Raw genomic sequence first — 129,044 nt, forward strand, 5'->3', positions numbered from 1 at the left:
AAATAGAAATCAATCAAAGATTAAACTCAAATTTTAAAAATTCAATGAAAAAAAAGAGAATCTTTGAGCACAAACACCAGCTACAAAGTGCTCACAATCTAGAAAACAAAGAAACGAAAATTTGAAAGAAACAAATATGACAAAACTTAGGGTAAGAACAAAATTTTGTAAAATACCGGAGAGGAAGTAATGAATCTGGGTAGTCTCGCCAAGATGCATGCCCATGTGTCTGTGAAAGTGAACGAAGGGTGGTGCGATTGAATAGAAGAGGCAGGAATTGCTAGATAATTGTTGATGAGCTGAGGGAATTTTTTGTCTTTTAACCATCGGCTCTCTACGCTCTATTGTTGTCCCAGATTAACACTAGAGCTGTGAAAGATGAAGATGATGACACCACAGGTAAATTTACCTCCATGCTTGGTCTGTGTAGAAAAGGAGTATACAATGGAAGAGAAGCAATTTGTGGACAATTGGGAGATCGGAGTGGGGAGACAGAGTGACAACAATGGAAGGTTAGAGGAGAGAGTGGAATTGCTAGGATGTTTGTCAAGTTCACGGCAAAAGCCACTGGAATTGTTAAAACTTACAAGATAACCAGTCCATTATCTAACCAAAAGATGAAGATGCCCCAAAAAATTCAACAAATCCACAATAATACCGCAACAGTCTCAGCAGCCAACCAGAGATCAAATTAGATGATGAAATCAATTGATAACCAAATAACCACAGCAACTGCTTTAAATTACCAAATAACCAAATCCGGTCAAAATAAGTGGCCCAGTCAAAATAATTGAGCATCTAAATTGGAATTCAATTGACAATCCAATTCCACTCATTCTCATCTTTACAATATTAAGGATGTATATACTAGTTATTGAGCAACATGCCCAGACAGTGTGGAATGGCATATAGATTTATAACCGCAAACTGCAGAAACATACAACTAAAAAATTACTGTGCAAAGCCACAGCTTCTCCATTCTGGCTTGCTAATCTGCTTTAACTGCAGCTTTAAAGCTATTCAACATGTATTGCAAGAGATGCACAAACTTCATGTAAAAACTACAATCATAACCAAAAGCAAAATTACATTGTCATATTACTGAAGAGCTCCAACCTTAGGAAGCTTGCACATTCTATCTTTCTCAAGATAAGAAGGATAGCAAAGCTCACTAAGAGAAGCAAGTCCAACTAGTATTTTTTGATATCATGACATGGTACAAGATTAAATTATAACTCATTCAGAGATTATACTCCTAATTCATTTATTTCGGTGTAAAATATGCTAAAAATATGTTCTTCGAAGATGGTATCTCCCAAGAGATACTCAAATTTGTCCCTAAAAGCAAGCATAAAGCCAAAATAACAAGTGTTGTTCCTTTGAGTACCGGCATGAAGCCACATCCAACAGATGCATTCAAAATTTCTCCTTATCCATTAATCCATGTAAGCAAGAGCAGGATCCTCGTAAATCTCCTCTATAACCCATTTTGGGGGGAGAAAATCTAAACAACGAAATGCCAGACAATAATTTGTAAACGTACCTCATTTGGTCCCCGTCTGGTGTTCACGAAGGCGCCGACGGCGAAGACAGCGGCTAAGAAGAGTAAACCCCATATATCGTTAAATCTTTGGTTGCAGTTGTTGATCTTTTCCTGCAACTTTGTAACCTCAAGCTGCATTTTCATTTGCTTGGCGCTCAAATTGGCAACTTCCGACGCTTTAACTGCCGCGGCACGGGCCTCCCTATCCAGCATCTGCTCCAATTTCTTTTGCAATAACACGAGACCTGTGGCGATTGATCTCGTGACGACCGATGATAAAGCTAAATCGCCAAGGTTAATGTCAGTCTCGCCTGGGGCTGAGGTTGGGGTTTGGGTTGCAGGGGTCGGGGTCCCGGTCCCGGACCGGGATTGGGTAGGGGTCGGGGTTGGGGTCCCGGTCCCGGACGTCGGGGTCGGGACCGGGAATTGGGTAGGGATCGGGGTCGGTGTGGAGGTCACGGTTGGGGTCGGGTCAGCCACAGAAATAGGGGTGGATTGGGACTCGACGGTTGAAAACCGTCTTCTCACCTCTGTAAATCTGGGAACAACATTTGGATGGCAGTAAATGATACTGGTAGCGAGAAAAATAGGCGTGAAAACAAGATTTAACAAGTAAACTAAACTTAGAACAAAGTTTTCATTTGATGTCCGAAATTCTAATTTTAGTAGGTTTAAAGCGTGTACGATGTCTTCCATCACATATTTGCTTGCTGTAAATATAATATGAATGAGACTTTGCATCTCTGTACACCGATCGTGTAATCTTGAACTCTTGATTACTTGAACTAAACAAATGGAAACTTGTTCTGAGTTTAGTTTACTTGTTGACGCTCCGCAGAAATTTAATAGCTTAGAGAAAGTTGCGCAGACATTTACCTGATTTTTGCTTTGCCAATCCACATTTGGATTTCGGGGATGTTTTGGATTGTAAGGATGGGAGCTCTGGCCGGAAACGGAAACGGATTTTAATCCACCAAGAACGGTTAGAAGTTAAATGGAGGCCTGTGTCTTTTGCCCTAATAAGTAATAAGTAGCAGCGATTTTTATTTTTCTTTTAAATGAGGAGGGAGGCTTGCTTGTTAAATTGAGAGTTTAAATTACCAAGCCAATTTATGAATTTCCCATTACAAGAAATTACAAAGGCAACTTATAACAGCAAATCTTAAAGATTAATTCTCACACATGGCATACTTCCTTATATTGCAATTAAACAATTTCATTATCAAGAGAAAAGCATAAAGCCATTATAGTTCTAAACACTAAACCATAGGCATGGAACCCTGCGTTTAGCATCACTATGAATTCATCAAGATAAATGTATCCAGCCAACCGTAACACTACAAGAGAAAAATAAGTATCCAGTCAATCATAACACTACAAACAAAAGTAACCCATGCATAGCATACGTGTTTAAACAATTTTCATCACTAAAGTTGCACAACAAGCTCAGTTTATATTAGCTTAGAGGGCTCTAAAACATCACCAACAGCAGATATTCAGGTCTGCCTTCCATATTCCCCCTACTTAGGTTTCATCATATTTGCAGAAGAAGAAACAGAATTTCAATCAGGAGTGCAATCTCATGCAGTAGAATAAGAAAACAAGTACTCTTATGAAACTCAGAAGGCCAAAGGAGGTCATGTTGCCTCACCTTTGTCACGGCCAATACAAGGCTGACACATTAACCTTCATATTCACAACCAAGATATTACTGTAAAAGTTGAATGCATACCATGAAGCAGAGTTAAACATGATGGAACATTACAAGGACCATATTGTTATCGACTGGTACCACATTATGCAGAATGCAGAACATTCCTACAATATCTTTTGAACCTGTGGAGTAGGAGGATAAACACAAGCACACACCTATGCAGGCACACAACTGAACTCATCCAAATAGAAATTCAAAGACATTGCTCATATTTTTCCAATTAAATTAAATTACTAGAAACTTGAGTTTGCCATCCAAAAAAAAAATTGAAAGTAGTGTTCTTAGAGGAAGGAGCAACTTATTATATTGTCTTGAAGGTAGTGTTCTTAGAGGAAGGAGCAGCGGCAACCCTATAACTACTTGGAAACTAGCGGAGAAAACCAAACTGATCAAGTAGAACAGAGAGTAAAATGGTACATGGACCAAACAGTGGATTAAATTTATCAAAAAACCCATAAAAGTGCAACAAGCTGTATTATAACAGTCCATTAGTTACTGTTCATAAGGCCATTAACACTTAAATAGTGTTTGCTATATTATTATAGGGGAAAATGACTTGTTTCATCCCTCACATTTAATAAAAATATTTTTTTTTGTCCCTCACTTTTAAAACAAAGTGCTAGACCAGTTTAATAAAAATATTCTTTTTGTCCCTCACTCAATAACAGTAGTGCTAGACCAGTTTCCTGAAGTCTTTCAGGAGCCTACTCAGTTACCTCCTAACAGGCATTTGGATCATCAAATCCCTTTGAAACATGGGGCACAGGCATTCAAAATGAAACCATATAGATATCCTCACTCACAGAAGTCAGAAATTGAAAGGCAGATAGCTGAAATGTTGAAGTCTGGGATCATCAAGCCAAGTAATAGCCCCTATGCATTCCCGGTGCCACTAGCTAAAAAGAAGTACAATACCTAGCGTTTTTGTGTAGATTATAGGCACCTTAATGATTTAACAGTCAAAGATAGGCACCCGATACCCAAAATTGATGAGCTCTTGGATGAATTGTATGGGGCCAGATTTTTCTCAAAAACTGACTTGAGATCAGAGTAACATTTTCAAACTCACCAAGGTCATTATGAGTTTTTGGTGATGCCTTTCGGACTAACAAATGCACCTGCAACATTTTCAAGCCTTAATAAACCAGGTGTTTGAGCCTTTCCTGAGGAAATTTGTTTTGGTGTTCTTTGATGACATATTGATCTACAGCACTAGCTTGGAGCTTCATCAGAAACACCTACAACAAGTATTGGAAGTGCTCAAGCAGCACCAACTGTATGCCAAACTCTCTAAATGCTCTTTTGCTCAACAGGAAATGAAATATTTGGGACACGCAGTATCCAGCAAAGAGGTGAGCATGGACATGAACAAGGTAGAAAGCATTTTGTCTTAGCCTACCCCTAAATCTGTTAAAGAACTTAGAGGCTTCTTGGGGCTTACAGGTTACTACAGGCGCTTCATACAAGGGTATGGAGCCATCAGCAAGCCGCTAACAAACTTACTTAAGAAGGATGCTTATAAATGGGGTGCAGATTCTCAAAAGGCTTTTGATCACCTTAAGCAAGCTATCAGCAGTGCTCCAGTGCTGCGACTGCCTAACTTTGATATCCCTTTTGTGGTAGAGTCAGATGTCAGTGGACAAGGCATGGGGGCTGTACTCCTGCAGGAAGGTCACCCTATAGCATTTATCAGCAAGGCCTTCTCCCTCAAGAATATGGGGTTATCTGTCTATGAGAAGGAGCTGATGGCACTGGTTTTTGCAGTCACAAAGTAGAAACATTATCTGGTAGGGAATCACTTCATCATCAGGACAGATCAAAAATCACTGAAGTTTCTATTGGAGCAAAGGTTAACCACTACTGCTTAGTACAAGTGGCTAACAAAACTACTGGGGTTAGTCTATGAAATCAAGTATAAGAAAGGCTCAAAAAACACAGTTGCTAATATTTTATCCAGGAGGATTATCCCTGAGCATATACCTGAGCAGCAACAACTCATGGCAATAACTAGTGTTCAACCTGTATGGATGCAGGAATTACAGGACAGTTACTTTGAAGATAAATAGTGCCAGGACCTGCTGAGCCAGTTGCTGTTGGATCCTGAGCCACAGGATTCTGACTTTTGACTCAGCCAGGGAATACTCAGATATAAAGGGAGGTTGTATGTAGGGGACAGTCAAGGAATCAAGCAAAAGATAATCAAGACACTGCATGAGTCCCCTGTTGGAGGTCATTCTCGCCAAAAGGCATGTATACAGAGAGTGCAAAGTATATTCTACTGACCAGGGATGATGTAGGACATCATTCAGTTTGTGCAAGGGTGTGAAGTCTGCCAGAGGAATGAGAGTGAGCATGTACCATATTCAGGCCTGCTACAGCCTCTACCTATACCAACTCAAGCTTGGTCACACATTACCATGGATTTTATAGAGAAGCTACCTTGTTCCAAGGGATTTGACACTATCCTGGTAGTTATACACAGGTTGACAATTTGATTGCGTCGCCCCTTCCCTAGCCCTTCGGGGATGCCCTCAGCGTCGAGGAACATGTACTCGGGTGTATGTGCGACTCGTTTAGATCATATCATGAGCAGGCACAAAAGCAAAAAAACAACCTCTCCAGTATCAATGATACGTACCGGCTAATATAATATGGAAGAGGGGACTCCATTTACTATCTAAAAAAATAAGACGATCTATCATATCCCTCCATTGTGTATGAATTTTATGGTTTCCACTGGGCCATCCTGGACTTGAACCAGAGACCTCGCTCGTGATGTAAATCATTGCACCTATGGTCCAACCAATTGGGAGAGAATCAATAGATTCCTTTTCGGGAGCGATTCATCCTTCCCGAACGCAGCATACAACTCTCCGTTGTATTGCGCTCCACTCTGTCTTTGATTACATACTTTCTAGCTATATAAGTATGTATATTTGGATGTATATTTATCAGATCGTGGCTTCATGTACCAAATGTTTTGCATCCGATATTTTTGTGTGATGGATGCGAGAAATAGACTTTCATTTCCAGTCTACTATTTATATTATATTTATTTTATTGAATTAACAAAAAATAGAAATTATTTCTTTTTCTTTTTCAAAGGAGTTTTAGATTTATCTGAAGGAAAAAGAGATAGAACTAACAAAGAAAATACTAAAGGGTTCATAACTACTCCTCTTACTACAGGACGCTTACCTAGCCAACGCTTAGATCCGGCTCTACCCAAACTTTTCTGGTTCACCCCAACATTCCCTACTTGTCCGACTGTTGCTGAGCAGTTTTTGGATATCAAACGGATCTCCCCAGAAGGTAATTTTAATGTAGCTCTATCACATCCCTTCTCAGCTGCACAGATGGCTCAAGCTTTCTTGGATCACATTTATAAGCTTCATGGTCTACCTGAGTCTATTATAACAGATAGGGACAGAATCTTTACCAATAAATTCTGGCAAGAGTTGTTCAGGATGGCTGGAACTGAGTTGCACTATAGTTCATCCTACCACTGAGACTATAGTGTAGGAAAGATTAACACTTCTTTTTTTGTGTTATAATTCGTTATTTTTCCCCTTTTTTGATTCCTTAAATTTTACACCAAATGATCTATCAATTTTATCCCTGAAATTTGTAACCAAACTGCTGAATAGTTTGATTCATTAAAAGTTGGTTTTAGGGATGTAATAGCTTCGATTTTTAAATGTCAGGAATAAATTTGCTTCATTTTAAAAGTAAGGGACGAAAAGAATGTGAGAACCCGTAATTTCCTATTTTCTAGGTTTTCGTATTTTTCATGGCTTGTTTTCTGCATTTTCGTGATTAGAAAAATTTCTAAATATTTTTAAGGAGCAGATATAATTTTTAGATGATTTTTCTAGTATCGAATAGATTTTGAGAAATTAAGAGCGTATACCGGACGTAGGACCCACTAGTGCGAAAAGTTCGGAAAAATTCGGCCAACTAGGTTAAGTTTTGGATACTGGGATTAATTTATCGGGGGTTAAGAGATAATTAGAGGTTATCAAATGGATGAGAGTTGGAGAGACAAAAGGATAGCTATGCATTAATAAGAGTGACAAGTGTCACTTTGTGATTGGACTTGGAATTTGACCATAAGACCATCTTACCACTTTTACCAAATAAATACCAAAAAAATTGACCAAAATTCCTTATTTTCTTCTCTCCTAGGCCGATTCACTTCAAGCAAAAAAAGGAAAAGAAAAGCTCTCCAATTTCTTTGCTCCAACCTTGCTCAATCTTCCACTTCAACCGGTTAAATTTGTAATTGCTCCATAAAACTCCTCCATTTAGTGATTTTGAGGTGATTGGTGAAGTTATTTGGAAAGCTAAGGTGACCAATTGCTCTCTCTCTCTTGTTTTCAAGGTAAGTTGTGAAGAACCACCCTCCTCCTTTAATTGATGCTTAAATCATGCTTAGTGGTAGTATAAGATGCAAGTTTATGGATTAATTCTTGATTTGTGGTTGAAATAATGAAGTTTTATTATTTTTGGGGAATTTTCTGTTTTAAGATAAGCATGATTGTGTGGCTATCTATGATGATTGGAAATGGTCTATAATGACTCTAGGAGGTGGGAAAAGTGATTAATTGCAACCAATTTCTGTTTTGGACCAAAAATTGAAAAGTGAGGGTTTTGTGATGAACATTCTGTCCGAAATTTTTAGGTCATAGATAGAGGCCGAATTGGCCTTAGCTCAAAACATGAAAGTTGTAGGAATTACATTTTGGAGGTGCCTACAAAATTTCAGGTCAATCGGAGTAGTGTGGAATGAGAAAAGTCAAAATTACTATTGCTGTTCTGGTTTACCCGAAATTGGGATTTGCGACTGTAATTGGTTGTTTTGGCTGGAATTTATTCCGAATTGGTTGTTGAGGCCTTCTGATGAAATTTAGCCCTGTTTCTTAGCTTTCAACTGGTTTTGGAATTTCTGGATTTGGACTTGTAGAGCCTGAGTTATGATGTTTCCGCTAGAATACATTTTGGTGAATCTGTTTTACGTTGTTGATGAAGTATCTTGCATTTTTGACCTGTTTGCACTCAAAACTGGGTTGAGTGACCTTCTGTGACGTTGTAACCTCTTATGTCCTAAATATGTCTGCAAAATTTCAGGTTAAACGGATCAGTGTAGCCCGAGTTATAGACAAAACACTAGCACCTGTTTTGGTACCCTGGATTGTGTTCCGTTTTGATTTTTGCTTCTGCCCATGTTTTATCCGTTTTGATAACATGAGATCTGGGTGTTGACTCCTTCATAATAAATATAGATCTTGGTTTTAGCTTCGAAACGGTATAAAGTGCGTCGAAATCCGAGTTCCGTAGCTTCCGTTATGACCAAAACAAGATTGATCGTCAGAACTGCCTTTGATCTGGACAGTTCTGACGGGTACTTTGCCACTCAATTTTCGTTCTGTTCTGAGTGGATTCAGGTCTCGGCCAAAACATCAAAGTTTTATCCTTATGTCTCAGCTTTCTAATGCCTTTGGAATTTCCTGATTTGGATTTGTGAGCTGGGAGTTATGGTCCAGCAAACATACCCTGTTCGTCACTCTAAAGTGCAAATTTCTGGAACGATTTTCCATACTTTTGACCTATTTCTTTTCAGATCCGGACTTAGGTGTCTTCATGAGAATTGTAGCCCTTCTTCTTAGCTTCGCAACGGTATCTCATGTACCTTGATCCGACATTCCTAGCCTAACTTTTGATCAAAACGGTTTGAGAAGGCAGATTTGGCCATTTCCGTTTGCCGTTCCGCGCGGGCGCGTGTGCCCATTTTGCCGTTTCCGCACTTACATGTGCCGATTTTGCCATTTTGCTTGTTTTAAGTATGTTAGCAGCCGTTTGTGATATATTGTGACACAATCTTCAATTTCAGACGTTGGTGAGTTAGGTGGAGCCAGTGGGGCCTACTAGCTACTCCTCGCGGCACGAATTTCGTACTTTTTCTCTTTTGTTCGTTGTGTAAGTATTCAGGCCGCTCTTGTGTGTTAGTTGCTTATGTGTTTCGATATGTATGAAGAGGGTACCTAGGCGAAGGTGTACTTTATCGCACTCGACCTAAACCCTAACTTGCGCACATATTTGTACATGGCTTGTGTATATGAGCAATTTTGGAACTAAAACCCTTGAGCTCGTGGCTCGGGGTGACTTTTGAATAAATTTTGTGAAGTTTGTGAGTTTGGGGTTGATCTTCCGACCTAGATGGACTATTCGAGCCGGTCAGGGCTTGGTCGAAGCCAGTCCAACTTAGTCTGAGGTCACCAAGTTTGTGAATCCGGTTCACCGAGAATGTGGACCAAGTTTGTGACCCGAGCTTGTGACTCAAGCTCAAGTTTGTGATTTCGTTCGCCCGGGCAAGTTTGTGAGGTGACTGGCCAGAGAGGGTGATAAGGTGTACGGTGGGAGTACAAGTGACGTTCTACGGACCATTATTTGAGGTCGACGGAGTGTCGGCAGGAGGTCACACATGCCAAACGATCTGGCTTTGGAGCCACCTGTATCCTTATTATGTGATGTTACTTTTCTGCTTTTGCTTTACTCCTATTGTGTAATTGTTAATATGTGAGATTTACGCTTTTGCCCCTGTTTACTTACCAAGCATATAGCTTACCCCTTTCCTTTTGTTTTCCTTAGCAGGGGCCGACGCGGGGACTTTTGGCACATACACTAGCATAGTTAGGTTTGATTGTAACAGTCGGACAGTTGGGATGTTTTTTTGTTTTTGTTTTGGTGGTTTGTATAAGAACCCTCCTTAGGGTCTATCTTCTGCTGGTTGTGGTTATAGTATATTAGAGTGATATTTTGAAGATGTAATTAGAACTCTTTTGGCGTTAGATATATTGTGAATAGTACGCTTGTGGGTTTATTTAGTTTTATTGTTTTGAATTTTGAGTCCCGGCGAGAGCTAGGCAGGCGGTCCGCCGAACCCTCTGGTTCGCCTTAGGGGGAGGTGGGGCTGTCACAAAGAACATTATTGCAAATGTGAGTGATTAACCTTATTATAAAGAATAAAATAATCATAATGTTTAAATGTACGTAAGTACGATACAACATCTACAACTAAATCAACAGCCATAAGCGCACCTATAGCTAGCTTCCTGAATGCCTAGCTCAAATGGTTCAACTTTTATAACTCAATTAGTGTTGTTAATCACTCTTTCACAGTTCATATAGTCCAAATTCTATTCTATTCTATTGAGACGTAATTAATTATGAACTAGTTATCACAGCTTGAGTAGTCTCCAACTGAATTTGAATCTTTTTTGCCATGAAGCTGCACAACTGCATCTTGTCGCAATTAAAGAAATTCAAAGAGATAGAAATGGAATAATCACCTCTAAGGGTAGCACTAAACCACCCATCCACCTCTAAGGGTAGCACATCAAATGACAAACATTGCCATAAGAAGCATAACGATGCCAAGCAACACTCTAAAATAGTAAACAAAATAGTACAAGTTAAGGGCACTAGTCCAGATTTTTCTGGTTTTCTCAGATGCATGAAAAAATACCTTATTTTATGAATCATCTCCAGCTGCGCTTCATATTTTATTCTGTGCCATCAAGAAAAGCATCATTAGAACTATTACCATTACCATGTGTCCAATAGATAATTGTCCAGAGCTTAAAACTACATGCTAACTCCAAAGGTAAAAAGAAGGAAAAAGCAACTGAAAAAGATATATAATCATAGCTCCTCAATCAGATGCAATGTAATGCCCTAACAAAGAAACAAATTTATCACTGCCACAACCATCCTCTTGCACATACATACATAAAAGAAAAACGTACACATAGACATGGTCAACTGGTTCACAAGCAATGCATACTGCTCTGAAAAGAAAACATAACAACAACAGCAGCAGCAGCCACCTAGCATAAGCTAAATGATACAGAAGAAGAGAGTGCCCCCACACAGAAGTTTTCAATTCTTCTATGCTTATTTACACAGAATGCAGAAGCGAAATCGAGTCTTTCGCATACTAACAATTTCTGAAAACAAAGAAATGGGGCAAAGCACAGAAAAACCAACCCGGAAATGTACTTGTCAATGATACCGGGTAACATCCATCCAGCTGCCATCGAAATACCAGCAAGAACAGCTGTTTGATTTATACAGAAATAAGAAAAAGTGAGGGGCAAAAATCCAAAAGAAAAAAAAAATCACTTGCCTACTCTGTGCTAAGTGATACTAACGGTATCAATGTTTGAACAACAATAAGACGTGAGCTGAAGAGGGAGAGGGAGGTGGAAGACGAACTTACGTCTACGGATGATAAAGACAGGCAAATCATGCAGGCTGCAAGACAACAAAAACAAAAATAAAAGAAAAAGTAGGATCCAGGCTCAATCAAGTAATAAACCAAAATAAGAAATCAACTAAGAGAAATAGACCACATCGAAGCTTCATAATTTACGGCTAGAGAATGAATTCGCCTACACGAACTTACAGCTTCTTCTTCAGGTAATCCATAGTCTTCGTCGTTGTCCCAAATCCAAACCCTGCCCTATAATCTACTCTGATTCTCTCGCTCGCTCGCTCTCTTCTTAGGGATCTGCAATTTCAATATACAGTTAGGATACTATTCTTGAAACTTTTACTCATTTGAGATTATAAGCATGCAGCTAAGGAGTGAGGAGCGAGCAAATTTTTTGAGTCATTTCATTTTGGTTCCCTCCAATAACACGAAAAATGTTTGTGTTTTACTCTGAAAGCCATTCACTACTAATTTAAGATTCCTTTACATTGAGAATTTCATTGATCAGCAACGACGGTGCACTCAAAGGAATGTACTCGTTCCAATTACATCAGTAGCTAGCATTAGTGTTGTTCCCAACAAATCATCAGCAAGGGAGGAACACATCCAACGAAATCCCAATTTTGCCTACTTAAAGGTATCCTTCTCCAGTTTGCAACTACGTCCTTACAACAGGCAAGAACAGCAGAAACAGGAATGTGCTAAAATATTACTTTAGCTCCGTCCGTATGGATTAAGTGTTTTTTAGCGTATTTTAATATTCTTGTTCATTGTTTCCCTTTTTATCTTAGAAACCATTCCAAAATTATAACAAACTCGATTAGAGGAGGAGGAGGAGGAGGAGGAGGAGGAGGAGGGGGGGGAGAGAGAATCAGGCATTCATCTTCTGCAGATGAAACAAGAATTGATGGCATAATGAGATTAACTATTACTTCACTAGTAATGAGCATCAGGTACTGAAAGGATCGTGAGTCGAAAAGAATTGTGAACACTAAAAAAAAAATCAATTGTTGTTGGATTGTCAGATGAATAAAAATCAAGAAAAATTCAAAATAGCACCAGAAATGGAGGAGCGGAGTTGCAAGCCGCCACTCCAACTATTCCTGTCAGAAGAGAAGCAACACAATACATCTTCCCATTATGATAAGCCAACTTCTTTGCTCTTTGAGATACTCTCCCACAACTTTACATTATGGGTGAAGTGGGTACACATAATTCAGCTTAAATCCTCATCCTTTTGGGGGGGGGGGGGGCTAAAATCCCAGCAGACTGCTCATGGAGTTGGGGAAAACTTTTAAAGCTGAGATGGTTGGAAATGGTCAAGATACCAACTTCTGTTATGGCCAATGGCATCCATTATACTTGCACTTTTCTGAGAACTTGCTTACTGGATTCAATCTGTCAAAATTGGACCCTATGGCAAAAAGTTTTAATGGTGGGGACTGGGGAGTGGAAATGGCCTTGTGGGAGAAAGTTTTAACGCAGAAGTTAGAAGATTTCAGCAGCTTACTCCTTGTGAACTAATCCTTAACCCAAATGAAAAAGATGCTACTGTACGGACACCTAGCAACTCGGGGGTGGGGTGTATACAGTCAAGTCTGCTTTGCAAAAACTCAGACCAGTATCACCCGAAGTCACCTGGTACAAACTGGGATTCATAGATTTCGTAGAATAAACCATGCCTTGGCTGCCTCAAATTACTCCATCATCTCAAGCCGAGTGTAATTTTCACCTTTCACATTCCATTTCTACAGCTTTGTTTCCACCATATTCCATTTCCTCCCCATTTTTTTTTCGTGAAAACACATGTCAATATACTATTGTGCGCGGGGGCTTTTGAAAGTAAAAATTCAAAGTTCTGAGAAGCAATTTCGTATAATACTGTAAATGTTTTAAATGTGTTAGATAACATAAAAGCTGATACATAATGAAAACAAAATATAAAAGGTTGATTTTAAGGCAAATAATTCTAACATTTTGAATATGTAGGAAACAAGATTACGCAATGTTGAAGTCTACTGCTAACAATTTGTTACAATGATGATTCACGAATCCCTTGGTTTATACTAAAGTTAAGCACTTGATAAGAGAAGAAAAAAAAGTCTTTAGCAAATAATTGAAGTTCAACAAACTAGAAAGATTAAGCAAGAAAGGGGTAGCTAGCCCTATAACGGCTATATCAATTCAACATACATCCCTTCAATCAATTTAGTCTTCAACCCATTTGATTTGAGCATTTACATCATGTGGACATATGCCCGTCTTTCCTGATGTTGTGTAGCATGAAGAAATTTTTTTTAATTTACTTGGAATACTATACTCATATTTTGCTTTGACCGTCCCTTCAATTAATTTAAATTTCAATCCATTTGTTTTGAATCTTCACATCATGAGGACATATACCGCCTTTCCCAATGTTGTATAGCAAGAAGAAGAAATTTTTTTAAAATTTACTTGGAATACTATACTCATACTCGTATATTGTTTTGACATGTGAATTATAAATCTGAAATAACTTACTTGAATATTTAACTTTAAAAAAGTTAAGAAATAATAGGTGTCAATATAGTAACTTTTTTTTTTTTTTTTGGGTAAGTGGGAGGTCTTGAATTCAGACCTCTTACTTATAATTACAAGTGTTCATATTTCGGGAAAAAAAATTGAAAAATCAGCTGATCCAATTTAGATCAAATTTCAAAACAATGGAATTCGGAAAAATCAAAATATAATATTCGATAAAATCATTCAAGAATGGATATTAAAAATATATTACCGATTACCAACCAAATTAGTACATTTTTTATTACTAAATATAAGATTAATTCTTAATCCTATTACTAAATACTAATTTGTAATTACTAATTAGCTAACTTAATTATAATTACACTTGGAAGTCAAATTTTGATGGAAGTTAGCGTGTTGGAGTTTAGTTTGACAATTAAATTTAGAATTCTTGTTTATTTCAATGTTGTTTAAGAATTGAGATTATGAGTTAGGGCTTAGGATTATGAATTTTTTTTTTTTTTTTGCATATCATTTTTATTTGAATTAAGTTGATTGAATTTTATTAAAAACATATGAGATATTATTTTGTTACAACAATTTTGTAGAAAAAAATTAAAATATTTAAATTCACTATTGACATTTTTGATTTTGGATATTACCGAATTACTGATTTTTCAATCCAATTCACCAAACTAAAGTTTGGAAGGTAATCGAATATTGGTTTTAAACAATCGATTCCTTAATTACTGGAATTTTTTTAATCAAATTTCTGTACTTATATTGATGCTGTTTTTCAGCTATTTGCAGCTCGATGATTTTTTTGTTTTAATGATGTTTGAAAGAATTTTATGTATGTTAGACTATGATGTCTCATCTCTTATGATGCCAAACTATGAAAGCTTTTGGTCACTTGAAAACGTGACTAGACTGTTTGCATGGCTGCTTAATGAATAGGATATACAGTATCTGCTAAGAGATACAAATGGAGCACTCCAATTTTGCTTTTCAATTGATCTATCCCTATAAAGTTACATCTATAAAGCGTGTTCTGTCAATGAATTTTTGGAAGTTTCATTTATGATCCCAAAAAAAAAAATGGTGAAACACTGATAATATGGTGAACTCTGGTTATGTGGGTCTTGTAGGTCGGCTGGTGTTTTTGGGACAAGGAAGTGATAACCAGAAACCATCACAAGGAGATCTGAGAAGTGTTGGCTATTATTAAAGCGAATCAAGTGTGAAAGCAATGGGAGGCTCTTTGAGAGAGTATTTTAAATCACTCTTGTAATTATGTTTTAGCATTGCTGAGGGAGGAGATTTGGGAGGGCCAGGTCTAGTCTGATTAAGAAATTGTACTATTTGTCTTGCTAATCTTGATGTCCCTTTCTGAACTAGTCCGTGGTTGTTAGTGGGAGAATATATTCCTAGTATTGCGCATGGTCACGTTTGATAGCCAGTTTACTTGTTAGTTGGAAAAGCACTTGCCTTGGACTATTGAAGTAGCTCTCTCTGTCTCTCGTTTATTGATGCTGGTATTTCTTATGCTCATAGATCGTTTAACCGTGTTATTCTGCAAATCAATAGGGATATTCTTGCAATAATCTGTTGGTGTTACTTCCAAGAGGGAGAGTAGTGATGAATGTGGTAGAGATATTAGAATGGTAGAAGAAAGCAATGATGTCTGGGACTAATTTACTGAGGGGCAGCCATTCTTATTCTTTCTGCTGTACTTGCTGTTCCTTGTGTGTTATGTGTTATACAGTGTTGGGGAGATGGGGACTCTTATTCAGCAGTATACCTGGCAATGGAGTAATCTTGTTGTGATATCAATTCATTGTCATATTTTAGCTCGATAGTAGACTGGATTCTAATAATCAGATCCAAATGATGTTGAGTTCTAGTTTCATGAATGGACAATAGGCAAGCGCACTAGTATTTGGAATTCAGGAGTTCAGTTTTTCGAGCCAGCTTTGATGGCATTCGTGTTCTTTTAATGCATATAATTGCAAGAGAGCAGACCCAACACTTTCCATCTCTACTTCCTAATCGATCGGGCATATGCAGACCCAACAGATAGGTTGAGAATTTTATTAAGGCTGGGTGGTGGTATCAAGCAAGAGAGCAGATAAAAAATAACAGCCAAAAGGTTGGCAATAGGATAGCATAGAGGGAAAGAAAATTAGAGTTCTAAAGAATGTATCAGAGTTTCTTTTGGCTGCTAAACAGTATATAGAATTCTTTAAAAAACTACCCATTACACAACAAATACACACTTCCACACACCAATATATATATATATATATATATATATAGAGAGAGAGAGAGAGAGACAGAGAGAGACAGAGAGAGAGAGATCATCCTTTATTTTTAAACCCTATAAAAAGTGTCAACTTTTCCATACTGATTCAAACCTCAGGAGACTGAGAAGGGCCAAGGGGACTGGCAATTCTCTTCCAATAACTAAGACGGAAAAGCACAAAACATTCAACTGGCAATGATTCTAAAATGAAGTTTCTAACTGTCCTTCTCAATTTGTCTCTCTTTGAGCCTCTTGTTTTTCTCCCTGCTAAGAAGAAAAAGTAAGGAAGCAAGCAACAAAATGCACAGTTCAACAAAAGCATAACCCCCCAAAAGAGGAAAAAGAAAGATCACAATAATACTTGAGAGGAAGTTCTGTAAATTTAAATATCAAGCACAACACGCCTATGTGGATATAAAGGCATACAAATTCACATCACACAGGAAACACTAAGCAATAGTGTAGGGAAAAAATAAAAAGAAATAAAAAGCCATTACACAGGAGTGCGAGACAAAAGAGAATCAAAAGATTCAATCCAATCATAGCAACACTAGGAGGTAGCAAGAAGATACATACAGATATGAGAGATCGCTTGAGGTTCAAAATTTTAGTCAAATGCATGAGCCACTAGGGGCCAGTTACCAAATGTGCCACCTGGGCAGGAGGGGAGAGCATGGTGACAAAGCATTTTCTTTTACTTTTTGAGTTGCAAGAGTATCCAACGGTTATAGTGCAAACAGCATGTTACACAACTGGATATAGTGAGAAATACAGAATGTCTGGATATCAGATTGTTCGTACTTTAGTCAGTCGACCAGAAAAAGTTGTAAATTAGACACAACCAGGAAAAGAAAACTCCTGAAAAGGAACCCCAAGACAAATGAAGGAACACTCTATTTTTTCATAGACATGGTCAACTGGTTCACAAGCAATGCATACTGCTCTGAAAAGAAAACATAACAACAACAGCAGCAGCAGCAGCAGCCACCTAGCATAAGCTAAAGGGATAATTTCAGAAACCTCCCCTGAGGTTTTTGTCAGTTGCACTTGCCTCCCCTCAACTTCTAAAAATATCACCTACCTCCCTTGGCTGGGAACTGGGACCCACTGCTGACATAAGTTGCTGCATAATGACTCTTATACCCTTAATATTTGCACTGAATAACATACGTAATTTAGATAAAATATTTTTAGGACTAAATTTGAAAATAAAAGAAGAAAACCAGAGTCTTGAACGAGAAGAGAGGAATTGGCGCCAAAGCAATACTTCCAATCGCGCCATAATCTGACAATTATGTAGTCTTGTCATATATCTCCTTTATATTACTCACATCTTTACTATTGTGTTGAGAGTTGAGAGAAAGAAAGATTTCTGGAAGGAAGGTTTGAGACATAAAGTTGTGAGACAATCAATTTTTCCTTGAATCACTGCTAATCTTCACAGCAACAGAGGTTAGAAATTTCGATTACTATGCTTTTACAAGGCATTTTCCATAAACTATTTTTATGATCATACTTAGTTCATGTTGTTTAGGTTAGTTTACCATGAAAACTTTGAGTTTTAGATTCTGATGATGATAACGTTATGCTTGTTTAGATTTAGTTATGCATGAAAGTTTTGAGTTTTTGGTTGTGATGATGAAAATATAATGTTTGTTATGTCAATAAATATCATCTACATCAAATAAGTTATTCTTTAACAAATAAACTACAGAGCAACTGATTTGTGCAGATCATGACAGATTTTCTCTAGTCGGTAGTAAAAGCAAAATAATGTTGTGACATTATAGAACTAATGAATGGAGTTTTGTAGTTTTCATGTGAATAAAGGGCTCTTTTAAGTGATATAAGTAGTTTTGCAGCAATAAAGTGACAAGGATGAAACTACTATAGCTTGGAAGAGGCACGTTGTTCTACTCTACGTATAGTAGTTACATGATTTCTAAGATTGCTAAGCTTATGTGTTGCTTCGATAATGCTTATCAGGTGATATTTCTTTGAGTATTTCATGTATGTTCAGATGCTCTTCATGTGTGTCATGTTTGTTCAAGTTACCAAGTGTAGTACTAGGTGTACACCAGTTTAAGAATGAAGCCTTATTAAGTAATTCATTTGATATTGACAAAATCTGAGTTTTTGAGAATGATCTTTCTAAAATCTCTCATTTACTGAAATCTCTTATTAAGTGTGTTCATGCTGTATTAGTCTTTGATTACCAATATCTTAATGTTGAAATTACAGGATGGAACTCTTGCTGCTCATGATATTGTTGTCCACTACATGGGGAAGAAAACTAGAATTTCCAATGTAGATCCTCAAAGATATTCTTACATGCAACCATTGAATGATGTTTTTGAGCAGGCATTGAGTGACATGCCTGAGAATGTGAATCTATTGCTGCACATGAGACATGGAATTCCAAAAGCTATAGGTAGCATGGATATCATTGATGATCAATCTGTGAAGGAAATGTTCAAAGTTCATAAGAGTGAACTTGTAATCAATTTGTTTGTCCTTGACATGGATATTATACCTAATGAGGTTGGTAACAATTTAAATGGTCAATCTTTCCAAGAGAACTTGGGAATTAATAATAATGCTGGAAGACAGATTCAGTACTTTCAAAATTCTGGGGATGATGATGAGTATTATCATTCCTGTTCTGATGAGTCATGGAAACATCATTTGGGCAGTGATAAAGAAGATGGCTCAGATGATGATCGAGTGTCCCTTGCATCCAGTGACAGCAGTGACTTAAACTTTTCTGATTTTGAGGAAAATGAGGATGATGATATTGTTGCAGATTCTGATTCTGATTCTGAATCTGAGAAAATTCCTGATCCTATAAAAGAAGTCATGAAGTTTCTACATATAAGTTTCTTTTGTGTTTTCCAGAGAGGAAGAACTTCTCAAATGGTTGGTCCTTCTACTGGTAAAAGTTCCAAAATAGGAAAGGGAAATGCTTCTGCTAATGCACAATCAGCCTCTGCAGCTAATACCAATCAGAATTCACAAACTCAAGCCTCTGTAAGCATTGAAGCTATTACCAATATGGACAGTCAAAGTCTTACCAATAGTTTCAGCATGAGATTCTGAGTAATCTTGAAAGTTACCTCTTCCAACTGATGGAATTATTACATATGAGAGCACTATTAACTCTTATTATATTACTTACTAAAACTCAATGTAACTTTTGTTGGGTTGTGCTTCGTGGATGCCATCTCAAATTTGCTGCCTACTCATTACCTTTGGACATGCACTTGGAACTATGTTAGCAGTATGCAATCCTCACCATCTAATTGCAATAGTACACTTAGATGGTGTTTTGTGCAGGTTTGGATTGCAATAGCTAGTACTTATCATATGATGTTGGATTCTGGATTTTGCACAATATATTATGTGGCTTCTTATCTACTTTTGGTTTTGTTGGTATTTAAATTTTTCATGCATTAATCATTTTGCATTCAATCACATTCTTGGATGACAATGATAATAGCTGCATTGAATCACCACTCTTGGAGCCGTACGAATTTTTGGATGACAACTTTCACATGCTTCTTCATTTTCACGAACACCCCCACACTTTTCGATTTTGTATCCCTACCACCCAATTACTTAAAACATTTATTAAAATAACATGTTGTAGGAAATAAAAAGGGCATTTGTGGGATTAAATTTCTTTCTCTTTCTTGATACTAGTATTTTAATCCACCTTTTTCTGATTTGGGCTGACAAGTTACTCAAGTTTCTCAAATAAGGGAGGTAAGTGATATTTTCAGAAGTTGAGGAGAGGCAAGTGCAACTGACAAAAACCTCAGGGGAGGTTTCTGAAATTATCCCTAAGCTAAATGATACAGAAAAAAGAGAGTGCCCCCACACAGAAGTTTTCAATTCTTCTATGCTTATTTACACAGAATGCAGAAGCAAAATCGAGTCTTTCGCATACTAACAATTTCTGAAAACAAAAAAATGGGCAAAGCACAGAAAAACCAACCGGGAAATGTGCTTGTCAATGATACCGGGTAACATCCATCCAACTGCCATCGCAATACCAGCAAGAACAGCTGTTTGATTTATACAGAAATAAGAAAAAGTAAGAGGCAAAAATCCAAAAGAAAAAAAAATTACTTGCCTACTCTGTGCTAAGTGATACTAACGGTATCAATGTTTGAACAACAATAAGACGTGAGCTGAAGAGGGAGAGGGAGGTGGAAGACGAACTTACGTCTACGGATGATAAAGTTAGGCAAATCATGCAGGCTGCAAGACAACAAAAACAAAAATAAAAGAAAAAGTAGGATCCAGGCTCAATCAAGTAATAAACCAAAATAAGAAATCAACTAAGAGAAATAGACCACATCGAAGCTTCATAATTTACGGCTAGAGAATGAATTCGCCTACACGAACTTACAGCTTCTTCTTCAGGTAATCCATAGTCTTCGTCGTTGTCCCAAATCCAAACCCTGCCCTATAATCTACTCTGATTCTCTCGCTCGCTCGCTCTCTTCTTAGGGATCTGCAATTTCAATGTACAGTTAGGGCACCAAACCACATACTTGTAGCCTCGTGGTACCATAGGCCATTTTTGTTTTTTGCACTTTTACTCCTAAACTTTGTTTGTTGACACTTTACTCCTGTTTGATGTTTTAAGGTAGAAGTGTCCAGCAATGTTTTAAAACCCAGACCGTCAAGCGAACCGGGGAAATGAAAGGGTCGAGATTCAATCGATCGGACCGATTCAACCCCCGTTCAATAAATAAATAAATAATATATATATATATTATTAATGAGCTCCTGGGGCTGACCTTTTTATTAATGAGCTCTAATGAGTTTTGCAGTCCTGATTCCTGTTAAGTAGTACAAGTAGAACTGCTCCTGGGGATGACCTTTTTATTAATGAGCTCTAATTAGTCAACAATAGATTTGGTTGTATACCTTTTAGAAACAGGAGGTCACGGAATGATTTAGTAGCAAGAGCCTAGCAAGGGACTTATATTATTTAATAAGTGGAGTAGCATTTGAGCTTCTATGAAATACACTAATGGTGGATTGTAGAAAAGATGGTTTGAAGAATATAAACTAAAAAGACAGAAACCGGATATGTATAAACATTTTGTCTTATAGACAGAAGCAGAAAAAGCTTTGGCTAAAGTAAGAAAAGAACCTTGCTGTACAGAAAATCAAATTCTGTTTCATCATAGAATCTTTGTGTCACTGCACTTTGGTTAATAAAGTTTTCTAATTATAGGATTAAGTGTTTACCTATAACAGCTAAAGATTGAAAGACTGGCAACTATGATAAATGGTAGTATGAGATTATTATTGAAAGAGTCATGGTTATTATATCTATGTTAACCTGTTATATTAACCTGACAAGACAAACAAGAAGATCTGTTCAACAACTGAAAAGCATGTTTTGGAAGCTTCTGTCAAATTCTCACTTCACTTCACCAAGTAACCAAACGTGTCAAAAATTTATCCCAATTCGCCAAATGGAAGTACTTGAAGCAAGGGAAACTTTCTACATGCTTCAATATCAAATTATAATACAACTCCACAATGACATGGTTATCAATTACTGAATTAAGTGACAGAAGGGACCATATGATAGCTGATAGGCTGTCCAATGGAAAGACCGAGGACTTTTTTTTCTTTTTTTTCAATCCAGTTTTCAAATAATACCAAAAGAAAAAGACTTTTACTGAGGCCGTTGGTGGAATTTAGCAATGAAGTACTGGGAATTTAGCAGTTTAGTACCAACATCTGGTACCTGACCACCAATTAATTGACATTTTTGATTGTCGGCCAAAAACATTAACAGGGAGTCTACCTCCCAATTAAGTTTTGACTTCACCAGCGGCGCAACTCAACAACAGTGCAACCAAATTATCTACCGAGTAAAAAAAAAAAAGGAAATTGCAGGACAAACAGACGGATAGCTTATCTAATTTAAGGACAAACCAAAAAAAAAAAAAATTGATTTAGGCGGATCAGCTTATAATATAATCATTTAGCTGCTGCTGCAATGACAAGTTAATAAGGATCATATGCCCAAAAATTACAGCAGTACATATACATTATACAGATGGCCGAGGGGACGGAAGGGCAACCAAAACCCAGTAATCAACAACGAAAGGGAAAAAAAGAGAAAAAGGATAAACAAACCTGGTATAAGCTGAGATGGGTAGCAGCTGAGAAATGAAGTGGCGGCGAAGAGTGTCATGAAGCGGCGAAGGCTATGAACCAGCGAAGATGAATTGAGTTGAAGCGAAACCAGTGAAAGCGGCGGAAGAGGGCCGAGGGGACGGAAGGTTATGAACCGGCGAAGGCTACAAACCCAGTTACCAAACGTGAAGCGGTAAAGATGAAAGGAAAAAAAAGGGATAAAGGGACAACCAAAACCCAGCTGAGATGAATTGATGGGTAGCAGCTGAGAAATAAGAATCGAAACAAATGAATTGAGCTGAAGCGACGAAGATTGAAGCGGCGGCGAAGATTGAGGCGGCGAAGCGAAGAGTGTCGTAAAGGCTGAAGACTGAAGACTGAACTGATGATTGAAGAAGTGAAGATTAGGTTTAGACAATTGCGTTGAAAATTCGGTCAAAAATTGGAGAACCGCGGTTCACGGGTTGAACCGATTTAACGATTTTTACGGTTTTCTACAATTTTGACCGGCTCTTGGTCCAGGTCAACAAAGGTTATGAATCGGGCCGGACACATGCCCGGTTCGAGGTCGAACCGGCCGGTCCGATCCGGTTTGAAAACATTGGTACCCAGTCCGATATTTTAGGATAAATAAAAGTGTCTCTTGCATATTAATTATTTTTTTATTACTTTTCTTTACCCTTTTTTCCCCTAATAATGAGGGGATGGAAATTAAGAAGTGAAGAGGAGCATGGGATTTGTTCTTTTTTGTCTTTTTTTTCTTGTTCTCTTTTCTTTCTTGCGACCACCACCAGCAACTTCCCCATCTTTTACGATTATTAATTATATAATATTTTTAATGTACTTGAATTTATTCTTTTTTTCATCTTTTTTACACTTAATTTTTTGAGGTAATAATAACCAATATATATATATATATATATATATATATAAGCCACACGAAAAACATACTTCGTCTAGTATTCAAATTATTTAGATACAGAGCTTATAATTAATAATTTATTAACAGAGTGACAAATAATAAGACCAAAATAAAAATAAGAAAAAAAATATTGGTGGCACTCTGTCATTTTTTAGCCATACTGTTCTTGAAACTTTTACTCATTTGAGAGGACTCGTACTTTTTTTAAAAATTTTAATTACCATCTTATAAAAATTAGTTATTCGTGACTTAATTAAGAACAAGGGTACTTTTGTTAATTTCGCAAAATCGAAAGGTTCACTGGAATTCTTCTAATAACGAAAAGAGAGGTCCACTGACATTTCCTAACCATACACATAGCAACAAAATGATAAATAAAATTACTAGTTCTTTGTTTATTCGATTTTTTTTTTTTGTTGCAACGATACAGTCTAATCGACGGGAAACCTGTAGGAGGAAACCACTTGAAAATAACAATCACAATTAAATGATAAGTATATGGTGGGAAGTAAGAGTTGAACCCTTGACCTTTCACCCCACCAAGATTTTAGACCAACAGGCTAACAGGTTGTTATCCCAGTGTCTAATATACTTGTGTTTGTAAAATTGCAACAAATACGACCAATAAAATGACACTAGGATGGCTAGCACGATTGAATTGAATTGAATTAAAGACTAGAGAAGTAAAGCCGTCAAGATTTTTTATGCTTAAGTTTTAAATCAGCTGTTCATACTGTTCAAATAGGCTATTAGAAGCATCTGTTTGGATTAACTATTTTTTGGGGTGTTTTTAAAAAATTTTACTGTAACAGAGTTTTTAGAGTATATTTTAGAATATTTTTATAATATATTTTGAAATATTTAAGAGTAGTAGAGTTTTTAAAATATATTTTGAGATATTTTTTGAATATTAAAAAAATTTTAAATTATTTTTTAGAGTACCTTTTAAAGTAATTTTTAAAAATGTTGAAAAACTAGTGGATCCAGACAGATTATAAGCATGCAGCTAAGGACTGAGGAGCGAGTAAATTTTTTGAGTCATTTCATTTTGGTTCTCTCCAATGACACGAAAAATGTTTGTGTTTTATTCTGAAAGCCATTCACTACTAATTTAAGATTCCTTTACATTGAGAATTTCATTGATCAGCAACGACGGTGCACTCAAAGGAATGTACTCGTTCCAATTACATCAGTAGCTAGCATTAGTGTTGTTACACAATATGTTCCCAACAAATCATCAGCAAGGAAGGAACACATCCAACGAAATCCCAATTTTGCCTACTTAAAGGTATCCTTCTCCAGTTTGCAACTACGTCCTTACAACAGGCAAGAACAGCAGAAACAGGAATGTGCTGAAATATTACTTAGCTCCGTATGGATTAAGTTCTAGTTCATTGTTTCCCTTTTTATCTGAGAAACCATCCAAAATTATTTTGTTCCATAAACAAGTAAGGTTTAATAGAACAAGCTCGATTAAAGAAAGAGGAGGAGGAGGAGGAGGGGGAGAATCAGGCATTCCTCTTCTGCAGATGAAACAAGAATTGATGGCATAATGAGATTAACTATTACTTCGCTAATAATGAGCATCAGGTACTGAAAGGATCGTGAGTCGAAAAGAATTGTGAACATTAAAAAAAATAAATATATCAATTCTTGTTGGATTGTCAGATGAATAAAAATCAAGAAAAATTCAAAATAGCACCGGAAATGGAGGAGCGGAGTTGCAAGCAGCCACTCCAAGTAATCCTGCCAGAAGAGAAGCAACACAATACATCTTCCCATTATGATTAGCCTACTTCTTTGCTCTTTGAGATACTCTCCTACAACTTTACATCGACATCTTTTCTTACAAGAACTTCCATTGAATGAAGCACTGTCCATCTTCATATACTTTTCACCCGCAAAGTTCTTCCTCTAGGCACTATATATAAATATAATAGAGCAATTCTGCACTTTATAATTGAAATTCTAAAGAAGAAAAGATGGAGTGCCGAGTGCCTCAATCCACAATTGAACATCAAGGAAGATCACAATCCCCCTCTTATGGAGGATAAATTCACTTTGGGCCCAACATCTACTCGTTTACTGGACCCGCATTTTTTTTCAAGTTCTTCCCCCTTCTTCATTGATTGAAAGTCGTAAAGCTGATCCTGTATAGACTAATAATACATAGATTCAATCTGCCTGACCAAATTTACATACACATGTACTGAACATTTTATGAAACAACTTGGTAAATAAAGCGGCAAGAGTTACTCTGAAACAACTGAACAAGTGACTTGCCCTCAATAATGATAAATACAAAAGGAATTACGTTAGAAACTCCAAATCTATGCGTCTCTAATATATCTCTATGTTACTGTGTATATTGCTGAACAGGGATTTGACTGCCACCCAAAGTGCAACCAGTTGGGACTTACCCATGTTGCCTTCGCAGATGATCTCTTTATCTTATCAGCAGCCACCACCAGGTCATTTCATCTCATTAAGGAGACTATGGAGGAATTGAGGAGTTTGACAAGACTTAAACCAAATCTGCAAAAAAAGTGAAGTTTTTTTATGCTGGCATTGAAGAGAGTATTCAGCTAAGCCTGAACTCTATTATCCAGATGTCCGGTGGAAGACTGCCGGTCAGGTATTTAGGCCTTTGTGGAGTGTTTGCCTTTGTTCAATAAATTGCGGCAGAAGACAAGTAGTTGGGCCAATGAAAAAAATCAGCCATGGAGGAAGACTGCAAGTTATTAAATCTGCACTTGCTGGTGTTCAAATATATTGGTCGAGTCGAGTGCATTTATTCCGCCGCCTAAAGAGAGTCATTAGAAGAAGAAGAATAGAAAGCTTATATATATAGTATCTTCCTTTCTCTGGTCGGGTGAAATAAAGCAGCAGTATGGAGCCAAAGTTAGCTGGAAGGATATATCATATATGTAAGCCAAAAGAAAAAGGAGGTGGGCTGGGTGTGCATGACTTGACTCTATGGAATCAATGTTTGGTCCTCAAGTTAAGCGGATATGGAATATTTGAGCCAAGAAGGATACATTATGGGTGAAGTGGGTACGCATAGCATAATTCAGCTTAAATCATCATCAGACTGCTCTTGGAGTTGGGGGAAACTTTTAAAGCTGAGAACGATAGTTCAAGGCTTCATCAAACAGGTGGTTGGAAATGGTCAAGATACCAACTTCTGGAATGACCAATGGCATCCATTATACTTGCACTTTTCTGAGAACTTGCTTACTGGATTCAATCTGTCAAAATTGGACTCTGGTTTGCTTTGCAAAAACTCAGACCAGTTTCACCTGAAGTCACCTGGTACAAACTGGGATTGATAGATGTCGTAGAACAGCCTTGGCTGTCTCAAATTACTGCATCTGGAAAGCGAGAAATGGAGTGATTTTCCAGCAAGAAACGGCATCCTCTGTGAGAAATAATAGTTGCTCAAATTATTAACACTATCAGGCATGTTGGTGCTTCGTGGGGACAGGCACCAAAAACCCATGACAACTGGAGATTGATTGCAGAGTGGGGAATCCCGGTAGTATGTTTTGATAGATAGTGAAGTATGTATGGACAAGACAGGATCAGTAAGAGTACATAGCTAATGTAAAGATGGCCTTGATTCTTTCTATGAATAGAAATTGAACAGTTTTGCTCTCAAAAAAAAAAAAAGAAAAAAAAAAAGAGAGAGAGAGAGGTAGATATAACTCAATATGAATGGACTTTCCGGTCCATCATCTCAACCCGAGTGTAAATTTTCACCTTGCACATTCCATTTCTACTGCTTTGTTTCCACCACCCCTTTGTTTCAAAAATGGGTTTTTGAAAGTAAAAATTCAAGTCCTGAGAGGTAATTTCGTATAATGCTGTAAATGTTTTAAATGTGTTAGATTTACTCTTATTATATTCAGTACATCAAAAGCAAAACAAAACATAAAAGCTGATACAAAATGAAAACAAAATATAAAAGGTTGATTTTAAGGCAAATAATTCTAACATTTTGAATATGGAGGAAACAAGATTACCCAATGTTGAAGTCTACTGCTAACAATTTGTTACAATGATTCACAAATCCCTTGGTTTATACACGTTTTTGTATCTTTTCTGCTACTAAAGTTAAGCACTTGATAACAGGTTTGAATATGTGATTAAAACAAGATTATTAGTAACGATTTATTAAAGCACTCCCATACCCGGTACCTTCTTTATGAGGTTTTGAGCATAAAGAAATAAGAGAAGAAAAAGAACTCTTTAGCAAATAATGGGTTAATTCCACTTTGTCCCCCCAAACTTTGGACGATTACCCACTTTAGTCCCTAAACTTCAAAATGGGACACTTAAGTCCCTAAACTTATAAATATCTCCCAATTAAGGAAAATTATTAACAGAATCTTGAATGCCGTGGTGGTAGAAGTGTCCCATTTTATAAGAGTTTAGGGATTTAAGTGTCCCATTTTATAAGTTTAGGGACTTAAATGTCTCAATTTATAAGTTTAGGGACTTAAATGTTCCAATTTATAAGTTTAAGGATTTAAGTGTCCTATTTTGAAGTTTAGGGACTAAAGTGGATAATCGTCCAAAATTTGGGGGGATAAAGTGGAATTAACCCGCAAATAATTGAAGTTTAACAAGCTAGAAAGATTAAGCAAGAAACAAAGTTTAAGGTGTAGCTAGCTCTATAACGACTCTATCAATTCAACATATATCCCTTCAATCAATTTAATCTTCAACCCATTTGATTTGAGTATTTACATCATGACGCCATATGCCCGTCTTTCCCGATGTTGTGTAGCATGAAGAAATTTTTTTTAATTTACTTGGAATACTATACTCATATTTTGCTTTGACATCCCTTCAATCCATTTAAACTTCAATTCATTTGTTTTGAATCTTCACACATGAGGACATATACCGCCTTTCCCAATGTTGTATAACACGAAGAAATTTTTTGAACTTACTTCGAATACTATACTCGTATTTTGCTTTGACATGTGAATTATAAATTTGAAGTAATTTACTTGAATTTTTAACTTAAAAGTTAAGTAATAATAGGAGTGTCGATATAGTGATTTTTTTTGGATAAGTGGGAGGTCTTGAATTCAGACCTCCTACTTACAATTACGGGTGTTCATATTTCAGAAAAAAATCTAAAAATCAGCCGATCTAATTTAAATAGAATTTTCGAACAACGGAATTCAAAAAAATTGAAATATAATATTCGGTAAAATGGTTTGGGAACAGATATTAAAAATATATTACTGAATTACCGATTACCAACCAAATTATTAAATTATTTATAATATTATATTATATATTTATTTATTACTAAATATAAGATTAAATCTTAATCCTATTACTAAATACTAATTTGTAATTACTAATTAGCTAACTTAATTATAATTATATTTGGAATACAAATTTTGATGGAAGTTGGCATGTTGGACTTTAGTTTGACAATTAAATCTAGAATTCTTGTTCATTTCAATGTTGTTTAAGAATTGAGATTATGAGCTAGGGTTTAGGATTATAAACCCCTTTTTTTTTGGCATATCATGTTTGTTTGAATTAAGTTGATTGAATTTTATTAAAAAATTCATGGGATATTATTTTGTTACAACAATTTTTTAGAAAAAAAATTAAAATATTTTAATTCACTATTGACATTTTTTATTTTAGATATTAACGAATTACTGATTTTTCGATCTAATTTACCAAACTAAAGTTTGAAAGATAATCAAATATTGGTCTTAAACAATCAAGTCCTTAAAAACTGGAATTTTTTTTTAATCAAATTCAGGATTACTGGCCGATAGACATCCCTACTTATAATTCCTGTCATTTTATTACCTCACTCAACCCTCCCCCTATCAATATAGTCTTCAATTTATTTTAATGGAAATTTTATGTGACTAAAATTGGCCCTTTCTCCAATCAAAATGGAATTAAATTGCTATTTTTAATTCACTTAAAATGTTAATTAACAGCTTTTTCAATTAAATATCCTTTATGCATTTGCAAAAATTGTTAAAGATAACTTAGATGAGAGACAAATATGTTTTGGCAAAATCATAACTCAAGAAGGACCAAATTCGTATTCTCTCTCTCTCTCTGTCCGGTTTTTTTTTTTTGGTAAGGTAAAAAAAAAAGAATTATTAAGATAAAAAATAAAAGGGTTTAAGAATAGAAGGGTTAAAGGGATAAGGATTTCATTTCAATTTCCCCCAAATTTTAGCAGATCATTTCTTTTCTCTTCATCAATGGCGTCTTCACTCTCAAGGACACTTTGCCGTAGACTTCTTCTCTCAAACCCCAGATCAAAGCCCTCGACTTTCTCTTATTCCTTCTGCTCAAAAAGCTTTTCTTTTGTGGACGCCTCCTCAGAGTCGGACGAACCCTCCACTGTCAATTCGGCCCATTCCGATGCTGAGTCAGCGGCCCCCTCTTCATTTTCTGTTTCTTCCTCAGACTCAACTAAGCAGCAGCGCGTCATTCGGAGTCGTCCCCTCGAAAATGGGTTGGATGTTGGCATTTACAAGGTCCAATTTTTGCTGAACATTTCTGAATTTGTTTTTTTTTTTGGAATTTATTGTCATGGTAATAACTGTTAGAATAGAGTTTCAAAGTTTAATTTGTTTTTACATGTCGACAGTAATCTTGTCTTCTTGTTTTTTCTGTAATGTATAAAAATTGTTGTGCGTTTTTGGTGGGGTTACTTTGCACAAAATTTTGTTAGACAGGATGAAATTCTTATTAGTTTATAATGAAAATTACTAGCAGGTCACAGATTAGAATTTTATTAGGATCTGACTGAAAGTTTGTGTCAGGGCAAGATTGAACTTTTATTATGTTCTAGCTGATATTTTTTGTTTGTTTATACGGGGAAATTTTGAAATTTTTTTTTTTGTTTCTTTTCAAATTTGGCGTGTGATTCCCCCCGCCCCCCCCCCCACATTGATCAGGAGTTTAGTTTGTAAGGGAATTTTTTTTGAAAAAAGCTTATAAAATGTTCTTTTGAATTCTTCGGATTAAGAGGAATTTTGCATGTACAAAACGAAGCTGATTTGCATCCGTAACTCTATGATGTATGTGGAACAGGCTGTATTGATTGGTCTGGTGGGGCAGGCTCCTCTTCAGAAGAAGTTAAGGAATGGGAAGGCAGTCACTATGCTGTCACTTGGGACAGGTGGGATTCGGAACAATAGGAGGCCATTTGATAATGAGGAGCCTAGAGAATTTGCAGATAGGTGTGCAGTTCAATGGCACAGGGTTGCAGTTTACCCTGAGAGGTTAGGAGCGCTAACTGTGAAGCATGCTGTACCAGGGTGAGCCTGTTTGGATTTATTTAGGCTTCTGTGATTGACATTTTGCAAAGGTTATGGCTCTTAAGTGTTGAAATTCTAAAAGTTATTGCATATAACATGTCAAACTCTTGTGTATACTAACATGAACTTTTAATTCAATTGAAAGAGGTGAAAAGAGACTTAGAATCCAAATTAATGAACCTTGGATTATGTCCTGCGTTCTGCTGGTTTCTGAGAAATGACAATCTCATAATTGGGAATTTAATACTAAAGTGAGTCAGTTCTGTAGATTACTTGGCAGACCACCAAATTAGATGGTTTATGTTGCGGTTCAAGAATTTCACTTTTTTTTTTTTCAATTTGTTGGTGTTTGTACACCAAATCCTGCTCCGTAAGTCTTACCCCTTTAGTTGTACTATTTGTATTGATACAAACTGGTGGTCCTTGGGCATTGTTACTATGTTTAATCAGTCTACTTTCTTATCATAGTTGATTTATTAAAGATTGTAGCCTATGGAGATATACATTGGCTGTTTTTCTCTGTTCTCTCTCTCTCTCTCTCTGTTTCTTTCTACTGAGTTAGCTTTGAGCACGATTCGCCCTGCACTTATACTCATCAGCATGCACTGTTCTTCACTTAACAACCATGAGCATCCCTTGCTCCCACGTGTTAGTGCATCAATCAATTGCTCACTTTCTTTTGAGTTATGGTTATATCCTTAATGTTATTGATGTTTGCATCACCTCACAGATCAGTCTTGTACGTGGAAGGAAATCTGGAGACTAAGATATTTAATGATCCGATAACTGGTCTAGTTCGACGTATACGAGAGATTGCAATACGCCGAAATGGTAAGTTTATCACCGTGTTCCCACATACTATCGTAATTGCACTGTTGTTAGTTATAGTGCTTGTCTCCAGAAACAAGAAACTATGTTTATTGAAGGTACAGTATCAATTCAATCTGTTTTATTTTCTGATTTCGTGTTGGTGAACTACATATTTCTGTACTTATATTGATGCTGTTTTTTCAGCTATTTGCCGCTCGGTGATTTTTTTTTTAAAGATGTTTGAAAGAAATTTTATGTATGTTAGACTATGGTGTCTCATCTCTTATGATGCCAAAATATGAAGGCATTTGGTCACTTGAAAACCTGGCTAGACTGTTTGCATGACTGCTTAATGAATAGGATATACAGTATCTGTTAACAGATACAAATGGAGCACTCCAATTTTGCTTTTCAATTGATCTATTCCTATAAAGTTACATGTATTAAGCTTGTTCTGTCAATGAATTTTTGGAAGTTTCATTTAGTACCCAAAAAAAAAATGGTGAAACACTGATAATATGGTGAACTCTGGTTATGTGGGTCTTGTAGGTCGGCTGGTGTTTTTGGGACAAGGAAGTGATAACCAGAAACCATCACAAGGAGATCTGAGAAGTGTTGGCTATTATTAAAGCGAATCAAGTGTGAAAGCAATGGGAGGCTCTTTGAGAGAGTATTTTAAATCACTCTTGTAATTATGTTTTAGCATTGCTGAGGGAGGAGATTTGGGAGGGCCAGATCAAGTCTGATTAAGAAATTGCACTATTTGTCTTGCTTATCTTGATGTCCCTTTCTGAAGTAGTCCGTGGTTGTTAGTGGGAGAATATATTCCCAGTATTGCTTCTGGTTGCGTTTGATAGCCAGTTTACTTGTTAGTTGGAAAAGTACTTCTCTGCTCTCTCATTTATTGATGCTGGTATTTCTTATGCTCATAGATCGTTTAACCGTGTTATTCCGCAAATCAATAGGTATATTCTTGCAATAATCTGTTGGTTTTACTTCCAGGAGGGAGAGAAGTGGTGAATGTGGTAGAGACATTAGAATGGTAGAAGAAAGCAATGATGTCTGGAACTAATTTACGAAGGGGGAGCCATTCTTTCTGCTGTACTTGCTGTTCCTTGTGTGTTATGTGCTACACATTGTTGGGGAGATGGAGACTCTTATTTAGCAGTATACCTGGCAATGGAGTAATCTTGTTGTGATATCAATTCATTGTCATATTTTAGCTCGATAGTAGACTGGATTCTAATAATCAGATCCAAATGAAGTTTGAGTTCTAGTTTCATGAATGGACGATAGGCAAGCGCACAAGTATTTGGAATTCAGGTGTTCAGTTTTTCGAGCCAGCTTTAATGGCATTCGTGTTCTATAATTGCACTCAATTCCCACATCGCCTGCGAGCAGAAAAGCCAAGCAGGTTATATTTGCTCTTCGGGCAGCAACTAACGTCCCTTCGGGGACATCCGATAAAATTGGAACGATACAGAGAAGATTAGCATGGCCCCTGCGCAAGGATGACACGCACAAATCGAGAAATGGTCCAAATTTTTTTGGGCTTTCTCCTGCTGATTTTGGTCCAAATTTTTTTGGCTATTTTACAGTGAGTGTTAAACTCAATGACCCGGCTTTTCTGTGATGATTGTGGGCTATGTTGCATTGTGTGTCAAATATTCCGCGACTTTGGACTGCTCTGTTCAGCGTCAGTCTTTGCACTTGCGAAATTCAGCTATTTTTGCTTTTCTTTTTCTTTTTTTTTTTCCTGGCAAAAATCCAGTTTTGCCTTAATCAATAGAAAGACTTATTAAATCTTACTGTCGATGTAAGAGTTGTACTGATAAGCGAGTCGTAAAAACTCTTGTAAGCGATTTATGATATCATAAGCCTGCTTTGACTCGTGATGGTAATCGAAGGTGAATTCATTCAAATTTTTTATTGTCAAAAAAAAAAAACTTGGTATGGCTCAAGTCCAAAGAAGAAAGAAAGTTATCCGATGGATCCTTAAATTTACGGGTTCATCACGACCTCGAGTTTGGACTAAAAAGTAGGAACCAGTTAGACTATTATGCCATCAAAAACAGTACATATAAAATATCTGCAGCAACCCCCTGGTTCTTTAAGAACCGCGTGTTACATGTATTACAGCAGGTAGAACTTAATTTTTATTCAATGAATGCAAAAATCGTTAATAAAGTTTTTTGCAACTTATATTTGGCTTTATTAGTTATTTTTTTTCCTGAGCAGATCGCGTTATTATCCTAAAAGGGACAAGCAAAAATATCACTTGTCATGTGCTTCAGTTATTGTGAATGGCACTCCATTTACTCTGCAATTTTTGCAAAATCACTTTAACAAAATGGACTATCATTAGCAATAGCTGAAGTGGCAATAGCAGTAATTATCCCACTGCAAATTTGAAAGTCCTCATGTAATTTTCATTAAGCAAAAACTTGATTTCCTTTAATTGGGCCACATTCTGGTGGTCTATTGCTTCCGAGTTCAGAAAAGTCGGCAAAACTAGATGGCCCAATAGGAAAGAGCTTCCTGGCTTATGGCTTGGTTTCTCCTTTCCTTATCCACAAAATCAGTCTCTATGGAGGAGAAAACAGACATATCATGATTTATGAAAGTTATTGGAGAAACACCAGCAGAAACAGAGCTAGAATACAACCGAATCAAATGTGGTCAAATCAGAAACTGATGCAGTACTCACCCCAGTTACTTCAACCCCCAGCACTACCTCCTTCGCAAACTCAAACCACAAGTATCAAGCAATGCTGTAAAGTCTCACGCAGAGAACTTGCAATTTGTACCAACTCATCTTTGCTATTACTCTTAGGCTCACAGACGGTGGAGCCATTGCACCATTCAAGAGCAAGAGCGGAGGAAATTGAGGATACAAGTAAAGAAACTGAACAACTTGTGGAAAGTGAGGAAAATGAAGTTCCTAGGAACACTGAACTTGTGGAAAGTGAGGTTGCTCCTCGAAACACCGAACAACCAGTCGAAAGTGAGGATGATCCTCAAAAAACTGAACAACTTGCCCCAGAAGACGATTCAAAGAAAACTGCAGATCCCTGTGGAGAACAAAATCCAACCCAGAGGGCATTTCTTGAAGTGTCAATTGATGGAGTGCCTGCTGGTAGAATTGTGATCGGGCTATACGGTGACAGTGTTCCATTTGGTGCAGCCCGATTTAGTGATCTTGCCAGTGGTGCAGCGGGCATTAGTTATAGAAGAAAAGAATTTGTTAAGATCACGCCAAACTATGTCCAACATAGTGGAGTGAGATCATATGGTGTTGATGCTGAGCTTGCAAGGAAGGCTGGAAGCAATTTGGCTGCTGACAGACTCACAGATGAATGGGAGAAGCAGTATGCGGCTTGTCCAGGGACAAAGAATTTGGCCAAAAGCATTGGCATTGTAGTGAGGGATCCTTCAAAACCACCACCCAAGTTGAAATTGATTGCACGCAAAGGGAAGCTAGAGATTGATCAAGAACAGGTGGGAGCGGATCCTAATGGGACAGAATTTGTCATTGCTATTAAAGACTCGCCTGAACTAGATGCATCAGCATTAGTGATTGGAAGAGTATTGGAAGGAATGGACGTTGTTGAGAAGATTGGCCAAGTGAAGACAGTACAGGAGAATACCAGTTCTCCCTATTTCAGGTACCTGTTGTACTCTCTCTGCCTAACAATACCAACATGACATTACATAGTTGAGCAACTCTATGCACACACAATAGGACAAATAACATACAGCAAATGATCATTTTCCAAGATACAATTTGAAATTAACATTTCTTCTTTATGAATTGCCCAACAGGGTAGCAAAGTTGATAGGAGACAAAAGGGCTGTTGTAGCAGAGAGAGGCTTTAATCGACCATACTCAAAGGTGTTGATTACCAATTGTGGGTTGATAAAATGAATGAAGCCCCTATAGATCACTTATTTCCATTTTGTAATAGAGGACAAGATTGTGCGGGGAAATTCTTTCACATTGATGATTCTCAGTAAATTTTTGTGCTGTCATAAATTGGAGTTATGCATACATGGACAGTACAGCTGCAATCGCAACAAGCTGAAAATAATGAAAAGCTATTACACTCATCCTTAAAAGGAAATCTTTAAATTCAAGTAGGCAAGAAAAACTAGAAAAGCTAAGTATGCATACGTGAGTGTGCTTTCCTGTTAGCTCTGCAATCTCACAATCATTTGACATGCTGCAAAGTCAACACTATCCCAGGCACTAGCTCGCATGAGTATGCTTCGTTCTTTTTACAGGTGGGGAACTGAAAAGCTGTCTGATTGAAGCAATTGGATCATCCACCTATATCAAAGAGAGGACATAAGAATGCATTTGACACTTATATATTTACAAAGGAGGAAGCCAAGTAGACAGAGAAAATTAAATAGGCTAAGACTGCGGCTACAAGACAAAGAATTCACCCAACAAGCATTTCAGTTTGGAACCGTATCTCAAATGGGTTTAGGTAAAATTTTACATTCTAGGCTGAATCATTTGAGACTAAGATGAAAACTGGGTGCAGCAACTAAGAAGCAAATTGATACAGATGCTGTACGTGATGCTCTTATTATCTTGGATCACAACATTGAAATGATAGTAACTAGCTATTCCAAGTGTTATGCATACTCATATACTGTACAAGGTGAACCAAGTAGCATAAAATTCTATGATTAGGAGCATAATTCAAGATGCTTGTTTAGCTACAGCAGATTGAAGAGTACCAACCAGAAAAATACATGTACCAGTAAACCAAAATTGCAGACCACGATAAACACCAAATGCGAACTATACTCTCTAATTTTGGCATACATATTGTAATTACTGCTGCTATTGTAACACTTCGTCATTTACCTCAATTAAGGAAGATGGTGGATTTTCAGCAAAGGACTCCGAGAATTCTTTATGGCGTTGTAAAGCAGACAGAGTTTGTTTCCATCCAGGAGTAGAATTACCAATGGATGCAATCCACGGACAAAAAAGTTTGTGCTGCCTGATCGGATCGAACTCCATCGAGTTGTGCAGTGATTCTTGTTCTGGATTCCTTCCTGTAGAACAGCAGATAAAAAGCTTACCAATATTTTTCAGACTAAGAACTAACCTCTGAACCCTTTAGAAGTAGACCAGATAAAATATCAGTAACTACTTTTTTTACATCAATTGCTAGACAGTCAAAATAACATGAAAGTAGGAAATGGGTAAGAACCTTTACAGTGTATTATATATGTTAACATACCAGGACACATATCATGCTTCACATATAGTATGATGTTATATGCATCTGGGAAAACACCATTCAATATCATAAAATGTTCAAGCTTGATATGACAATTTCTCTTAATTAATGGGTACAGAAGCAAAAATCATAGAAAGACCAGAAAAGAAGACACACTATTTTTTTCTTTGTCAAGGTAAAAGTTCAGAACATGAGACACTGCAAAAAACAAAGATAGCTCTTTTACCCAAACTAGTGTGAGGAACATTGCTGTCTCCAGCCAGCCCTCCAGACTCCCCAGCCTGCCCTCCAGACTCCACAGCATTGTTACTTTCCTTATCACCTGGCAAGTTGTCATTTTTGCATGTGGCAGTCTCAACGACCATCCCAACATTATTTTTGACATTACAGCTGGAAAATTCCCCAATTTGTGACCTGTTACAGTCCTCAACTACAGAATCAACTGTCTCGGCACTACCCACATTTTTTACTAGCATGTCAGCACTACCCAAACCTCCTCCTACAACCTCCATGTTTTCAAGTTGTTTTTCATTATTGGAAACTGGTTCACCAACTTGATCATTTGCCTGTTGCGATGTATTCCCTTCCACCAATGCCATTTCTTGGTCTTTACCGACCATATAGTTGGTGGAAAATCGAGCTCTCAAATTCCGTCCAATCAGAGGCAAAGATATAGTCGCTCTATAATTTTGCTTTGCAGGTGGAGGACCACCAGCAATTGTCAAATTCAAAGTACATGTTTTCTCATTTGAAGATGTAGAAGCCGCAAAATCATTACGACCCTCATTGCTGGAAAAGGAGCTCCCAGGAGCACTATTCTTGGATTGGGGAGTATCATTTTGACCATCAACTTCAGTATATCCAACCAACCTCAGAAACTCTATAGGTTGTGGAACTGAAGAAAAAGCCCACAAACCAATACTAGCACCACAAAGCCTGCACTCAAAGACAACGGAATTGGGTTCATAGAGAACTCTCTCAGAAGCCTGAGAATCATTATCAGCCTCCAAAACCCCTTTAGCAGAGGAACAGATGACACTCAGATTAAGCTTATCAGAGGCTAGATGAGGTTGATTTGCCAAATTTACATTGTTGCTAGAATCTTCTTTTCCAACCTTGCAATCAACAATATAAGGTAATGAATGAAATTCCCAGCCAAAAAGACTGATTAGCTTTTGTGCCTGCAAAATACAATGTTCATGTTAATAAACATCATAAGATAGAAAATTCTAGAAGGTTAACCAACTAACATAATGTTAGTACCAATACAAATCATGGACCCGTTCAGTTCAAACCAAAAGCAAAAATCACACTGCTAACAAATACAAGAATCCGGGAATAGCACTATTATTAGCTGGTCAAGAAAGTGAAATTGAAACAAGCTCATGACAGATGACTCCAAAGGATCTGTCTGACTCTGTTTGTGTATGCATAAACACACATTAAATGGATAGCTTCTTAGCATTCCATCAAATATACAATTTAAACGAGCTTTGAGCTTCAAGATTGTAGATCGTAACAAAAAATAAATGTAACGGGCAGAAATTGATGAAGCAGCTAACAAATACTGGCATTAAAAGACAATCGAGCTGCTGAAAGTCATGCAAAATGGCTGAAGACTATTCTTTACAGTAAGATATTAAATATCCCTCTACAAGTGCATCACTTGCATACGTAATGTTTGAACCTGATAGTATGAAGCAGAAGATGCTGAAGGAGGGTTATTTATGAGACTTCTACTAGCATCAGCAGATTTATTCTTCTCCGCACCTGAACGTCCTCCAAAAAATTGCTCCAGCTGAGGGCTTCTTATGTAATCAATGGCGGAAGGTGAAATGATTGGGAGAGCTGAAAGCTGCAATAAAGCTGAACACCTTTTTTTATAGTCATCAACTAAAACAGCAGTTGGCTTCGGGGGAAACTCTGCAAGTTTTTCGTCACAGATATTGTCCACCCATGGGCAAAGTAGTTTGTGCCCAGTATCTAGCTTCAAACTGAATACCAAGGCTGCCTTCTCAACTGGTAATGAGTCACCAGGAACACAGTAGAAGAGAACCAAAAAAGAAAGAAAAGATATCAGAGAGAAACAAAGAAATGAGTTGCTTCACAAATCAGCTACAACATGAAGAATAATTTGCCCTCCACATAGCAGAATGGTAAAGAGAATCGTGCTTACCTTGTTGCTGTGTCCAAGACGATGGAGTAGAAAAAAGAAGACGTGCACCACATGATTCACAGGCAAGGGTATCCATATCCACATTGATCCAACCCCTCCTAGCGCAATTCACTGCACTAATCGTCTGATATTGATGGAGAGAATTAATTTTCTAATTCTGGCTTATCTTCCAGAGTTTGATGGAAAGAGAGAGACAATAAAGGCAAACAATACCAAGAAATATGTCTTACTTTCAAATGGAGAAAGGTCATATTTGTAAGAATTTAATCCAATTTACATACAAGAAGTTTGGAACTGCAACATAACCCATATCTTAAGTCCACTTAAATATTTATGGTACCAGATATTATCTCTCTACAAGCTGTACTTCAAATCCACCAGTACATCCATAGCTAAATGTACAAATATGCTAAAAGGATGTTTTGGTAAGTCTGGAAAATCTCACCTAATTTTCTGGACAAGTCTCTTTGAAAAGATGAACCACAGTGGATTCTAAATGTGGTGTATATATCGGTGATGTGGGAATGATGGAGTTTTACAAAATATAAATTTCTGGTTTCATGAATATGGAGAAAAATGGGTGCCAGAATGTATGATGTTATGAGCACCACAATGGCCACTAAAGGCAAACATCCAGGTTGAGACAATTTTGACAAATGATGCTATAATTATATGGCAAAGTGGATCAGCTTATGGAGCTTCTAGCATCTCATTAAAATAGGCAAGATTACTTTATGCTGTAACAATGAAATGTTGCCACGCCTCATTGATCTTCTTGTGGATATCTCATGGAAGTTTTATCAATTCTCAACTATCCGAAAAATTTTGTGTACTAGAATTGGAGTTATAACTTGGATCAGGAAAATTTAGACAAAACTTTAACAGCCAATGCCCATGATTGATATTTGACAAGAAAAGAATTAAGTCTTGCAATTTAGAACCAATCATCCAAAAAAAAAAAAAATCCAATTCCCATTGCAGAGAGCAGGCTCTGAGATTTGTACCCGTGGTTTAGCAAACCAAGTCATGGACTTGAAAGTAGACAACCTCCTAAATAGATCATCACGGTCCCATGGTCTGCAAGATGGAGCTTGTATTGAACCACTTGAACCGGATGACACCTGCATTTCCTCAGTTGGATTTAACCTCGATTTTGGACCAAGTATGCCCAATGCAGAGGATACATTCGGCCGTTTCTTGCCTTTCAACCACCGAACTCCATCAGCACTACTGTTTTAACCAATTTTGTCAAAAAAAAAAAAAAAAAAATCATTGGCAACAAGTTTCACTCACTCTGGTTGTAGCAGTCCAATTCTTATTGACAAACACAAACACACAAAAGAAATGCAAGATCAATTTCCTTGCTTGGAGCTATCCAATTCTTTTTGCTTGAAGCAAAAAAAAAAAAAATTTGAAATACATGCACGCACACAACAAACACACACAAAACACTCCCTTTAAAGGTACATTTTGGTATTTCAGGTAGAAACTTCTATTTTAACCACTCAAACACAGTCTCATACTCTACAAACAAGAAAAAATCAACCAAAGTTATACAATATTAATAATTAATATTTCGGCTTTATAGCGCTTATGCATCAACATTTCAGTTATCAGCCAAAATCATACAATATTAGTAACTAGTATTTCAGCCTTATAGCTTATGCATCAACATTTCAGTTCACAATAACTTCGAAATCCAAACAAGAAAAATTAAAATACAGAGAAAACAACGAAGTGACAACTTCAGCAGCTAAAGTTCACTTTCAACCAAAAGGGAAAAAAAAAAAAAAGAGTACATAAAAGAGCAATGAGAAGCCGTTGATAAAAAATTGTGAAAGAGTTATATAAAGAGAATTAACGAGGAAAGCTGAAGAAGAAGACCTGGTGGTGGTGGAAGCAGAGGAGCCGTTATTATTATGATGATTATTATCGCTATTATTAGGCTTGGATTTGGTGGTGGCGGTGGTCGGAGATTCCGGAAACAGCCTCTCTAATATTGCTTCGATTCTCTTTTGTGCCGCCATCTCTCCTTATTGCTAAATTTTTTGGCCTGAGAAAAAAAAGGCTCAAAAGAATCTGGACATAATAGAATTTACTTGGATTTTGAAGAGCTAAATATGGTAGTAAATTGCTCCGGCAGCGCGCCACCCCAAAGTGAAGCTGTTAAATTAATGAGCTGTCCATCGGAAAATTTTTTGAAATCTTTTTTTTTTTAAACCACATTTGCTAATTACATTTTTATCTAAAATAAATTACATTACAAAAACTATTATAGTATACAGAATTTGTGGATAAAAAAAAAGATTTTGATGGTAATAATTATTATAATTATAAAGAAAGAGAGAGAGAGAGAGAGAAGATTCTAGTACTATATAAACATACACAGAAATATATTTATTATTTTGATATCAAAAGGTTTTCTTTCATTCAATTATTGTTTGGATTGCTTCTTATTAGCCAAAATTTATTTGCTTACATCATCATTACAATTTCCAACACACCTTTTTATCTTCCCAATATCTTTTTATCTCACATACATCACATCACAAAAAGTGCTACAGTAAAAATATCCCAAATAATCCCAAATAACTCACAATCCAAACAGACGGTTTTGGGAAAAGTTTTAGTTAGGCATTTGTTTGAAATTTTTTTATATTTCTAGTCGATTTTTTTGTCATAATTTTCCTGAAATTTATTTCTTGGTTCAACTATTTCATTCCCCTAAAGAAATATTTTAATCACATTCATAAGTGGATTCAAGTATTATTGTATTTATTTTATTTAAGAACTTCAAGTATTGGTGTATTATTGCTTCAAAATTGTTATTATACCATGTTTTGTCAAACTATTATTTATTTATTTATATTAGACTTAGTTGGACCTTTCTAATGAAGCCCAATATTCGTATGGTGTTCTTGGACGCTTGGACCTGACAATGGAAAGGTCCAACAGAGAGTGTATGACAGTATGGGGTTGTATCAACTAATAATTCTTTTTTATCCTTAGCCCAGCCCAATTCAAAGTGCAAGTTCAAGCCCGTTTCTTAATGCAGTTTTTTTGTGCCTCAGCTTATCGATCTATCTCTCTCCCTCCGTCTCTCCTCGGCGGGGCAATTCGGAACTAGTACACCTTCGGTGGTGAGATTGGCTATTCAGGTAAGTAATACTATACAGTGATTTCAGCATTGCCTTTAGATTAAACCTGTTTCTTAAGTTTAGATTCTAAGTTCAATGGGTGCTTAAATTTACAAGTCTATTTATGAAATGAATTTCTTTTGGGAATAAAATCGAACAGGTGGAGGGCAATGGAGAGCGAAGAGGATGCAGTGAAGAAAGAACGGGTAGTGGAAGCTCGAGCTAGAAACATTAGTCATAATGTGAGGTGTACGGAATGTGGGAGTCAGTCCATTGAAGATTCTCAAGCTGACATTGCCATTTTGCTCAGAAAGGTATCCCATTTTCTCCTCCCAATTAACACAACACTCCCCACCAAGTTAAATTCATTCACTGTGGATATTTATTCATGAGCCAAAAAAAATTTTCCGGGCCGAATTGTATGCGGAGGATATCGTAAATTTAAGCAATTTTAAGTTTAGTAGTTGTAGGTGTACTTTAATTTAGTCTGCTGAGTCGAATTGTATGCACGGATATTTTGAATTGACTCTTTGTAATGTTAATTATATAGAGCCTTCAAGGAGCTTCGCGGACCTATTTTTTTATAAGCAGGGTGTTGTGAACTTAACTAGCGTTCATAGCATTGCAAGATTTTAGTAGTTAATTTTTTGGTGGGGTGTCTCTGGCAGATAATCTCAAACTGGTGCATAGCTGGTTTTTTGCCCTGTCCATTCTTGTCGGTTATGGGATAGGTTTGGCTTATGCAGTGATAATCTCAAACTTGTTTATAGATTATCTGGTGTGCTTCTTATTCTGTTTATTTAGATGCATTTTGTTCGGTAGTTATGACCAGTTTTTCAAACAAAAGACACTGAGGAGTTCCTAGCATCTTTCTTCTGTTTGGTGGTGTTGTTTACATACTCTTCTTTCTACCAAAATTTTATCTAGCCACTTGCTGCATTTGTTTTCTTATTTATGCTTCCATAAACTCACTAGGAGCTGTTTTGTTTATGATACCTGTTGTAGCTAATTCGGGATGAAATCCGGTCTGGTAAAACTGACAAAGACATCTACAAAAAGCTTGAGGACGATTTTGGTGAGACGGTGCTTTACGCACCAAAATTTGATATGCAGACTGCTGCTTTGTGGTTGTCTCCGGTCTGTAACTCTCACTACCATTGGCGCGCCCCCTTCTTTATTTTAGGGTTCTATGGAAATTGATCACTTATTTTGAACCTTTTCTCAAACAGATTTTAGCTGCGGCTGCTGCTGGAGGCATATGGGCTTATCAAAGGCATAGACAAAAAACAAATGTGCACATTATGGCTCTGAACCTAGTTAGAGGAGTTCCATTGACCCCAAAGGAGAAAGAAACTATGCTCGATGTTCTCACACCACCCCCTCCCGAAGGAATCACTTCTTCCTTTTGGTGGAGGAGGTGGGTTGGTCGATGAAGTTTCTCGCCTGCATCACATTCACTAGATGTGCTGAACTCCTCGGACTTGAATTATCACATTACCCGGAGCTGGCAACTAACTAATATGCATGCAGGAGAAATGGTCCCTGGCCAAAGTTTCCACTGACTTGTTTCGAGATTAGGAGAAGTATTTTGATTTGTCAAGTTAGTGAAAGTGTTGGAGTTAACTGGTTGTATATGAAATGTATTTGGTACCATACAAACTTAGCTGATGGTTATGCTAATCATGTGTGTCATTGCCATTTGAGCTGTTAACATTTGTGATTCTTAAATTAAAGGTTGCAGGATTGATTCTAGTGAAATACGTTCAAGCATATTTCAGTGTGCTGCTAGTTTTGCAGTCTTTGGGGATTGATTATTTCTGAAGAGCATCATGATGGGCTCCAATATTTACTCCCGGATAGATATTGTAAAATGTGCGGGGATGCGATTTACCAGAGAAGAAAGATTAAAGCATAGTTAGCGAATCCATCAAAACCGTTCACGTTAACGATTTACCAGAGATCGAATATCTTTTTCCCACCCTTGGTAAAAGTTAAATTAATCTTCTTCTTGGTGTCCCATGTCACCACCTATTGACTTCAATTACTTTTTTCGTTCTTGAAAAAAGTAAAAATTTTATAAGAAACGTGCTAAAATTTCATGGGCTTTTCTATCTTTTTTAGTCGTTCAGCATTTGATATCAAAAGATTCACTCATATTGGCATGTAAAAAGTAAATAAAATCCACATATTGATGAAAAAAAAAACCAAGCTTCTAGTTCTAGCCAGCCTTGTACAAGTTTGAATTGGTCAAGTTAAACTTGAAAAACAGTTACACCAAGTCAAAGATAAGCCCTCCCTAAACTGTTGCAGCCACCACTCCAACATGCGCCATAACTCCCTCCTTATCCCGCTCCACAACCTTCCTCTCTCCTTTTTAAGTCCAGCTTACTACTCAAATTTCTTCACATTTACACTTTTCACATCAAGAAACTCATACAAGCAAAGAGCTCCCTCTTGAAAGTCCAAAAAAACCAAAAATGGCTTCTTTCTTCCAAAGTTTCTCCACATGTTTCCTCCTAGTATTCATCTTCACTTCACTCCATTTCTTAACAGGGATTTCGGTTGAGTTCGACGTTGGTGGCAACACTGGCTGGGTAATTCCTCCTTCGAAGAACGATGATCTGTACAATGACTGGGCTTCCAAAAACAGATTTAAAGTCAATGACACCCTAAGTAAGTACTTGTCAATTCTCCATTTCATTAAACTTTTTTCAAGTAGTAATTGAAACTCAATGCAAATACACGTATACATGCATGTGTAGTTTTTACGTACAAGAAAGACTCTGTTATGGAAGTGACCAAGGAGGAGTATGAGAAATGCCGATCGCTGCATCCTATGTTCTTCTCCAACAATGGCAACACAATCTATGCATTGGACCGATCGGGTCTGTTCTATTTCATCAGTGGGGTTTCAGGACACTGCGAGAGAGGCCTCAAGATGATAATCAAGGTCTTGGATGTAGAAAGCACCCCTCAGTCTGCAAATCAGACGGCAAATACATCATCTCCTGCAAAAAGTGCTGCGGCTACGTATTTTGGAACTAGTATGATGATGGTTATTTTGGCAGTGTTAGGGGTGATTATTGTCGTTTAATGCTTGATCCCATTTTGTGATTAGTTTAGATGGATAAATGGATATGATAGCTAGCAATCAGGAGATGATCTTTTAACTCCTGAATTTGTTTTCTTGAATTGAAGAATGTTTTGGTTCTGATTACGACGCATGCTTGCATCTATCTGGTTGGAAATTAATGTGATGATTGATTATTGAGGTTGGTAGTATCAGTGCATTTAGATATTTGGAGCAAGAGTCTTGTTTGGATTTTGCAAGGCAATAGCAGAAATGTCTCCCACATTTTGCAAAAAAAAAAAAAAGAAGAAAATCTATTTCTTCCCTGCATAGACCCCAAAATAATAATTATAAGGGAAGCATTAACAAGAAACAAAAGCAGAAATGTCAGATTTCACCATACCAGCAGAAATGCAGAATAATAGATAGAATCATAAGCCCTTAATCCCCTTCTTAATTGCTAAAGCAAAGTTAGAGAACCATTTTGTTGCAAGAAATTTCTGCATGTGCTGTTCTGCTCTGCTAGTACTCTTGAGCTGGACCTTGCGGAAACCACATGAAAAGCTATCCCTTGATGTGTGAAATTCCCGAGCTTTCGAGTAAAAAGCAAAGGAACCAGGAAGCTGTCGAGCAAAAATGCTCTTCTGAATGCTATATGCTCCCTGCGACTGTAACCCAGAAAAAATATGTTTTAGCTTTTCAATCAGTGGAAGAGGAAGGGAAGTTTCAACACATCATGATATGTGACAGCACTTCATGAGATGAAAGTATGTTCACCTAAACATAAACATGCATGGTATTTAAAGACCACTCTTCCTTACATACTTCATCACATCTAACTAGCAAGAAGATAACTTGCATGGTCTTTGAAAATCAGTCATCCTTACATATGCATGAAGATAACTGCGAAGTCGTGCAGAAGGCAGCATGGCATGTTTCATACCACGATCTGCATTGTCAAGAAGCAATAACTAGTTTAGCGAATGAGTTCTCACAATTACTTCTATTTTATAGAATAGAAATTCTTAAAGTGAAAGTGATTGAGCCAGGGGTTAATCACCTTGGATGACGTGAATGGAATTCTCTCTCTCATCCAAGACCACTTTTACTGAAGTTCTGCAACACAAAAGTAGAAAAAAAAAAATCATAGCAAGAATGAAACACTATGCCCAACTTACTTACATATCAAAAGCATTTAATTTAAAAAACCATGCTTTTGTGGAGGTGCTTGCAGTTTAATTTGGATTAAGTGAACAGCACAAATCATAAGGCTTCAGAAATTCGTAATGTTCAAAATTTAAAATGCTCTTTGAGATCAGCTTTACAGGGTGATGGAAGGTTAATGTCAAAAGCATGAATTTGAGGCTTTATACAGCTCCATGTGACTAATTCAAGCTAGTTTACAGACAAGACAAAGAGACCATTGGTATTTTTAATATTTGAAAATAAGACAGGAGATTTATTGGTATAGTGACAAGAGATTTGTTGGTATAGTGAACTTCTAAGTGTAATATGACTTTCTAAACCTGTTGATAAACAATAATTTCCTAAATGATGCCCTTCTAATCGCATATATACTTTGACATTTTCAGTGCTGATTAGGTGCTTATTTGACTTATGTGGGATATTAGTACTTAGGTTACTTGTGTTTATTTCTCCAGTCTCTATCCTTGGTATTTTATGAATTCCTATTAATTGTGTACTTCATATGCCAATGGATGCTTGGAAAGCCTGTAGTCAGGAAGTTAAACGATGAACAGAGTGCAGCTTTGGCACGGTTCATTCATGGTAAAAGACGCTACTCTTCTGCTGTGCCACCATTTCACAGAGTAGTTGTGCATGGTGATCCCTGTGCTGGTGTTAAAGCAGTGAAAGGAACCGCCGGAAGGGTACAGCCGATGAGGAACTTAATGAGGTGGACTGCTAATGAGTTGGTTACGAAGAGAATCATTAGGAGGATAAGAGGTGTTTAATCGACGAAATCTTGACTAGGCAATGGTGACAGGAATGGCTTGATCCGCATTTTGTTTTTGTTCCATGTGGACAACTTCGCCCAAGGAACTGAAGAATAGTAACTTTGTGGTCAGATTTAAGTTTACTAATCTTGTTTGCTTCTGCAGTATATCTTGATTCATCGCCGGTTAAGCTGTGTTGTTATTCTCTCCCTGGATCAGATTCAAATAGCCAAGAAATCTTTTTTATGTTTGACATATAAGAGATACATGGGCTCGCTTTGGTTGGTTTTGAAGCCTTGTAGTGCACAGTTATTGTGAGAAAAACGGAACGAATGCTGCAGAAGAAAATCAGCAATTTTAAACAATAACTACTCTATTGCAGGACATTGGACGGGGTTTTAGACTGAAAGCTGAAGTCTTTGTATTCTCTTGTACTTTTTCTCAATGGACCGCTTGAGGCCAATAATTTACAGTCGTTAGCTGGGAATTTGGTCTTTCATAAAAAAAGTTTTAAGGAATTTTCGGGCACTTGTTAATACATTTGAATTCCACTCGATAAATATATGTAATCATAATTATTGTGATAATTATTGCTCTCTCTCTCTCTCTCTCTCTCTATAAAGGTGATTACACTGTGTTCACCAAAAAATACTTTACATTTTCGTTTGTTTTGATAATATAATGCTGCAGGCACTAATTACTAACTATAATTGCCTTACCTTGTGACTAAAACATCTGCAAGGTGATTTTTCAGAAAATAATTGATAAAGGCATTATTAGTTGAATAATTACATTGGACATGTTTTTAGATGTAAAGCAAACTATGGTTAAATATCTCATTTCAAAATCCACGCATTGTGAGCATTTTTTTCATTGGTTATTATATGCTTTTACATATAACTAGAAAAATCCACATGCTTGTTACAAACTATACGTAATAGAAAAACAAAAAACATAAATAAAACATACATTTTGGTCTTGAATGTTGTTACAACAAATGTTCATGTAGATAAAAACTTGTCTAAGTGACCATATAAGGGGGAAGGGATGGGATAGATGGTATGGGGGAAGGAGTGTAAGTGAAAAGTCTTACTAATTATGATACAATAACATTATTAGTTATGTGGCCTTACATTTACGCATAATAAATTCTTGTTTTGCATTCCTTGAATTTCTTTTTGGAATAGTTGTTAGAAAATCTAATTAGAATGCACCGCCTTTTAATTCCATGAGGTTTTTTTCCTTCTTCCTCTTGGGGTGATGGTCATCTGAGTCACCCTCATAAGACGAGGAAGAGGACTCTTCAGGCTGTTTTCGAGAACACTCAGCCCTATCCTTACCTTTCATATGCCTGACAATCTCTTCAAAGAGCTCTGGACCTCTACATGAGGTTGTGAGTTCTTTGGGATGTCCTGATCCCTTAGATCGGCTGTACAATCTCCGGAAGTTTGGGGGTTCTGATTTCCACGATTAGAGCGAGTCTTAGCTATTACAGAGTAGAGCAGCTATATTCACTTCGTTCCCACAGACGACGTCAATTGTAGAGTCACGATTAAAACTCGCGAGAAGACTGGAGATCGGCAAACTCTAATTCGGGTTTCCTATATGAGATCAAGAGCAAAGGCGAGGCTATTCCTCCGATTTGACTTTGATACTTAAGTTAGCAAGAGTTGATAGTTCGGGAATAAATTACAGAACAGGAGGGCTAAGAAGCAATTGCCTCTAGGGTTCAGGAAGAGGGATATTTATAGTAGAACTTGAGAAGCATCCTTGAGGTTCGGACCGCATTGATGAGATAGAATGCGGCGATAGATCAGTTATAGGTCTACTGTTGCAGGAGCATAGGCCTGCAAAAGATGGATGTTATCGAGAGAAGAAATGTAAGTGAGAGGTCCCAAATTTGAAACCTCCCACTTATACTAAAAAAAGAAAAAGCTACTAAACAATAACATTATTAGTTAAGTGGCCTTATGTTTATGCATAATTATAAATTCTTGTTTTGCATTCCTCAAATTTCTTTTTGGAATAGTGGTTAGAAAATCTAAAGTTTTTCAATTGAAGAATGAAAATATTTAAAATTTACTTCTGGGCACATATCTCAATCAACTCAAGTTTATGCATGTAAAAACATACTACCTCTTGTATTATCATTTTAAGTACCCCTAACGAAATGAATGATGTTTGAATAGAGTATTATTTGAAATAACTATTGTAGCACTTTTTGCGATGTGATGTATATAAGATATAAAGATAGTTAAAAATATAAAAAGATGGGTTAGAAAATATGTTTATAATGTAAGTGAAATATTATTTGAAAAATTTTGTTATCCATTCATGTCTCTAAAATTGTTGGTAAACATAGTTGGATTTGACAAGAATCAAGTACTTTGGATTTGCCTTAAAGAGGGCGGGATGTAGAGCTGTTAATCGAACCGGGCAGCTCGCGAGCCGAGCTCGACCCGGCTCGATAAGAGCTCGGCTCGGCTCGTTAACAGAGAGAAACGAGCCGAGCTCGAGCTCTAATAGGTACTCGTTTAATATACGAGCCGAGCAGGGCTCGGCTCGTTTAAACCCGGTAGGCTCGAAAAATAAGGGCATTTTCGTCATTTCCACGTGTATGTGGTAAATGGTAATCTAGTCAAAGACTCAAAGGCATCTCCCGTCCGTCTGTCTGTAGCCCTAATTCATTCTTTCCTCCTTTGGTCTTTCGTTTTCTCCTCCTACAGCCGTCACCCGACTCATCCCGCAGCCTCCATTCTCACACCACCGCACGCCGCATCCCTCAACCTCCATTCTCACGCCGCATCCCTCAGCCTCCATTCTCACCAGCAGGCGCCATCCCTAATTTTTTGATTTCCCCTTTCTGTCATCTATTTTCCCATTCCACAGCCGCAGCCGCCATTCTCACGCCGCCGCACCCCGTAGCCTCCATTCTCACGCCGCATCCCGCAGACTTCATTCTCACCGCCAGGCGCCATCCCTAATTTTTTATTTTCCCTTTCTGTCATCTCTTTCCCATTCCACAGCCGTAGCCACCATACGGAGCAGCGCCATACGGAGCCATCTCGGTAGAGCCAGCCGCCAGGGCCCTCTACGGCTCTACCATACCCCGATTCACTGCATTCTGGTAAGTAGCCTTGATGGTTTTTTATCGTAGCCTTGATGTTTTGATAATTATTTGCCGTGGTTGAAATTAGTGACATCTTGATACTTTAAAGTACTCTTCGTGCAAAAGTTTTAGTGAATTGCAGGTACTAAGTGACTTTGTTGTGTATCAGCAAACCTTTTTATGTTATATTATGAGAGACATACTGCTTAGGCTTCTCTGGTGTTATGCTAATATACAGATGCAGCTTAACAGTGCATGAGTAATTGCAAGAGAGTCTGAAATTCTTTGAATTGGGGGAGTAACTTTGGATAGGGTCTCTGAAAATACAAAAATGCTAACCCCTAACATGAGTAGGATAATTACATTTTATGCTTGTGATTGTTTTCTGCCCAACCAATTAAGACCATGTTAGTTATAGATTAAGATACTCTGGTGTTTTGAGGAGGATCCCAAGCTTTAAAATGTTTAGAGTGAAATTGACATAAATCACAGAGGCATACATATAGTATTTACATGGCTACCTAAAATTGAAACACATTTAGAAGAAACATTAATCTTTTGAGAAAACCTTTAGCTAAGGGCACTTTGAGTGGAGTCAGGTATGAGTCTCGGAGACAAGTGTGGGTTGAAGGCCGTACTGTATATGTATGTGTAAACATATATAGTTCTATTCCTAGTATATTAAAAGTTATTAAAATCAAAGAGGCTAGTTAGCATCATAAACTGATTTTTTTCATTCTATTTTGAAGCTTTGGTTCTCTGCATTTTTAAGAATCAACTTCTTTGTCCTAGAATATGGCATCTTATGCACTTCATCAAGAGAGATTCTAAGTATAAGGTGAATTCTTTTCCTAAATATTCTGTAATTATAAGGTGGATTTTTATGCAGCAAATTGACTATTAAAAGCCCTTTTATTATGATTAATTATGGTCTTAGCATGTGAATAAATGTCTACCATCCATCTTGGATAGTTGAACAGATAGGTTCTTTCAACATTTGATTGGCGCCTCGCACCTGGATTATTCTCTGCCCTTTTCAGTTTTACTCCTTAAAAAAGGAAGATTCATTTGTCATTTGTCAATTCAGAATCTGAGGAATAATTCGATTAGCAAATATTTTTTAATCATTGACCCTAATATTATTATATCTTTATCACTTTCTTGTGGGTTATTTATACATTTATCACTTTCTTGTGGGTTCCAATTCAAGATCCCTTACTTGACCCTTTAACTTACCAGCTATCAACTCCACAGGTCAGAAAGAAAGAGACAACCTTCAACCTGGGAATCACTTGATGTGGCCGAATCAATCACATTTGAAGAAGTTGAACTTCCTGAATCATTCAATGACTAATTTGGTGGCTGTTGTCCGTTGATGTTGCTTGGGGACAGTTTATGTAATTTTTTATGTTGTAATCTGATCTGGTTTGGACAGTTGATGTTGCTTGGTGGCTGTTTATGTAATTTTTCATGTTATAATCTGATCTGGTTTGGACATTTTGGGTTGATCTGGTTTGGATATTTTGATGTGGACATGTGGTAATCTGATCTGGTTTGGATTACTGGTGGCTGTTGATATTGTAATGTGGCTGTTTATATAATTTTTCAGGTTGTAATGTGGACATTTTGGTGTGGACGTGGTAATCTGACCTCGTTTGCTGAAGTTTTAACTTCTTGTATTGTCATTTGGTGTAGTTTTAACTTCTTGCTGCAGTTTTAACTTCTTGTAATTTGATGTGGTTTGGACATTGTAATCCCGCTTTGGACATTTTGTTTCTCCATTTGATGGTTTTTGCTGTAGTTTTAACTTTAGACTCTGCCTTGTATTGTCATTTGGCATGGCTTGTTGAATTGAATCAGGGAAATACTAGTATTGTCATTCTGGCTTCAAATGATAAATCAGAGAAAGTGTATTTGCGTGTGATATGGGCTCTCCCGTAAACGAGCTCGAGCTTCGAACTCGAGCTCAAGCTTCGAACTCGAGCTTCGAGCTTCGAGCTCGAAAAGCTCGACTCGAGTTTTTCGCGAGCTCGAGTTCGAGCTTCGAGCTCGGCAGCTCGATTTCAAACTCGAGCTCGAGCCCGAGCTCGAGTTTTCTACCAACACATCGAGTCGAGTTCGAGCGCCTTGTAGAGCTCGAATTACCAATCGAGCGAGCTCGAGCTAACTCGATTAGGGATTCGAGTCGAGCTCGATTGTCCTATGCTCGAGCTCGACTCGGCTCGTTTAACAGCTCTAGCGGGATGGGATGAATGGTATATGGGAAAGGAATGTAAGTGAGAGGTTCCGAATTCGAAACCTCCTACTTAAACTAAAAAAAAAAAAAGGCTACTATACAATAACATTATTAGTTAAGTGGCCTTACGTTTATGCATAATTATAAATTCTTGTTTTGAATTCCCCAAATTTCTTTTTGGAATAGTTGTTAAAAAATCTTTTCAATTGAAGAATGAAAATATTTAAAATTTACTTCTAGGCACATATCTCAATCAACTCAAGTTTATGCATGTAAAAACATACTACATCTTGTGTTATCATTTTAAGTACCCCTATCGAAATGAATGATGTTTGAATAGAGTATTATTTGAAATAATTATTGTAGCATTTTTTGTGATGTGATGTATGTGAGATAAAAAAGTAGTTAGAAATATAAAAAGGTAAATTGAAAAATATATTTATAATACAAGCGAAATATTATTTGAAAAAATTTGTTATCCATTCATGTCGTTGGTAACAAAATTGGATTTGAAAAGAATCAAATACTCTGGATTCACCTTAATAAATTGTACTCTAGATGCTAGTCATAATAGCTCCTATTAAAAATTATTTTCAATTAATGAGAGAAAGGAATACATTATACACACATTTCTACTTGAAATAATTGAGAGCTATCTTATATATTGATAATGGCTGAATGGAGTTTAAACTTTGATAGCCAAAAAACCAAAAGAAAAACGAATTATTGTTAAAAAGGAAAAGAGATCCTTGATGGCTCCAACAATGTATTTATAATGCTGTTCAATTTGTCTGTTTTCTTTCTCGCAATACTGGATTAGAATGCCTTCTTTAACCCCATCATATGTGGTGCCGTAGCTACATCATATAATTTGGACACATTAGAAAATTTCAAAACTTCTTATTTACTTCAAAATGCATGGGTAGAAAGCGAAATTAGCTGAAGCCTTAAGGACTGTTACAGCAATTTGTTCTTCTATACAAGATACCCTCATGTTGCCGCTTTTCTTGTAAACGAACCTGACAAAACTGGCGGCGGTCTGCGGCGGTGGAAGAACCATGGCTACTGAGAAAAACCCTAAGTTAGATTCTTCCAAAGAAGGCGAGTCAATTAAGAAGAAACGACATCGTAAGAGAGGCAAGAAATCGAAGCAGTCACCATCTTTACTCCCAGAACGACCTACTGAAGCTACTGAAGCTGAAGGACAAGAAGAAGAAGCTACAGAGAATGATGATAAATCTGAGAAAATAACTAATAAGGAGAAGAAGAAGAAGTTGAAGAGGCCAAGAGAAGATAATGAGGACGACAATGCAGGAGGCGGAGAAGAAGAAGGAGAAAAAGAAGAAGTGGAGGAGATTATGAAAGTGGTGAAGAATATGGGGACGGGGTCGGGAATCATGAGCACGGAGGCGTTCTCGTTGTTGCCGATTTCAGATAATACTATGAAAGCTATTAAAGAGATGAATTTCGAATTTATGACCCAGGTAAAATAACTTTCTTGCAATTCTTAGTGCTTATGAAGTTTAGGTTTTGTATATTAAGCAGATAGTTGTTGGATGGATTATTTTGCATTTAGTTCAGCTATTTCTAGTGAATTGAACTATTGAGTGTGCCATGAGGTTTATATTATAATTGAAATTGTGAAATTTGGTGGTTTAATCCATAACTGTATCTTTTTTGGGCATGATGAGCTTTGAGTGTGTGATTAGAGTTTACTACGTTTCGGCCTTTTTCCCTTTTTTTTTTAAAAATATGTATTGAGACAGTTCAAGTCTTTCATGCTTCGAGCAAATTCGGGGTAGAAATAGGGTCATTTGTATGTTGGTATCTAATTGATATAGTCCAGAAGTAAACTGGTGCAGATTAAATGAATTTAAGAGAACGGCATGAAGTTTAAGCCTTCCATTAGGATATATATATCCTATGAGAAATGTGCAAATTTTGTTGTTGTGTGAGGACACAATTTAAGCAAATCCAGTACACTTGTTATAACTTATCAAGTTCCAATGACTTTGAAATTCATGATGTAATCAATAGGAATTTCTTTGTAATGTTTCTGCACGCTAATATTTTTTTCTTATGATTGAAGATCCAAGCCAGAGCAATTCCACCACTTCTTGAGGGTGAAGATGTACTTGGAGCTGCAAGGACGGGTTCTGGTAAAACACTTGCTTTTCTGATACCAGCTGTGGAGTTGCTACATCAAATTCAGTTTACAGCTCGGAATGGTACTGGTGTTGTTGTCATTTGTCCAACAAGGGAGCTGGCCATACAGGTACAGACTTTCTTGCTCTTGTTCAATGGCCAGGCAAAATGATTTTGCCTCTCTTATTTTATAAAACCTCTGTTAAACGTCATCAGGAATGTCCCACAGCTTTCTTAATATCCAGCTGCTACCCTACTTGTTTGGGAAAGAAGATGCAGAAAATGTAGATGCATTTTCTCTCTGAACCTTAAGTGGTGTTTCTCGTCTATTTTGGTTGCTTTGAGTAAGTGTAGCCATAGCTGACTCTGTTGTAGCTATCAGAGATAATTGCTGTATTATATGTTTACTGGAGCAACTGATATAAAGTTTTGGTACTAGTTATCTCAGGTAGCAATATGAGACACTTTATTGTTGCAGTGCATCTATGTAAGCCTAGACAATTGAATTTGCCAGATATTCCACTGCTACTTCTGCAATGCATGGAATAACAAACTTGAGAGTCCTGTGCACATTGATCTTCCTCTACTGATGCCCTATCTAGAATAGAACAACATCTTAATATGGAGTTGTACTGTATGGGGTTGTACTGTATGTTAGTGACCAACTGAACCCTGGATCACATGGGTCTGACTTTAAGCATCAATTAATTGATTTTTTATTCAATAATGCAGACGCATGCTGTAGCAAAAGTTCTGCTCAAGTATCACTCGCAGACTCTTGGCTTAGTTATTGGTGGTGTGGCACGACGTGGAGAGGCTGAGCGTATTGTGAAAGGAGTAAATCTCTTAGTAGCTACACCTGGTCGTCTTCTTGACCATCTCCAAAATACCAAGGGGTTTATTTATAAAAACTTGAAGGTAAATTTACGTTATTTTGACTTTATGATCTATGATTTTCAAATTTTTTTTTTTACATAAATCCAATTATGAGCAGTTACATGGATGCTGCCTGAAATGAAGTGGGAAGGGAACTTGTTGAACTCTCTTGTGCAGGATTTAACCTATTAAAATTGTGAAAACATTTCGCTTTTGGTGTTAATGTCTGAAAGGATTTTTCCATTCAACTGGACCTATAGACAAGCCTGAAGATTAATACTATTTAATCAAATAATTTCCTTAGTTGTGTAGTTTGTAAACATCCAGAAAGTTTGACTAAAGATGGATCATTTTTTTTTGATTGAATGATGTGAATTGATCATTTTGGTGCAGTCAATTTGGTCATTTTTAGACCTGTTGAAGTTTCTTTTCTGCTAATTCAGCAGAGTTGGATATGTGTCTACAGCTGCCAAAAAAAAGAAAAAAAGTATATGGCTGCATATTGCCTGGTCTTTTTTCCACAACCCAGGTTCCTGAATCTCCTGATTAATTGGTGGCTTGAATCTCTTTGGAGATGAAGTGCTTTACTTAGGAGTTCTGAGCTAAAAGCTTATAATACAAAACCCAAAGAAAGCATGATTCTAGGTGTTTGCATCAATCGAAAGAGCCTGAGCTAGTTGGATTATTATTTTTTTTTAATTTCCTCTTTTTCCTGACATGTTTCTTTCTTTGGAATATATATGTAATCTGTTAAAGAAGTCAGGGAAATGCTAATAAATGTTCTCCAATGTCAGAGCTGGATGATAAGACGACTATTACATTATGTTGACAATTTCAAAAAACTGTTAATACTATGATCATAGTATGATGGCTGTTGCGCAAGTAGGCCTCCATCGTCTAGTGGTTGAGGACATCTCTCTTTCAAGGAGGCAGCGGGGATTCGACTTCCCTTGGGGGTAGGGTACTACGAAAGGAAATTAATCATGGATTATCAATAAGTCTAAAAGTGATTCTTCCTGGGCCAATGCCCAAGTGGTTAATGGGGACGGACTGTAAATTCGTTGGCAATATGTCTACGCTGGTTCAAATCCGCTCAGCCCAATAATTCGACCAATTTGCCAATCCATCGATCACGAGAGGATATAACCCCCTATCTTTCATAAAGACTTGATGGGGAGATCAAAAGAACAAAAATCTCTGCAAGATCCCTTTTTTCGCTGGGATTGTAGTTCAATTGGTCAAAGCACCGCACTGTCAAGGCGAAAGCTGTGGGTTTGAGAAGTGCCTCTCTAAACAATTCTCTTCATCACTTAGGCTGCACTATGATACCGACATATATAGGATTCCAATATGAATTCATCGTCAACTTGTCTAAATTTGGAAAGATGTATCTGTCAACAAACTAAGATTAAATCTCCTGTGTTAGATACTATGTTGACTGTTGCGATACTGCACTCAAAACATGCAACAAGCTCTAATAACTTGTATAGCATATTCTCTGTCATCAGAATGCTATTAGCTGCATTTCCTAGCTTCTCTGAGGAAGAAAGCTGCCGGATGAGAGTACTTGCTTCTTGACTGCAATTTTGAAAAATAGAAGGCATCATCAAAGCCATTTTTCAGAAGACCTTTGCTGGATTATCTTTGGAATGGTGACTGTATTGTGCTGCCAACCTAGTGATGTACAGCATTATTTTGATCTTCAAATTCACATCTTTAAGTTTTTTTTTTTAATTCTGCCATGTATAGCATCTATTTGAATGAAAGGCCTCACATATTTACTATACTCTTATTTGTATGTTGATTATTTCTACTGGATTCAGATCAAGTTTCTCATTCTTTGGAAGATAGATTGACATATTTTCACATTTTGATTGAATGGAATGCTTGCAGTGCCTCATGATTGATGAAGCTGATAGGATACTTGAAGCAAATTTTGAGGAAGAAATGAGGCAAATCATTAAAATTTTGCCTAAGGTACGATTTGGTTGTAATTACGATAGTATATACAGTGCAGATATCCAATTTCAATTTCTTCCTTTGACTGCTTTTCATTGTCGATTATCCTGTGATTTGTATTTTGGTTCTGGTTTAGTTTGGAAGGTGACACAGTCTTTATTCATTTGCACCTCATATATCAGTAGTTTTGTCTTTTCATTTGTCATGAGGATTAGAGCAAATTTTCTGTGATTTTCTTGCTCCATTTTTTCCCCTTGTTTCCTATGTTTTGAGTTGCAAATTCTTTTATACGTTTGCTGAGTTGTCCACATGTTTTTTGCATTTTTGGATGACTTTAACTCATATTGGTGAATAATGGTCTATGTAAATGTCTTAGAAAAGACATCTTGGGTGAGTTGCCATTTGTTAACCCATACATAAATGTGTATCGAAGTTGTTCCTATATTTAGGCACATAACTAGAATTTAATTGCTGTCTCAGAGTTGCTTTAAATGTTTTGTACTGGTTGGTGCTATATTGCAGTATGACTTTTTTCTGTGAGTGCATTTAGGCATAATTGTTTTGTTATTGGCATTGTGCATTGAATTTGTACTAACGAGGCACCGCCTGATGTGCAGACGAGACAAACAGCTCTTTTTTCTGCCACCCAAACGAAAAAGGTAGGTGTTTTCTGCTCCTTTTGTTTTCTTGGTACAATATTGACTAGGAAGAGACCTGTAGTTCCTGTATTTTCATTGGACTTCATAGAGAAGTTATGCTACCATTTCAGGTTGAGGATCTTGCTCGCTTGTCATTTCAGAAAACTCCAGTCTACATCGATGTGGATGATGGACGAAGAAGGGTAACTGGGTTATATATTCCTTTGTTAGTACTTGTGGGCAATGTTGGTTTTTAGTCTTCATTTAAGATGTTGGATACTTTAGGTCACCAATGAGGGGCTGGAACAAGGGTTCTGTGTTGTCGAAAGTGCCAAGAGATTTTTACTACTGTACTCCTTTTTGAAGAAGAATCTGACGAAGAAAGTGATGGTTTTCTTCTCCACTCGTGATTCCGTTAAATTCCATTCTGCGCTTCTGAGATACATACAGATAGACTGTCTTGATATCTATGGAAAGCAAAAGCAGGAAAAACGAACATCTAGCTTTTTGGAATTTTGCAAAGCCGAAAAAGGCATCTTGTTATGTACAGATGTTGGTGCACGAGGTCTTGATATACCCGCTGTGGTATGTCCTCGAACTAGTTCTTTTTTATCCTCGTAAAGCATTTAGCATGAATTGGTTCTAAGGGTGTTGAATACTGAAATGTTGTTTTGATATGTCATTAGAAAATATAGATACCCTAGAACTAGATTCATCATTCCTTTCCCTTATGTTTCACAGGATTGGATCGTGCAGTATGACCCCCCTGATGAACCTAAGGTGCAGATAATTCATCCTTCTTGTAACTTTCTTGGTGTCAGAATTGCCAGCACCCAACTTTAGATGACGTGCTTATTCTCATGCTTCTTCATGTTATCCCTCTCAGGAGTATATTCACCGGGTTGGTAGGACTGCACGTGGGGAAGGTGCAAAGGGGAATGCCCTACTTTTCCTGATGCCAGAAGAGCTAAAGTTTCTTACCTATCTGAAGGTATGTTCTCCTGTTGCTAATAACTCAAAACAGGAAGTGCTATAAATGGTTAAAGAAAGTAGGAATGCTAAAGCCATCATCATACCAATAGATCATGACTTTTCACATTGGGACATGTTGAGAACCTAAGAATCTTAAGCAAGGCTGTCCATTTTGATAAATCCTTTTTCTATACCTAAGAGAAAAATCATTGGACCTTTCTCAGACAGTTTGAGTTTCATTAGTAATTTTCTTAAGGAAGTAGAGAGATTAGATTGGGTAGAAGATGAGGGGGGATCTTTGTTGCCACAGGGTAGTTTCTTTGTGATTGTGTTATAGAAGCGAAAAGTTTCTTAGACAAGTCTCTTCAAAATCTACCAGTAGGTTGTGAAAGGCTGCATGGGAAGCAAATAAACTATATTAATTGGCGCTTTAGATTTTCTTCTATGCTGTAATATACTACAATTTATCTAAACGCTTTTTATGTCAATAATTTCAGGCTGCTAAGATACCTGTCAAAGAATATGAATTCAATAACAAGAAATTGGCAAATGTGCAGTCTCGCCTGGTAATTCTTCTCTGCAAGCTTTTATTTTCTTTCAGTATCTGAGTTATTATTGGATTGCAGAGTTATTTCCTTGAGCTCACCTTAGTAGTAATGGGTTTGATGCAGGTAGAGCTGGTCTCTAATAACTATTATTTGAACAAGTCTGCTAAAGAGGCTTATAGATCCTATTTACTTGCCTACAACTCACATTCTATGAAAGATATTTTTAATGTTCACCAACTTGATCTTCAGGTATTTTATTCTTTTCCTGTGTTTTTACTTGCGAATTACTCTTTGGTGGAATTGTTTCTTTACATTCTCGTGTAAGTCTGCGTCTGGTGTCATTATTCGACTCATTCTCAGATAAAACATTCTGTTATTTAGGATAGCCCTTGGATTTTTTTGGCCTTGGATGACATTATGGGTTCTTAACTTCCTGTTCTGGATCAAATTAAGCTGTACCTTTCCTTTTTTTTTTTTTTTTGGCCTAATGAGTGCTGGGTTTATGACATTCTAGAAATTAGGCAGTACATATGTATAGCATGTTTGAATGTTCTAATTTTAAGGGCCCGTTTGGGGTTGCGGTAGCTTATTGAAAGTACTTTCCTAGTAGACTTTTTAATAAAAGTACTTATTAACTGCTCAAGTGCTTTTAAATATATTGTTTGGTGACATAGTTCAATAAGTATTATTGTTTAAGATAATGTGTAATTTGAAAATTTTTGAAAGTGTTTTATCTCTCTATTTGGTTCATAATATAGGATAAAACGATTAAATTTGATGTTTTATTTTTTTAATCACAAAAGCTACTCTAAAAGCACCACATTTGGGTTTTTGCTAAAAGTGCTTTTAAGATCAAAAGCTCTATTCCTAATTTTATGAGATGATGTTCACCAAACACTTTTAAAAGCACTTTTAGTACTCTTAACACCTAAAAGTGCTTTTATACCAAAACCAACGCAACCCCAAAGGGGACTTAAATCCTTCACTTTTCCTTTCTTGGTTTTCCCTTTTTCCTCTGATCTTTCAGATGTTGGATGGAAACCAACCTCTACAATTGTAGATTTGGATGCTTTTGTCGTTGTACGTATAGATTTGGATTGCAGACTTTGTACTAGATGGATGATGCAGAATACGATCTGGATTGTATTTTTGAGTTCTATAAGAATACTTTGATGCTGCGTCGTCAAAATCTAGTTAATCCTTTTGTCTTTTGCAGGGTGTGGCTGCTTCATTTTGTTTCTCTTCTCCTCCAAAGGTAAATTTGAATATAGACAGTAATGCTTCCAAGTTTCGGAAGAAAATGCGTACCCGAAATGGGTTTAGTGCGAGCAACCCGTACGGGAGGAAGAGTGAAGGCGATGTACGACAGTTTGTCAGATATTAACAACATGTCCGACGTCTTACTACAGCAGCAGCAGCAGCCTTGGACGCATCGCGCCAATTTTGTAGTGTCATGTTAGTTGAGTTTTTATTTGTGAGCCATAATGGTTAGTTTTGTGTTGAATACAAAGAAGTGTGTTGTTGTTCAAGGTCACATATCTTTGTGTTAAATACTTTGGTTTATTCTAATTATCTTTTCTTACAATATATTTTTAGCGCTTTTCCATTTTGGGAGGAAAAACACTTGAAATGCTCTGTTCCATATTCCATTGAACGGTTGATTTCATCTGAAATGCACTTTGTTAATTAGGGTGCCAAATTGGTCTCATCATTCCATGCCTGTGTTTTCGTAATATCAATAATAATACATAAAAATAAAATCCAATGTATGATCTTATGCTTTACCATGTCATCATCATTATTATTGATCAATTCGATTGTACATGTCTATATATGTTTTTTTTTTTTTTGATTAAAAGTTGAGACCATTGCATATAATCAATAGTAATTACTCAATAATATTTTAGTTCTAACTAAAATGTAATGATGTAACTTATTCTGTGATGCCAAACTATACATACATAGTAGACAAATATTAACATCACATATGTGAAGACCATGGATGGAATTGATACTTTAGACGTTTATGATCTCAACTAAGTATGTAGAGGATGTAATTTACAATATAAAATTCTACCGCGGTAATAGTGGGATATTACTATCTATTAAGAATTAAAAAGAACAAGAGGAAAGAATTTAATCATCATATTACTGGAAGGCATAAATTAGTGCTCATGATTAACTGCGTCAAATTCTTAATTTCCTTTTGGAGTTATATAATTACTGTAAAAACACCTAGGAATGATGATCAGCATGGATAATTATGCCCAATTTCTTATCCATATGCCTATGAAATGCATGATTGCAAAGGGCGAAAAAAGAAGAAAAAATTCTCTAAACAAAGACTAACCTGAACAAAGAACAACATGTAGGCATTCGATATCTTTTAAGTTTATACAATATGATATCTTTTAATGATAAAGACATCTTTAGGCTTTTAACAATTTCTAAAAAGGTTAAAAGGTGATTTGTTGTACCACTATGGCACTATCTAAAGCAAAGATTCTCAGTCAGTCCACGGTGATTGGATATCATCTACCGTCGATCTGGATGACCATTCTCCACATCTACTCAGGATCATATCTTCTATAGGTATCCTTCTCGAAGTGTTCATCAAGCATGATGCAGTTGAGGTACACCAAGAGTTAAAATTCCCTTTGCTTTCTCGTTGAAGCACAAATAAAGAAAAGGAAAATATTAAATGGACCCCATGATTCGTGCTAACTGACCGTTTTGGGGGTTCTGACCGTTGCAAACACCCAATTGAAAAATTCAAAAAAAGGCCCACCCAATTTTTATTTCTACCAGGAACACATGCAAAAGCTGACAAGTAAAATAAATTCTTATGTGGTGTGTAAAAAGTAAAAAAGTAGACTGCCCCTACAGTACCCTTTTGTTGTTAACCGTTAATTTTTCTCCAATCAACGGCTGTGATTTTTTCTCCAAGAACCTGCCTAAATTACGCACAAACCTTGCATCTATCCGAGTTTTTCCCCCCCTTTGCTCACTTCAACTGTTACAGCTGCTGCTACTGCATTTTCATCCCCCCAATTTTCATAACAAGATCGGAACTTTCTTGAAATTCAAGCAGTTTCAGCACAAGGGTCATCAAGAACATCTCAGGGGCATGTTTGGATTGAAAGATTGTTAGCTAGAATGCCAGTGTCCACAAGGTCTAAGGCTGTATTCAATCAAGTGCAGGATGACCCAAATCAAGGCCAAACAACCAGGGCAAGAAATGATCAAGAAGAATCCCAGATGGCTAATCAGATGAGGAATCCACATCATGGTCTAAAGGAGAAGATGAAAGCATTGACCCTCTTGTACGAACAGCAAAAACAAGCTTCAAATGCTCTCAAGAACCCTGCTTTAAAGCATGAGGAGCCAAGATTTTCAACTCACCCCAGCATAGACCTCCTCAGTTCTGGCAAAAGAGATGATAATGAACCGAAGGAATCCAAAGAATCAAGGCCCATAAGTCATGTGATGAGGGAGAACGTAATGCCTAGTTCAACCGTGACTAGGAATTTTGTGATGCCACAGCCTTTAGGGGCGGAGGAGGCAAAGGAGAATGTTGCGGTGGGACATGGCGGTGATCAGATTGTGGGGCTTTCATGTCCCAGAAAGACAAATGTATCGAGTACCGTGGCCAGAAAGTTGTCAATGGGCAGCTCTGTGATGCCATTTTCAGAGCCGCCTAGAGGGAACCAAAAGGCGAATGAACAAGAAGTAGAGACGATTACCGAGAGACAAGGGAGTGTTGGTGGTGGGAATGGGAGCAGAATTCTTGTTTTTGTGAGGTTAAGGCCAATGGGGAAAAGGGAAAGAGAAGCTGGATCAAGATGTTGTGTGAGGATTGTGAATAAGAGGGATGTTTATCTGACTGAATTCGCCACTGAGAACGATTATCTCAGGCTAAAGAGGCTTAGGGGTCGTCATTTCACTTTTGATGCCTCATTTCCTGATTCCACTACTCAACAAGAAGTTTATTTTACGACGTGAGTTCGATAATACTTCCATTTTTGTTTTCAATTAACTTGTTAAATGGCTTTTTTCCCCTTCTTCATGTTTGGCTGGATTTGGATTTTCAATTTTCTTGTGGACAATTTTGGAGAATACTATAGTTTGCTGGCTTTTTTTTTTTTTGGCTTCCTGTGTCTTTATAGTAGGATCCACATTGAGCAAGCACTACAGTAGCCAATCTAGCAGTTACTATGTTGTGCATTTCATAAAGGTAACTTGGTTCTGACTGAGAGTAGCAATAGTGATAGCTCTTTGAATCCCTAAGATTCTATTATTGATTTTGAGTTCTTACCTCACATCTTAAAGTCTCGTTCCTAGCTAAACTTGTTCCTTCTATTATTGGTAAAATATTCAGCTTCCAGAACTCTTATGTAGAAACATAACCAGGATAAAAAGCTAGGACTAAGTTAGATGATAGTTATAGCCAGAAGTATTCCTCACTTTACCTTCTTAAGCTTAAAAGGAAGATAGCTTAGTGAGATGGTTGATCATCTATTACTGGTAAATTTTCAGAACAGCAGAGCTAGTGGAAGCAGTTTTGCAGGGTAAAAATGGATCTGTCTTCTGCTATGGTGCCACAGGAGCTGGAAAGACATACACGATGCTAGGTACAGTAGAGAATCCAGGTGTAATGGTCTTGGCAATTAAGGATCTCTTCAACAAGATAAGGCAAAGAAGCTTTGATGGAAACCACCTTGTTCACCTGTCTTATCTTGAGGTATACAATGAAACCGTGAGAGATTTGCTTTCTCCTGGAAGGCCTTTGGTCCTTCGAGAAGATAAAAATGTAAGTACCTAGTTAAAATCTACAAGATTTTCTGGTAATGAGTCCATTTAATATCATGCATAAGGGTTTATTATCTCTTTTTTCTTTCAAGTTAATTATGGTAATTATTGTATCCTTCATTTTATCGTCATTGAATTGGTGAAAATTACAATAGTAGTTATGTTGGTACCTTCTGTTTAAGATGGTGATTGTTTCCTTTCTGCCAAATTTTCCTCATGAGGCAGACATTTGAGTATAAAAACATTTCCTGTAGATTGATTCAAAATAATTAACCAACCTGAAGGTACAAATAAGCAAAAAATTTGCTGGAACTACAAATGCATAGAATCATCCTTCTTTTATTGTGTTCTGAGTTTGTCAGCTAATTTCAAGTACTAAAATTGCTGAATTTACATCCATTTGAAATCAAGCTTGCAGCTTTTGTGTTGCCAATCATTGTGAACAGCATTTTAAAGGCTCAACAATCTAGCATATGCTTTTGTGTAATCATGTAAAACTTGCCATGAAAACATACTAGTATGCCAAATTTCTATTTAATACATGATTTTAGTATCCTGGTGCAAAATTCAATTACTTTCTGGAGAAATGATTTACTGCCTTTACTAAAATTCTAGGGGATCGTGGCTGCTGGGCTAACTCAATATAGAGCATACTCCACAGATGAAGTAATTTCCTAAACTCCTTTAAATTAGTAGAAGATCAAATTTCTACTTCATCAAAGAACTACAATCAGACCGTTTTGCTGTTTAATAGGTAATGGCTTTACTCCAACAAGGGAACCAAAATCGAACAACTGAACCTACCCGTGCGAATGAAACTTCATCAAGGTCTCATGCTATTCTTCAGGTAGTTGCGTTTCTACCTTCCATTTAAATCTTATGCTTCTTCTATTTCCTGACCGTTTTCCACAATTAATATTACACTCAGGTTATGATTGAATACAAAGTCAAAGATGCTGCCAATAATATTGTCAGTAGAGTTGGTAAACTTTCGCTTATTGATCTTGCCGGTTCAGAAAGAGCTCTTGCAACAGATCAGAGAACACTCAGATCACTTGAGGGTGCTAACATTAATAGATCACTTCTTGCACTAAGTAGCTGCATAAATGCCCTGGTTGAGGGAAAGAAGCATATCCCATATCGGAATTCCAAGCTCACCCAACTGCTCAAGGATTCTCTAGGTGGAGCTTGTAATACTGTGATGATTGCAAATATCAGCCCAAGTAATCTCTCATTTGGTGAGACACAAAACACCCTTCACTGGGCTGATCGGGCTAAAGAAATTCGGACAAAGGTGTTTACTTTGATTCCTTGGTCTTTTGTCCTTTATGAATTATTTCTTTATATCATCTGTTAATGAAACATGAGGCTGTACCTTTTCATCAGGCCAGCTAAATGTTTTGTGTATTAGTGCACCTACCAAATGCATTGACTTTCAATTGATCAAGTATGTACTGGTTTCGTAGATTAAGCCATATTTTCTTTGTCAATGGTCTTGGCTTCTGATCAACTGCATAAATTTGTCATTATGTTTGTTACTTTGTTATTTAGATTTCCATCCTCCCGTTATTATTGTTCTTCTTTTTCTCCTGTTCAAAATAAATTGAACTTCCATTCCTGGCAGTAGGTTTTGTTAAATTTTTTTCATTTTTTCTGGGATCATGTATCTTAGTTTTGAAGAAAACTTTGAATATTCATCAAATTATTGCTAATACTTCCAGGTAGTCTACCTGATTATCAGTTGCCTCTGTTTCAAGGATCAAAATCACAGTTTTTATATTTGCAGGCTTGTGATGCCAATGAAGAAATTCAAGTACCTGATTCAGAAACAGATCAGGCCAAATTATTGCTGGAGTTGCAGAGAGAGAATAGAGATTTGCGAATGCAACTGGCTCGCCAACAACAAAAGCTACTAGCAGTCCAGGCACAGACACTGGCAGCAAGCTCTTCTCCTACACTTTCTACTGCTTCATCTCTCTTATCTCCAGCACCATCTTCTGCCCTACCACATGAGAAACGTAAACCGAGACCCTCTTTCTTGGCGGGGACTTGTTTCACTCCAGAATCTAAGAAAAAAGGAGCTGATGAAACAGTGAGATGCCTAAGGAAGACTGTCAAAGAATTGGAGGCAGAAATAGGGAGGATGAAGAAAGATCATGCTCTGGAGATAAAACAGAAGGATGATTTTATCCTGGAGCTTTCACGGAAGGGTGCAAAATTAGCAGGAGCAGGTGGGGAAGGAGTAAGAAGGATTGTCACTAGAGCAAGTCTGCGGCCAAAGAAAGCACCCGAGGGAGAGTTGAAGAGCCCAAGTCATCGTTTTACGTCTCCACAGCCTACAGCCAAAAAACGGAGTTTTTGGGACATAACAACAGCTAACAGCCCATCAGTTGCTACGTTAAATGGAAGAAAGACAAGAAGCTATATTAGTTCAGAGTGTGCAGCAGCCCCATCCATGCTTCTCCAGGTAAAGTTTGCATTCTGTTTGTTTTCCGATATTTATAGTTTGATGAATTATAATGATTGAAAGATTTCTACTTGAATTTTGATGTATTATGTTATGCTTATCTTCTTAATTGGATTGGATAACATGATGACCTAAAAATTCCCTAAACAAAACAAGTATACTTTTTAGTTTCTTTTTTCTGCAACTGATGCAGCTTGCATATCCATGTTTCTGGTCTATGTTCCTGCTTGGACCACATCTCATCAATTATATCATTCAGCCTGGTTTTGCCCGCCAAAGACCTGCAACTGTGAAGCGGTAGAAGATAAAAAATGAGAGCTTTGTGGCAGAACAAGTTACAGTGAGAGGCGAAAAGTGAAGATGAAGCAGTTGACGATAAAGATAGAAAGCTCTGCCCGCCTTCCTTGCTAGAATTATCTGCTCAATCCGATGGTCTGACAAGGAAGCTGGAAATGCATACTGTTTTAAGTACACGTGTGATTATGATTTTTCATCCGCTATCTCCTAAGAATAGATGATTCATGTAGATTCTTGCTTTTCTGTTGATCTTGACATGATTTCTTCAATCTATTTCACCAACATTTATTCCTTGGGCTGATTTCTAACAGTTTGTCCTCCCCTGTTGTTTGAATTCTATTGATTCACTATTGTAGGACAGCCATTTACAATAATTTATTGGTTATGTTTCTACTTTGCTTTTTAGCCTATCTTGTGGAAAATTTTTCCCCTTGCTTTTTCTATCAATAAAATGAGGATCGAGTCAAGAAATTGGAGTTGATAATATAGTATTCACCGCGGTAAACTGTCCATAACTAAAACAGAATATGGGTGCCTGACCATGTCTCATGTTCTCATTGTGCATGGTTCATAACACAAGGATCATGAGACCCTTCTCGAAATTTTTTGTGACCTGAACATGGACTTAAAATGTAAATCCAAAGGGAGTTCTGGTGGTGCTTGACCAGCTACAGGATCGGGACTATCAGAGCTTTGAAAACATGGAACTGTGTATATAACATCATTGATTTACATTAATAAGAAAAAAAACTGATGTACTTCAAGAAATAAGATGATTAAGAAAGATTGTCGTGCAGTAACTGTACAAATATGAATAACAAAAAGAACGCAATCATTGCCATTTTCTAATTGTATGTGTATGTACAATCACAAACTTCAGATAGGGATGATAATTAGGTTGGGTGGACGCTCGCAAGGGACTGATGGGGCAGGGGACGAGGGAGTATACCCTTACCCCATCCCCTATCCCATCACCCGCCTATATATATAATAAATATATATAACTATTAAAACTATTTATATAATATATTTAATATTATTAGTTATAATAATTATATTATAATTTATAGTAATAATCATACATTTATATTAATACAAACTATTGATTAGTTATACTAATATATTTGTACTAAATTACTAATTACACTTTATTCTTTTACACTTAACTTTTCACAATTTCACAATTCTTTTATATAGTATATTGTGTATCGGTTATGATTTAGATATTTTTTTTGGTATTTAAAATACTTAATTATTGGCCCTAAAATTTCGTTACAAGGCAAATTTTTATTAGCTCCCGCGAGTGCACGAGGCGGGGTGGGGGGAGAGGGTGATGGGGGTGGGGGTAACCTACTCCCGCCCTACTCTGCAGCCATTCCTAATTTCTGCTGCTTATTTTGTGATTTTGTGCTTTTCAAATGTATGCAACATCTCCTTGATTGGATTTCTTGAGATAACTATTGGACAATGGAAGTTAGAAATTTTTAGATATTAATCAGGAAAGGTAACAAAAATCACCAGCACTCAGAAAACGCCATTTATGCAAGAAATAAGTCAAAGTTTTCTGTCTAGTTTAATCAAAGCATAGTTATGGTATAAACGTGAATATTAATCTACCTTTAATCGTATTAATTGCGTTAAAAGCTTCTAATGCGATGGCCCTCATTTCATATTTTTGCTAGTGGCATGGTTTTCTGTAATCTTAAGCGATAAGAGACTAAGGAGACATAATGGCCCTTCTGTTCTTTAACGAATTTGTTTACATCTTTCGTACTTAGTGATCCAAGCACGTATGATCAATGCATCAAGAAATGATTGCTCAAACCCTGGCCACCTCTTATGCTTCAAATTTTTTTTCTTTTTCCTTATTTATCTTTCATTTTTGTATTCCTTCTTTGTTTTGGATTGTATTCCTTCTACTTAGAATTTTGGTTAGAAAGAGAAAGAAAAGAAAATTTTTTAAAAAAAAAGAACAAAGAATATCATATTTATGTAGATCTTTCTTTTGTATTCCTTTCTTTCTTTTTTTTTTTTTCAAAAGAATCCCTCTCTTATGTAGATCTTCTTCCCAATTCCACCAAATAAACATACTCTTATATCTGAATACTATATATGTGGGGTTTGGGACTGGGTTTATCAATTCCAATGACTTCTTGGATGATGTATTTTATATGCACACGAAGATGAATACATAATACTTAGTTTATTTCATCAAAATGATGGTCAGGTGCGACAACAGTACTACAGGCCACACATCCAATTATAAACGTTTTTAGTTCTCAAGAACAAGAAATTTTGCACCAAAGCATGCTGTTTGTCGAGAGAAGAAACTGTGCTGCACAAGACTAGACTTTAAGCAAAGATATGATGCTCCAGAAAATCATCTATGCAATCAGCAAAGTAGGAGCTAGGCTCTTCAAGTTTCAATGAATTAGTCCATAAACTATAGACAAGTAGGCACACATTGCTAAAAGGAATTTCTTAGTCGATTTAGCTATCAAAACCAGGTGATGAGTGCTGATTGGCGAGGGTGGTCTACATAGATTTAGGTTGGTATTATATAACCATATGAGATGAGAACCAAGTGCATGCATTTAGGTTACTTTTAGGTTTTAATGGATTTTTTTTTTCTTGACAATGACAATATGTACATTTGCAGGTTTAAATGCATTTCATACGTGCATGCATATTTGCAGGTTTAAATGACAAAATATGTAATTACATCACCCGATTCATCCAGATAATTGCTACATCAACATAATGATATCGTTGTTTGTTAATTATGTGACATTTGAAATACCAAGAGAGGATCATCATATGTGTGATCAATTGCCTTCTCATTCTTGTATACATAACGAAAAACTAGAGAGAGGGAATGTGTTATTGCATTCACCAGGTTTAATTTGTAGGTTTGATCGGTTTCTAAGTGCATATATCTAGAACTAGATGAAAAATTAAGCATGCCGGTTATGGAGCTAAAATCTAATTTATCTCGAATTCGTTCGTTTGATTTAGAAGAAAAAGGGTGATAATGTTTGTACGCCCTTTAAATATTCTATTGACGAGCATATACAATACGCACACAAAATACATATTAGGGTTGCAGAAGAAATTAAAATAGACATACGAATATCATTTACCTAAAAGAAAAATTATAGTAACAAACACTTGAAACCTTTCTTAGAGAAGCCATAGCTCACCAAGAAGCTTTGAAGTTTTTTGAGCCTGCATTGACTGAAGTAATTATAGACAAAGCAGCAAGACAAAGCTTTATGCATAGCAAGCAACTTTTGAATCTTTGAACCATAATCTCCAATTCTATCTTTCCTCCCGTTGCTGTAATCTGGGGGAGATCCTGGAACATGGCCCCTCCAGCCTCCAGCAGCTTCTCCTTTTCCACTTTGGATTAAGAAAACATTACAAAGCCTTGAAATCAGGATGTCATGCCTTAATATCAGTAACTATTGGTTCTCATGATGGCAAAACTCTATTTTTTTCTTCCCTACTTACCCCTTTAACGCATATTTTGATGCTGTAGCGGCTTATATTTGTCATAATTACGTTAATCAGTGGAAACTACAGATTGATGAAATGATGTTAAACAAAGTTTAGTACAATTCAGCGGCTTATGAATCATTTTATCCAGTCAAAGCATTCTTCAGCAAATAAATATTCTATATGGCTTCTTAGTCTTAGTCATCACTACAGTCTTTTTTTTTTTTTTTTTTGAAGCAAAAAACTGTTTCCACAAATGGGTGAAGTATATCCTCGTTTTCGACCAATAAGTACTTAATTTTTTTTAAGCTTAATTTGATGATAATTTGCCAATAAGTACTAGAGTCAATGCTTTTAGTAGCAATCTTGTCCTCTCCCCCCATGGTCTTAAAGGTTCATATAACAAACTAGCTGCGTTGTTAATTAATTTTGTCGACCCAAAAAGCAAAGAACAAAGTGTAACAAAAAATATTATTCCTATGTGTGTTGCATATACTTTTAATTGAAGTTGTTGGAGCTTCCTTCCCAAATTTAGTTGTTATGAAAATCCCTAAAAGTTGTGTATACAAATGGTTTCTTTGCAACTGATCGATGACAAAATCTTAGTCATTCTCCTCAACACAAAGGTGAACATAACAATTTGACTGATCTACACTTCTGCATAACCAATTTATTTGCACTTGCCACAGATATAGCAAATGTTGACAAAAGAATTTGTGTGTCTTACGTACCTTCCTAATTAAGTTACAATGTTTAGATTAGTTGGTATGTTAGTGTTTTAATGTGATTGATTGGGAACCAAGAATTCCATAAGTGTGGCGCTCTTTAGCCTACTAACTACTCATTGTCTGAGTCAAAAAAAGATGTTTCATTGGTACTTCAGAGAAATGATGTTTACTCAAATGTGTTTTTTTGCTGCATTGTCGTCTAATACATGGTATCACAAATAAGCGCAGGATAGGTTTGGAACACGTTTTCCAATGAAAACAAGGATGCTTCCCCATAGCTAAAACTCCATCAGTGGCTGATGATAGCCTTCATATGGGTGCTGAAGTGGAGGAGGATACAGGAAGTGGCACCAGGTTGCAGCCTCTATCGAAGTTTGATCCCTGCAGGAGACGTGGTGGCAGTGGCGATGATCCTCTTCTGTTTCAGCCTGCAAGATTTGTCAAATAAATTGGTTAAGCAGTCACTTGTATTCCATTGCCTGTGGAGCATGAAAATGTAGCTGTGACCACAGGGGATCATGTATTTTCATGAATGTTATGCTAGTTTCGACCTGATCTCTAGATTTAGTTGGTGAATGTTTTTTACATTTGGCACAAAAGTTTGCTGTTCTGGTTAGCTTGTCTCATTCCTGGCATTTATGATGCAGAAAGCAGGGAAACCCCAATTTGAATATCTTAGGAATGGTAAGAAATGGTGAAGAATACTTTCAAAGATAACAAAGGAGAGATCAAGTATCAGGAAAGAAGAAGGGAATGTATAGGAGGAAAGGTCTTTAGCCCAATTGTTTACAAGTCACATCTTCGGTACTTAGTGATCCAAGCACGTATGGCTAAGAAATGATTGTTCAAACCATGGCCACCGCTATGCCTGAATATTGTTTCTTCCTTTTTCCTTCTCTAGCTATCTTTCCTTTTGCTTTCCTTCTTCGATTTTTTTACTATATTTCTTCCATCTAGAATTTTTGGGTAGAAACCGAAAGACAAGACAAAGAAAAGAAAAACATAGAGTACCATATTATAATTTGAAAAAGGAAAAAAATGGAAGGAAATTGAATAAACCCTAAATTTGCACATATAACTCGGGGAAATCTAGTCCCTCTTCACCCAAAAAGTAAACAAAAAAAAATCTATCAATTATTATTCATTTTTCTTCTATCAAAAAAATTGAATCCCCTCTTTATCTTTTATTTCCAATTCCACCAATTTAATACTCTTTTTTTTTTTGTGGCAATTTAACATACTCTTTTATGTTAATAGTACTATATATTTGGGGTTTGGATATGGGTTTATCAATTCACACAAAGATGATGAATAAATCATACTGATTCAATTCATCAACATGATACCAAGGAACAACAACAGTCCAAACATAGCATTATAAACTTTTTCTACTCCTCAAGAACAAGAATTTTTGGTGCCGTAAAGTGCTGTTTGTCGAGAGAAGAAACTGTGCTGCACAAGACTCTAAACAAAGGTGCTCTAAAAATCATGCATTCATTTGACAAAGTAAGAGGGCTCTTCAAGTTTCAATGAATTAATCCCTAAACTATGCAAAAGCAGACACACATTGCCAAAAAAGAATTTCTCAGTAGATGCAGCTATCAAAACTATGAGATGGGTGCGGCCGGCACCTACATTTAGGTTACTAGCTATGTTATATATGAGATGTGAACCTGGCGTGTTTAGATTTGCTTTGGCATTTTCTTTAATGGATTAATCTTTTTAACGCTAACGATAAATAGATTGACGAGTTCGAATGCATGTGTTATGTGTATGAAACTTTAGTACAAACTATATGATAAGATGATAAACTACTAAAATTCACAGCGAACTGTGCACATACATGACTCATTTCATCTAAATAGCCTGATCAACATTTTATTTTTTTTCTCCTTTTTTAAGCCTGATAATGACCAGCATCTATATTAGGCAAAATACATAACAAGAGGGTAAAAGAAATTTAAAAAGAAATATGATTATCATTACCTATACAACATTATGGGCAATATTATCCACCGGAACCAGAGATTGAGGTTTTTGGAGGCAAGATTAGTGAAGGTGTACATTTAATAAGATACTCTTATATGTAGTAAAAGTTTGGGGGAAAACTCTAGAAATTTTCAAAGTTTTTAAGGGGACACTAAATGATTTAGTAAATTTTTTTTGTTGGGGGGGGGGGGGGATCAAAATCTAATTTCTTTATTAGGATATAAGTGAGAATTTTAATTGTTTTAAAGGGCTATAATAGGATTGTCAAAAGCCTTAGGGGGAAGGGGTGACAGCAACAATCCCTCCTTGTCCTCCTAGTTGATTTGTAATGGTATTCTAAAATTGTTATTCACGCTCTTATATAGTAACTTTTCAACTTTTCAAAAAAGAAAAAAAAGAGTGACGAGAGAGAGGAGCATGAATAACAATTTCCTTTTGGAAATACAACTAACATTTTTGGAGATTATAGTGTCAAACACTTTAGACCAAGTTAGACATAGATAGCTCACCAAGAAGCTTTGAAGTTTCTTGAGCTTATCCTGCATTGATTGAATTAATTAGAAGACAAAGTAGCAAACCAAAGCTTTATGCATAGCACATAGCTTTTGAATCTTTGAACCATAATGACTAGATGATAAAAAAAAAACAAAAAACCTCAACCTCGATTGCTGTGAACATAATCTCCAATTCTATCTTTCCTCCCGTTGCTGTAATCTGCGGCAGATCCTCAAACATGGCCCCTCCAGCCTCCAGCACCTTCCCCCTTTTTCACTTTGCACTATTAAGAAAACATTAGAAAGCCTTGAAATGAGGAAACATAAGATGCCATGCCATAATATCTCAAACTATTGGATCTCCTGATGGCAAAACGTACTCTCTTAACCCCTTTATCTAATAGTACACATTTTGATGCTCTAGTGGCTTGTATTTGTCATAATTACGTCAATCAGTGGCAACTATAAATTGATGAAATGATGTTAACTAGCTAGTAGTACTATATTCTCTGAGTTTAAATGCAATTCAATATATAGCAAACATCTCTAGCATTGGTTGGTGGTATCTATTGAGTTAATTTATTCATTTGCTTTGTGGGATAGTGATCAAGTAGAGGGGAATCACAATGTTACAAGATAATTATGCAGGCCATAACAAAAGAATGGATAGGCCGATCCAGTGGTGGAATTTTAATATTGGAAAAAGAACTGGCACATCATTTTACCTTCAAACATGATTTTTTTTTTTTCTTTGAGTATTATTGAGTCCCTAGCTATCTCCTTGATTTTTAACATATAGGGCTAACTTTGAGATAAAAGGATTAAAAACAAAAAGGATATCCCATCTCCTAGACATTTGTTTGTTATATCCTCGAGCAAACATGAGGGAAAGGCGGCTTTGGATTTCTTCACAACCTGATTCCATTCCCCTGGCTAGGTTGTGCTCAAGATGCTGTTTTCCTAATGCTGAATATTGTCTCATGTTCTCAGGTTGGATCATATGTGTTGTGTTGTGGACAGAGGATGACATTCTGGCTAATTTTTAACTATTTAATGAACAGGGCAATGCTTAAAAAATATGGCAGGCCAAACTTTGGAGCAATATAAAACCTGTCAGGCAAAGATTTGTGATTGAGTTTGCTTTTGGTTGGGGACTACAATGATTCAAAGCTTTAGTAAAATGTTGTTCTTGGGATTCTCATACAGGTTACTTTGATCAACTTAGACCAAACTTATGCACCAAAATCAATGATTGGAACATCTAATACCTTTGGATCGGATGCTGAAATTTCACAGGTATGACGTTTTTTTTTAATAGGCTGTTTGTCAGAAAAGCAACCTCACAATCAAAATAAAGATGTAAAAGAGTACGCTTCAATGAATTAAGGATGGAAAACCAGACAGCTGGAATTGATAATACCACAAAAATGTCAAAAGTGAAATCCTGTCACAAGACTGGGAATTGGGAAATGCTTAAACTCAAAAAACAGGAAGAGACGATGAATTAATATAGGAAAAAGAATTGAGAATATGTGAAAGCAGAGGAAGATCTCTGATATTTCCAACAAATATGGTTTTTGTTTGTCCAAGAATCTGCTAAGCAATCAAAAAGTATACAGGTTTACCGTGCCAGCAGCAGAGGAAAATTATGCAATACCTATGCTAAGACGACCTTAAAAGTTCTTCAAAGGAGTATGATGAAACCAGGACACCTATCATTGAACATTAGAGCATTGCCCGTCAAGAAATTTGTCGAAGAACTAATTCATCATAAGACCGCTAGACATAAATAACAGGATTTATTTCAACATAATCTGAAACTTCTTCACTGAAGTAAAGAAAGCATTGGCTATTAGTATATATTACTTACTTGAGCTGAAATGGTCCACTGTTGATCAGATACAACAATCAGTGAAGAAGAAAGTTGGAAATAGATGTATAAACTTAGAAAGATTAACTAAGAATAGAGTAAGAAACCAACTCATGAATCTTTTCTACATTTAGGCAAGTAATATATAGTTTCCATTCCACCCCAAAACTAAAAATTACAGCAAACACAGTTTCTTGACATTCTATAACTACAAAAACAGGAAAAGACCATGTTAAGAAACATCCAAGGCAACTAAACCTCAATGTTCATGGCAGAGTTCTGGATGATCCTTAGTTTCCTCCTCTACCAAAGAACGAAAAGACTGAAAAGAAAAACTACTATCTAAGCAGCTTGCATCAGTGGAACTTCCGGTGGATGTTTAGACTCTAAGCAAGTAAATACTGAGTTCAGGAGCTCCATTGCTATCAGGATTCATCATGTAAAATGCCTCCGAATCTCTAGAACCAACAACTCTCTCGAACTTAGCTCTCATGTACATCAGTTCTCCATCAGACTCCGCAGCATCATCTGCATTTCCAGGCAGAACTCCTGCTCCCATCGAAATGGGCTCCACGGCCTTCAATATATTCCATTCTTTTGGTCCACAGTCCCTCCTTGTAGCAAAGCCACACCTCTTTCCATTGCAGTAAGTCCTCCATCGAGGCTCTTCTAGTAGTCTTGTGCTCTTCTTTTCTTCCTTGTCACATTCCAATGCAATCCGAGCCAAACCAGAAGCCATTTCACGAACCAATCCAGTTATAGGTGTAGCAAGCTCAATCAAGAAGACTGGTTGTGAATTGGGATCCTTCTGGAATGCAAAATGTACGTGTCCTCTTCTGTTGCCAAAGAGTGTTCCCACCACTCTAGTGCCAAGACCTTGCTGAAAATGCGCCCTGTGTCGACCAAAAGCCGTCAGAACAGAGCGCAGCCTAGAAACTGCTATTGCTTGCAGTTTCTTCCTTGTAGCATTAGCAGAAGTAGCTGCTGATTCTTGCACCTGTTTATCATCTTCCCTTTTCACCTGCTCTAGAAGGTTCTTTGAAGAATTTGAGTCTACAGGCACCTTATCCTTCTCCCCTCTTACTTCTTCAATAGCTTTGGAGCAGGACTTGGTTGAAACCTCTTCATCTTCATTACTGACCTTGGTTGTCCAGTGAAACTGCCTCTTGGAAGCAGGGTCCTGGATATTCTTTGCCATGATTGTCTTCATCTGAGAGAGGAAATACTAAGGGCAAGACAAATCCTTTAAGAATGAGTTAGTGGGAATGGAAAGAGAATGAGAGAGAAAATATTCCAATTTGTTCCTTTTTTCCTGTGGATTTGTAATTTCTTTCTTTATTTCCTTTCTCTTTTGTTTGTACTGCTTTTGGTATAGAGCATATCTAAGAATCCTGACAAAGAGAACATAAGCTACCCCACAGCAATAGGAGAGAAAAGCACAGAGATGTTTTGAAATAAAGAAAAGAATCTGGGGAGACATTGGTTGTGTTACTTCACTTTCTTGTGGGGTAGATAGTGAAAGGAGTTTTGCTCTGCTGACTCTTCTTTTGACTTCAATCTCAATACAGCGAAATTGGAGTGCTCACAAATACCAGCAAAAAGAACCAAAACAAAAGAGACATCGCCATTCACACTGAACTGTCCAACACGTACCAGAATGATGTTTGGTTCCAGTAAACTGAGAAAACATCCAGATTCTCCTAAGGTCTGCACCAGACATGGTATCCCCAAAAGACTGGTATTGCTCAGTTATCGGCAATATAATTCACTCGGTGACGTAATGTTTAGGTTAGGCGTTCAGATTCCCGCATAGAACTTCATGAGCTGTGCCCATTTCACCAACCACAAACTTTACCTTCCTGGGGATCATCACTCTAGTGGATCCCTTCAATCAATGTCTAGGCTTGCACACGACAGAAGTAAATACACGCATGCACCAGGTGATAAATCGCAGAAAACATAAATTCAAGATATCAAAGGGTCCATTTGATTGCGTAGTTCAACAAAGAATCTGAAGCTTAAGAGAGATTCATTTGATTTACGGCTTAAAGAAAACCTGAATTTGATGCGTAGCTTGGTGGCCGATGGCCAGTTTCTTGCCTTAGTGCAGGAGTTGAGAGAGCACTTCCTAAGTATTGCATCTCAAAGTATGCAAAACAAGCACAACAAAAAGATGGAGAAAGAAAAGGGAAAGGGAAAAGAAAGCATAACCAGGTGAATAAAATAAAAAATAAAAATAAAAAAAACGCAGTTACTACTAGTTAGCATCCTCCCAAGTAACACAGACCGCCATTTTAAGCATCCCAAGTAGGACCTATTCTAGTGGCCTCGGAGCACCATGTAAAGCTGGAAAACCCACTCCGGAGAATGATCAAATGATTACTTGGCCACCATAGAATTTAGAAACTCATCAACTCAATTCAGAGGGCGCATTTTATACTGTAAACTATAACGTTATCCTTCCCAATGGCTAGTCGTCCACTACAGACTAGGCCATGGCTTTCCATGGAAAAGGTGCAGTGCTGCAACTTCAATCCTCATTCACTAAAGCTGCTCCTTGGATTAAATGGGATACTAAGCAAGAGAAGCACACCGCCTGACTGCACTAACTGAGCTAAATATGAAACACACACACACACACACACACACACACACAGACAGGACGGCAAATTTTAACTGACTAATTAGTAATTACACAGTATATAAACATAATCCGTACGGTACAATTCTAACTCGGAACAGTATAAAATGTCCACTACCAAAAGCTTTTTGTACATCAGATAGGAAAGAGAAGCACTAATTAACCAGTCCAGATGCTTGCCTACAGGTTCGTTATAATGGAGGTCCTACAAGTTAGCTATTCAAACTGGGCTCAGGTTCTGAGTCCGGTTGCTTGGGGACTGTAGGAGGAACAATGGCACCACCATTCATTCTAGCACGTGCCTCGGCAAACATCCTCTGTTGCTCAGCCAATGCTTCTTCTTCAGTCATTTCAGCTCCATTGCTCCACTTCCCAGCTCTTACAGTATCCTGTCAGAAAACAATTTCACCAGCGACAAGCAAAATATCTCAGGCGGTCTGACAAAAATACTCAAGACAGTTGATTTCCCTTTAAGTGCTCATCAAGTTTAAACTTGATTCCAAGCACCAGATTTTGTTTTGGGAAAGAAAGAGAGATTGAAATAAATGAAATGTTCAATCAAACAAATATGACTTAAAATATATTCCAAATCCAAATTGTAAGGCGTCAGAACAACATTATAGAGGATATCTGAGACTGTTTCCATGGATTTGATTGAAATCAAAATTTTGACTATCGCAACATGCAGGAACCACAATTCACTGCAGTTAGATACTCGTAAAACAACAATTTTGGAATTAAAATGTAACAGCCTCCCAGAATTCTCCCCATTTTGACAACTCTAGGCATTATAACAGAGCTAATAATCGGAAACTTTCAAACGGCCCCTTAAGTCAGTTGACTAGATTCAAAACATAGCATCTATGCTGTTGAAACCAGGACAGAAGTAAAAGGGAGATGAATACTCACCATAGTCTCATTTCTGTGTTGTTCATAAGCAGCATGAACTTCTTCGATGTAATCCCCAAAACCAAGAACCTGCCACATATAAATTACCATGATTACAAGATTCATCCTTCTCAAAAAAATGTAGTCAATTTTGGGTCAAAACTGAGATTGGGATTGATCTCATAAGCTGAATCAGCCCAAGACTGAAACTCTATTTACAGAAATAATAAATACTGCCTGACAAAAAACACAGATTGAAAGATACTTATACAAAAGAAAAACTTAAGAACAGATTAGGCTCAAAGTACAAACCTCTAAAGCCTTCAAAACATGTTCAGGGGCAATCGTTCTTTTCTCTTCTTTGCCGCAAACTTCATTCGACTCTGATGAAATAAGATTAATGAACTCTGCAATAAAAAAGAACCGATCAAACATTAGAACCAAAAAAGAAAACTCATGAATCTTAACTTTGCCCAAAGTAGATTTAAGACTTGAGATTCAACATCAAACAAACAGAAACTTCCAAGAGATGTCTAATAGGGCAGAAAACTTCAATCAAGCATAGATTAAATTATCCCACAATTGCACAAGAGACAGGAACATTAAATCCAACATCACATTCTGTTCCATCCTCTCAAGTGAACTCTGTCCTTAAATCTGGCTCTTTATCAAACTAATACTTCCAGTTCCCAAGCTTCAAATTTAAAGTCCAAGTTTGATTACCAAAAGATCACTTTGTATTCTCCTTTGCACGTCAATTTTAAGTTAGCATTTTATATTCAGACTTTGCACGCTTATTTACTATACATGTAGACTGCAATGAAAAAGAAGGTGATATGACAAAAAGGAAAGTCTTATTCTTACAAGTTAGAAGATTAGTTGAATAAAAGAATTAACAACCACTGAAAGTAACCAGTTTAATTCCTAAAATGGTCCAATAAGAAATGATCAATGCCCTCACAATCACAGATATATCGGGGATGATGCCAATGGATCATATACAAATGAAACTAAAAAGCATCTGTCACTACATACCTACACAGCATTCAATCAAAAGATCCTGTGCATCTCTTGCGACACGAACATCTGGAGGCAGCATCTCTTTAATAATTTTTGTCATAGTGGCTGCAGGAAAGCATATCAATCAGCAAATAGTCAATTGAAGTTTCACATGCAAATGCACAAAAAATTGTTAAAAGAATGAACACACAATTTCACACAATAATGAGGGGAAAAACTGGCATCAATGTCCCAAATCAATTAACCACAATTAACCAGAAACGAACCCAGTTCACACAAAAAAATTTCTCCTCTTTTTTTTTTTTTTTGCTTTGGCCTTTGACCTTCCTCATCACCAAGTGTAAACATAAATCACCATATTTAACATAATTGCTTTATTAAAAAAATAAAATTGGCCAACCGGCTGGAACCCTAGAATCGAATATAAAGCATGCCCAACATCCAAACACCTAAAACTCCAAAATCCAACAAAAATTCACAGAAAAAAGAAGCCCCTTTCAACCAGAAAAGAATCCAGTTCACGTAAAAAATTTCTCTTTTCTCTTTTTGCTTTGGCTTTTGAAATTGCTCATCATATATTTACATAATTGCTTTATTAAAAAACTGACCAAATGGCTGGAACCCTAGAATCATCTAAATAGCATGCCAGACATTAACCACCTAAAATCCAAAATCTAACAAAAATTGACAGAAAAAAAGTCCCTTTTAACAAGAATAGCAGCTCAAAAGCATATAGACCCGATAAGGGACAAGAAACAAAAATTTGCAAAAAAAAAAAAATTCTGCATATTCATACAGGAACAGTAATAAGATAGGGATCAAATCGAACCTTTAGGAAGAGAAGCGTCTTCTTTTGTTCGCCCAACTATGTCCATCGGTTCCATTATTGGCCTTCAAAATAAAATGAAATCACAAGTCATGAACTTCACAGCAAATATCAGATACAATTATATTAAAAAAAGCGAAGATAGAGATCTAAAGCTCGAAGAAGGCAAAATTCAGAAAAAGTACACTCACCAGCAGATACAATCGCGAATCGGAGGAAACAGAGAGGAGAGAGGGATAGATCGGTCGGTTTATAATCAACCGATTGGAAGATTACGAAAAGCTACAGAAGTAGGCGATCGGAGGCGGAGGCGGTCGTTGGTGTTCATATTCATGGTGGTTGTCGATGATTATAGAGAGAGAAAGTGAAGAAGCGGAGGCGACTAGGGCAACAATTCTTCTCGAAAGCGCGTTGGATTTGGACATTCCCACGCGCTAGAGAGGGCGTGGGGACGATCCACTGTGGGACCCCAATTGGAAAGGTTCCTGATTGGTCCGTGATGAGTACGTGCGGGGTGGAGAGTGGATGAGGTGACGATTAAACTTATGGGGCGGTGTTTATATAGTTTCCGTCTCGAGGCACGAGAGAGGAAGTAAAAACAGTTGGATCGGAATTGGAATTCGCCAATGAGACAGGGAGAGTGTTACGGGAGGAGCCTGGGGGATGGATTTGGATTGTTGCGGAGTGTGACCCGTCAGGAACTCAGTCTCTTTGGGTTCAATGGGCTGTGATCTGTGTGCATTTTGGGCTTTGGAATCCGGCTGAAAGGTTAATGGTAGATTCGTCAACTTCCACATTCTTTGTGCTCTAGTTTCTTTTTATTTTTTATATTAAAAATTCTTTTTGAAAATAAAACCAAGAATGATGAATATGGTCTATGCCCCTAGTGGATTTGGGGTAGGTACAATTGGCTTTAGGTACGATTATTGTATTTTTTTTAATGATTTAATATACATTTACGTAACTTTGTCGTATTTCATGATATATAATAAAAAGGTACGTGAGTGTGCACTAAATTATGAAAAGAATACAACAACTGTACCAATTGCACCTAAGGTTAATTATACCTATTCCATTCCCGTCCCTAGCTATCTTCAAAATTTTTTGAACAAACTTGAAGCAAAAAGTAGAGACGAATGAAAGGGATATAAAAAAAACTTTAATAGACACTTTTTAATATTAGTTGTATTTTTATTAGATTCCCGTATGTGTGCAAATATAAGAAAAAGATTACAAATCAGATTTTAGGACTAGATATTGCGCGTCTCAAATTTTACACTTTGAGTAGCATTACATAAAATTCTATTAAATAAATAAAAAAAAGAACATTAACACAATTTTTTCTCGAAAATTGTTTGCTTAATGTTAACTCAGAAGCAAATAGTTTAGTAAAATTGGTAAGGGGATTGACAACCCCTCAGAGCTGTTCAAGTTCTAAAGCCCAAGGCCTGCCTGGGCCACATAGGGAATGAAGCCCATGATTTGCCGCTAAGCACGCTTTTAGTCTTTAATATTTGATCAGCGAAAAGCAAAAAAGTCGTGCCCATTAAAACATCATATTGCACGTCTTCAATGGGAGCTTCTGCTGCTGCTGCTTCTTTTTCTTCTTCATCATTCTCGAATCAAAACTTCTTCCTGCACAAGTAGTATAACAATCAAGCAGAATTAGGGTCACGTTGATCACATTAACTCATAATTGATAATTCTATTCAGAAAATATGGACAGCGATGAAGAAGATTTCGTGTTCTACGGAACACCAATAGAACGCGAAGAAGAAATCACCTCTCGTAAGAAGAAGGCTGTCGCTGAAGCCTCTGGTCAGTTACGAACCGCCGTCCCCTGGAAGCAAGAGGTAATTTTGCTTATAAGTTTTGTTTTTGTTGTCTTTCAGAAGTTGTTTAATCAATTTTTAGGTTTGCAATTGGTATGCGTTGACAAATTTGAGCTAAATTTGAAGTTTTATTAAGTAATAAACTTATTAATATCCTTGACTAATACCACCTGAAAAATGAATATGTGTTATTAGTCTTATAAGCTAGTAGGTTGCTGAAATTTGCTTCTCTGTAATGTCATTTTTGGTCGTTGGCAGTTTGATTAATTTTAATTTCTTTTTCGCTTTTAAGTTGCATTTTCTTCTGAGGGATCGCATGAACTGATTTGCATTTGCACTCTTGTTTAATAATCTGTTTTAGTAATCTGTGTTGGTAGATGGAATCTAAATAGTCTTGGCCAATATGGAATTTTTTTTTTTTCAGGTTAGAGATGAAGAAGGGAGGAGGAGGTTTCATGGGGCATTTACTGGTGGATTTTCGGCTGGTTATTATAATACAGTTGGCTCTAAAGAGGGTACGATTTTCTTGGTAATTATTGTAGATGGTTAACAATTAAATTCCTTTATTGGACTATACATTGAGCTGTCTAAGAAAAATTGCAGGATGGACTCCACAGTCTTTCACATCTTCTCGGAAGAGCAGAGCTGAATTTAAGCAACAAAGTGTTCAGGACTTTTTGGATGAGGATGAAAAAGATGTATGACTGTTGCTCATTTATCTTTGAATTCATAGAATAAAGTCTGAGTATGTCTGTAATATGTCATTACCTTGGAAAATGTATGCAGTAGATACCGATTATGTCTGTGATATGTTCTTCACCTTGGAAAATGTATGCAGTAGATAAGGAATCATTTTAGGTTGTACTCTGTGTTATTTATGTTTTGGGTCTCAATTTAATTGTCATGTAATATGGATAACAGGCTACATTCTTTTGTTGATATTTATGGACTATTATTGAGATGCATTCAGAAACAGAGCATCTTCTTATTTCCTTATAGTTCTGCCGGTCAAGAATTCTGAAATGTCTTTTCGTTTATGGTTTCCTGCTTGTGGTTTGGCTCCACTTTTGATTTTATGTTAGGATATATCTTGTTAATAGCATATTTCTATGATGCAGAGTTTTTTCTTTTTCTTTATTTTTTTCCTTTACTTCCTTCACCTATTTGATCTTTATTATCAGTTTTCAAAAATAATTGTTAGTAAACTAAATTATATAACTTCTTGAAATTCCTAAATTTTTTTTCCTGACTAGAAGTGTATCTTCGTAGGTCATGTGTGTGACACTCAACATAGGGTCTGTGGAGGCCAACAAAGAAAACACTTCTACATCAATTAGTAATCTAGACGAATGCTTGTTCAAGATAAAAGAATCTAACTTTTCAAGGGACTGTTTCACTTTTAAAGAAGTGATGGATTTTTTGGAACCAAATGCACCAAAGTGGCAGATTCTCGCTGTGAAAATCTACAATGTAAATTCAAAAATTGAAAAGAGAAACAATAAAATTTCTATTGATGTTAATACTTCTTACAGCTACAGATGTTGCTATTGCAACAGAAGAATTTTCTCAAATATTTTCATATCTTTGTGCATTTTTTGCTCTTTCTTATGAATTTCGTAAGGGCTAGATAAGAAGGAAGGGCTACGTCACGGACTCATCCAAAGGGCATAAAAATCATTGATTTTTTCCTTGTTTCCAGACTCTTCTGTTTAATGGTTACCTTAAGAGATAAATGGGCTAGAGGTTGTGATATTAATTTTGCATTATTTTGCTATTTCAAACATGTAGATTGGATATTTACCAACGTCTGTGGGACTTCAGTGTGAAACTTTAATTGATACCTGCAAGTGCCTTCTAATGAAGTAGTGGTTGGTTTCCTTTTTTTGGTTTAAAAAAAATTAATTTGTATATTTATAGGAATTAGAGGGTCGCTCCCTGGGGACGTCTATGCAGTTTGATACATTTGGGTTCACTGCAGCAGAACTTGCTCGGAAACAAGCTGAGAAGGAACAAGAGAAGAGGTTTGTTTGAAGTTCTTATAGCATACATATATTTATAGGCTGTGCAAAATCATCCCTTTTACTTGCAATTTGTTGAAAAACTTAGTAGCTGGTATTAATGTTTAGATCTTATTTAAAACCTAAAAAAACCCGGAACTAGACTTAAAGTGTTGTTATAAGCTTAAAGTATAGACTGTTATGTATCCAGAACTGTCGTGCATAGTAATGATTTGTCGATAACGAAGCTGTTAATGCTACCTTTTCCTTGGAATTCTGATTGGTGTTTTTCAGGCCCTCAGCTATTCCTGGACCCGTTCCTGATGAAGTATTAGTTCCAGCCTCAGAATCAATTGGTAAGTTTGACTTGTAGATGCAATGAAGTGTTTACTCATTTTGATTAATTTATTGTCTTTTATTAAGGGCAAACTGTGTTGATCAGGGATCAAATTACTATTGAAGATGGGATGGAGGCGTGGTCGTTCAATAAAGGAATCAAGTGCTAATTCTCTTTATGGTATGCCTTCTGCAGGCGAATTCAGATGATGTTGCATTAGTGTAATAATTGACATTGTAATCTGGAAGTGTTTTTTCTGTTCTAAGTTTTCCAAAAATGTGGGTGAGGATTTTTATTTTGTAAAAATCTTGGGGAGAGGTCTTGCTTCTATTTGCAATTAACTAAAGTTGTCATAGAAACAGTCTCAAATATGAAGCATTCACAGTTCTTTACTTTAATTCTTTCTAGCATTGTCCATTATTATTATTAATTTTTTTATTGCATCTTTGGTTGAATTATTTCTGGGCAAGATCGTAGTTTTCATTTCCTTTTCTATTGTGGTGAAAGCATCCCGTCAATTTTACTTGTGCTCGATAATAAAGAAAAATTAATAGACATGAATTTTAATTGCAACTATTTGTAAATATAATAGTAGCTCCTAAACAGCGTGTGCTATGCTTAGAGCTAATAAAATTAGGCCAGTATCTTTAGACATTCTTTCAGACTAAATGGAGTTTAAGCTGAATAATTGTTGAAGAATGGAATTTGTCGTAGTTTTTAATGATTCAGAAACTTTTTGGCCTTCAATGCAGATCTTCGTAGAGAAGCTAGGAAAGCTTTTCTTGCACTTTCAGCTGGCGATACAGCTGGAAAGAGTGCAAGTTCTGAACTGGTTGACAATGACGTTGAGGATGTTACAGATCCGTCAGCTGACGATGGTACCGTTTTTTCCAGAAGTACACCAGTAAGTCTGTTTCCATGCTTATGCTGTGAATCAAATACAGAAATGTTATCTGCTAGTAATTGGACTTCTAATTTGCTGATATATTGATTTTGTTTCAGTACCTTTTGTTTATGATGCTTTGACTTTTGAGTCAAATTGTCTATTTTCCGCAACAGCAATTGAAGTTCATGTAGTTTATTCAAGCTGCAAAGTCTCAGAAAAATATAATGTTGGTCTTAAAGTATCTTATTCTTCATTTAGACATTTGTAGAAGGAATAACTAAATTATTTCTCCAAGAAACAGTCAGGTTCATGAAAAGCTTCAAAGCTGAATTAGCAACAAAGAAAAATCTGGATTTGTTCTTTGCCAAGTGAAGGTTGTCTCGGTCTTTTGCTGCTTTGATCATTGAGAAGCAAAGACTAGGATGACACAACTTTTAACATTGTGCGCCTCAAGTATGAAGAAACAAAAATTATTGCTAATTGACGCATATTGTTTGTAGGAATTCTCCTCATAAGCTATTTGCTTGTTGGACTACCCAGTTACATAACACACTTTCGGGCTCAGTTATCTTTTTTATCATGAATATGATGGTTCTGTTAATTGCTTAAAAAATGTGGGGAAGAGGGGGTTTAGAGGAGAACTTTGTTCCTGTCACTTCTTTGGCTCAGATGGTGATGGGGAAGATGATTTCTTGTATAGCGTTCTACATCTTGTATCTTATTTGATGCATTTTTATTTCGTGATCTAAACGGATTATTTCGTGGTCTAAATGTATCTTTCCAACTGTTCCGTCTTGAGGTGATTTTCCCTCCTGAGGTGATTTTTCTGGATTGAGAATTATCTGTTCTTGAGGTGATTTTTCTGAATTCAGAATTATCTGTAGAATCATCGATTCATGTGAGTCTGTTATCTCTTTATCCAGGTGTATGTTCTCAATCCAAAACAGGACTCACATGGTTTAGGTTATGATCCTTTCAAGCATGCTCCTGAATTTAGGGGTATGTATTTTGTTGAAATGGCTAACTTTTTTGTTAACTTGAATTTAACTGATAGTCACTGTGTGTTTCTGCTTTTCTACCTGAAATTCAGAAAGGAAAAGATCACGGATTTTGGGGACCAAGGAGACATTGCATCGGAAGCCTTTTCCAGTGGGTGATAGTCTGTTTGGTTTCAAATGTAATGTTATGCAAGTATTTTCATATGACATATCTGCAATTTATTTTTTATCTCTAATTTTATACTCCATCTTCAATAGGATACATTGTTCTCCCTCTCTCTCCCTCACTCTTTCTTCCCCTCTCACCCACACACACACACACACACAATCACTCTAGTTTGGTTTTTTAACTTGGTACTACGAATTTATCAGCAGGAAGCGTTGCACCGGGTTTTGGCATTGGTGCTCTTGAGGATTATGATGCTGAAGATGAAGATGTATATGCCTCAGGTTGGTCCCTGCAATTTTGCTTGCATTTTCACTTTATCTGCATATCCTCCAGAGACCTGCTTTAGATAGTGTTTTCTTGCATCTCTACGGGTGTATGCCTTTGTGCATGTGATGTTGAGAATATGTGTTTTTAACATTTTTTTTAGTTTCTGTTCCTACCGGCAGTCAAATATTGGGTTTTTTTTTTGCTTCCTTGCATAAACTCTTCTTAATGGAGAACTCAGATATCTGAAATTCTAGATGGTTTTATTGGTGGCAACTTTGTTGTGTTCTTTCCTTTCCTTTTTATTTTTTTTTATTTTTTCCAAAAAATTTTGTTTTAGTTTTGATGTCTGACCCCTGATGTTTAAATAATGTCTAATTAAGATTGCATGCATTACTTCCTCCACAAATATTTGGTGGTTGTGGTTTCATTTTAAGGGGATTGCCAAGAAAATATTGGAGTAATAGTTTTAGTCACTGTGTCAGGTTTGGTTGATCAAGCCTGTATACTTGCACAGATGTATAAGAGATTTACATGATGGTGATTGATTTGAAAGTAGAAGAATGGAGCTAGAGAAGTAGAAGTGTAATTGCAGAATCTTTTCCCTCTGTTTGGTGAAGTGATCTAAAGACAGTAAAAAAATGGTGGGATAAGTAAACCCTCTTCTTTTTATCGCCTTCTATATCAAGTTAAAAGGTTCAGGAAACAGAATAAAATACTAAAGTTCAAAGTTAAAATCAAGTCAGTAAGGCATTGTTTGTTTTGAGGGAATAGGAGGGAAAGGAAAGTAAATGGAGGGATAAGGTTTTTGAAGGTTGGATTGGTTTTTAAGGTGGGAAAGGAAAGGATAGGGAGGGGAAGGGAGGGATAAGGTCTAGTTATTTTTGGTCAACTTAATTTCCATCCAAAAGTGGGTGGAAATGGAGGGAAAGGAAATCAAGATCAATAGAAATTCTAAAATTTCCTAAAAAACCTATGTTTTTACAAATTAGACTTTAACATTGTGGATAAAAACATAACTAATGCGCCATAATTTCCTTTCCTTCCCTAAGCTAAACAATATTTTTCATGTTTCCTTTCTTTTTCCTTCATATTTAATCCAAACAAGATGGTTCAAATCCACTTTCCTTTACTGTCCTTTCCTTTCTTTTCCACCAGAGTCCTTTCCTTTCCCTTGCTTCCCTTTCTTTCAGTCCAAACAGTGCCTAAAGGATTATGTGTAAAAATGCAAGTTGTTGATTTTGTCTACGTTATCTAAGTTTCTCTGTCCTGTACTCCTTGCTTTAGCTCCTGTTCACAAACAAGATAAGGAAATGAATCCTTCATCTAGGTGAAGAGTTCCTTACACTCCCTGCTCACTCTCTGACTAAGCTGGATGTATTTTGTGGCAGTAGTGCTAAAGAAAGAATGACAAAGGGGATAGGAGAGAGTGTGCCACTATGTTTGAAAGAAAATCATTTACTGCACTTTTATAAACCTTTTGTCTTATTAAGATCATCTTTTGACTTGCAGCTTAAAGGCTGCTCTTTCTCACTAACTTTCTGTATCAGGTTATGACTTTGAAGAATCTTATGTTGAAGAAACTGAAGAGCCTTCTAAACCAATGAATGAGAATATAAAATTGTTGCGTAATAAGGAAGATGGACTCTTGCCAGGTTTTAAGGCTGCCTCAAATTCAGACTACCAGTTAGAAAGGTATTCTTAGAAGGTTTGCTTCTGGAATAATGCTTACCATTGTAATGTTTAGTTTTCTGCTGACGAGAAAATTCTTAAGAGCTTTGCTAATGATGAAACTTACCAATTAGCCAGGCCATTTATTGAATGGTTGAGTTGGTCAAAACTGAGCCATTTATGTCTTAGTTATATTAGTTATAGTGATGTGTGCTTTATTTTCTGTTTACAAGAATTTTGAGATGTGTTTATCTGTCTGCATGTGTAATTGAAGAACTACTAGTTCCCATTTGCTGCTGCATTTGCACATGCCAGATGCTTTATGTCTGCCATGGATAAATTTCATCAATCATCCATCAAAAGTTGTTGCCTGCACACCTGGCCCCATCATTTTAAGAGGATCTTTTTACTACTGATATATTTTCTTGTCCTAATATGAGATAGATTTTGTTTCTATAATTACTTCTTGTCAATTTTTGTTAGATCTTTTTCCATATTATCCTATATGCCATTTATTTAATTTGGCTGAAGAAAGCTGAATTTCTTGGCCATTTTTTTTATCTTCCTGCTACTTAATTCTTTTATCTTGGGGTAGGGCTCCTGTATGACTTCTATTTTAATGTTTAACAGATTTGGTCCTCCAGTTATTCCTAAGGATTTTGTCCCCCATCATAAGTTTACTGCTCCACTAGATGTTGGCAACAAAATCACTGAGGAAACTCCCCCTGAAGTTCCTCCTCCAGAGGATAATAATCTCAAGCTCATGATTGATGGAATGGCAACTTTAGTAGCTCGCTGTGGCAAATTATTTGAGGACCTCTCTCGGCAAAAGAATCAGTCAAACCCATTATTTGCTTTTCTGTTTGGAGGAAATGGTCAGGATTATTATACAAGGAAGCTCTGGGAGGAAAGGCAGAAGCACAATGATGGCAAAAAGTGGCAATTGGATGGGAAAATTTTTCAAAATGTTAAGAAGATGACAGCTGAGAACCGTGGCAAAATTTTAGGGGAAAAGCCTCTTGAAAGAAGCCTTGAAGATACAGCTGTGACTGCTGCCTCGACTGATACCGTTAATCTACAATTCAATCTTGCAGATACATTCACGAAGCCAGTTTCATTTGTGAGTCTCTCAATTTTTTGTTTCCAGTTTCACTAGGAATATATATTTTTTTTCTTGTTTTAAGTGTAGGCCTTCTACTCATTCCAGCCTTAACCACATGCTATTTTCATTACATTAGATTTTGTTTCCCTGAAAAAACTAAAAGGTCTTTACTTATTTTGCATCTTGAATCTAGGCTGAAGATCCAGAAGTTGTGAAACCTTTCCAAGATGACCCTGCAAAGCAAACAAGGTTTGAACAGTTTTTGAAAGAGAAGTACCTTGGAGGACTACGCTCTATGGATGTTGGTGGGTCAAGTCAGATGTCAGAAGCTGCTCGTGCTCGTGAGAGATTAGAGTTTGAGGCTGCAGCTGAAGCTATCGAGAAAGGTAAACGGGGAAAAGAAATTAATACCCCCAGTCAGTTGTTTGCAGGTGTACTACCTACAGCAGGGTTGCAGTTTACATCTGGTGAACCGGAGGTATGTGGTAAGGAATTTGTTTATATTAAAACCTTGCTGTTTCAGGATTGACTCATTAACTTCAGTATTTTCTGCAGCAAGCTAAAGCTAGTAAAGAAGAATTGATAAAAGAAAAAAGGTATCCAAGACGGGAGGAGTTTCAGTGGCGACCTTCCCCTATTCTGTGCAAGCGCTTTGATTTAATTGATCCTTATATGGGCAAGGTACTTTTCTTTTTCTTGGCTTTTTTTGGTTTTTAGGTTTTCTGCTTTTTTTTTTTTTTACTACTGTTGTTCAAGGTGTATGTTGTTGCCTTTTGCTATTCTTTAGGGTTCATAATAACCTGTAAATTCTTTACTTGTAGTAGTTATGGGAAATGCATTCATTGAGAGCCTTAATTGCCATTTATATAACTCCTTTCGAGTTGTATATCCGAATTGATTTCACCCGTCATCTAGTTTGTGTTGATCATTGGAGTGGCTAAAAGAGTACATCAACTTTGATTTTATTAAGTCAGTGCATTAGGTTTTACATCTTTTTCATCTGACTGATCTTTTAACTTTTTGTTACACCTGTAACTGAATTTTAGCCGCACTCTACATGTTTGTTTTTTGAGGATTGTATTTGTTGTATTTTTGTCTTAAGATAAATGGTTTGGCTGTGCACATTAATACTTGATATAAGCACCAACTGTGGCCAGATAATTTGCAAGTTTTTTTGGGAAAAGGCTAGACATAGTCATGACATATTAAATTGAATGAGAACAAGATAGAAAGTTTTAGTGATGTTATTGGGGGATTGAAACCGAAAATCATGTAAAGCTAAAGTAAAGGTTTGAAAAGTTCCTATACTTAATTTATTGGTTTGGGTGTTTCGGCATAAAACAATGTGAAATTTCTTCTTGAATGCAGTTAACCTTATCTGTATTGCTTGGTCATTTTTTTTAAAGCTTGGACTTTCTTTTATCTTTGTTAGTGCCTGTTGTGTCTTTTATCTTTGTTAGTGCCTGTTGTGTCTTTTATCTTGTGATATTTGTCTTAAAAGCTAATAATGTCTTGTTTAAATTACCGTCTGCAGCCACCTCCAGCTCCACGACCAAGGAGCAAAATGGATACACTGATCTTTATGCCAGATCCTGTTGTTGCTGCGAAAGTGGAAGAAAATGTGATGTTAGGTAGTGACCAATCATCACTCTCCAAGGTGGGCAGCGAGGAGAAAGGCAGGGACATTGTTGATGAGGAAATCAAGGTTGAGGTTAATGTTGAAAATGTTGAGAAGCCTGTTGATCTTTACAAGGTATTCTCATCTTTCATTTTGACTTTCTCCTAGGTGGTGAAAGCACATTAGGATTGTCATGTTATGTGGAAACAAAGAAATGATGGTTAATTGTCTGGTTGAAGTCCTTGGATTGAAGTCTCATCTGTCTTTCCTATCAATAACAACAATAATCACACTAGTCTGAACCCTTTTTTTGAATATGTTTCAATAATTCTTGGGATTTATTTCTGCCATGAGCGGATAGTTCTTTAATTTGTTTCCAAAATCCTATTTGTGTAGGCCATATTTTCTGATGATGATGAGGATGATAGCAATCCCATCCAAGCAGAGGATCCACAAAAGAATGTTGAAGTTGTAAATAAAACTCTAAATCGTCTGATAGCTGGTGACTTCCTAGAATCATTAGGTAAAGAGCTAGGCCTAGAGGTTCCCCCAGATCTGCCTTACACAGAAAATAGTGTGTGTGGAACAGCTTCGAGCAAGGAAGTTATAATTGTTGACAGGGAAGAAAAGGATACAGCTGGAGTTGGCAGTAATAGATCCTCTGTGGGGTATGCTGTTACTGGAAGTTTCATGACTGCAGAAGTGGCACAAGCTTCTAATGACAAACAAAATACTACTGGCAGCGCGCAAACAAATGGCAGTAGAAAGACTGAGGCTGGCATTCCTGAGAAAAGTGGCAGGAAAGACGCATCTGAAAATGTAAAGAAAGAGGAGAGGAAGACTAAGAGTCCCACACGTCGGGCCCGAAATTGGAGCAGTGGCTCCTCAGAAGATGAGAGGAGCAGAAAACGTAGCCGTCATCGACATAGAAGTAGCAACTCGGGTAGTGAAACATCTGATTCATCTGATGGTTCTCGACATTATTCAAGGTCTGAAGGGAAAAAGAAGAGATCATCTCAGGAAAAGAGTAGCAGCCGAAGACATTCGAAACACCGTAAACATAGACACAGAGATTCTCCAGAGACACAGAGAGATTCTCGTTATGGTTCTGGAAAAGCACATGGAAGAGCCAAGGACAGACGTCGACACAGGGATTAAGGAAAGTTCGTCCCTTTCTCCACCTCAATTCCAACGTATATTTTTTCAGAAATTGATAGTGCACTTAGCATGTCTCAGAGCAACGTGAATCAAGATATGTACATCTGCTAATTCCACCGTCTGTCGGCTCAAAAGCTCTGATTAGTTTCTTTCTCCCCCGTGATTGTATTGCTTGGGACTAAGTTCGAAAATAACATACAATTGGTGTTGCCGGGAGGCAGAATTTAATGAGGCTTATTTTGGGGAGGCGCCGTGAAGCTGTTTGAAAATCCAATGTTTTATGTGTCTGCATGTCTCAGTAGTTTGGTGCGATGCTCAAACGTACGCTTTCATGTAATAATTTTTCTGCTTCCACTCGGCCTGTTGATCATGTCTCAGTTTTTAATTAGCAAGATATGATTAATGCTTATTGTAGGAGAAAACACTGTGATGATAATACTTCTTGTTAGAACCACTAGTCTTGTAAAATCATAAAAGCTCTCTTCTTGAACGGTGGCTGAGGAGAGCATAAAGTGCAGCATCTAATGGTCAGAGAGGACTGACTATCAACAATCTGTCAACCAGCCTCCCCTCCCCCGACTTTCAAATTCAATGCCCACGTTTCAAGTGTCAGTTAATACTACATTTGAGTCTCCATGTACAAGTTATCCAACAACAGCAGGTCTTATAAGGCGCTTTTACAGCAGAGGACAGTGGGTGAAGACTGCTATCAATCAATTCTCTTTCAAGTTTCAACCACCACAGCCACTCGCTCGTACAGCCCCATCAAGAGAAGGATATACAAAGCGGTCCAGAATATTCACGTGTGAATGTGTCGCACCAATCCCATTGTTGCTCCCTTTTTCTTTTTGTTTCGCTACAAAGGACAAAAGATTGTCCTTTGCCCCTGTAAACTAAGAAAAAAAAGAGAGAAAAATACTCTTCTTCATCTCATTCTTGGACTACACAATATACAAATATATATACACAAGTGGATACTATAATCATACTATTATCTAATTAATATATGATACTATAATCATATGATACTATAATCAATCAAATCTAATCTTTCCTAATATTTACAATATCAAATCTTTCCATAATATCAGATTACATATCTTCAACACTCCTCCTCAAGATGGAGCATAGATATTAATCATGCCCATCTTGCCACAAATATAATAAATTCTCGGACCATTTAGAGGCTTAGTGAAGATATCAGCTAACTGTTCTCCAGTTCTCACATGATTGGTGCAAAAATAATTTTGTATCTTCCCTTAGCCAAACCGTCTTCTCTTCCCCATCAACAGGTGGGTATAGCACTAGATGCTTAATGGCCCAAAGGCCCATGACTTGCTCTTTTGGTTTAATGCCAAACCAAAACTCCTCTTAGATTGGGGCACAGGCCCCCAAAACTCTCTTGGACTAGTGCACATGGCACTTGGGTTGGTGCCCTTAGCACAATTAAACTCACTTAACTCCACTATATTTATAACCACCAAAATGAGATATTTCTTTATAAAAATTTTGATGTGGGATACAATGACATACTCAACAAATCTCCACATTGGCGTGTATCCAACATCGGTAAATAGTAGACAAATATCAAACAAGCTCCACCTTCTCCATAAAAGTTCCAACGGATCTCAACGAACCACAAAAGTCCCAACGAACCACAACGAGCCACCAACGAACCAAGATGCAAAGGCTCAACAGGTCCCAACGGGTCAAATCTCACAAAAGGTTCAACAGATCCCAACGGGTTAAAAATCACGAACATGGTAATCTTGTCCCACCTTCTTCTCAAAAGTGACTCAATAGGGTCACGACCTAAAAATGACTCAATAGGGTCACGTCAAAAGACATACTAATAACAGAGCCTGAAGCTCTGATACCATGTAAACTAAGAAAAAAGGGAGAGAAAAATACTCTTCTTCATCTCATTCTTGGACTACACAATATACAAATATATATACACAAGTGGATACTATAATCATATGATACCATAATCATACTATTACCTAATTAATATATGATACTATAATCACATGATACTATAATCATATGATACTATAATCAATCAAATCTAATCTTTCCTAATATTTACAATATCAAATCTTTCCATAATATCAAATTACATATCTTCAACAGCCCTTTCCTGGTGTTTGGACTTGTAAGTTACTAAATAATACACTATTGGGTCAGGGCAGATGTTCATTTTGTAGTGATTCTTGTCTCTGTTAACAGGAGTATATTTTTAATTCAATTTTCTCATATGGGTTTGGATGGAAAATCCCACGTGGACTTTCGGTTTTGTGCAGTTTCCTATCTACTAGTCAAAAGTCTTGCGACAATGATACTACCATATCCATCTATATGAGCGTAGAATTTTCATGTTAGGCACCCGTCTGTAAACATGAGAAAGTTCTGGTCATCCAAATCACCTCGTTTACGTAGATGAATTTACCAATCTGAGCTGGTAAATTTTTAGTGAACGGAAATACTGTTACTAAACTTGATGAGGCTCTGGGTACATTATTTTGGTCAAAACATTCAATGCTATGATGATTAAAGACACTGCAAGAATTGCCATTTGCTTCTCTATTCTTTCCAAGAAACAAACTTTCTTGGAATCTAATTCGCACTTTTATCTGTTGCCATTTGTCTATTTTCATCAGGAGACTTCAATTTTTCTGCAAGATAGCATGTTCATTACTGAGAAGTGAAAATTTGATCACTCTACTAGAGTTATATTCTGAATTTGGCATAACAAGCTCATAGTTGCTGAAGATGACTGCTGCCAAAAGAAAAAAGCAGAGTTTCAGTAGAATCAGTAATATATCCAGGCAAGAATCTTTAGAGCACTCTCTAATTGGAGGGCCAGGCTTTTCAAGATTAGTTTTTTGCAATGATCCTGGAAGGTCTGAAGCAGTTCCATTAAATTACGCAAGCAACTATGTCAGAACTACCAAGTACACTGCTGTAACATTTCTGCCAAGAGCATTGTTCGAGCAGTTCAGAAGAGTTGCAAATATGTTTTTTCTTTTCACTGCAATTTTGTCCTTCACCCCGCTCTCGCCTACATCTCCTCTTTCTACTGTTGTTCCATTTGCTTTTGTGGTTGGAATCACTATGGTGAAAGAGCTTGTTGAAGACTTGAGGAGGAAAAAGCAGGTAACAAGATCAGTATTTGAAGTTCCCTATTTGCTTAGTTTTTTTTTTTCCCGTGTTATACTTTAGTAGTTCTTCAAACTTGAAAATGAATTGTCTGATTTCGGTACTAGGTCATTTTGGGTACTATATTTGCTTCTAAGTACTTTTACCAATCTAAGCCGCTCATGTAGCTGTACTTTCGGAATTGCAAGTTTTATAGGCAATCAGTGTTAAAATAATAGTCCATGTAGCAAATTAGGATTCAGTAAGGACACCGTAATGAGATAAAATTGTTGCAATTGATAGTATATGATCAGAAGGCAGCTCAAAAAACAGAAGGTACATGTTGTAGGTAACCAATTATTGCACTGTTCTGCCAATGCTTCTCCAGATACAGCATTTTAGAATAATTCTGAAGCGATGGTGCACAGAAGACTTTTGTTTCCCTTTTCGTTTTCCTCTTTTCCCTTATTCCCATTTTCCGTTCAGGAGGGAGAAAAGCCCCTACTTCGTCATCCTGTACAATTCTTTCTCATGTTCTTTGCCCAATTTTATCACTTCCAAAGTTTTTATGTCCACATTTGTCTCGTCCTCTTGCAAGTCTTGAACTTTCCCTTGCTGTCTTCTTCTGTTGTTAAATTGCTTAAAGATTGCTGATCTGTAATTTGTTTTGATTTGTTTAGTCTGTATTTCATGTTTTTTTTTTCACCCAGTGTATAATAAAGATTTGGGAATAATACCAGGATATTGAAGTAAACAACAGGTTAGTTAAAGTGTACAGCAGTCATGGAAGTTTTCAATACGTCAAGTGGATGGATTTGAGAGTTGGAGATGTAGTGAAAGTGGAGAAGGATGAATTCTTTCCTGCTGATCTTGTTTTGCTTTCATCAAGTTATGAAGATCCAATTTGCTACGTTGAGACAACAAACCTGGATGGAGAAACAAATTTGAAGCTAAAGCAAGCATTACAAGCAACCTCATATTTAAATGAAGACTCAGCATTCAAGGACTTTAGGGGGATAATAAGATGTGAAGATCCTAATGCAAATTTATATTCTTTTGTTGGAAATTTGGATGTTGCAGGACAACGTTATCCTCTTACACTTAATCAATTGCTTCTAAGAGATTCAAAGCTAAAGAACACTGATTACATCTATGGAGTTGTTATCTTCACTGGCCATGATACAAAGGTTGTCCAGAACTCTGTAACACCCCCATCCAAAAGGAGCAAGATTGAAAAGCAAACAGATAAGCTTGTCTACTTGTTATTCGCTGTTTTAGTTCTTATGTCTTTTACTGGGTCACTGGTCTTTGGAATTGCAACAAGAGAAGACCTGCAACATGGCAGGATGAAAAGATGGTATCTTAGACCAGATGAGACCACAATATACTATAATCCAAAGAGAGCACCTATTGCTGCAACACTGCAATTCTTTACTGCCCTTTTGTTGTATAGTTACTTGATCCCCATATCATTATATGTTTCAGTAGAGATTGTAAAAGTTCTTCAGAGCTTTCTCATCAACAAAGATTTGCACATGTATTATGAAGAAGGTGACAAACCAGCACATGCACGTACCTCTAATTTGAATGAGGAACTTGGCCAAGTTGACACTATACTTTCAGATAAAACAGGAACGTTGACTTGCAACTCCATGGATTTTGTTAAGTGTTCTATTGCAGGAACATCCTATGGGTATGGAGTCACTGAGGTAGAAAGGGCTTTGGCCAGGAAAAAAACATCATCTTTGGCTCAGGAGAAGTCAGATGAAGATTTTCATGAATTCTACATGGAAACTAACCCACTTGTAAAAGGTTTTAATTTTAAGGATGAAAGGATCACGAATGGCCGCTGGGTTAATGAGCCTTATTCAGATGTTATCTTGAAATTCTTTCGGTTATTGGCCATCTGCCATACAGCAATACCTGATGTGAATGAAGAAAATGGAACAGTGACATACGAAGCTGAATCACCAGATGAGGCAGCCTTTGTAGTTGCAGCCAGAGAAGTTGGATTTGAGTTTTGCGAGAGGTCTCAAGCAAGCATCTCAATCAATGAGTTAGATCCACTAACTGGCAAGAAGGTTAAAAGGTCTCTTACTAAGACTAAGATAAATCTTCATGGTTTTTAGATTTCTGGCTTAATAGATCTCTCTTCCATCAGCTCATTAAATTTATTCTCTTGCACTATGTTTGTTTGCTTAAAATTTCTCTTTTTTTGGGATGAATTAGATATAAAGGATGTTGTGTTCATTCTAAAGAGGTTTCCACTTTTCTTGCAGAATTTTTGAACTTCTAAAAGTTATCGAGTTCAGTAGTTCAAGAAAGAGGATGTCTGTGATTATAAGAGACGAGGAAGGGAACCTGCTTCTGCTTTGTAAAGGTGCTGACAGGTTAGCGAGATGGCACAATATCTGCAGTCTAAAATAAATTTTCACATTCATCTTTAACTTGTTTTCATTTAGTTGCTGATTAAGATTAGCTATATTTTTCATTTTATTGAGTTGAGACTCCATTTTCATTATCTGTAAATTCTGTTTGCTGTTCTCTCTTACATGTGCTCTACATCATCATTTGCATAAGTTCCAGTAAAATTTCAGCTCCATTCCCCATAGTAGTAGCTTGTAGGACAAGAGACATCTAGGGTTTAGAGCTATAGGTACTTCATAATTTGTTCAAGCTACCATCGTAAATTGCATTCAGACTTGTTATTGGTGTATCCTTTAGAATTAAATCTCAGTCTTTATGTTTAAGTTCCAATGCACTGGTTAGAACAGTTAGATGTTTTGCTTGCAGCATCATGTTTCAAAGACTGGCATCTAATGGAAGGGAGTTTGAAGAGCATACAAGGTTACACATTAATGAGTATGCTAATGCTGGTTTGAGAACCATGGTACTTGCATATCGCCAACTTGAAGAGGTTGAATACCAGAGGTTTAATGAGGAGTTTACAAAAGCCAAAAACATGATAATTGCAGATCAGGAGAAAATAGCTGAAGCTGTAGCAGAAACAATTGAGAAGGATTTGATACTGCTTGGTGCAACAGCTGTTGAAGACAAACTGCAAATTGGGGTACAAGAAAACCATAATTAGCTTCAGATTCGTTAGTATATTGCATCAACTCTTGCTTGGACTACGGGTTTCAGGATAAGAATTGCCGTTGTTTGACTGTGGTGGTTGATTGCTCTCTCTCTCTCTCTCTCTCTCTCTCACATGCGACTTTTGATGTGTCGTATGAAAACACGATACTACATTCTATGCTGGTGCTATTGTCACATCATGTTGTGTGTTTCGTTGTGGAGAAAAGAACTGCCTTTCAGGAGTTATTAAGTTTTAGAACTGACATTTGCTCTGTGGATGACAGGTTCCTGAATGCATCGACAAACTTGCACGAGCTGGAATAAAAATTTGGGTTTTGACAGGAGACAAGATGGAGACTGCAATCAATATAGGGTACCATTGTAGAGTCTGACAAGGTAAAATTACAGTCTATTGTCCATTATGAGCACATTTCTGACTATGGAAATTTGTCTTTCAGTTTCGCATGTAGTCTGCTTAGGCAAGGAATGAAGCATATCATAATCAACTCGGAGACCGCAGAATTTGATGCACTGGAAAAATCTCTAAATGAGTCAGCAGCTAGTGAGGCAAGTCTTACTCCTCTTAGAATGCATCTTATTGGAGTACAATGGACCATTCAATAGGTAATTTGACAGAATTTGTTATCCATTAAATGGTCATCTATGTTGTATATGCAAAACAGGGTAGAATTTGAGTTCTATGTGTTTTTGCTGCAACATTTTCTTCTGTAGATGTGGAAATCAGAAGGTATGAGACATGATTGATTGAGAGTCGAGAGAATATCTATCTGATATTGGAATACCTGTAAGGGAACATATCCAACTGAAAGGAACTCCAGAAACCTAAATTTCTTACTTATTTGTTCTCTTTTGGACGTTCTCAGTCAGCTTAAAATGATATTGGTTCTCATTCTATTCATTCTTTGGTAGCTGGCTTTCTTGAAGAGATGCTATCTTCTTCAGCTGCCAGCGTGAATAATTTTTTACAGGAGCCAGTCTAGATCCCGGACACATAATCTCCATAGGATTTTAAAATCTCTTTTTGAACATGTGGCATAGATCTAGACCTGCTCATATAAATAATTTTTTTTACCATCAATGTAGGAAATGTTAATTCTAAGTCTTTTCAATCTTCAGTTAATATCCCATTGGGAAAGAGAGTTTCCAGGAATAAACCTTATGCCATCTTTGTTGTGTCATTTTGACTTTACAAATCTCTTTGGATGAATTGAAACTAAAAAACTTCTACTTCAAGTTTTGCTTTCTCTCTTCCCGTGTACTGTGGGTCCCTATTGTGACTATTTCCTGATACTTGTGGTAATAACTTGTCCTGCTAACACTAAAAGTTGGTAAAAATAAATATAAACTTTTGTTTAAAAGTATATCATCACCTACTAGCCTCAGTTTGACCTTTCTATTCAATCAAATTTCCCTCCTGAAATGTTGGTGTTACCCCTAGAAGATGATGACCAAAAGGATGCTACAAAAGTAGGTATTTATCAAAATGACATTCTTGCCCATTAAAACTTAAATATGCTAGTGCTATTCTTCTTTCCAGTTGAATCATCACATGATTAAGGTAGGGCCTTTGCACTTATTGTTTGTCATATCTCCCACGTTTGAGATCATTTGATCGTGGACAGAAAAAAATTTACAGAGACACATTTTTTTAGGTGGTAAAAATCTCCTTTTGATTAGCAGCATATGCCTGATATGCAAGCATTTATAATGCTATCTAGCATGGCCTAAAGTTATTTGATCTAATTGACTTGTTCAAGAGCAATTTCAAGGAATTTATGATCTAAGTGGGAAACCTGATGTAAGGATATGTTCAACTGTCGAAATCAGATTTCTTCTAACATTCAAGTAATCAAAAGAGTTTGCATGAACTCTTCTTCTGTATAATTCTTCAAGATATGAGGACCTTTTTTATTTTTCATTCAGCATCTTTGCAAGTAATGTACAAGAGACACTTGATCACTACAACTAGTAAGGGAGAAAGTTAAATCAGCAACCATGTCTTGCTCAGGTCGCACATTAGGTGTATTAGGCAACTAATACAAGATTCTATGCAGGCCACCAGCATGAAAATTGATGGAAGTAATTGGAATATTGCGAGCCTTTTACTTTTTATTTGTTTTTGAGGTGAAGTATAAGTAATTACAGATTTAGCTTCATCAAATTCCTAGTTTTGTTCGCACAAAATATGTTGTGATTGTCTGTATTGTGAGCTTGAATGAACTTCATCTGTTGCATAGGCACTCAAGGCTAACATCTTCCATCAGATAGAGAAGGCAAATGACCTACTTGCTTCATCAAACGAGTCACTTTCCCTGATCATAGATGGAAAGGCCCTTACTTATGCCCTGGACATTGATGTGAAGGACTTTTTTTTGGAGCTTGCAATTAGCTGTTCAACTGTTATATGTTGTCGCTCAACACCTAAACAAAAAGCACTAGTGAGTAAGCTATTCCTTTTTCCTTATGTTGGTCTCTTCAGCTTTGCTTTTGATGGATTATTCTAATTTAACTTTTTGGTTCTTCAACCGTGTTTGAACTTAACCTTCTTGTTGATTATTTAGGCCTTTCACCAGTCAAAAATAGTTAAACCACCATCAAAGATATTGAGCTTCAAAGACTGCTTTTAAATTTATCTGTACATATCAAGTTTCAAGTGTTATTTTTGAATAATACTGCAGGTTACAAGACTTGTAAAACTGAAAACTCGTAAAACAACACTTGCAATTGGAGATGGTGCAAATGATGTTGGGATGCTTCAAGAAGCAGACATTGGTGTGGGTATAAGTGGTTTTGAAGGAATGCAGGTAAAAGCATTCTTTAGACATATAGTTTGGCCATCTGTGCAAGTTATATTTGCCTATCGACTTGGATCTTGCAGTTATGAATCTCTCTCTCTATGTGTGATGCAATTTTTAGGCAGTTATGTCAAGCGATATAGCAATTGGACAGTTCCGCTATATGGAGCGCTTATTACTTGTACATGGTCATTGGTGCTACAGAAGGATCTCTTTAATGGTAATAGCTTCCCTTGGGCACCCATCTCCTAAGAGTCGTTTATCTGTTTTGCATCAATATTTATGCCTTGAGTGCAGAAGGAAAAAGTTCCGGCACCGCAAATGTGTTAGCAAAATTTCAGCAGTACAATATCAAGCTAAAGAATAATGTATTTGTCCTAAAATCTTATGGTGTTGAGTCTGGAGTCAGTGCAATCCCAGTTGCACGATTCATGGAATTTAAGGAACATGCTTCACTTGTTATTGCAACTATGCTGTGCTACTTTGAAATGTATTCATATACACGTACATACATCATGTACAGAAAAGTCAAATTTGAGAAAAAATAAAGGAAAAAAGAAACTTATGAATCTCCTCTTTTGTTCATTCTGCAGATCTGTTATTTCTTTTACAAGAATATAGCATTTGGATTCACTCTTTTCTTCTATCAAGCGTATGCATCTTTCTCCGGACAAACTGTGTACAACGAGTGGTGTTTGTCATTATATAATGTCTTGTTTACATCTCTCCCCGCAATTGCCCTTGGAGTCTTTGATCAGGATATACCTGCACGACTATGTCTCAAGGTAATGTAGAAGCTTCCTACTGTCTTCAGTTTTTGACATTTTTCCAAGTAGCAAGGCCTGATAAATTGACGCGAAGATTATCTCAGAGTTACATTCTGGCTTGCAGTTTCCAGTACTTTATCAACAAGGTGTACAGAATGTTCTTTTTAGCTGGTTCCGGATCATTGGGTGGGCATCCAACGCAATTTTTAGTTCCATCTGCATCTTCCTTATTTGCATTCTTGGATTGGAGGATCAAGCTTTTCGTAGAGGTGGTGAAGTCGTTGGACTAGAAATACTTGGCGCAACTATGTACACTTGTGTGGTGTGGGTGGTGAACTGTCAAATGGCTCTTTCTATCAATTACTTCACATACATACAGCATCTCTTTATATGGGGAGGAATTGCACTTTGGTATATATTTCTTTTGGCGTTTGGAGCCATGGACCCCAGCATTTCAACAACAGCCTTCATGGTGTTCATTGAAGCCTGTGCACCATCGCCATCCTTCTGGTTAATTTTACCCCTGGTTCTGTTTGTGGCTCTTCTGCCATACTTCACTTACACAGCAATCCAAATGCATTTCTTCCCAATGAGCCACCAGATGATACAGCTCATGTATGCTCAATCTGATGATACCGAATTTGTTTAGACTAGAGAATCAAAAGACCTTCAATGCTACGTCTCATACTGCAAGCAGAAATCAGTTTCTGTCCAGGATCTTAATGAATGAGGCGAGTAAAAGTTTTCCTCATGTTGATGATAAAAGTGATACTTAACCTTGCTGCAGCATAGGAAATTACGTTGCATATTTGCAAGTTTTGTAGTCCAAGCATTTGTAGGTTATCATGAGCCGATTTATTCATGTCAGAGAAGATTGTTGTACTCATAGGTAGTGAGGTTGTAAATGAAGCTATAGAGAGGCCTATATTCGTGGCTTTGAGCAATACTGATATTTTGTATACCTATGCATGTATTCTGTCACAGAAGGGAAGTTCGGCTTATTTCGTCGTTAAATATGAGCATTTAGAACTTCTGATAACATCAAAACATCAAAAACGAAAGAAGGAAAGGAAACATCCTCGTTGAAAAAAGTAAGAAAATGAAAAAAATCACCTCATACTTCCTTTCTCTCCTCTATGGAAAGGCAGCAAAGGATGTTGCATCAGAAGACTCTTCCTGATCATATATATACATTTGGTTCCTACAGACTAAACCCTCTCTTATATGGTATATGAATTATCATCTTGATAAATGAATACAATTATCTCACAGCCATAAAAAAAAAAAAAAAAAGGAAAATCATGTGTGGTGGATGAATAACCATCAACGAGTACAAATTGACCGAAAGATGGATGGATACATTCATCATGCCACGTTTAATAGCTGATAATTATCATCAAGGCCCAGAAAATCTGCAGCAGATTTGGCCATGACGGAAGCGAATTCACTAAAGCTAATGACTCCATCTCCATCTGTGTCAGCCTCTTGGATCATCTCCGTCAGCTCGCGGTACGTTAATGGCTGTCCCATTTTGGCCATTGATCCTGCAAGTTCAGCCAATGTGATATATCCGTTCCCATCACGATCAAACGAATGGAAAACCTTCAAAAGCATATCTTGATTTATCCACAGCTCTTCATTCAAGTGCGGCATTATAGCATTGACCAACTCATCAAATTCCACAGTCCCATTACCGTTTGAATCCATGTTGGATAATAAAACATGGAGTTGATCACCCGATGGTTTTAGCCCCAGAGATCTTAACAATGCTGCGAGTTCTAGAATGGTTAGGCTGCCATCAGAATCCATGTCAAATCTTGAAAATATTTCTCTAAGCTGTTTGAGTTGATCAATTTTGGGCAAGCTCATCTTCTTTCACAAGAAAATTAACTGTTCGATTGGAATATGGGAATGATCGGATAATCATTCATGCAAGATCACGAAAATGATGAAGAAGAAGCCGAAGGCACGTTGTAAGAGAATATGGTGCTAAAACTGCAAGGTGCCTAAAAAAAAGTGTTTTATTTGTTTTGAAGTTTGAGGCTGTCTAAACTATTCTATGTACGTACTTGTGTTATCTGCAATGTCGCGTCGGTGGATTTGTTTTTGCCTTTAAAGGAGGGTTGAGATTCCTTGCACAGTTGTACCAGTAGTTTTTGTGCCTTTTTGGTCACTTCAATAGTTCCAAGAACCTTCTGTCAATTAATAATTGTTAGTTACATTACATAGTTCCATGAACCTACGAAAAATGTCAATTGTCCTTTGGTTCTTGTGGGTACTGGATACATGTGCATGACCCCCCAACGGCAAACACAAGCACCTGTCTGGTTCCAAGAAGATTGATCTCAATTCTCAAGTTTTTAAGTAACTGGCTAAAACCATCATGAATTGCTGAACTCGAAATCACTTTTCATACTTTCACCATCATGGTAATTTGGTAAACCAAGATTTTCCTTTATAATCTGATATGCAAATCTAACACATATATTCTTACAGGAGATGATAAGTGGGATATATTTTATTAGGATTCACAGGCTAAGGAGATTCCATATCCTCATATGTTTCACTTTTTAGTGGTTTGAGGACATGTAGCAGAAAATATTAGCGGATCTCATAGTGCTTTTGATGCGTATTTGCTCAAGGCCTAATTGCATGGGGAAATCGTCTGTGAATTTAACTCCATTCAATGGCCTGCTTCGCTCCTCACTGTCACTCGTTGGTTGAAAATTTAATGTTTCTGATTGGAGACAATTGAATAAAAAGCAGCAGAGTCAGCTGAGATTTTCAGGCATTTTAATAGACCAACTTTTCCTTCAGATAAGATAATGAATATTCAGGGGTAGAGCCCTGTGACGGATCAAAGATTGATAGTAATTTTTATTTGGATCCTTTGGATTTGGATCTCTCATGGCCCTTAATCTCTGTGGAACTGACATCGATTACATAGCACATGAATTTTGCTCTTTTTGCACATAATTTTACTCATTAACCAAAGTAAGTGGAGGCAAAGAAAACAAATGAACCAAGATTTAGATGGTTACCTGGCAATTTCTGCTCCCAAATTAACACAAACCCAAGAATCTAGAGCACCAAAATCTTCTAAAGTCATCCTTGTCTACTATTAAGAGTCTCACTACAGGAAACATCATAATCAATTTACATATCATGATCCAAATATGCAGATGCTAGTGCTACCACAAGTTAATTAAACTGCCAAATTTGACAGATTCAGTTCAAGAACTGCTGATCGTCAGCTCTTTCACCAGATTCTTGGGCAAGCATGTCTTGAAAAATCAATTTAAACGCTTTCTTGAGTCTTACCATCATTGCTTTCCGCTGCCTTGTTGCCTAAAACTTCAGCATCATTATTAGCGCAGGCGCACCATTTCCTTCTCAACCAGCCAAGACAACCTCCATGCTGGATGTTCTCCGGCGGTGTAACGCTTCGACCTTTGCAAATCCTTCCCGCAAAGCATGAGATGACGGCAAGAACTGTCAGGACAGAAATGACTGCAAAGAATGGTCCTATAGATCCTGAAGAATGCCAAGCACTTGTGGTTGCTGACACTGATACAGGATTAGGCACTGATTCTTGAGGCTGCAGCTGCTCTTGATCTGGGGTCACTGATGGAGTTGTTGCCATTTCATACGAGTTAGGTGGAAATAATTCAGGGAATTCAGAGGAACATATAGGAAAAATCTTGAGGCTGGAAGAAGATTGAAATCATGCAGTATTTATTAATCTGTAACACTAGTCTATGCTTTAAATTTGCTTTTAGGTGCATGAGTGGAGGACAACATGGAAAGGGCAAAGCTGCAGTGTCTTTTATAACAAATTGAACTTTGCATGCTTGTTTTTCCATACAAGCTTATCAAAAATGAGGCTTTTTGCAAAAAGATGATAAAGAGATTCCTGGTTAAAAGTGAATCCATGTGGTTTGCTTGATCTTTTTCTTCCTAAGTTTTCTTCACGATGACTCAGAAAAGTTGATACATTGCGTAGAAGTGTATCTACAAAAGAACACATCAGCCTAGAATTGAAGAGGGAAACATTATTAAAAACAAGGAAAATTGACAAACACAAAAAATAATTTATAGGAAAAGAAGTAATGGATCTGTACTCGTGTATATTACTATCTTGCCTTGAATTTCATGACTTTTTTCTCTTTCTCTTTTCCTTGAAAACCATGATTGGAAATCTTAGGTCCGAAGTTATTGTCAGAATGTAGCAGACATAAGCTGTTTTTTTCAGAAGGTACACGAGTTTGATGGATCAATCTGTTTTGAAACCTGCACTTGATCTCAATTGTGGCGCAAGAAACATATCTAAACTTCACCATAATTTCATGGCTTGAAAGGAACCAAAAAGGAAAAAAAGATGAAAGAACTATGGAATAGTTCATACAATCACACCAGCCAGCAGTGATCATTTGTTAAGAACCATTACAGCCTGGTTGAATTCTTGAGCATCATGTCTCAATGAATGAACAGTCACAGGCTAATTTTTTGGACCGTTTACTCTTTTTTTTTTTTGGTTATCTAAATCACCTCAGTTGGGCCAGACCCCTTATGAACCACTCAAATCAAAGCTTGTTTTCTTTGATTTCTTTTCTTTTACGTTACTTGGATATTTAAGTTGCATCCCTTTCTGAGGGATTTTATTTGAATATAGTATTTATTAGCATAATTAAGAAAATCTCTAAAAATATCCTGCAGAATGCATGGCCGATGCTGGACCCTTTGGCTATTGCATTAATTGTTGCTAGTAAAAGATTTGATCCATTCGTCCACCACCAACAGTCCTGACTTGTAGATGTCATTTGTGTACACACCAAATTTAAGGGTTTTTTTATTTTTTATTTTTTTTTTATTTCGGAGTGTAGATCATCTATACACACCATATATATATAAAGCGAGAGAAGGGTGGTTGGGTGTAAACATTTTGTTGTGTACTTTCATATTTACCCTTGCAAAAAATTATACTTATTAACTACCCAAACACACGTTGTCAGCATAACTACCTATTAGCATTTTTTAATTTACTATTTAAACATATTTTTCAGTATAGCTACTCTTAAGCAGTAAATGCCAACATAACAATCATTCCATCAAACAAATTTAAAAGATTAAAATTTGCATTAATAATGAAAATTTTATACAAAATTCATTCACTATAAATATTAGACATTCCTTTCTTGCACACACATCGAGTGTGCATTTGTTATTAGTATTATTTACTAGTGGTGATTATGGGACTCATACAAAAGAGTTTACAAGTCTTGTTCTTTGGGCTGTACGAATTTTATTTTACTTTATTTTTGACATTACATGGCAACTATGGGAGAAGAGAAATAAGTCCAAATGGAGAAATAAGGTTCGTAACTCTACGACGGTCATTTAAACAATTCATCAATCTTTTCCAATTATTTTGGTTAAATACGGATGATGGGTTTTATCATTGTACGATAACAAAAGTGCAGCTAAGGTTTAGTTTATGTTGAGGAGATTTTCTTTTTTCTTATTTTTTTTGTTTTGTTTTGGTTATATGTTGAGAAGATGAGCTCGAAATTCATTAGACATAGCATGATATTCACTACGATGTTTGATATCAAAGTATCAGTTTGCAAAAGCAATTTTTTTTTTTTTTTTATAATCTGGAACATGCCCCGATCCGAACCTTTGGACCCGAACCGACACACCAAATTCGGAGGGAAGCCGACAGCCCCATACAGCTTTCCCGGGCGAGTCAGGCAGGATATGCGATACAGCGGACATGAATCGAACCCTGACCAGTAGAAAAACCAGCAACACCCCTCAACCGCTGCGCCATATGAGGAATCAATACTACCAAGGAATCGTCCTGTAATAACAAGTCTTGTTAAGAATTCTCCATCCATACAATAAAATTCTTTTGGGATTATCTGCAATTTTTGACTCTCTTGTCCTATGATATGCATCCATGTCGCCATTAACTTTATCTTGGTCCTGTTGTAGATTCAAAATGTGATGTAGTTGACGAATCAAATCACGAACTCCTATAATATTATCCAATTTGCAAATAAGGACAAAATGCAATAGAAACTTTGTCGTACCTATTCAAATTCTCCATCATACCCATCTTCAATGTGTAAATACACATATTAACTCAATTATAAATCTCCCAAGAGTTTTACAACAGCACATAAGGAAGAAAAAAAAAGTAAAAATTACATACCTATAGCACAGTTTAACTCATGAAAATAGCAAATAACTGGTTGGTGTACTTTTGTTGCATAATAGCACCAAAGAAAAATATACTAAATTTTACCAAGAAAACACAATTTGGTATAAGTTTTGATGTGCACTAATCCAGTAAAAAAATAGTGCATTATATATTGTAAGTCTTACACCAACTAAAGAATATTACTAGAATGATACCAACCAAAGAGAATAATGTGACTGTAATAATAGGGGTTTTGTGTAAGAGAATATCCTGCACCATGACACTAAGAGTCGTTTGGAAATTATATATAAAAATTGTATAGTGCAAATAAAAATTGTACACGTATTAATGTTTTGTCTTTATAGTATTAATGAATCTTGAATTAATTAAACTGTATGGTGCAAATATGCTTTGTTGTAAAATTCTGGTGCATCTTGCTAGTGTATCTAATGCCTAATCTACTGACAAAGATAAAAAAAAAAATTATTTAAATTTAAGATTCTAATCAGAAAACACAGGAATCCATTAGTTAATAATCATGTATTCAATGCAGTTAAAGTCAGAGGTCTTAGGTTAAGGTTGGGTTTCTATAAGATTAGAGGTTTTGGGTTGAATTCTCTATTTCTTCTATTCGCTTCTTAAATCACGCCCCTCTCTTACTTTAAAATTTTATTTAATTTAAAAAAAACTTGTGATGATCTTGGAGATCACCGAATGCCAAGTCCATTACATTATACACTGTTAGGTATGGATGAATGACAACTAACTTAAATTTAGATTTGGATACAAATTTTGCATATTATGTATATCATGCATCTAACCATAATGATGTACATGCTACCAATATGTACAAAATTTACTCATTCGTTATTGGTACTGGTGATAGGGCACACCCTATGTGTGTGCCATTTAGGAACAATCACTTTTATATGGAAGAATTTAGTATAAAATTTTCATAAACAAAAAAAAATCTTTGATCTTTTTAAAGTTTTTTTTAATAGAATTTTAATAAACTTAATGGTTACCGTATTTGTGAGTGGTTATGGGAGAAAATTAGTTACGGTTATGATAATATAGGCAACATGTAATGAGATGATAAAGACATAATTTCGTGATTGTGAGGGTAAAGTTGAAACTTCAAAAAGTGACAAAAAAATTTGCATTGAATTCAATGCTCCCTACATACATAGTATAAACTAGCAAGTGAGGTACACACTCTTTTTGCATATTTTAGAAAAAGGGAAATAATTATAAAAAATATATAGAATAAAAAATTAGTTAAAGAGATTTTTGGGAGGTGATGCAATGTTCATAAGTAAATTAGTTAATCACTTCATCAAGAGTGTAGTGATCATTATGTAGTGGTAGTTGCATAGGAATGAAAGGTTTTTCAAATAAGATGTGGATAGATAATAATAAATATTGAAAGAGTAATTTTGGAAGGGTAAATATCTTAACTTTTTGTTTACATCAAATCTCTGCTCACGTTGTTTTTAATAATCTCACACTTTATGTGTAGTGTAGATTGTAGTGTTAGTTACGTAGGGGTGAGATATTTTTCAAATAAGATGTGGATAGATAATGATAAATACATAGGAGTGAGAGGTTTTTCAAATAAGATGTGGATAGATAATAATAAACATTGAAAGAGTAATTTTGGAAGGGTAAATATCAACACTTTTTGTTACATCAAATCTCTACTCACTTTTTTTTTTTTTGAAATAATCTCACACTTTATGTGTAGATTGTAGTGTTAGTTACATAGAGGTGAGATGTTTTTCTGATAAGATGTAAATAAATAATGATAAATATTGGAAGAATACTTTAAAAAAATAAATATTAACACTTTTTATTAACACCAAACCCTTATTCATATATATATATATATATTATAATCCCACGCTTTATTATTCAGTAAGATGTATTTTTTGGGAACGGAAGGTTCGATCAATTAGGCAGGACTTAGGAGGCTTAAGTTAATGTGATTGGTGATTATATGGTCACATGGGCCGTCGTTCTGGCCCCCGAGACAGAGGATTCCTTAAACAGTATCCGAACACGTGTATTTTTCTGCCTAACTCTCCAGTATGGACCCCGTCCCCCCATACTCCAATTTCACCCCGACACTTCAGCTTCTCCATGCGCTATTTGACCAAAATAACCTCCTATAATTCCACCTAACCGCATTCTCCAAATGAATACACATGGTTAAACTAGTAAATCCACATCAAACTCCAGGCCACGCCTTATAATATGACAGCTCACCCACAGACCCAAATCACCCACAAAACACAGACACAGTATCCGTCACTGCAATTACATAAACGATTGAGAGCACTGAGCAGCGGATGCAGCAGCTATGGATTATGGGTATACTTTTATCCCATGCCCCCTTTGCCCCCTGTTCTCTACCCCTGATTTGTTAGATTTTTTGCGGGTTCGCTTCGCTTATTTTGTTGTGTAAAGTGGGCTGGGAAGAAGACTTTTCTTTTTGGTTGATGAGTACGAGTTTTTCTCCCTGTTTGTAGCCATGTATGAATCTCTAATTCTTGAATATCTCAGATCTGTGCTGAAAACCCATTGAAAAGATCTGTGGGAATGCTGATTTTTCGTCGGTTTATGTGATTATTTCAGTTTCTTTTTTTTGTGTCATGAGTTGGCTCTTGTGGATAGTGGAAGGCTTGAGGACACTGGAGGCAGCGGTTCATCGATCTGTTCCCTGAAATCCAAGCATGAGAAAAAGAAAGAAAAAAAAAAAGAGTATTGGAACAGGAATCGGTCGATAAACCTCTGCATCCAGCGCTTAACCCTTTCTCCATTTGCATTCTCTTATTATTCTTTCTTTCTTTTACTACCATCATGTTCTTGAACGATCTTTTTCCGTTCATCTTTTTTTTTTTTTGGTATTTTCTTTGCTGTTTTGTTCTCTTTAATTCTTTGGTAAAACGTTTTATGATATTTTTCTTCTTGTGTATTGTGTTTTTTTGTCTTTCACGTTGGATAAAATGGCCTTGTGGAGGAGCGTTGGATCTCAAAAGTCCAAGTCAAACTCCCGAATAGACATATGGGGAACTGGGAAATAACTCTTTATGTATTTTCATTGGTGCATTTTTTTAATTATATATTTGTTTGTTTCAGTAATCAAGAGGCCACCACTGAATAATGGTAGACTTTCCCCTACCCAATAATTTACATGCATGCACGGTTGTATTTTTGGGTCGTCCATGATTAGCTCCCATTAATTACTACTACTACTAGTATTTATTATTTATACTTAGCTTTTGTTGCAAACACCTTATCCTTCCTTGTATATGTATGTACATATTTCTTGGAGGGTATCATGTGTGTTCTCTAACCTTAATCTGATAAAAGTAACCTATACATGCCATGTAAGTGCAATTAGTTAGTATGTCTATTATTATCTACTATATATTAACTACTACTATAATTTAATTATGAAGACAGGAAACTAAACTTTGTGCTGTAGATGATTTGTCACTCTTTTAATTATGTGGGCTCTTTGTTTGGCGGTACTTGAGAAGCCTAGCCATTTGGTTGCTTTTTCTATGAAAGGTTGATTTCAGATTAGCTGTAAATCTTGTCAACTGGCAAACCTTTTTCTACATAATTTGCTAATTTCTATCTAGTTTTGTCACCTTGAAACAGCTTGTTGCCTTGCTAATTGTCCTTGGGAGTTTGTACTGGTATTTGTTTGTAGTTCATTAGAGGGTTGCCTCGGGGTTCATTTCACTCTTTCCTATCCTTCTTTTTATCCTACCATGCCCGATTCTTGTCCTTGATAGTTTACTGTAGAAAAAAGAATCATGAGATGTTTGAATCGGAATAAGTATGGAATGGCATGGATGAAAAGGCTTGTAATTTTGTTTAATGTGCATGGCTTTTGGCTTCTTTCTTGAAATAAAATATCCCATAAAATAAAATATTGTAGCTTTTACTAATATTATTGTTGTCTCGTGGGAAAAATTAGCTGAATTGGGGAAATGGAATGAAAATTGAACTCTAGTAGTAAGGTTTGCCATTACTAGTTCAACACTATCCAAAAGTCAATTAAAATTTTTCAGATTTACAGCAATTTTTTAAGTACTAAATGGAGTTTTACGTTGAGATTTTTAACTTACAAAAAAGATCAAAGTGGTGGTCCAATAGAACCATGACTTCTCTGAACAACCTAAAAAAATCATGCCATTCAATACCCTATAGAGTTTGGAGGACAAAAAGAGAACCAAATTCTTTTACCAATTGATTGTCATTGTCAAAGGGTGTGCGGTCAAAAGTATATTACTTTGGCGTTGTTCGTTTTGCTTAAAAGGGAAGCTTAGGTGATGGGGAACACAAATGCCTTGCGTCATTATATTGTGTTCCCATGGAAGTGAGCTACTACAATGGATTATGGATGGGGTGTACCAAATTGCCAGAGAATCTATGGAGCTTCAATTCAACCCTTATGGGATCTGGCATCAAATTCGCAATGCCAAAACCTGAAAATTCCAGTAAAGCATTTATTGGGTCTATCAACCAAATCCAATCCTGTATGGGACTTCATTTGCTTCAAGGAAGATCCTCCTACGCTTGCGTCTTCATCATTCTGATCCATCTAGGGAAATGGAATGCTGATGCCCATGATTTGAGAACCATTCAATTTGTGGATAACAAATTCCCACCACCGATATTTCCTTTTCTCTTAGCCCTTTTGCTTCTTCAAAGTTCTTTTCCTTGACAAAAAGCAACCATCTTTTGAAATGCAGATGAGGAATTGGTGAAAAAGATTAGGCTGTTACATTACTATAGCAGATTTGTGCTTTTCTACTTTATATTGGTGCATCCCAAATGAATGATGTGTCGTTGGTGAAATGAGGGTGATAAGAAGTATGAAATGATGCTAGGCATTGACATTAATTTAAGGAGCCTTGTAGTGGATGGAGCAACATGACAAAAAGTAAGCCATCTTAATGATGATGGCTACGCTGATGAGATAATTTTAAATATCTATGTGGTTGTGACAAGTAAAGATAGCAATGGCGTGCTAATAATCGTCACTATTACAATTATTCAGTTCTATATGATGCATTACAAAGTGAGATGGATAGCGATCGCAAATGCATCTCAAGTGTCAGCTATACTGACTGCATGTTTAATCTGTCATTAGAGAGCAGTGATGTAGATTAAATTGTGCTGGACGATTTTTAATAATTTGTTAATGAAATTTGATTATCTATAAAAAAAAAGAGTAAATCTTAAAGATGGTGTATACGCTATCACGATTGGATATACGACACATATGTAAAATTTGAGTTTCACATTCAAATTCGAATTACGTGTTCATACATCTAATGGTGAAAGTGCATACACTGTCAGTGTATAAAAAATTAATCTTAAAAAAAATACAGTAATACAGTGAGAAAGTCTATAAAACATCTCAAGGTACACAGTGAAGAGTACTTGATTTTTTTTTTTTTTTGGTTTAAAGAAGATTTCAAGTCTTATCACAGGAATAGGGAAAAGAGAAAATTTTGTAAAAAATTCAGAAGGGCTGATATCTGATGTCCCCAAAAACCCATCACCGGGTACCAGGCCTGATTTGTTTGTTTTGCCTCAGTTGGAGTCTTATCCGTTCACACTACTCGCAAAAGGATAAGTTTTTGATTGTTGTTGGACCAGCGGTCCTTTTTGCGGTTAGAAAGTATGAATGTAGATGATGACGAAAGTGGGCTGGAGATAACTCCTGTGAATCTCATATTTATTAATGAATTCATTTACAAGTGTCAGAAAATCACGTCATTCATGAGTGATGAGTGATAGATACTAATATGAAAATATTAAAATCAAGAAGGCGATTATAATTTAGGATGCGTTTGATAAAATTGAAATCTTAAAACTAAAGTTTGAAATCTGAAATCCAAAGTTTGAATTCATTAAATTATTAAATTGTTAAGTATTAAATCTAATACATTTAGTAATGAGTGAATAACTTATCACTTAATTTTGGGAGTAAGTTTTGTCTAGAATATTTAGTGCCGTTTAATTAATTCAGATGTTCGATTTTTATTATCAAACGGCTTGAATATATTAAGATCTGAATCCATTAAGTTTTTGTGTTGAACTGGATTATCAAATAGAGCCTTAGTTTGTGTTATCATGTGCTTGTGACTTTCAATTTTTACCTTTTTTTTAATTTTGTGGAAGCCAATTTATTGGGTGATGTAAAATCACCATAGTTTCACGTCACCTAATGGATAAGTTCCAATAATTAGACAAACTCAAAAAAAAAAAAGGGATCACCATATTCTCAGATGACGCCATGAAAATGTAACTGATTACCATTTTGGGTAGCAGTTAATTTAGTTTGAATAGGATTTTAGTAACATCTTAATGAAATTGAACTCTAGAAGTAAACTAAACATGAGTTAATTCGAAAATAGTGAAACATAAAGTCATAATTTGAGGGTCAACTGATGGATTAGTGCTTATAAGTAGCCAAATACTTTGGATTACTTTCATCACATAGTTTGACTTTTTAGGTTAAATTCATTTATAATTTTACATTACCACCGACACTTGAGGAAAAATATTCTGCAGCAAATAAATTAAGAAATTAAAGTGATGTTATCGTACTTGAAGAAGAACTAAAATAAATCTTATTGGACTTTTAACAGGAAATGGTAAAAAAAAAAAAGGGTGAACTAAAATGCAAACTGGAGGATAAAGCAACTAAGAAAGAAACCTAAAATGGCTCGAAATTGAAATGGATGCTAAACTGGCTGAGGAACATGGAAAGAAATGCACTGCCAAGAAAAGCACACCTCAAATTCCTATAGTTTCTGCCTTGAACTGGAAGAAAACATGTTTAACTTTCAGGTGAAAGAAGCCTGATTTAGATTATTAACAAACAGTAGGTTATACTAGTTTGTGGTGGGACATTACATTTGTCTGATAAAACAGTGAATTAAACAGAGTCCCCTGAGAATTGTTCTCTGGTTCTTCTCTTCCTTGACTTAAAGAAGCGCTGAAAGAAGGAGCCACAAAAACAGAAGAATACACCTTTGAGCTGCCAAGTGAGATCCCGCGGAGCCCACGTTTTTCTTGAGACTGATCATGATCTTCATTTCCAATTATATTGTCTTCAACTGTTGTTACAACATGATCAACAGGACTGCTTTCTCCTTCACAGAATCTCTGATCAGTAAAATTCCGCGTAGATTTTGAAGAATCGAGAGCTGAGGATTTCGCCAGGTTCTTCGTGATGGCATGTTTAAGAAGCTGATAAAGCCTTGGATCCTTTCCCAGCAAACTAAGATTTTCTTCGCGAGTATCCATGGTTCCATTGTATGTAAAGTTTGTCTTAGCATTTCTTCCCCTTAGAAGTCTAGATGCATTGTCATAAGCCAAGGCTGCTTCTTCAGCTCTGTCAAAAGTCCCCAGCCACAGCCTCAGCTTCTGAGATGAATCCTTGATTTCAGCTACCCATCTTCCCGAAGGCCTTTGTCTAACTCCTAAAAATCTTCTTCTTCCATGGATGGTAATATTTTCTCGTCTTGGACTTTCCATGTCTACTTGCACTTCAATACTTTCAGGAGGGGTTGCTGTTGCCATCATAGGCAGCAAGGGTAGACTTGTAAATGGATCTTGGGACTGAGATTGTACTTTTGAGCTTTGAGTGTCCATGCTACCATCCATGGAGATGGGCTTGAGGATTTGCTGCGTATATAAATGGGAATAAACCTATATCAAGTATTAAACAACATTTATATGACAATAATAGGAGATTTAAATATAATGACACCCTTGGCTTACCTGGTTGATCATATGGTTTAACAAGATAAAAAATATGGTATGATTAAGTATGGCAGATGGCAGACAAATCAGCTCCAGCACACTGGGGTAGAGAACTTGACAACATTAGGAAGTCATGCATTAATATGCAAAAACTAGCCAATGTACTTGGTCCATAATTTGGTAAAGACCAAAAGATTAAGCAAAATTCTTACTAGTTGTACTTGTACAATCAATATGAAATACAAGACTGGATTAATTGTTGCCACTTTTGGGATCAGCTGATTGATAGAGGAGCAAAATCTTGGGAAATTCTGAAAAGGGTACCAATTTTTTTCCAGTCATCGTTTGTTTCGTCTTCCGAATTTTGCTTTTAGAAATTTAGTTGTATCTTTTGTGATCTATACATTGATGTTATCCAGAGGTGAACTTCATTTCCATCAAGTTGCAACTTCCATGGACTGCTATTGAAGTTGCTGATGCCACCACACTAGTTGTTGATTATAATAGTGAGGATTATTCTGATTAATGCTCTTGTAGCTTGCATCCAAGAGCAAGAAACCAAATTAACGCCTCAAAAAAACCACAAAATAGACAGACTTACCAACGTTTTTATAAAATCTGACTTCAAGACATTCTCTCTCCTTAGAAAGCTTAAAAAATGTTTTAACTCTTGTCACCTAACAAGTGTCATCGTTTGTCTTTTTGACATGCTCTCAGTATAGAAAACGTTATATTTTTAGCTCATCAACCTGGAGCATAAATCTACAGCAGTTTATGTACTGCAAATTATCAGAAGAAAGCTGATACTTTCTTGTCAAATTTGTCGCCAACTGTTGATAACCATTTGTTTTTAACATCTCTATTCGCTGAAAGATTAATGTGCTTTCTCCAATGCTTGAATTTGTGTTGGTTATTCTTTTGCAGTTATCAGGCTATAGACACCATATAAAAGATCAGGAGATGGAAAGATCATCTACGTCTGACTTCCTGTTTCTTTGTTAGTTTTTCTTTTCTTTGTTTCCTCATTTGTTGAAAAGAATCTTGCAGCTAATTTTGGTTATGCAAAAGCACAACCCAGAACGGACAGATCAACAACCCTACCCAACTTTACTTCAAAGTATATCTTTGCTTTGGCATCTTATAGGGATCCCCGAGGACAACAGATTGGAATTGGATGTTATAGCTAAAGGTCTTAGACACAGCTCCTAGGACATAGTTGGTTCGATGAGATTTTAATGGAAATCATAAAGAGTGCTGGTTTCAAGTCATTATCTCAGTTTTGATAAAGCATATTATCAATTTTCTGCGAGAAAGATACTCATTAGATACTACAAAGATGATTACCTAAAGAAAAGCTACATAATTTAATCAGAGAGTAACTTCCTATTACGTTTAGGTACCGTACCTAAATCCCACAGATTGATTTTTGATATGCAGTAATTCAAATTAGAAGGACTTCTATTGGATTACACAGTGTTAATCGAGCTGATTTCAACATGACAATGTACATTTTGGACTTCATGGGTTCTGCTCCAGGGCTTCATGCAGTTCGGACCATGTCTAAGAACTGGTGTTAGACTTTCGACATAATTAAAATAAACGTAATAACTTTTTCCATCGGGGAGATTGTTTGGGAGAGGAATATCCGAGAATGACTTGTTTTTCAGATTATATAGGTATGAACGAGTAGTATCAGAAACCGAAATGTCCTCCGTTCTTTGATGAATTAAAGTTTAGGTCTTAAGCAGGAAACCATCATCCATATCTTTCTTGCATCTCACATCGTCACATTCCTGAACATTTTTTCTTTAAACTCAAGGCTTTTCTTAATCTTGAATTACAAACCTACTATTTCTGATCGAATTTAGGCTGGATTTTTGATACATGCAATATTCCTCAATTTGAAACTGGATCTGTCATTTTCACTAAAGATTTATGTCAATCTGAGTTATGTCTACTTCTATAAATGCTGAAACGATATTGTCAGAGAGGAGATAATTAAAGACAATTGTTATTGCTATTGGAAAAATTCCAAAGCTGAGAGGCTCTTGTTAGCTAATGTATTTGTATTTTGCATTATAACTCTACCTTATCAAAACATAGACATCCATAAACCATATATTACTCTTCGTTTTGTATTATATCTCTACCTAGTCTACTACTGTGTTTACTCCCAGTAAATAAACATTTTGCTGTATTCGCTTTCAACTGTGAATTTTTGTTCTTCACGTATAACATACCAATGATGGATGGTGTTACAATATTGTCAAGAAGAGAAAAATTACAACAAAGCATTCCTCGATCGAACCAGATATCCAAGGATCAATCACCTCCGGTACTGATACCTTTTGAAGTTGAAGTACAAACGTAGAACTCCTTGTCCAAAAGTGCACTTGAACCACTTCTTATGGGAATAATCCCTTTCTTTGTTAACTTCCCGAAATGCTATGTCTTCATAAGGTGGCCCTGAAGGGAACCTGATGATGCAGGTCTCTAAACTGTTGCCATCCTTCTCGATGGCATAAGTCGGAGCTTTCTCTTTATCAGCAAGATCTGGATAGAAAATGTTGAATTTGTACCTGATGCGACTGCTGAGGTGAAGGTCCGACCTGACCGGGTGCCTAGGGAGCGAGCGGAATCGTCCGACCTGCGCGCGGGCGAGCTGCGGGGCTGAGTCCCCTGTAGCAACTCCGACGATCAAGTCAGAGGAAGATTTGTAAGTGAAAGAGTAGAGATTGTGCTATGAATAGCGTACCTTGTGCCTCTCTTTTGTGTAGTATTTATAGATGCTCAGGTAGTAGCTTCCTGGTAGGACAAGGAGTCCTTACTGGAGTGAATGACTCCTAGGGCTCCATGACACAAGCCTAAGGATGCGGACCTCGCAGCCCATCAGGCCCCTACGCCTGAGAGGCGGCGCCTGCATGGGCCGACCTGAAACCGTGGCCCAGTACCTCCAGTCCGAGCTCGTGGGTCGGACTGGGCTGTTCGTGGCCCGGGCCGATGTGCGTCTGGGCCCCACTACACTAGCCCCCCTCTAGTCTAGAGTCATCGACTGTGCGCGTGAGTCTAGCCGTCTTTCTGGCATCGCGTCAGCTCGGTGTGGGGCCCCTGTCTAAGAGTGGTGCACGCAACCGTCGCGTCGGTTCGCGTCAGTCACCTCGATCGTCACGTCCGCCAGCTACGACGGTTAGGAACGGTTTCCCATAACGGTTCAAATAAATGCACGTCCCTTCATCTTCCCGCCTTGTGAGTTGTCTATAAATAGGCTTCTTGGGCGTCATTTTCACACCCCTTCCTTCATTTTGTCAGTTCGCTCCTCCCCTCCTTAGTTCGCTGTTTCACTTTCTTTCTTCCGAGAGCACGTCGGATCGCCCAGCTTTAGGAGTCCAGAGTCAGTCCGCGCTATCCTTAGATCAGCCTTTCATCCGATCTCCTCCCATCAGTAAGTTCCCCTTTTCCTTTTTATGTCTTCTTATAGTTCTGATAGTTCTGACGTCACCAGCTCAGCCCCTAGGCATAGGACGTCTAGCCCCATACTCTTAGATAGCAGCTCCTCCGATTCCTTTAGTTCTTCCCCTTCAATTTCATTTGGGCCAATACCCGCGCCTTCTTCCGTCCAACCTCCTGTTAGAAACATGAGCCCAGTGGAGCAACCTGCCCAGCCCCTAGTTGGAGCTGCTGAACAGGCAGCTCCGATCCAGACGGCAGCAGGGACCTCGGGAGGACCTAGTTGTGACTTCGGAGAGGTCGACACTATCCCCCCAGCCCTGGAGCAAAAGGACGTAGACGTGCTGGTAGAAAAGTACGAAATCCCAGCCCATTTTGAACCTAGGGCTGCCCACCCAGGAGAGGTCGCCAGCCGACCTCCTCCCGGGTTCGTGGCGATCTACAGGGACCAGCTAATGGCTGGCCTTCGCTTGCCTATCCCTGATTTCCTTTTCTTTATCCTCACTTTCTGGGGCATCCGCATAACCCAGGTCATTCCCAATGGCGTCCGCTCCATCATAGGTTTCTTTATCCTATGTCGTGCCTTAGAAATCCCATTTTCTCACGACCTGTTCCAAGCCTTCTTCCAGATGAAGGTCAGCGGGAAGGTGCCTGGGTGGTTCTATTTTGCCCGCAGAAGTGGAGCAAAAACCCCCACCCGTGAACTGTTCACGGGAGCACCTTCCTCAATTAAAGACTGGAAGCGTTACTTCTTCTTTGTGAAGAACCTGGGCTTCCCCCCCCTGACCTGGAGGGCGGAGTCTCAGGTCTCGGATCCACTTCCGTCCCCGCTCCCTGTGAACGAGCTCAACCGGCTACTCAGCTCGGAAGAGAAACTGGAGGTGAAAGAGTTCAGCAATGCCCAGCTTTGGGCGGCGGGGCTGATCCGAGCTAATCCCTCAGATCCCTCGCCTGAAAATAAATCTTTATCGCCGGACGAGCTGACAGCCTGTAATCGACCTGGACCTCAGTCTTTCCTTTCTTCCTCTTTTTTTTTTTTAATGCATATACTGACCTTCTGATCTTCTTCATGTGCAGTGAAGAGATTTTCTTCACTTCTGACCATCGGAGGCGCCAGCACTCCGGGCACCACCCCGCAGCCCTCCGCAGCCATCCCGGCCAGCTCGGCTCCGGTTCCACCGCTCCAGCCAGCTCCAGCCAGCTCCTGCCCAGTCCTCTAAGCCCGTAGAGGCTGAAAAAAAGAAGAAGAAGAAAACGACCGCCAAGAGAGCCAGGGTGGAGACGACCTCGTCCCCAGCTCAGGAAGAGAGGCCGACGCCTGAGCCCGGTCAGGACGTCCACTACGGTGTGAACACCGCCGAGGAGCAAACCCGGGCCGGAGCTCCTCCTAACCTGTGGCAACACCAGAGCTCTACCCTACTGTTCGACCCGCAGACGCGGTTGGTCACGCACCAACATCCAATGAACTTCTGTCCCCAGTGGAGGCTCTCCATAAACGATCGAGCCCAATTTCCACATGTAGCCAGGGAGCTCGCCCACGGGGCCATCCTACCGCGAGACTTCAACTTGGTTAAGGCCATGGAGTCGTCCGACCTCCTCGACTACTATTACACAGGCGCGGCTCAGGTGAATGTGGTCGGGTCCGAGCTGGCAAAGCGCTACGAGAGCCTGCTCCCCCTGATGAGCGAAACAAAGGCTGCCAACGAGAAACTGCTAAGCCAAAACGAAGCAGCCGTGGTCGAAACTGAAGGTCTGAAAAAGCAGCTCGCCCAGGCGCACTCAAGCTTCGAACTGGAGCTGAAGAAAAACTCCGAACTGTCCTCCCAGCTGAAGGAGGAGCAAAGAAAGAGCGCCGAGTTGTCTGCTCAGATCGAGGCGGCCAGGGCCGAAGGTCGCCAAGAGGGAGTGCGGACCTATCTCGGGTCAACAGACTTTACGAATGATGTGGCTGCCCTGAACACCCCCGTGCTCCATCATGGGTACTCCCTGGCCCTGAAGGAGGTGCAAGAGCTGGGTCTGCCTGGATTCGACCTGGGAAAGTTCACAAGCTACAACCCTCAGGCTATCGAGCAAGTGGACCGTCTGGTAGAGGGCTACACGCGCGGGCGCAAGCTGGCCGACCTGGTGGCGGACCCCCTACTGCCTGTGACCACCCCCGAATCCGAGCAGGAGGAAGAAGAGGGGGAGAACTAGAGTAGGTCGTAGGATAGGTCCCGAACTATTGGTAGGCAGTTCTTTTTGTACGAGCCTTGCTCTGCCCCCGCTCAATTTCTTTTGTGTGAGCTCGGCTCCCTTTTGAACAGTCTTGATGAATTCAATGAAAAGCCTTTTGCAGAATTTTGCTTCATACTTAGTTTTATTCGACAAACTTTGTCACAAGATACACCCGTTCGGCCCGATACCGACCTAAACGAGCTACTCTAAGACAGAATAACTTGTTAACGAAATACATCAACATTAATCGAAGTTTTGACCTTTAGCCGAACTGTCATGTGCGAGCCTAACGAAAAATCCTCAGGTTGGAATTGTGCCAAGTACGAGGGACCTCTTCCCCGCTGAGGTGAGCTAACCTGCAGTATCCAGCTCGGTCTGCTTCTTTCACCACTTAGGGTCCTTCCCAATTTGGACCCAGCTTGCCAGTGCCCTGAAGCCGACTTACGCTGTTCTTCCTCAGGACCAGGTCCCCTGGCTTAAAAGCCAGAGGCTTTACCCTAGCATTGTAGTGTCGCGCGATCTGTCCCTTATATTTGGCCATGCGTATAGCTGCTTCTTCTCTCCTTCCTTCCAGCAAGTCCAGGTTAAGACGCAGCTCCTCTTCATTGTCCTGAGCTATGAAGTTCTGAACCCTGTTCGAAGGAACACCTATCTCCGCCGGGATCACAGCCTCTGCTCCATAGGTCAGCACGAAAGGAGTCTCCCGAGTAGCAGTTCGGGGAGTGGTTCGGTAAGCCCACAGTATGGTCGGCAGTTCGTCCAACCACCCAGTTCGGGCGGACTCCATCCGTGTTTTTAAGCCGTGCAGTATGGTCCTGTTGACGTTTTCGACCTGACCGTTTGCCTGAGGGTGGCCTACCGAGGTGAAGTGCTGCCGGATTCCGAGCTCCGTGCACTAACCTTGAAGAGCAACGTCAGCGAACTGGCGTCCGTTGTCTGAGACCAGGACATGGGATATACCAAATCGGCAAACGATGTTCTTCCAGAGGAACTTCTGCACCGACCTGCTGCTAATGGTGATAAGGGGCTCGGCCTCCACCCATTTGGTGAAATAGTCTACAGCCACAACCACATGCTCATAACCCCCTGGAGCTCGGGGAAATGGACCCAACAGGTCGATTCCCCATTGGAAAAAAGGCCAAGGGCTCTGAAGAGGGATCATCTCCTGAGTCGGGGCGTGATGGATCGGCGCATGCAGCTGGCAGGACTTGCACCGAGTTACCAGCTCAATCGAATCCAAGAACATGGTCGGCCAGTAGTAACCAGACAGCATTCCTTTCTTGGCCAAAACCCTCGGGCCGACGTGGTTTTCACATATGCCCTCGTGCAGCTCACGCAGGATGTAGTGTCCCTCTTCCGGAGTAATGCACCTCAGCCACGGGCGTAGGTAGGATTTCCTGTAAAGCACCCCATTTGAGAGCTCGTATCCCCGCGACCTGAGGAGGACCCTTCGCGCCTCCACCCGGTCTTGAGGGAGCTCTCCACTAGCTAAACACCGTACAATGGGATCCATCCATGAGCTCACTACTTGAATAACAGACAAGTCCACCTGGTCATACGCCCGATTTCTGACGACTTCCACCAAGACTTCTTTGTTCAACGTGCCAACCGAGGTGGAAGCTAGCTTGGACAGGGCATCCGCCCTCTTATTTTGGCTCCGAGGGACCTGCTTGAGCGCGAATACTTTGAACTGGGCCCTTAGCTCATGCACTTTGGCGACGTACCTTTTTAGGGGCTCCTCCTTAACTTCGTAACTTCCCCCTACCTGGTTGACTATCAGCTGTGAGTCGCTGTAGACTTCTATTGACTCGGCCCCCAACTTCCGAGCTATCACCATCCCTGCGACCAGGGCCTCATATTCGGACTCGTTGTTAGAGGCCCTGAAATCAAATCTCAGGGCATAGGCCAACTCATCCCCCATAGGGCTAGTCAGGAGGAGCCCTGCTCCGCATCCTTCCTTGCTTGACGACCCATCCACGAACAGGGTCCAGACTGGAATGATCTGATCAACTTCGCCAGTGGCCTGTTCGATCTCGACAGCCTCTTCGGCATGTTCAGCCTCCGCTGCTTCTCCGATCTGTCCGGCCTGAGCTCCCTTTGTGGCCTGCCCGACCTTGACATGTCCCTCCGCCTGCTCGGCCTCGAAAGCCTTGGTGGCTCGCTCGACCTGGACAGCTTTTTCGGCCTGCCTGGCCTCTGCCACGCCTTGGGTCGTTCGGGACTGGGTGGTCTGCGTGGCCTCGACAGCTTCTCCGACCTGCGGGGCCTCGGCTGCGTCTCTGGTCCGTTTGACCTGTGGTTCCGGTTGTCCGAAGGAGACCCCTTCGGCTATAAAATCTGCCAATGCTTGGGCCTTAATGGCCGTGCGAGGTTGGTAGCCGAGGTCGTATCCGGACAGCTCCACGGCCCACCTCACCATTCTCCCTGAGGCGTCAGGCCTTGAAAGAATTTGCTTGAGTGGCTGGTCGGTCATAACCACCACAGGGTGAGCTTGGAAATATGACCTGAGCTTCCGAGCCGCGTGAACTAACGCCAAGACATATCGCTCAATCGAGGTGTACCTTGTCTCCGCGCCCTGCAGAGCTCGGCTGACATAGTATACAGGCTTCTGGACTTTTCCTTCTTCCCGAACTAGTACCGCACTGATCGCCTCCTCCCCTACTGCTAGATAGATAAATAAGGTTTCTCCATGCGCAGGAGAGGTCAAGGACGGCAATCGCGCGATGTGGGCTTTCAGCTGGTCAAACGCTTGCTGACACTCGGGGGTCCACTCGAACTGAGGGCCTCTTCGCAGGGCCCTGAAGAAAGGGAAACCCCGAACTGCAGATTTCGACAAGAACCTGTTCAAGGCCGCCATCCTGCCAGCTAGCCGTTGAACCTCTTTTATGCTTCGGGGAGAAGCCATGTCCATGATGGCTTTTACCTTGTCGGGGTTAGCCCTTACTCCGTCTTTTGATATCATGTATCCAAGGAACTTGCCCGACCTGACCCCGAAGGTGCATTTCTTGGGATTTAGTCGCATCCGCGAGCTCCGTAGGACGTCAAAGATCTCCCTGAGGTCGTCGACGAACTGCTCCTGAGTTCGGCTTTTCACCAGCATGTCATCCACGTATACCTCCATGTTTCGGCCGATCTGGTTTTTGAACAGCTTGTTGACCAGCCGCTGATAGGTCGCGCCTGCATTTTTCAAGCCAAATGGCATGGTGGTATAACAATACGTACCGTATTCGGTGATGAAGGCAGTCTTCTCTTGATCCTCCTCATCCAGAGCTATCTGGTGATACCCTTTGAAAGCATCCAGAAAGCAGAAGATCTCGTACCCAGTTGTTGAGTCGACCAGCTGGTCGATGCGAGGGAGAGGGTAGCAATCCTTCGGGCAAGCCTTATTCAGGTCGGTGAAGTCCACGCACATCCGCCAAGCTTTGTCCTCCTTTTTGACCAGCACCGGGTTGGCCAGCCAGGTCGAATAGTGGATCTCTTTCACAATTCTAGCCTCCAACAGCTTGCCCACCTCTTCTTTAACGACCTCGTTGCGTTCAGGTGCAAAGTTTCTCTTCTTCTGTTTCACTGGCCGGATGCTCGGATCCACATGCAGCTTGTGGACTGCCAGTTCGGGAGGAACTCCTGTCATGTCATCGGCACTCCAAGCAAAGATCTCGGCGTACTCCTCCAGGAGGGACTCCAGGGCCCTCCTTACCTGCTCGTTTAGTCCAGATCCCGCCTTAACCACACGATCAGGTCGCTCGGGGTTGACAAGCAATTCAAGCAGATTTTCGTCCGTCTCCAACCTCTCCTCCTTCTCAGTAGGCTCCCAGGGCTCCAGAAGGACTGTCTGCGCCACCAGCTTCTCCTTACCCTTGAGGGTTGCAATATAACAGGCTCGAGCTACCTCCGGGTCCCCCTGCACCTCGGCCACTCCCTCGGGAGTGGGGAATTTCATGCTGAGGTGTAAGGTCGAACAGACAGCTCGGAGTGCGTTTAGGGTTGGACGTCCCAATATCATGTTGTAGGAGGACGGCTCCTTTACCACCGCGAAATTTACCTGAACAGTTCGGCACCTTGGTGACTCCCCTATAGTGACCTGGAGGGTTATCATTCCCTCAGGCCTTACCGGCGGACCTGCAAACCCTATCAAGGGGGTACGAACTGGGATGAGCTGTTTATCTTCCAGCTGCAGTTCTCTGAAGGCCTTGTAGTACAACACATCGATGGCGCTCTCATTATCTATGTACACCTTTTTTACCTTATAGTTACACGTGACGACCTCTATCACAATTGCCTCGTGGTTATTGGAAGCTAGGGGTACCGCATCCTCCGGCCCATAGATGATCTCCTCGTACATCTTTAAGCGCTTGTTTGAGCTCTCCCCACTGGGGGGAGGTCTGTTATTTCGCCGAGCCGAATGGCTATCCCCTCCAGCAGGTCCCCCTGCAATAGTGTTGATCACCCCCGCCAGAGCCTGCTCCCCGCGTACCGGAGTCCGCTCCCGAGGACCCCGAGGTCGGTCGTGCGAGCTGGGCGCCCGTTCTCGCTTGAATCCTCCTTGCTTCTGATCAGTTCGCCCTTCGCGGACGAACTGGCCAAGATGACCCCTCCGGATCAGCTTCTCAATTTCCTTCTTAAGGTGGCGACAGTCTTCAGTGTCGTGGCCCACATCCCTGTGGTACGCATAGTACAGGTCCTGATCCCTCCTGCTTCTATCCCCGGCCAAGGGCCGGGGAGGTCGGGATAGCCCTTCCTGCTCCATCACTGCGAGGACCCGAGCTCGGGGGGCGGTGAGGGAAGTCCAAGGCTTGTCTGCCCCTAAGGGTTGGCTTCTAGGCGGGTGGTCATAGGTACTTTTCCGCCCTTGGTCACGTCGCACGTCCCCCTGGTCAGTTGTCCTTCTGCGCTTGTCATCCCTCTGCCTCTCCTGGGCGCTCTTCAGGCGATTGGCCTCCTCAGCATTGGCCTTCTCATGAGCTCGATCCAACATCTCCCGAACTGACTTGGGTGGTCGCTCCACGAGCTCGGTGTATAACTTCTGCTTCCGTAGCCCGTTAATGAAGGTAGCCATGACCACCTTGTCATCTCGGTCGCGGACCTGGAGGGATTCGTTATTGAACCGCACCATGTATTCACGCAGTGACTCCTCGACCCTTTGTTGAATGGTCATAAGGTGAGCGGTGCTTTTGGAGAAGGCTCGTGAAGAAACGAACTGTGCTGAGAACAGTCGCGTGAGCTGAGTGAAAGAACTAATCGATCTGGGGGGAAGTCCCTGGAACCACTGCTGAGCCCTTCCTTCTAGGAACATCGGGAAGGTCTTGTACCTGACCGCATCTGCGGCCGTTTGTAAGCGCATCTGCGTCATGAATACGAACAGGTGGTCTTCCGGATCCGTAGTAGCGTCGTAAGGTTTCATGGTTGGAATTTTAAACTTCGCGGGCAGTTGGTATTCCTCGATGTCAAGCGCAAAGGGGGAAGCAATGTACCTGTCCGCCTCCGGGTCAAGCATCAGGTCCAGCTCGTCCCGTACCTGTTGTCGCTCCCTCCGGGGGGAGAGCCCCCGGACGGGCTCCGGATGTTCAGTTCGGGAGTTCTTGTGAGATGGCTCCACGACCTCGACCTGCTCTCGCGTGAGTTCCCGACGCGCCCGCTTGGCCCCGTGATTGGGGCTCCCAGTTCGGGACTCTGACAGGTCGGCTCCTTGGACCTTAGGCTCCTTGTCGAACTGACCTCCCGACTGCCCTTTGAGGTAGTCCACGATCGCTTCGAAGGTGGGCAGGTTTGCCGCCACCGTTTGCACCAGCTGTTCAGGCGGAATCCGTGAAGGCCCCGCCCCTGCTCCCTCAGGTGTCGGATCCCGATGAGAATTTAGGGGGGCGCTTCTCTCCTTCCCCTTAGATGCACCAGCGTTCCTCTGAGACCTTGTTTTCGGCATGATTCGCGAAGAAAAGTAACGTGTTCCCACAGACGACGCCAATTGATGCGACTGTCGAAGTGAAGGTCCGACCGGACCGGGTGCCTAGGGAGCGAGCTGAATCGTCCGACCTGCACGCGGGCGAGCTGCGGGGCTGAGTCCCCTGTAGCAACTCCGACGATCAAGTCAGAGGAAGATCTTGTAAGTGAAAGAGTAGAGATTGTGCTATGAATAGCTACCTTGTGCCTCTCTTTTGTGTAGTATTTATAGATGCTCAGGTAGTAGCTTCCTGGTAGGACAAGGAGTCCTTACTGGAGTGAATGACTCCTAGGGCTCCATGACACAAGCCTAAGGATGCGGACCTCGCAGCCCATCAGGCCCCTACGCCTGAGAGGCGGCGCCTGCATGGGCCGACCTGAAACCGTGGCCCAGCACCTCCAGTCCGAGCTCGTGGGTCGGACTGGGCTGTTCGTGGCCCGGGCCGATGTGCGTCTGGGCCCCACTA

At 38.0% G+C, this 129,044-nt stretch overlaps 13 protein-coding genes, 1 long non-coding RNA gene and 1 other non-coding gene across 19 annotated transcripts; 9 read left to right on the forward strand and 6 right to left on the reverse strand.

The window, feature by feature from the left end:
- Window positions 1-16,372: 16,372 nt before the first annotated feature.
- Window positions 16,373-20,930, reverse strand: LOC113768596. Of its 2 annotated transcripts, none has more exons than XR_003468090.1 (4): window positions 20,745-20,930; window positions 20,559-20,593; window positions 20,328-20,397; window positions 16,373-16,597 (listed from the first exon to the last, which is right to left on the reverse strand). It is a non-coding gene; the product is annotated as an uncharacterized LOC113768596 (long non-coding RNA). The 2 variants fall into 2 exon arrangements; XR_003468091.1 differs by having other exon boundaries at window positions 16,373-16,600.
- Window positions 20,931-29,622: 8,692 nt separating this feature from the next.
- LOC113768081 (single-stranded DNA-binding protein, mitochondrial-like) lies at window positions 29,623-32,478 on the forward strand. The gene is made up of 4 exons (XM_027312314.1): window positions 29,623-29,953; window positions 30,513-30,739; window positions 31,470-31,570; window positions 32,099-32,478. The coding sequence occupies exons 1-4, from the start codon at window positions 29,675-29,677 to the stop codon at window positions 32,176-32,178; spliced, it is 687 nt and encodes a 228-aa protein (XP_027168115.1). The 5' UTR covers window positions 29,623-29,674; the 3' UTR covers window positions 32,179-32,478.
- Window positions 32,479-32,993: 515 nt separating this feature from the next.
- Window positions 32,994-33,096, forward strand: LOC113769680. Its single transcript, XR_003468229.1, has one exon. It is a non-coding gene; the product is annotated as a U6 spliceosomal RNA (small nuclear RNA).
- Window positions 33,097-34,169: 1,073 nt separating this feature from the next.
- Window positions 34,170-35,578, forward strand: LOC113768423 (peptidyl-prolyl cis-trans isomerase CYP26-2, chloroplastic). Its single transcript, XM_027312771.1, has 2 exons — window positions 34,170-35,214; window positions 35,372-35,578. The coding sequence occupies exons 1-2, from the start codon at window positions 34,223-34,225 to the stop codon at window positions 35,472-35,474; spliced, it is 1,095 nt and encodes a 364-aa protein (XP_027168572.1). The 5' UTR covers window positions 34,170-34,222; the 3' UTR covers window positions 35,475-35,578.
- Window positions 35,527-41,109, reverse strand: LOC113768422. The gene is made up of 7 exons (XM_027312770.1): window positions 40,868-41,109; window positions 39,988-40,213; window positions 38,984-39,107; window positions 38,495-38,826; window positions 37,034-37,988; window positions 36,426-36,619; window positions 35,527-35,876 (listed from the first exon to the last, which is right to left on the reverse strand). The coding sequence occupies exons 1-7, from the start codon at window positions 41,008-41,010 to the stop codon at window positions 35,796-35,798; spliced, it is 2,055 nt and encodes a 684-aa protein (XP_027168571.1). The 5' UTR covers window positions 41,011-41,109; the 3' UTR covers window positions 35,527-35,795.
- A 958-nt stretch (window positions 41,110-42,067) lies between these two features.
- Window positions 42,068-43,890, forward strand: LOC113768464 (cytochrome c-type biogenesis CcmH-like mitochondrial protein). The gene is made up of 4 exons (XM_027312828.1): window positions 42,068-42,141; window positions 42,281-42,434; window positions 43,126-43,257; window positions 43,350-43,890. Exons 2-4 carry the CDS (start codon window positions 42,291-42,293, stop codon window positions 43,551-43,553), a joined length of 480 nt encoding a protein of 159 aa, XP_027168629.1. The 5' UTR covers window positions 42,068-42,141; window positions 42,281-42,290; the 3' UTR covers window positions 43,554-43,890.
- Window positions 43,891-44,597: 707 nt separating this feature from the next.
- LOC113768878 (early nodulin-like protein 1) lies at window positions 44,598-45,214 on the forward strand. Its single transcript, XM_027313387.1, has 2 exons — window positions 44,598-44,793; window positions 44,883-45,214. The coding sequence occupies exons 1-2, from the start codon at window positions 44,598-44,600 to the stop codon at window positions 45,212-45,214; spliced, it is 528 nt and encodes a 175-aa protein (XP_027169188.1).
- Window positions 45,215-53,517: 8,303 nt separating this feature from the next.
- Window positions 53,518-61,314, forward strand: LOC113768684 (DEAD-box ATP-dependent RNA helicase 51-like). The gene is made up of 12 exons (XM_027313137.1): window positions 53,518-53,974; window positions 54,580-54,765; window positions 55,368-55,553; window positions 57,405-57,488; window positions 58,088-58,129; window positions 58,240-58,311; window positions 58,394-58,693; window positions 58,850-58,888; window positions 58,995-59,099; window positions 59,578-59,646; window positions 59,752-59,877; window positions 60,845-61,314. The coding sequence occupies exons 1-12, from the start codon at window positions 53,549-53,551 to the stop codon at window positions 61,010-61,012; spliced, it is 1,803 nt and encodes a 600-aa protein (XP_027168938.1). The 5' UTR covers window positions 53,518-53,548; the 3' UTR covers window positions 61,013-61,314.
- Window positions 61,315-62,632: 1,318 nt separating this feature from the next.
- Window positions 62,633-67,606, forward strand: LOC113768239 (kinesin-like protein KIN-8A). Of its 2 annotated transcripts, none has more exons than XM_027312511.1 (7): window positions 62,633-63,626; window positions 64,165-64,438; window positions 65,053-65,103; window positions 65,192-65,284; window positions 65,366-65,731; window positions 66,224-66,904; window positions 67,098-67,606. In XM_027312511.1, exons 1-7 carry the CDS (start codon window positions 62,785-62,787, stop codon window positions 67,203-67,205), a joined length of 2,415 nt encoding a protein of 804 aa, XP_027168312.1. In that variant the 5' UTR covers window positions 62,633-62,784; the 3' UTR covers window positions 67,206-67,606. The 2 variants fall into 2 exon arrangements, with proteins under 2 accessions (XP_027168312.1, XP_027168313.1); XM_027312512.1 differs by having other exon boundaries at window positions 67,164-67,606.
- An 8,270-nt stretch (window positions 67,607-75,876) lies between these two features.
- LOC113767946 (protein MIZU-KUSSEI 1) lies at window positions 75,877-77,089 on the reverse strand. The gene has a single exon (XM_027312151.1). The coding sequence runs from the start codon at window positions 76,985-76,987 to the stop codon at window positions 76,157-76,159; it is 831 nt and encodes a 276-aa protein (XP_027167952.1). The 5' UTR covers window positions 76,988-77,089; the 3' UTR covers window positions 75,877-76,156.
- Window positions 77,090-78,437: 1,348 nt separating this feature from the next.
- On the reverse strand, window positions 78,438-81,787 carry LOC113768075 (protein Dr1 homolog). Its single transcript, XM_027312309.1, has 6 exons — window positions 81,344-81,787; window positions 81,156-81,217; window positions 80,342-80,431; window positions 79,619-79,713; window positions 79,328-79,396; window positions 78,438-78,807 (listed from the first exon to the last, which is right to left on the reverse strand). The coding sequence occupies exons 2-6, from the start codon at window positions 81,208-81,210 to the stop codon at window positions 78,631-78,633; spliced, it is 486 nt and encodes a 161-aa protein (XP_027168110.1). The 5' UTR covers window positions 81,211-81,217; window positions 81,344-81,787; the 3' UTR covers window positions 78,438-78,630.
- Window positions 81,788-82,723: 936 nt separating this feature from the next.
- LOC113768631 (G patch domain-containing protein TGH) lies at window positions 82,724-93,638 on the forward strand. Its single transcript, XM_027313068.1, has 16 exons — window positions 82,724-83,005; window positions 83,409-83,499; window positions 83,588-83,682; window positions 84,902-85,005; window positions 85,276-85,337; window positions 85,424-85,498; window positions 86,071-86,222; window positions 87,128-87,203; window positions 87,295-87,381; window positions 87,575-87,652; window positions 89,186-89,330; window positions 89,937-90,426; window positions 90,602-90,886; window positions 90,964-91,089; window positions 91,943-92,161; window positions 92,423-93,638. Exons 1-16 carry the CDS (start codon window positions 82,871-82,873, stop codon window positions 93,182-93,184), a joined length of 2,982 nt encoding a protein of 993 aa, XP_027168869.1. The 5' UTR covers window positions 82,724-82,870; the 3' UTR covers window positions 93,185-93,638.
- Window positions 93,639-95,577: 1,939 nt separating this feature from the next.
- LOC113768199 (putative phospholipid-transporting ATPase 9) lies at window positions 95,578-103,997 on the forward strand. Its single transcript, XM_027312463.1, has 11 exons — window positions 95,578-96,340; window positions 97,063-98,411; window positions 98,602-98,712; window positions 99,116-99,392; window positions 99,685-99,773; window positions 99,859-99,967; window positions 101,659-101,859; window positions 102,100-102,225; window positions 102,338-102,436; window positions 102,810-103,001; window positions 103,108-103,997. Exons 1-11 carry the CDS (start codon window positions 95,957-95,959, stop codon window positions 103,630-103,632), a joined length of 3,462 nt encoding a protein of 1,153 aa, XP_027168264.1. The 5' UTR covers window positions 95,578-95,956; the 3' UTR covers window positions 103,633-103,997.
- Window positions 103,998-104,129: 132 nt separating this feature from the next.
- Window positions 104,130-105,327, reverse strand: LOC113768323 (probable calcium-binding protein CML15). The gene has a single exon (XM_027312628.1). It carries the CDS (start codon window positions 104,850-104,852, stop codon window positions 104,349-104,351), a length of 504 nt encoding a protein of 167 aa, XP_027168429.1. The 5' UTR covers window positions 104,853-105,327; the 3' UTR covers window positions 104,130-104,348.
- Window positions 104,449-106,952, reverse strand: LOC113768324. 3 transcript variants are annotated; one of them, XM_027312630.1, is made up of 3 exons: window positions 106,305-106,952; window positions 106,025-106,116; window positions 104,449-104,527 (listed from the first exon to the last, which is right to left on the reverse strand). In XM_027312630.1, the coding sequence occupies exons 1-2, from the start codon at window positions 106,624-106,626 to the stop codon at window positions 106,046-106,048; spliced, it is 393 nt and encodes a 130-aa protein (XP_027168431.1). In that variant the 5' UTR covers window positions 106,627-106,952; the 3' UTR covers window positions 104,449-104,527; window positions 106,025-106,045. The 3 variants fall into 3 exon arrangements, with proteins under 3 accessions (XP_027168431.1, XP_027168432.1, XP_027168430.1); XM_027312631.1 differs by lacking the exon at window positions 104,449-104,527 and adding an exon at window positions 104,698-104,761; XM_027312629.1 differs by lacking the exon at window positions 104,449-104,527 and having other exon boundaries at window positions 105,983-106,116.
- Between the last annotated feature and the right edge of the window lie 22,092 nt (window positions 106,953-129,044).

The sequence above is a fragment of the Coffea eugenioides genome, chromosome 4 (genome assembly GCF_003713205.1).
Source record: "Coffea eugenioides isolate CCC68of chromosome 4, Ceug_1.0, whole genome shotgun sequence".
Taxonomy (NCBI): domain Eukaryota; kingdom Viridiplantae; phylum Streptophyta; class Magnoliopsida; order Gentianales; family Rubiaceae; genus Coffea; species Coffea eugenioides.

What these genes read in the sequence shown, in the direction of transcription:
- LOC113768081 (XM_027312314.1), top strand. Translation starts at nt 29,675, where the DNA reads ATGGCGTCTTCACTCTCAAGGACACTTTGCCGTAGACTTCTTCTCTCA. An exon ending in GTGAAGCATGCTGTACCAGG is followed by an intron (nt 30,740 to 31,469) that starts GTGAGCCTGTTT and finishes ATCACCTCACAG; the next exon opens with ATCAGTCTTGTACGTGGAAG. An exon ending in GATTGCAATACGCCGAAATG is followed by an intron (nt 31,571 to 32,098) that starts GTAAGTTTATCA and finishes TGGGTCTTGTAG; the next exon opens with GTCGGCTGGTGTTTTTGGGA.
- LOC113768423 (XM_027312771.1), top strand. Translation starts at nt 34,223, where the DNA reads ATGTGGTCAAATCAGAAACTGATGCAGTACTCACCCCAGTTACTTCAA. An exon ending in ACCAGTTCTCCCTATTTCAG is followed by an intron (nt 35,215 to 35,371) that starts GTACCTGTTGTA and finishes ATTGCCCAACAG; the next exon opens with GGTAGCAAAGTTGATAGGAG.
- LOC113768422 (XM_027312770.1), bottom strand. Translation starts at nt 41,010, where the DNA reads ATGGCGGCACAAAAGAGAATCGAAGCAATATTAGAGAGGCTGTTTCCG. An exon ending in GTCTTGGACACAGCAACAAG is followed by an intron (nt 38,827 to 38,983) that starts GTAAGCACGATT and finishes ACTCATTACCAG; the next exon opens with TTGAGAAGGCAGCCTTGGTA. An exon ending in CTTCTGCTTCATACTATCAG is followed by an intron (nt 37,989 to 38,494) that starts GTTCAAACATTA and finishes TGTATTTTGCAG; the next exon opens with GCACAAAAGCTAATCAGTCT.
- LOC113768464 (XM_027312828.1), top strand. Translation starts at nt 42,291, where the DNA reads ATGGAGAGCGAAGAGGATGCAGTGAAGAAAGAACGGGTAGTGGAAGCT. An exon ending in TTGCCATTTTGCTCAGAAAG is followed by an intron (nt 42,435 to 43,125) that starts GTATCCCATTTT and finishes TACCTGTTGTAG; the next exon opens with CTAATTCGGGATGAAATCCG. An exon ending in CTGCTTTGTGGTTGTCTCCG is followed by an intron (nt 43,258 to 43,349) that starts GTCTGTAACTCT and finishes TTTCTCAAACAG; the next exon opens with ATTTTAGCTGCGGCTGCTGC.
- LOC113768878 (XM_027313387.1), top strand. Translation starts at nt 44,598, where the DNA reads ATGGCTTCTTTCTTCCAAAGTTTCTCCACATGTTTCCTCCTAGTATTC. An exon ending in TAAAGTCAATGACACCCTAA is followed by an intron (nt 44,794 to 44,882) that starts GTAAGTACTTGT and finishes ATGCATGTGTAG; the next exon opens with TTTTTACGTACAAGAAAGAC.
- LOC113768684 (XM_027313137.1), top strand. Translation starts at nt 53,549, where the DNA reads ATGGCTACTGAGAAAAACCCTAAGTTAGATTCTTCCAAAGAAGGCGAG. An exon ending in CAAGGGAGCTGGCCATACAG is followed by an intron (nt 54,766 to 55,367) that starts GTACAGACTTTC and finishes TCAATAATGCAG; the next exon opens with ACGCATGCTGTAGCAAAAGT. An exon ending in TGGATGATGGACGAAGAAGG is followed by an intron (nt 58,312 to 58,393) that starts GTAACTGGGTTA and finishes TGGATACTTTAG; the next exon opens with GTCACCAATGAGGGGCTGGA.
- LOC113768239 (XM_027312511.1), top strand. Translation starts at nt 62,785, where the DNA reads ATGCCAGTGTCCACAAGGTCTAAGGCTGTATTCAATCAAGTGCAGGAT. An exon ending in TCCTTCGAGAAGATAAAAAT is followed by an intron (nt 64,439 to 65,052) that starts GTAAGTACCTAG and finishes CTAAAATTCTAG; the next exon opens with GGGATCGTGGCTGCTGGGCT. An exon ending in CCCCATCCATGCTTCTCCAG is followed by an intron (nt 66,905 to 67,097) that starts GTAAAGTTTGCA and finishes CAACTGATGCAG; the next exon opens with CTTGCATATCCATGTTTCTG.
- LOC113767946 (XM_027312151.1), bottom strand. Translation starts at nt 76,987, where the DNA reads ATGAAGACAATCATGGCAAAGAATATCCAGGACCCTGCTTCCAAGAGG.
- LOC113768075 (XM_027312309.1), bottom strand. Translation starts at nt 81,210, where the DNA reads ATGGAACCGATGGACATAGTTGGGCGAACAAAAGAAGACGCTTCTCTT. An exon ending in TTTGATTGAATGCTGTGTAG is followed by an intron (nt 79,714 to 80,341) that starts GTATGTAGTGAC and finishes TTTTTATTGCAG; the next exon opens with AGTTCATTAATCTTATTTCA. An exon ending in AACACAGAAATGAGACTATG is followed by an intron (nt 78,808 to 79,327) that starts GTGAGTATTCAT and finishes GTTTTCTGACAG; the next exon opens with GATACTGTAAGAGCTGGGAA.
- LOC113768631 (XM_027313068.1), top strand. Translation starts at nt 82,871, where the DNA reads ATGGACAGCGATGAAGAAGATTTCGTGTTCTACGGAACACCAATAGAA. An exon ending in AAGTGCTAATTCTCTTTATG is followed by an intron (nt 85,499 to 86,070) that starts GTATGCCTTCTG and finishes CCTTCAATGCAG; the next exon opens with ATCTTCGTAGAGAAGCTAGG. An exon ending in TTGATCCTTATATGGGCAAG is followed by an intron (nt 91,090 to 91,942) that starts GTACTTTTCTTT and finishes TACCGTCTGCAG; the next exon opens with CCACCTCCAGCTCCACGACC.
- LOC113768199 (XM_027312463.1), top strand. Translation starts at nt 95,957, where the DNA reads ATGACTGCTGCCAAAAGAAAAAAGCAGAGTTTCAGTAGAATCAGTAAT. An exon ending in ACTGGCAAGAAGGTTAAAAG is followed by an intron (nt 98,412 to 98,601) that starts GTCTCTTACTAA and finishes CTTTTCTTGCAG; the next exon opens with AATTTTTGAACTTCTAAAAG. An exon ending in CTGCACGACTATGTCTCAAG is followed by an intron (nt 103,002 to 103,107) that starts GTAATGTAGAAG and finishes TCTGGCTTGCAG; the next exon opens with TTTCCAGTACTTTATCAACA.
- LOC113768323 (XM_027312628.1), bottom strand. Translation starts at nt 104,852, where the DNA reads ATGAGCTTGCCCAAAATTGATCAACTCAAACAGCTTAGAGAAATATTT.
- LOC113768324 (XM_027312630.1), bottom strand. Translation starts at nt 106,626, where the DNA reads ATGGCAACAACTCCATCAGTGACCCCAGATCAAGAGCAGCTGCAGCCT. An exon ending in GGCAGCGGAAAGCAATGATG is followed by an intron (nt 106,117 to 106,304) that starts GTAAGACTCAAG and finishes TGTTTCCTGTAG; the next exon opens with TGAGACTCTTAATAGTAGAC.